The sequence below is a fragment of the Oryx dammah genome, unplaced genomic scaffold (assembly GCF_014754425.2).
Source record: "Oryx dammah isolate SB20612 unplaced genomic scaffold, SCBI_Odam_1.1 HiC_scaffold_21, whole genome shotgun sequence".
NCBI lineage: Eukaryota > Metazoa > Chordata > Mammalia > Artiodactyla > Bovidae > Oryx > Oryx dammah.
The window spans coordinates 36,907,207-37,051,385 of NW_024070205.1; the positions used below are offsets into that span (position 1 = coordinate 36,907,207).

At 42.6% G+C, this 144,179-nt stretch overlaps 4 protein-coding genes and 1 pseudogene across 7 annotated transcripts in view; 4 read left to right on the plus strand and 1 right to left on the minus strand.

Annotated features, from left to right (window-relative positions):
- Positions 1–15,377: 15,377 nt before the first annotated feature.
- On the minus strand, positions 15,378–24,652 carry LZIC (leucine zipper and CTNNBIP1 domain containing). Its single transcript, XM_040263385.1, has 7 exons — positions 24,569–24,652; positions 21,237–21,345; positions 19,624–19,759; positions 18,959–19,057; positions 17,579–17,674; positions 17,200–17,281; positions 15,378–16,708 (listed from the first exon to the last, which is right to left on the minus strand). Exons 2-7 carry the CDS (start codon positions 21,335–21,337, stop codon positions 16,650–16,652), a joined length of 573 nt encoding a protein of 190 aa, XP_040119319.1. The 5' UTR covers positions 21,338–21,345; positions 24,569–24,652; the 3' UTR covers positions 15,378–16,649.
- On the plus strand, positions 24,569–53,764 carry NMNAT1 (nicotinamide nucleotide adenylyltransferase 1). Of its 3 annotated transcripts, none has more exons than XM_040263384.1 (6): positions 24,569–25,082; positions 26,222–26,350; positions 47,063–47,233; positions 48,831–49,014; positions 52,019–52,164; positions 52,938–53,764. In XM_040263384.1, exons 3-6 carry the CDS (start codon positions 47,119–47,121, stop codon positions 53,336–53,338), a joined length of 846 nt encoding a protein of 281 aa, XP_040119318.1. In that variant the 5' UTR covers positions 24,569–25,082; positions 26,222–26,350; positions 47,063–47,118; the 3' UTR covers positions 53,339–53,764. The 3 variants fall into 3 exon arrangements, with proteins under 3 accessions (XP_040119318.1, XP_040119316.1, XP_040119317.1); XM_040263382.1 differs by lacking the exon at positions 24,569–25,082 and adding an exon at positions 25,418–25,529; XM_040263383.1 differs by lacking the exon at positions 24,569–25,082 and adding an exon at positions 25,512–25,740.
- Positions 53,765–59,599: 5,835 nt separating this feature from the next.
- On the plus strand, positions 59,600–61,126 carry LOC120880193 (annotated as a pseudogene).
- Positions 61,127–66,664: 5,538 nt separating this feature from the next.
- RBP7 (retinol binding protein 7) lies at positions 66,665–83,841 on the plus strand. Its single transcript, XM_040262832.1, has 3 exons — positions 66,665–66,789; positions 83,125–83,294; positions 83,740–83,841. The coding sequence occupies exons 1-3, from the start codon at positions 66,717–66,719 to the stop codon at positions 83,839–83,841; spliced, it is 345 nt and encodes a 114-aa protein (XP_040118766.1). The 5' UTR covers positions 66,665–66,716.
- Positions 83,842–127,309: 43,468 nt separating this feature from the next.
- UBE4B (ubiquitination factor E4B) overlaps positions 127,310–144,179 on the plus strand; it is a 122,717-nt gene continuing 105,847 nt past the window's right edge. For both annotated transcript variants that reach the window (XM_040263387.1, XM_040263388.1), the window contains exon 1: positions 127,310–128,054. In XM_040263387.1, coding sequence (XP_040119321.1) covers positions 128,031–128,054 — 24 coding nt within the window. In that variant the 5' untranslated portion in view covers positions 127,310–128,030. The remainder of the gene's footprint in view (positions 128,055–144,179) is intronic.

Here is a 144,179-nt window from a genome sequence, read left to right on the forward strand (position 1 = left end):
TAAACAACATGCTTGGTTATTCAAGACAATGTATAAATTCTATTTCAGAAAAAGGTACATGCTTAAGGATAAATGTGGGAAAGGAATGTATTAAAAAATGTGTCACTGTGAAATAATGGAAGCTTTTTCAAAATTTTCATAAATATATTGTGTTTATTGTTCAAAATTACAGTAAATTCATCAACATAGTCAGGCCTTCATCCCATCAGCTCAGAGTTGGAAAACTCTGCATCTCTAGATAGTAGGATTACTTCAGAATTAACTCAGCCTCTCCCCGTCTGTAGTCTTAGAACGAAACACTGAAGGCTTCGGAGGCAGGAAACATCTGCTAGCTCTGACAGCCCAGCCCTGTCTCTACCCCTTGGGGAACTGCTCCTCGCCACCCTCTACCCACCAGAGGTGCTGATGAGATGACCATTTATAGTATCCTAGCCTTTCCCCTCTGCAAAAAAAAAACAAACAGGGAGACGTGAACTCAAGCTGGACCAGTTCACATGCTGTGTTCTCTGGACCATTGGCTAAGAAGAGGATATGACCTGAGGTGAGCCAATTGGAATCCTTCTCTGAAACTTTGTTTTTTTTTTTTTTTTTTTTGGCCACATAGCATGTGGGATCTTAGTTTCCTGACCAAGGATGGAATCCATGCCCCTGCATTGGAAGTGCAGACTCTTAACCACTGGACCACCAGGGAAGTCCCTAAAACTTTTTATATTAGAAATAAAGGGAAGCTCTTTCTCTCCTATTGGATCAAGAGCTGTAAGGATGTGACCTCAAAAATGTTTACCACCATCGTCTGCTCATCTCGTGGAAAATTCTGAAAGAATGAGGCAGTGTAACTAGACAGACAAAGGGACCAAGATTTGGAGGGAAGGAAAGTGAAAAGGACAGAAACTATCATGGTATGTTCCATGGTTTCAGTAGACCTTGTACCAATTCTGCACACACCCTCCCACACTTAAGAGGTCCCCAAATAGGTCTTTCCTCCATCAATAGCTGGCCCCACCCCACCGGAGTTGCTTATACCGGAAACTTAAGCATATCCTCCACACCACAGTCTCCCTTTTCCCTCATATTCAGTCCATGTTGTTTCCACCCCGATCACATCTTGACTCTCCCCAATTCCCATCTCCATTTCTGTGCTCCAGTGTAACCCATCATCAGCTCTCACCTAACTCCAGCACTAACCTCCAAGAGCTAGTTCAGGCTTCCCCTACCATACTCTATCCATTGCCCACACAGCAACTAGAGGGATCTTCTTAAAATGCACGGATCTTGTCACATCTCCACTATTCAATGAGTTCTTTTTGTTTTCCTGATGAAGTTCAGTATCTTTAGCATGGCTACCAGGCCATGCATGACCTGGCTCCAACCTGACCTTGTTCCACCTATGCCAGCTGGGCTTCTGCTACACACAGGCCTTCTCCCTATTGCTTGATCACAGTGTACTTCCTTCTGCTTTGGTACATCTGAGTGTACAGCTCCCTTTGCATCAGTGGCTTTTCCCCACTTCTCTCCCCTTTACCTGACAAAATATTTGGTTTTCTTTGGTCATTTTCAAGACTTTTTCTATTGACGTATAGCTGATTTACAATGTTGTGTTAGTTTCAAGTGTACAGCACAGTGATAGAGTTATATATATATGTATGTATATATACATATATATATACACACACATAACTTTTTGCTTTTTTACTGCTGAAAAAGAAGGGGAAATATGTATATGGATATACTTTGGCCACCTGATACAAAGAGCTGACTCGCTGGAAAAGACAATGATGCTGGGAAAGAGTGAAGGCAAAAGGAGTAGAGCGCGGCAGAGGATGAAATGGTTAGATAGCATCACTGACTCAATGGACGTGAAAAGAAACTCTGGAAGATAGTGAAGGACAGAGAAGCCTGGCATGCTGCCGTCCATGGGGTTTCAGACAGTCAGGTACAACTTAGCGACTGAACAACAACACATATTTTTCATGTTCTTTTCCATTATGGTTTATTGCAGGATATTGAATATAGTTCCCCATGCTATAGAGTAGGACCTTGTTATCTATTTTATATATAGTAGTTTGTATCTGCTAATCCCAAACTAAAGGAAACTTTTCTTGACCTATACTAGGCCAGACCCAGTCCCAACAGGGCCATAAATTGCAGGAGGATAAGGAAGTCACTGAATCACTCCTACCTAGCACAGCATGTGTAGATGCTCAACAAATATTATTGCATGAGTAAACAAACATGTAAAGACTGCACCCAGGACTTTCCCTCCACTGACAGCCACTCCTATTTCCCCATCTCCATCTGAGACTCCAGTGCTCCCAACCCTCTTCTCACTCTTCACTAAGTTCATGAGTCTATATTTTTATTTTTTCAGCTTTCAGGAAGGTCTCTCTGCATTCCTCAACGTAGATATATCTTTTTTATGGTATATTAATTATCTATTTATTTGTCTTTGGCTGCGCTGGGTCTTCATTGCTGCTCGTGGGCTTTCTCTAGTTGCAGTAGGCAAGGGCTACTCTCTAATTGTGGTGCGCAGGCTCATTTATGTGATTTCTACTGTTGCAGAACATGGGCTTCAGAGCTTGGGCTCAGGAGTTGTGGCCTGTGGGCTTAGTTGTCCCACAGCATGTGGAGTATTTCTGGATCAGGGATCAAATCCGTGTCTCCTGCATTGGCAGATGGATTCTTAACCACTGGACCACCAGGGAAGTCCTATGTATATCTTTAAACAGTTGCTTTCTGGAGGAAAAAATCTCTCTCCTCTATGAAAGTCAAAGTGTCAGTCGCTCAGGCATGTCTGACTCTTTTTGACCCCATGGACCGTAACCTGCCAGGCTCCTCTGTTCATGGAATTATCCAGGGAAGAATACTGGAGCAGATTGCCATTTCCTCCTCTGGGGGATCTTCCCCCAACCCTTGGAGTGAACCCAGGTCTCCTGCATTGCAGGTGGATTCTTTACCGTCTGAGCCACCAGGGAAGCCCAAAAGCTTTGTGTTGCCCCTTCTATACCAAAGGGATACCTCTAACAGTAAAATTTTCAGGCCAATTATGAAACAACAGTGGAGCATCAACAGGATACAGGGAAAGAAAACAGTTTTGAAGTAGTTATGGCAACAGTGGTCCTCAAATTATACTCCATAAGGGGGCCTCCGGCCTACAGGTTGAGAAGGCACAAGGTAAGAATTTGAGAGAAAGGAAGAGACTATTGAATAAAGAAGAGATTTTTTTAGGAAAGGAAAAATACGAACCAACTCTGTGTGTTTTGAAAACCAAATTTTAAACACTAATAATTTCCAGTAATACAGAAGTTTGTTATCCTGTTTACACGTAACCCAACTCTAACTTCTCTGCGGACAGAGAGTGACCAAGGCTAAGCACACAGCTCAGACAAAGCATGCTGCAGCTGTGCATCACTCTCCTTTTCACCTTGGCAAGTAACTTGTCATCTAATTTTACTTTGGAGATAATAAGGAATTATTAAAGGCCATGATGAAAGCATTTTGTAGACCAGTGGGTATACACATTTTGGGTCATGAGTGGGGTATGTGCAGCTGTGAACATCTGGCTCACTGCCAACCTATCCCCAGAATGTTGGTTCCTGCAGCATCTGATACCTACAGTACAGGTTTCCCATGTCACGGGAACTTGCTTGTACTGTGCTTGGGAACAATGTAAAGAAATAATCATTCATTTCTTTGGCTGAATGTTTTGACAGACCAACATGTCTTGTAAAAGTATTTTGTCTGTGTAGCCTCAAAGGTTCTAATCATCTAGTAAAGAGAAAACAACACAAGGCCTCAGTTTGGATCCAAATATTCAGCCTATTAGCCTTGGATCCTGGGATCCAAGAATATCCACTCTTCTCCCAGTTCATTTATCACCTTTTATTCCTCTTGCTGGTTACTGTCCAACTAAGTATAACAAATTACCAACCCTAAAATCAAGAGTCTCTACTCTCTGGGAATAAATGACAAAACAGCTATCTTTCCCCCTAGCACAAATCAATGAATTTCATATCTGTAGATGTTGCAATGTTATCAGTGTATTTAGGTGTGACTTAAAAGATTGTCCCTGACAAGCAATTCTTTCCTTACCCTTTGGACCACCAGCTTATTGTTGCTAACAAGTAGTGGGGCCTGTTATTATCAAATATTTGTAGCTCTGTGCCTGCCCTTCACTGTTCTGAGAGTAGAAATTTTCAAACCTACCTGAGAGTATAAACCTTCCTGTTACACACTCATATGTTTACCTATTTGCTATTTGTCAGACTGAGGTCAGAATTTGCAGTGATGTGACAGACATTTAGATTTTGCATTTGGGTCCAGCAGAGGTTGCTCAATCTAAATGAACTTTGTGGTTTTCTTTTCTCCACACACCGCTTCTCTCACTTTCTTTGTAACTGTTCTTCTGGGAAATTACTTCCCATCAGCAATATTTGTCTCCAGCTGGTGAACTGGATGGGGCTTTTTTTTTTTTTTTTTTAAGTTAATAAACACTAAAAGGCTGAGGGCAGCAAATCTGCACCCCAGTGGTGCCAGCTAATGAAGAGCCTCACATGAAAGCTTACGCAAAGGGGACAGGCAGAGTGCAAATGTCCTGGGATCCAAGATTATCCACTCTTCTCCCACACGCTGCATAACAGACACTAATGATTATTAATTATTTAAGCAAAGAACATGAGAGCCAACACAGGCGGCAAAAGGGAAAAGAAGGAAGCTACCTTCTAGGAGCTTCTGCTGAAATCATTTTAATTAGGACAGGCTATAGAGCCAAGGGAGATAGATCAAGATACTTAATAGCTAAAGAAATCTTTAAAAATCCTCCACCACTTTTTTCCCTTACAAAAAGGAAAAGACAACTTAGGTTATACCTGTATACATTGCTGACAAACTGGAATATGAAGTGGCTGCCACAGCCTATCCTCTCTGATGGCATCACAGGCCAGCAAGTGACAGGAGGCGGCTCAGCCAGGTCTTCACAGATTCTAGTGAATCCTGAAGCTGTGAGTCCCAAGTCTCCCCTCGAAATACGTCTTTCTTGCTCATACACACTAAGGACACTTGACTATCTAAGCTGAAGCTCCATCCATCTTTCTCTGTACTGAAACCTTCATGAGATATTCACTTCAAATTTCAAACATTGTTGGGACTTTCCTGGTGGTCCAATGGATAAGACACTGTGCTTCCACTGCAGGGGGCATGGGTTCAATCCCTGGTCAGGGAAATAAGATCCTGCATGCCACTAAGCGCAACCAAAAACTAAAATAATTTTTCCCTCAAATATTGTGTCATTTCTGGTAGGTTTTACTTTTTCTTTGGATATATCAGGATACCTAGAACAGTTTCTTCCTATTATATAAGCTGTGACACTATTTTAAAAAGTTAAGAGCCCTAAAAGGCACAGTTTGATCTTATTTTTAAATTCTTGGGTGATCTCCATTTGTTTGAAACTCATTGGTAGTTCTGCAGTGCAGCCTTTGCAAATTATCAATTCCCTGGCAGCTAGTAACATTTCCTCTTAAAATCAGGAGTTTTCATTTCTAATTCACTAACATTTAGAGATTTAATGCTCATTACTGTAGCTAAGCTGGCTCTGTGACTAAGGAGAGACTGTGTTTTCCTTGCAGGTGTCTTTTTCTGACCTTGTTCCAATATTCACATTACCTTCCACTAGTTTCCTACAGGACGTTTCATTTGAACTGATTCAGAACTTCATTAACATTTCACATGTGAGCTATTATGTATCCCCTGACTTTTGTTCAAGCCTAGTCTCTTTAGCCAATTACAGGTCACTGTTCTAAGCAGGGGATAATGCAGTAAATCAGACACACGTTGTCCTTGCCCTCATGATGGGTGAGACAGAGAACAATGAATTACACACTTCAATAATTCATTGCAATTATAGTTAAGTGCTAAAAGCTGAAATACAAAGGGCTCTGAGGCCATATAATTGGGAACTGGTGGCTTGGGGGTTAAAAATCCACCTGCCAATTCTGGAGTGAGTGAAGTCACTCAGTTGTGTCCGACTCTTTGTGACCCCATGGACAGTAGCCTACCAGGCTCCTCTGTCCGTAGGATTTTCCAGAGACGTGAGCTCAATTCCTGGGTCAGGAAGATCCCCTGGAGAAGGAAATGGCAACCCACTCCAGTATTCTTGCTGGGAAATCCCATGGACAGAGGAGCCTGGTGGGCTACAGTCCATGGGGTTGCAGAGTCGGATATGACTTAGCCACTAAACCACAACAACCACCTTGTATTAGGGTCAGGGAGAGCTTCCTTTGGAAGTTCTTTGGAAAATAACATTTAAGCTTACACCTGAGGTATAAGTAGGAGTTAACTAAGCAAAGAGTGGAGAAAAAGGATAGCACACAATGGAACCAGCCCATAACAAGGTCATCAGGAAGAATGAGAGGGTGGTGAGATTAAATTACTGAGAGAGAAGGCTGGTGGCTAGAATGCAGAGTGATGGGGAATGAGGTCAGACCCCTCTCATGCAAGAATTTATAGGTCATGCTGAACATTTAGAATTCATTCCCCAAAGGTTTAAACAACGATGTAACATGGTTTGATTTGTACTTAAATAGATGACTATGGTTTCTGCAAGGAGAATGGACTAAAGCAGAATAAGAATGGCATATTAGTGAGTGATTGCTGCATAAAAACCCACCTCGAAACTCAGTGGCTTAGCAAGCATTTGTGGCTTTTGTTCTGGGGTCAGCAAATTGGCTGGTGTGGGTGTGCTTCAGGCTGTGGGTTGACTGTGACTCTGCGGGTTGAGGCTGAAATCAATAGGATTTAGCTGCAGACTGGGATTAAGTCTGCTCTATATCGGCTTATTCTCCTTGAACCAGAGGCAACACAGGGCACTTTCCTCTCATGATGAACAGTAGAAGAGCAAGAGCCCCAAGCCGAACTGTGTGAGCGTGCTGAAGACATCTCCATAAACATCCCATTTGTCAAACTCAGTCTAACGGCCAGGCCCAAAACTGCAAGATAAGGCAGTGTATTCTACCTCAAGGGAAAAAGGTCTGAATAAATACTTGTCGAGTGATACTCCAATATATCAAAGCAGCTATGATCAAGGTATTTTCCATGCTTTAGTTCAGTGGCTCAGTCATGTCCGACTCTTTGCAACCCCATGAATCGCAGCACGCCAGGCCTCCCTGTCCATCACCAACTCCCAGAGTTCACCCAAACTCATGTCCATCGAGTCAGTGATGCCGTCCAGCCATCTCATCCTTTGTCATTCCCTTCTCCTCCTGCCCCTAATCGCTCCCAGGATCAGAGTTTTTTCCAATGAGTCAACTCTTCGCATGAGGTGGCCAAAGTACTGAAGTTTCAGCTTTAGCATTCCTTCCAAACACCACCCAGGACTGATCTCCTTTAGAATGGACTGGTTGGATCTCCTTGCAGTCCAAGGGACTCTCAAGAGTCTTCTCCAATATCACAGTTCAAAAGCATCAATTCTTCAGCACTCAGCCTTCTTCACAGTCCAACTCTCACATCCATACATGACTACAGGAAAAACCATAGCCTTGACTTGACAGACCTTTGTTGGCAAAGTAATGTCTCTGCTTTTGAATATGCTATCTAGGTTGGTCATAACTTTCCTTCCAAGGAGTAAGCATGGAAAATGAATTGTAGAATCTACTGCTTTCCCCATCCTAATCCACCCTGCCTTAGTCCCCAAATAATTGGTTTCATTTTGCCAAAGTCTTTACTGGATAGAATATATTGTTGTTTGGTCACTAAGTCGTGTCCAACTTGGATGCAGCATGCCAGGCTCCTCTGTCCTCTACCATCTCAAATTTCAGTTCAGTTCAGTCGCTCAGTCGTGTCCGACTCTTTGAGACCCCATGAATCGCAGCACGCCAGGCCTCCCTGTCCATCACCATCTCTTAGAGTTTCACTCAAACTCACATACATCGAGTCGGTGATGCCATCTAGCCATCTCATCCTCTGTCGTCCCCTTCTCCTCCTCCCCACCAATCCCTCCCAGCATCAGTCTTTTCCAATGAGTCAACTCTTCGCATGATGTGGTTGAGTTTGCTCAAATTCATGTTCATTGAGTTGGTGATGCCATCCAATCATCTCATCTTCTATCACCCCTTTCTCCTCCTGCCCTCAATCTTTCCCAACATTGGTCCTTCCAATGAATATTCAGGGTTGATTTCCTTTAGGAATGACAGGTTTGATCATGGATCACAACCTTGTGAAGGGGCTTGCATAACTCAATGAAGCTGTAAGCCATGCCTTGCAGGGCCACTCCAGATGGACGGGTCATACTGAAGAGTTCTGACAAAACGTGGTCCACTGGAAAAGGAAATGGCAACCTCTCCAGTATTCTTGCCTGGAGAACCCCATGGGCAGTATGAAAAGGCAAAAAGAATAGAATATAAAACTATATAATATTATCAGTTTAGAAAGGTATAGTAGAAACTCAGTTTACAATGGAAAAGTCTGGCATAGTGCTATGTACTCTCATCAATTTTTAGATCTAATTTATTTTGGGGGGTATGGGTTTTTTTTGTGCATTTTTTCTTAAAAAAAAATTATTTGAGAGGAAAGCAAATCTGTTCCCCCCCCCCACCCCGAGTCCTGATTTATGTCACATTCTTGTGCTCAGATTTAACTAGGATTCATTCTTTTTTCTCTTCTTACAATTAGGCACGCATTCACAGCAACAGTCCTGGATCTCTAATAAGAAGCTAGTCTTGCTGTGTGGACATCAATATTTTTGGTGGGGTGTGAGGCTGAGAAGAGGAGAGTTCATGCAGCTTGGAAGCAGCCCTGGGGAGTGAAAGTGAAGCATTTTTAGCTGAATTCAAGTGGAGGCAATTCACTTAAAGAATCCAAAGGCTTTAGCAGTATCTTGGATTGACTTTAATGAGGAGTTAGACGGAAATAGCTACAGGCTCCAGGGGGCAGCCCAAACCTATTGAGGATCCCTCCTGGGAGATAAAAAGGCGATCACAGAGCTCGAATCACGAAGTGGTGTCAGCCTCTTCTATGCCCCTAGCACAGTGCTCAGCATGGGAGTGTTTCTGCTCATCTTTACTAATTGGTGGCTAACTACAGATAGAACAGAAAAGGACACTTATTTTTTACTAATAAGTGAAAAAGCTTTCTTAGAATAGAGCAGAAGACATGCTCATAGGGAAGAGGTAGGAATCCTCAAGCTAGCATACAGGTGACATGTGTGACTTTTTAAAGTAACTTTGAGCAGGCAATTTCCACTTAATTTCTTTTCAAAGAAGATATATAGAAACAGCATGCTGAAGGGGCTGCAGTGTCTGGAAAAGATAAAGGGGATGGTTGTAATTTGCCTTCCATTTCTGCTGCTAATGACACCCTATGGAGACAGACTATCATATTAACACACAAATTCCCACAAATCCAGTAACAACCTTTCACTAGGATGTCTTGGGTTATTACAAGATCTCTTTAGCACAAATTATATCATTAAAGGAAATTTAACAGAAAAGGTGATTTACCTCACATCCAGGAAAAGGAAAAAGACAGGAGAAACAGAATTGTAGGCTTTTCCCACATTAGATACTCCTAGTTAATTTATGATTTTAATTTCTTCCTACTTCAAATATCTAGATATGAATACAAGCTTCCCTTAGCCAAACCAAACACACATGAACTGTAGCCCACCAGGCTCCTCTGTCTATGGGATTCTCCATGCAAGAAAACTGGAGTGGGTAGCCATTCCCTTCTCCAGGGGATCTTCCCGGCCCAGGGATCAAACCCTGGTCACCTGCATTAGAGGCAGATTCTTTACCATCTGAGCCACCAGGGAAGCCCCAAAGCAAACAAAAACACCTCCATTTTACTTAGTATTCTTAAAATGTATATTTAAAGATTTTATATAATTTTAATGAAAATGGCATTATTTAATTTCATACAGTTCCTTATACTGTAGCTTCAAAGCAATTTAAACATTTAATAACCATCCTTCACAAAATATCTACATGAATATATAGAGGTGACTTAACAAACTGGGGCCAAAGTTAAATATGAAAGAGTGGCACAATTAGGACTAGAAATGCAGTGACAGGGTTCAGAGGACACACCATCCCAATGGTATGGCACCTTGGCATATTGAATATTTTAAGCTGAAGGAACTTGAGAAATGGCATGAATAGTACTTTTGACCTTCCCATGAAGCAGGTCACAAAACCCTCATATGAGATGTACCCTCCCCAACACCTGGAAGGAAGGAGCATCCTTACCTTTGAAGACGAGACACAAAAGAACTGGAACAAACACATATGGCTGTTTCTCTCAGTTTATTACACTTAGCTCACCTTTGTTCTATCACATTTTCCCAAGACTTTTCACTCGTCATCAAATCTAGCATGAAAACACTCAGGTTTAATGGTTTCTCTGGGTCTTCCATTTCCTTATGAAGGTTCCCATGTCACATAACACAGGAAATAAATCTGTATGCTTTTCTCCTGTTAATCTGCCTTTGTTATAGGGGTACCAGTCAAGAACACAAAAAAGTAGAGGAAAGATATTTTTTCCTCCCCTATAGGAGTATTCTTTCTCTCCATTCAATATTCTCCAAAACAACTTAACCTTAGAACAACATGGGTTTGAACTGTGTGGGTCAACTTATACCCAGATTTCTTTTACTAAGTACATAGTACAGTACTACACAATCTGTGGTTGGCTGAATGCATGGATGTGGAACCATGGTTACCAAGGGCTGACTGTCAAGTTATACATGGATTTTCAACTGTGCAGACGGTGGGCACTCCCAACCCCCACATTGTTCAAAGATCAATTGTATTTTAGTGAGATATGCATTTTAATGATTTGATTTTATAATTTTAGTATTTTGCCCCTCTGCGCAGCTTGCAGGATCTTAATTCCTTCACCAGGGACTGAACCCAGGCCCACAGCAGTGAAAGTCACTAGAAAACCACTGAACTCCCTACAAGACAGATTTTAAAATGAGGTAAATATAGATGAAAGAGATCATTTAGTTCAAATTGTACAGATCAGAATTATTTCCAAGCGTAATCCTTCTTACAATATGTGAATACACATCTGAAATAATGATTCTAAGGACCCATCCAACTAAGATAGAGTAACAGATTGGGTGGAGGTTTAGGTCTATTTAAAACACGATTTTATCATTATAAAATAAATCTCTTGGTGATAAAGTCTGACATCTAAACCTCTGTTACCATATAAACACTTAAGAGTCTTCTTTTTTAAAGACTCTACCCAATATACATTTTAGAAAATTTAACAAAAAAGAGCTAGGTAATGCCTGTCATGTATCAGCACTCAATAAATGTCTGATGAAGAATAGACGACAGCACAATCAGACAAGGGAGCAGATAGAAGAATCTATCCTGGCTTCCACATAGGAATTATTGTTAAGATTTCTCTAAAGCACATTCTCTTCACTTTCAAGACCTAATCCTCACCAGGAAAAAGTACATTTTGGGTTTTTCAAACCAAAAGGGCCTAGTATCCACAATCTGTACAGTACTTTGTAACAAAATTAACCTGGCATAATCAACCACCCTCTCTGGCAAGAGCAGCACCATGGGGGGTCATCTGAGCCAGCACTGTGGGAGCAGTCAGGCTCCCTGGAGGCAGGCACACACATGAGTACACACTCACATCCCTCATCTCCACCCCAAGCGCACAGGTTAGAGACAAGAGTCTACGTTTTCCTTCCTGAGAGTGGAAAGCAGATTTAGGTTTTGTCTGCATGTACTCTTTTACTTGCTCATATTTTCTTGCAGAGGAATAAACAGTGCACACTTCTGGAAGGCAGGATGAAAAGAAATGCCACAAGGCTGAGGCTAAGGGACTAAGATTTTGCCTGTCTGCTCCAAAATTACAAATGCTCATCTCCTGGGTAACTATGAAACAAAAATATTTAAATAACTGAGAAAAGCCCAGAAGCTTTTGTTTGTTTTGGTGGTTCAAACACAATAGAAGTTTATTTCTTGCTTCTAAGAGTTTAAAGTGAACTTTCCTGATTGGTGGGTGGCTCTCTTCCAAGCAATGACATAGGATGCCAGACTTACTGCTTCTTACAGTTCTGCTGTCTTTAAAAAATTTATTTATTTTTACTGAAGTATAATTGATTTATAAGCTCAGAGCTTTATAAATCAAATCTAAGGTATAACTTACCAAGACCTAGAATAAACTTGGTGTAAAATTTGAGGTGTTAACAAAGTTCAAAAAAAAAATTTTAAGGGAATTCCTGGGCACTCCAGTGGTTAGGACTCTGCATATCTACTGCAGGGGGCATGGGTTGGATCCCTGTTTGGGGAACTAAGAGCCTGCATGCTGAGTGGGGCAGCCAGAAAAAAAAAATCTTTTTAAAAGATGAAGTAAAAAAAAAAAACCCCACCACATTTTCTAAAAACATGGTCAACCATAGGATTAAGGCAATCATGTATAGTCTAATCCAGGCCAAATATCTGCTTTTACCTAAATTACTTATCTCTTTGATTATCATCAAGGGTCACTGCCTCAGTTTTCAACCTGGCCTGGTTTATGAATACTGTGGGAATAAGGCCAGGCCTAAAGAATCTAGTTACCACACAAGCCAAAAGTGGAAAAAAAAAAAAAAAATCATTGAACTCTTTCTTATAGGAAAGAAAAGTCCCATGTATATATATGACAATTTAGCAGTAACCAAAAAAACAGTACTTGAACTACTAAGACATTTTGGAGTAAACAGACAGTTAAGATTATAAACTTTTAAACCATGTAATGAAATTATGACAGAAACACACAATCAGAGGTTCTTCTGGGAAGGCTTCAGAAGTTCATGGTCACAGTTACCAGCATTTGGGGCAGAGGACCTGTGACTGATGCATAATCTTAATAAGAATTTTTACTAGCATTATCTTCTTCTTTTTTAATTCAAAAGAAAACTGGTGGCTCTCCTTGACCTCCTTTATGGAAAATATTTTTACTTATTTTTAATGGTTGTCCATTGTCTGAGGCTGCAAGCAATCTGATGTTCTCAGAGGAAAACAACCAAGCATTAGGAAGCTACAAACTGACAGCCTCAAACCTCTCCAGTGGTCCCTCTGCCTGGAACAGCATGGACTTTCCACTGCAAACTCTCAAGAATGCCACTGACCCCTTGTTTTCAGGTCCCTTCAGCAGCTCAGTCTCTCCGCTTTGCTGTTAGTGTGAACAGGGAGAGGGGCTTTCAAAAAGAGAGTGAGGGTGTCAAAAGGCCATACCTAGTAGACCCGTATTTCTAACCTACTTTTTCCAACTTAATGAAAGTACTAAATACTAGTTTCCCCAGTTTAATTCCAAGCCTACACAGACTGGAAGCAATTACAGCTTATTCATGGGGGTCTGTGGGAATGCTAACAGTTTTAAATTTACATATTAATGCCTGAAAAACATTTTGAGAAGCAAAGAGTGTTTTTTGGTCTTGGTAATGACTAGAATAAGAAAAAATTGGACAGGAAAGTGGTTGAAAAGCTCCAGGCAAAATGGTCCAGGTTTATTTTTGCTGTAATACTTTCAAACTATCCACCATTCACTGTAATAAGACACTCTTTTAACGGTGGATTTGCTCAGTCTTTCATTTTGCCTAAGATGATCGTTCTTTGGCTGAGCGTCTTCAATAAAAGGCCTAACAACCAAAGTTAAAAATCCATCTGTTCCAACTCCAACTCGTTCCTGGGGATAACTCATTCTAATGCTTGATTCCTTCTTCTACCACCCACCTAGAATACCTAACTTACCACTCACCAGGTTTAAAAAAAAAGCTAAACATTGAAATAGAAATTGTTTCAAATTATATTTCCTTAAACAGCCAGGTTGGACACTTGATCACTAGAATTTACTTCTGTGGCAACCCCAGTTTTTTGACAAATGCAGGTATTCTTTCATTAAAATATTAGCTTGACCCAAAGATGTCAAACAGCCACCCTAGCATTAGTTATTGCAGTCTGAGACCTCCCAAGATGTCTAAAAAACCAGAAATTTAAATATAGCAAAATATGAATATAAACATAGTTTACAAGTCATTTAATAACTACAGTTATAGAGACTTTTCAAAGTATTCACTTTTCAAATTACTCTAAACTGATATCAAATTTGTGAAACAAAATATATCATATGGCTCTTGAAAAAACTTAAATGGTAGATTAGCTCCAATGTAAAACATCTTTCTATATTAACAAAGAGAAGGCAATGCACAGTAATCCTATATAGTGGGTAGCTCCCACTCAACTGAAGAGAAAAATTAGGCTCAAAAAGATTAAGTAACCTACCATAGGTCACACGGCCCTGACTGACAGTGTCTTGCTAGGCACTGCAAACCTGGCCACGATAAAAGGAAGATTAATTTTAAATTGAGTAGTAGTCATTCCTTACAAAATGAATACATTATTGTGATTAATGGCAAAATATTTCACTTAGGTTAGTCTTATAGAAAGTTTAAGGGAAACCAAAGTTTAAGGACTCCAGATTCATTTAGGCCCCTTTCAAATATAAAATACTTCCAATTTTCCTTGTCCTACTACTACTGAAAGGGAAGGGAAAATATTGCTATGAATTAAAAAAAAAAACCCCAAACACCCAAAAGAGCAATTCTGTTCCTAGGTGCATACCCAAAAGAAGTGAAAGTAGGTATTTAAACAAATACTTATGCATTAACATTCATAGTAGTGGTAGTTTAGTTGCTAAGTCGTGTCCAACTCTTGCTACCTCACAGACTGTAACCTGCCAGGCTTCTCTGTCCATGGGATTCTCCAGGCAAGGATATTGGAGTGGGCTGCCATTTCCTTCTCCAGGGGATTTTCCCGACCTAGGAATCGAACCCAGGTCTCCTGCACTGCAGGCAAATTCTTTACCAACTGAGCTAGCAGCAGCACTATTCACAACAGCCAAAAAGTGGAAAAAAAACAAATGTCCATCAAGAGATAAATGGATAAACACAATATGGTACCCACGAAAGTGAGTATTTTCAGCCATTAAAAATGAATGAAGCACTGATACATGCGACAATGTGGATTAACCTCAAAAATAGTATGCTCAGTGAAAGAGGCCAGACACAAAAGGTCCCATACTATATAATACCATTTATACCAAATGTCCAGAATAGATAAATTCACAGAGATAGGAAGTGGATGAGTGATTGCTGGAGGAGTGAGTGACTGCTTAGTAAGGATGGGGGCTCCCTTGGGGGTGATGAAAATGTTCTGGACTAGATAATGGTGATCACCACACAGCACTGTGAGTGTACTGAATTGTACACTTTAAAATGGTGAATTTTATGTCATGTGAATTTCACTTCGGTTAAAAACAACACACAGAATAATGAAATAATGATGATTGACCGCAAAGCCCTAAACAAATAGCAGGTAATCTGCTTTTCCTTAGTTTGTCACAATTTAATGAGTTTTGGATCATCATAAACCAATACATAAAAAATTACCCATTACAAGTTCCATGTAAGGCATTAATATAGCTGAGTTCCCCTAATTTGTCCAGTTGGCAGAGCACCTAGGAGATTTTACAGTATACAAGAAGCTTTAAACATTTTAAGAATGTTTTTCATTTTTAAAAGAAAAAGAATACTGAGAAAAACATGTAAGAATATAAAGTGGCCAGAGCCTGGGAAACAAGCTGACATACATACATATGTGAAAATCTACATATTTGAGTGTGCAGAGAGACTAAACACTCAGGAGAGAAACTGGCTACTCCTTGGAACTTATTTTGTGTTTCTCCAAAAACTGAAGAGTAAATAGTAGTTTACGGTCACCACCCTCTGGGTTTCAGCAAAGAGGTCACACACAGGGAGGGCCTCGAGCTGCCACTTCCAATTGCTTCCCTGGCGAAACAACACAGGAGGTTAAGTCACCTCAGTAGACTCGCAACAGGGCTCCCATTGTTCCAAGCTCAAAACTGAGACACAATGGGCACCATTCATACTGAGAGCTTACAGGCTGGAGAACAGTCCCTCAGTGACAACTTATGGGGACACTGAATTTTCATAAACACAGACTTGTACAAATATGTCTTAATTATTTTTTAAAAGTAGCACAAAATAAACAAATAAAACTCAATGGACATTACACTGACAGGACACCCAAGTCTTATCCCCAGCTCTGTCTCTAATAAGACTACAAACAAGTCATTTGCTCTTTCTGAGCCTCATTTTCCTTGTATGTAACATGAAAATGATTTCTAAGATCACACAGAACTCTAAAATGCTATGAACATATATGAGGTCTATTGATGTTGCTACATTATTTACTCCAACAAATGGGGATAAATTATGAGCAGAAAAGAACTGTCACTTCACATCTTTTCATTTACCATCAGCACTTAAGAACAGGGAGGTTTAATAAAAACAGGCAGAGACACTGTTTTCTCTTAAACAGACAAACTATAATGAACAAGGTTCATGAGCCCATCCATCCCAACAAGGCCAGAATGACTGAAGAGCGTATCCCTACACAAAGCACAATGACGAAGGGCATAAACAAAAGCAGTGAGTACGTTTTTCTGTCACCTTTTCTTAGGTTATGAATACATTTCATGAATCTCTTGACTTCTCTGCCATAACTCAAACTCCCCAGAAGAAAAATACCATTTACAGTAAGAATGTGATCAATCTCCCAAGCTTTCACACCATATCATTTTTTCGTTTTTTCAACCTCAAAACTTGCCAGAGCAAGAACTTTGTCTCCAGAGCCTAAGGAGAAAGACACATAATAAACAAAGATGTCATTTCAAATGCATTTACAGTTTCAGGTAAAGAAAGGAAAACCTATCACACTGATACTAAAATAGGAAATAAAACGAGCTTCTATTATTGGTGCATTATCCCTAAACCTTCCCACTGCCATCCCAATTTCCTTCCCTTGCACAAACAACTCAGCTACACAGGAAATTTATTGGTTACAGACACTTTAATTCAGGTATGAAATAGAACATGTAAAATCTTAACTTACTTTTACATTTACATTTAGCTTACAAATGTTTTTAAAACATTAGGCTATACTAACTTGATTATTTTTAATTAAAAAGTATTGGGAAATAAACCCATTAAAAGAGGTTTATAGAGAAAATAATTCTGATTTCATTGCTAACTCAAGAAAAGACCATCATTTTATCTCACCCACACCATCTGTCAATCTGAAGCAATAATTCACGTCCAGCTTTCAGAAATACAAGAGTACTCACCAAGGTCTGTAGAGACTTTCTCAAATTGGCTGAGAATAGCACCTGCATTTGCTGACAAGAAGTTCTCATCATCTGCAGTCAGCTAAACAAACAAAACAAAGCCCAAAGGACTGAGTTCAGATGTTAACAAGTGGTTCTAGGAACCTCTGTTAAGAATGTCATAGGACCGCAAACTAAATTACAGATCAAGAAGCTATATACTAGGGACTTCCCTGGCGGTCCAGTGGTTAAAGACTTCACGCTTCCACTGCAGGGGGCACAGGTTCTAGCCCCAGGAACTAAGATCCCGCAAGCCAAGAAACCAGCAGGGGCGGGGGTTCTATACCAAACACTTCCCACATTTTCCTTATACCTAATATATTCAATTAAATACAGATACCTTCTCTCCAAGTTTCCTGAGAGCTGTAAGTATCTCCACTTTCTGTTGAGTATACAGGTCTCTTTCCAGCTTTCCTACCATGAGATCTCTATCCATCTATAACAGATGAATGTGAAGCATATGGTATTTAAGTTAAAAACATTCTTTGCATAAAATCAAGCTTTTCAGATCTCCTTCTTTAAGAAAAGATCCTTTACTGATTAATATTATAAAAAAACTATAGAAACAATTCAAGGTAAACATGATAGGAATGTTCTCACACAGTTCTAATATTTCTTGGTACTAATCATCACCATGGTCTTAGTTACAAACTCTACTAAGGAATTAGTAGGTCAACAGCTTCCTTTAAAGAGGAGCTACCTCTAAGAACTCCATTTCATTACACTGAAGCATGGTCTACAGGCCTGAAAGAGACAACCGGTTACAGATCCCCTGGAACTTTGATTAAATATCACCTCTACCACCAGAAACATGGAGAGCATGTACTATGCCTTGGTACTATTCTATGTACATAGACACTGCATTAGTAATAGTGCACATACACATATTACTCCATTTAAACCTCATATCATTACTGCCTTTTTACAAATGGGGAAACAGCAAAAGAGACTGAAGAAAAGAACTCTGCCAACATCACGTATGTCCATAGTAGAGCAGGGGTATAAATTCAGCTGATCTGTCCCAAGTCCATGCTCTTAATCACTAGGCTATTAAATTACCAATGGCTGCATATAACTTATTAACATCTTAATTATATTCATGTCTGTAAACAGACTTCTTCAAGTATCAGGTTTACAAGGATGTTTGAAATTCTTAGATAGGGAAGGCCACACATGGATAAGCACTGGTGCTGCTAATGAATGCTAGATGGGATTTCAATTCAGAGCTCCAGAACTAAATAGTAAAACTTTAAATGTGGCATCTTGGTAGAGGCAGTCAGTAGCAATTTCAACTGCCATATGCTGTTTAAACCTCTGTATTTGTTATCAATAAAGGATTAATTTTGTCAGGAAACTATGGGTTGTAGCTCTAAAATCAACTGACCAATTTTTTAAAATAAGACTACTTTTTAGAGCGGTTTTAGGTTCACAGTTAATTGAGCAAAAGGTACAGAGATTCCTCATACATCCCTTGCCTCCCCCACTCATGCACGGTCGCCCCGTTATAAACATCCCCTACCAGAGTGTATATTTGTTCCAACTGATGAACAAACTGACACATCATAATCACCCACAGTCTACACTTTACATTAGGGTTCACTCTTGCTGTTGTACATTTTCAACTGACCAAGTTTTAAACTTCAGAACATCACACTGAGCAAATTCTTGGGCTGAGAAAAGAAATACACAAAGTGATTAGATCAACTGAAAGAAACTTTACCTCTGCTAACCTTGTCCGAAGCTGACCTGGTTGTTTCTTTGCAAATAATCTGATGACCTCTGGGGTTTTGAAGGCCTGGCTGATAGCTGCCTGGATAGCCTAGAAATACAAGAAGGTTAAAAAAAAAAAGTTCAACAAATCAAATATTACAATATTTGATTGATGGGTCTTCAATTTTTAATAGGTCGTCTTTGTTCATCAAATACTATTACAACTTTAATTTCCATTTGCTATTTCCATGCAAGTCACTGGAGTAAAACAAACAACTAGATGAAGATCTGGAAGCAAATGCTGTTTTATCCATCAGTAGCACTCTTGCCTGGAGAATCCCATGGACGGAGGAGCCTGGTAGGCCGCAGTCCATGGGGTCGCTGGGAGTCGGATACGACTGAGCGACTTCACTTTCACTTTTCACTTTTATGCATTGGAGAAGGAAATGGCAACCCACTCCAGTGTTCTTGCCTGGAGAATCCCAGGGACAGGGGAGCCTGGTGGGCTGCTGTCTCTGGGGTCGCAGAGTCGCACACGACTGAAGTGACTTAGCAGACATTCCTCCAGAAGTTAAGCCCTCAACAGGGTATATTTTCTATTAATATTTTAAATATATTTACTGAGAAAAAAAAACACAACAAATTGTGTCACCAATGTAAGTAAATTATGCTTACCAGTTGCATTCCACTTAGTTCATCGACCAAAGTCATATTTCCAGACATAATTTTCTTCAGTGAATCATTAAATTCACTTAGTTGCTCCAGAGTTTCCTTTTTGGTTTCTTCATATTCATCTGTATCAAGTTCCTCTCTGAAGTATAATGGACATAATACCAAAAAATATAGAGTTTCAAGAAGAGACAAAAAAAAATCAGTATTTATACACCAAGGTTTCAAATACATATATATATAGAAAAAAGGCTAAAAGGAAATATATCAAAAATACATCTAATGGATGTGTTCAGATACTACTGTGGGCATTATCCTGCAACATTGATAACCTTTTTTTTTTTTACCAAAGTGAGGCATGCTTAACAAACTACATAACTTCCTTTTAGACAGTCTCTGAATCAATGGTATAACCTTAGTTAAATATAAGATATTTAACTAGCCAAGACTCAGTTTATTTATAAGCTGCAGATGATAGTACCTTCCTTGCATTAAATGAAATATGAAAAGTTCTTGGTATAAAATAGGTATTTAATAAATAGTCATAATTATCATCATTATCATTGTTCAGTCGCTAACTCATGTCCAACTCTTTGCAACCCCATGGACTGCAGCATGCCAGGCTTCCCTGTCCTTCACCATCTCCCAGAGTTTGCTCAAACTCATATCTACTGAGTTGGTGATACCATCCAATCATCTCACCCTCTGCTTCCCCCTTCTTCTCCCACTCTTAATCTTTCTCAACATCAGGGTCTCTTCCAATGAGTCGGCTCTTCCCATCAGGTGACCAAAGTATTAGAGCTTCAGCTACAGCATCAGTCCTTCCAGTAAATATTCAGGGTTGATTTTCTTTAGGATTGACTGGTTTGATCTCCTGCTGTCGGAGAGCCAGAGAACGTCATTTCCATACAGGTGCTGAGGGAGTTTCGTTACCTACTCTGTGATTCCCTATCAGGGAAAAGGCTAGCTGAAGATTTTTCTGGGTGAGGAAACTCACCCACTATCACCACCACCAGCACAACTGTTCTCTAGCCCACCCACCCCTTCACAGCCATCAAAACATTAATGGTGGATAAAATTTTATGTACTTTGAAATACAACAACAATGCAGTACTTGCCATCTGGGTACTCCAAACAAGCCATTTAATAAACATCTGCTTTGGGCCAAGCATTAAGTCAGTCTCTTCATCTGTAATGTTTACAACAATCTTCAAGGTTGTTAAAAAGGCAATGAGCAATCTTAGACCTTTGAGCAGTTAATGGTGAAAGCACACACCAGAAAGTTCAAGTAATACTTTTTCAGTTTGATACAAGGCAGGGCTACTTTAAATACTGAAGACAAGATGGGTATTATTATTTCCACTTCACATTTGGGGAAATGGAAACTCAAGGTGGTTAAGCATTTTGCCCAAGTTAGCACTCACTTTGTAATTAAGCTAAAGACTTGCTCTTTAACTCTAAAACCTATACTGAGTTTAGTTGTCCAGCAGACAAAGCACTGTGAAGAACATTACAGAGGAAACCAGAATCACACACAGGACTGCACACACAGAGCTTATAATCTAACTGTAGAAAAAAACGCCATTTTACAGCATAGCAGTATACAATTATACTATTACCTGCATTCCTCCAGGTCTTGTAATTGCTGCATTAGTCTATCCAACTGTTCTTCTAAATTCTGCTTTAGTTTGCTTGTCTCTGTCTTTCCTCTGGAAGCCATTTTAATCTTTAAGGAGAACAATAAACCCACATGCAGTACTGGTTATTTTAAATGATTCAATATAGCGGTGCAATTTAAACTAGATTATACTCTTTCTGAGCTACAGGTGTGGGGAAGATAGCTGTGCAAAGAAACAGAAAAGTTTAAATTCATATAAACACCCCCACAAAAATCCTGGCAGTCTTAATTGACTTGACAAATTAATTAGAAGTTTTAACTACTGATCTACCTTACTAAACAAATTTGATAGATGAAAATACAGTTTCATAAGGAAACAGATCAGGTGTGCCTCTGCTCCACAAGATTCATTGTAACATCCTTTTCATTCTTAGTAAGTACACTCCAGGACTCAGAATTCTCCTAGTGTTATCTTGTTGACCTTTGTGTACATTTGCCTAATGACTTGTAGGCATGAACAACTTTTGATATGAATTTCTTCTCTGGAAATGTGCCCATTTTTCTATGGGATTATCTTTCTCTTACTGATTCATATAATATGGATATAAAGTTTTTGTTTTTATGTTGTAAATATTACCTCTTATCTCCTAATTTAAAATTTTACTTATGGTATTTTTTGTTATGATAAATTATTACTTTTAATGGCCAAACCTATCTTCTCTACGTCTTCTTAGTTTTGTGTCCCATGAAAGCAGACTCTAACCATACAAGATTTTCAAATATATACTATTTTGGTTTTGGGGGGGGAGGGGCAAAGGGGTCTGTGCCACAGAATTTGCAAGATCTTAGTTCTCCAACCAGGGATTGAACCTGAGCCCTGGCAGTGAAAGCACTGAGTCCTAAGGACTGGGCCACCAGGAATTCCAAAAAATATACTATTTTGTATTCTAAGACTTTTATAGATATTTTTTTACATTGAGCTCTTTAAGCACCCACAGTTTTTTTTGTTGTTGTTAGTGCTGCGAAATAGGGATCTTTAATTTTCTTTCAAATGGATAACTAACTGCCCCAAAACTGTTTTACTGGTATTTATTTATGCTACCTTTGAGATTCAATAGAAACGGACTCTGTTTCGTTGACAATATTCTGGTCCTAAGCCATTACTTTGCTATTTTATTTATTACAGCTTTAAAGTTTGTGTATACAGATGACTGATAAGGAGTTACTTTTATTATTGTGGGATTTTTCCTCCAAATTCTTGGCTATTCTTGTACAATTTCTCTTATAAATAAATTTAAGAATCAGTTTGACAACTAGTTCCCAAAATTCAACTGAAATTTTGACAAGAGTTACATTAAAATTAATATGGATAAAACCTGAATCCTTGAAATTTGAATCTTTCAATTAAGCAATATATCTCTCCAATTACCTAGGCTTTCTTTCATGGTCTTTAGTTAAAAAAAAAAAAAAGCGTTACTCACAAAGGCTTTGAACACTGGCTGTTCTTAGATATTTTGTATTTTTTGTTAATATTAGAAATAGTGGTTTTGTTATTACAGTTTCTCTCTTTTTTAAAAATATTTATTTATTTAGCTGTGCCAGGTCTTTGTTGCAGCCTGTGAGATCTAGTTCCCTAACCAGGGACTGAATTCAGGGCCTCTGCATTGTGAGTGCAGAGTCTTAGCCACTGGGACCACCAAGGAAGTCCCTGTTATTATTTCTGATTATTGCTCAGGTATAGAGAAGCTCCTGATTTGGTGTATTGATATTGTATGCATTTACCTTAACATTTATAGTGTTTTGAGTTTTTCCATTTACAGAAATTACACTCACATTCCTTTTAGGAAACATTAATATTAGGTATATTCATCAAAACTTAAATCCTAGGGTCAATTTTTGGTTTCCCGGGTGGCTCAGCTGGTAAAGAATCAATCCTTGGGAAGATCCACTGGAGAAGGGAACAGCTACCCACTCCAGTATTCTGGCCAGGAGAATTCCATGGACTGTATAGTCCATGGGGTCGAAAAGAGTTGGACAAGACTGAGCAACTTTCACTTTTTTTCTTTCAGGGTAACTTTTGAAAGCACTTAAAATTTTCCTACACTTAATCATTTCCAAGTGATTCCACATGTGGAACTTTAATGAAGGAGATTCCTTATATGATATTCAAAACAGGATGCAGTCAGTGAAAAGCTAGACTTACTACTGCATCTGTTATATTTTTTTTACTGTATTTTAAAAAATTGGCTGAAATCATCTACAATCATGAATATGTAAACATAAGTGAACTGCATTATAGCCAGAAGTGTAATTTATTATAGCTTAGTTCATGTATAATAGGTTAGCCAGAAAGTAATTTACTGTAACTATGTTTCATGTATAATTTCTCCTGGAAATACACATTGAGATTTTATTTTAAATCTGTTGAATTTTTCAGTGTAAGTCAAGGGAAACCTAATGTAAAATAAAGTATCTTTTCAGGCTTAATTTCCTACAGTCTAACCACACTGGACTACTCGCTGTTTCAAAGCATATCATGCACTTTCATCTTTCTCTTTTGAGCCTGTATTTTTTTTTTCTACTTATCAAGGCCAAATCATTCATTCTTCAAGGTCAAATTTCACCTTCTCCATACTGCCTTCCTTGGTTCCCTCCCAGTCACTAGATTGTGACTTATTTGAGAATCGGGGTTTTACATTTTCTTTACACACCACCAACTAGCACAATGCTGGGCAGACAGAAAGTACTGGATAAACAAACGAATAAAAGTAAACGAATAATGAGAATTGACTGCTTTATCCACTGCATTCTACATCTTAGTCTCTATTAAGCACTATATCTGACGAATTATATGTGATTTCATTATAGCTTGAGGTTTGTCTGTCTTCCTCTCCAGACTGTAAACTGGTCCTTTCTTAGACTCTTCAGCACTTAATACAGACTAGATAGTCAATAACTGAGTGAACTATATAAAGGCACAACGTATTTTAAGGAGGTAAGTGAAAGGAAAGTGAAGTCGCTCAGTCGTGTCCGACTCTTTGAGACCCCATGGATTGTAGCCTGCCAGGCTCCTTTGTCCATGGGATTTTCCAGGCAATAGTACTGGAGTGGATTGCCATTTCCTTCCCCAGGTAAGGGTATTTTAAAACAATTTCAGGGAAGATAGAATCTCTTTAAAAACCCTACCCTGATGCTACATTATTTGAGATTTAGCTCAGAAAGATTAACTCGCGGGCACCACCTAGTATTCAATACAGGTGGTGCATCTTTTACCAAAACTGCAAAATACTCTCAAAAATTAATCTGGAGACGAAGTTACTCATTCACGCTCACCTGTCTCTTAGTACTCTTAACTCTGCTCAGTGCTGACCGGTCTCAATTGGCATAACCTCCAATTCTTGAAGTTCCAAGTGTCTTAAACTTGAGGAAAGCGAAACTTCTCATCAGGACTAAACAGGCTCAAAGTTCAAACCACCTAGGGGTGGAGTTGTCTGGGAAAAAGGAAACGATTAACGAGTGGTTTTATTTATAAACGTGGCCTAAAGCAGTCCCGAAAATTCCACTTAGGCAGCCAGAGAATATAACACAACCTCTCTTTAGAGGAAGACTTCAAATGGGCGGTAGGGGGTTGGAGGAGGGGGGAGAAACCCATTTTCTCTCGACTGTGTCTCTGGCAGTCGTTCTCAGGTTTTTCTGAAGTCAAGAGGGGTGACAAAGGAGAACCCCGCACCCGGACCTGCCTTGAGGGAAGCTGTCAAACCCAGAAGCACGGAAACAGTAAAGGTGGAACGCACAAGTTTTCCCGCCTGGAAATGAGCAGCGTCCGGACCTCAAGCATTCGGACGCGGTAAAGGAGCAGCTCCGGTCACAGCCCCAAATCCCACTTCCCACCGGGGAACTTGAAGCTCCCACATTTGGGTCCCGCGGCAGCGGGCTCGACTAGGCCCGGCTGCCACCAGAGGTCGCCGGGAATCCGCTGTACCCAAAACTCTTCCGCTCTTCTCAGACCAGAAATCAAACTACCTCCTCAAGGCCCTCGAGGTCCCCTCTCCACCTCCGCCTACCCGAAGGTTCCAGAGTTAGGAGCCAGGGGCCCCGCCTACCTGAGGGGCCCAGCTCGGCGGACGCTTGCAGGAGGAGCACTTCAGTCAGACGCACGCACTTCCGGTTTCCCGGAGCCAATGTGGGTGCGGCCGTGGGTGTTACCCTCATTGGCGTTCGGGCTGCGGAGCGTCTCCCGGAGGATTCGGGCCGCTCTGCCCTGAAAACGTGGTGAGGCCGAGGTGAAGCCGTGGTAAGTCCCCACACCGAGCCGTTGAGAATCCGTCTCTGGCCGAGGCAGCCCAGGATTCCTTTTTAAAGCCGCCAGCATAGACGAGTCCAAGATGTTAGGCTCTTTGAGGGTCAAATACAACTGTCCCTGAAGCGAGATCACATTCAACTTTGGGACAAGGAGTCTTGCCCCTTCATTTTTTCAGCTTCTCTCCGTGGAACCAAAACCCTCGGTAAATTTACCTTTGGCCTTTGGAACAGGTGACTTAACTCTGAAAAAAAAAAAAAATTCTTTCATAGAAGCTTCTTGGGCTTGGTGGAAGCGAGGTGGAAGCGAGGTGGAAGCTTGGGCACTTCTCTTTTTTCTGAACTCCTTCTTTCCAAATCTGTGAAAGACTAGATCCACCTTCCTGGTAGCGGTTTGATACTCACTCTTTTTGAGAAGACTATTAGCTGTTGGCACCATTCTTAAAAGTTACTCAGAAATTAAGTGAAAACCGTCTTCAGATGTTCGCAGCCCATATCCTTGAAGTTAGTAGTCCACAAGACAACATCAAGGTTTACGGAGAAATTGTTTCTCCGGTTTTGTCTTTAAAAATAATTCTGTTTCTATCACTCAGGATAAGCTTCCAAGATTACCAAAGAACTCCACCAAAATGAATTATCTGTCCGATCATAGAATGTCTTGCTTATCACAGTAAGTTGTCTTTTCAGGGTAACAGTTTGTATGTGAAACCACTGTTCCAAGTTCAACTTAGGAAAGACTGTTGACACACAAGTTGGAATGGTTCCAATAGCCTACTTTGCAAAATGCTTTGGATTCACAGAACTTACGTTGTAAAAGTAAGTAAGTGTTATATTCATAAAATTAGCTCTAATTTTTGATATGTGAATATGGGTGGAAGTGTCAACGTTTGGGGATAATATGGATCTCCCATTGGCAAATAATTAGGGTCAGTGCCACAGAAAACAAAACTGGGAAATATAAGTCTTTTATCATTTGACAATGTTGCTGAATAAACATCTCCCTGTGTTTGTACCCTAATTTTGATGATGATAATAAGGTGTTCTATTTAGGCATTTGTGTTGGTTTTAGTGTGTGTAATTTTAGAAGCAGTGAAGGAAAGGCCTCTCTATATATGCATTGTATTAATATTTGCCTGCTCTTTCATGGTGACTTAATCTGATTCAGAGGCTCTGTGTTGAGAGTTTTCTTACATACTTTGGGTTCTTGTTTAGAGTTAGTGGGTAATGAAAAAGTATTTCTAGTGCATAGGCAAGATAAATTGGTTTAGGATCCACTTCTCAAACAAAAATAGAATCCAAGCCTGGAGGGAGGTTGGGGAGAGAGGAGAAGAAATTGGAAAAAGGAATGAACGTTAAATAGGTCATCACAGGAGAGAGCATTAGAGGATGTAACCTCAGAACTGGGAGTCATAACTGGAAAACCAGATAAATACTACCTGGCAGCTGGAGGAGTTTAGGACACTTCAACCTGGACTTGGGATGAGAGTCCAGAGAGCTCTCCAGCTAGGTAAGGAAAATGCAGGGTCACATGAAACTTAAGTGGCTAACAAGAAGTACCATGAGCCAAAGGCACTGTGAACACATGGGCCTCTTTTATTTTATTTTATTTTATTTATTTTTAAATTAATTTATTTATTTTTTATTTTACTTTACAATTCTGTATTGGTTTTGCCATACATTGACATGAATCCACCACGGGTATACATGCGTTCCCAAACATGAACCCCCCTCCCACCCCCCTCCCCACAACATCTCTCTGGGTCATCCCCGTGTACCAGCCATGGGCCTCTTTTAAATGTCTGCCAGTAGATAATGTACCATTGTAAGTCTGTGTAGTGGTTAAGAGCATGAACTTTCAGAGTCAAGGTTGTTACACAAACTGAGATCTTGAGCAAGTTGATCAGCCTCTTTCAGCTTCAGTTTCCTCATCTGCTAAAAAAGAGGTGACAGGGGACTTTCCTGGTGGTCCAGTGGTTAAGACTACACTTGTACTGCAGGGGGCATGTGTTTGATCCCTGGTCAGGGAACTAAGATCCCACATGCCTTTCCCCTGAAAAAAAAGGAGGGGATAATAATAGTACCTACTTCATTGGAATGTTATAAGTATCACATTATTGTTGTTGTTATTTAGTTACTAACTCGGTCCAACTCATTGAGATCCCTTGAACTGCAGCTTCTCTGTTCATCCCATTCATAACAGGCTTCTCTGTTCATCCCTATCTCCCTGAGTTTGTTCAGACTCATGTCCATAGAGGCAGTGATGCCATCCAACCATCTCATCCTCTGTTGCCCCCTTCTCCTCTTGCCCTCAATATTTCCCAGCATCAGGGTATTTTCCAATGAATCAGCTCTTCACATCAGGAGGCCAAAGTATTGGAGCTTCAGCTTCAGCATCAGTCCTTCCAGTGAATATTCAGGGTTGATTTCCTTTAGGATTGACTGATTTGATCTCCTTATTGTCCAAGGGATTCTCAAGAATCTTCTCCAACACCAGTTTGAAAGTATCATTTCTACAGTGCTCAGACTTCTTTATGGTCCAACTCTCACATCCATACAGGACTACTGAAAAAATCATAGCTTTGAGTATATGGACCTTTGCCATCAAAGTGATGTCTCTGCTTAGTATCTTGCTTGGTACACAGAAGAATTCAGTGGATGTTACCAGTACATTTATCACCATCATCACATAACCATAATTGGAGATAAATATATAGATATGTTTGTCTGCACCAGGTCTGCACTGCTGCATGTGTAGCTAGTGTGGCTAGCACGGGCTACTCTTCATTGTAATGTGCAGGCTTCTTATTACAGTGACTTCTTTTGCTGCGGAGCATGGGCTTTTGGGCAATTGACTTCAGTAGCTGTGGTACACAGCTGCCCTGAGGAATGTGGAATCTTCCCAGAGCAGAGATCAAACCCGTGTCCCCTGCTTTGGCAGGTGGATTCTTAACCACTGGACAACCAGGAAAGTCCCCAGTAGTTCCATATTAACTTTTAAAAATTATAGGAAAGTAGAAAAAGAGAATTCTTCATGGAATTTTTTGACGTTTTCCCCCATGAAATGTTTTGACTATGACATATGTAATTAGGAATCCCATTTTTACATATCTTTATTTTTATAGTAAGTAGAATATAAATACTAATGGTATATTAAATATAGCCAAGGTTTCAGATTAGTTAAGCATTTAGAAATTCAGTATTCCATTCAATTCAATTAGTATTTAGAAAGTTTTCACTGTCAGGGTTTAACAGCTGTGAAAAAAGTAGTGGAAAGACTAACTTTAAATTTCAATTTCTTTAAATTTTAAATGAAGTGTAGTAGGTATTGAACATCAATTTTTTTTTTCTTATAGTAAATTTAATGAGTGTGATGCTTAATGTTTTATTTTCTGAAACTTCCTCTAACATTCTCCCAGAAAGTTGCTTCTAGGTACACATACCCAACATTTTGCTTCAGAGACATTATACCCCTGGATCCCAGGTCCCACATGTGTGATGTACATGTGTGACTCTGTGACCCCATGGTCTGTGGCCCACCAGGCTCCTCTGTCCATGGCATTCTCCAGACAAGAATACTCCCCATTTCCTCCAATAGGGGATCTTCCTGACCCAGGGATCGAATCAGTGTCTTCTGCGTCCCCCACGTTGGCAGATGGATTCTTTACCAGTGTGCCACCTGAGAAGCCCAGGTCCCAGATGAAGAACTACTAAAATAAAGCGTCCCCCAACAACATTGCTCAGAAGTTTTCCATTCCAAATGAATATGGTTAATATCAGAAAGTGTTGCCAGTCTGTGAGAGAGTACTGCTGCTAGTGGCTGTTCAAAGTATGAGGGGGCTAAAAAAAACGCAGTTTAAAAACTGTGTAATTTTCACCTGTATCAGAAAGAACATAATTTATATTTCATAAGATATGAGTAACATCAAATAAATGTTGTTTAATGAATTTAAGACTGGTAAAACGAGATTTGGTTTTGGAGGAAATGATAAAACCATAAAAGCAAATGAAAATTCAAAAAGGAATGAATTCAGTCATTTGTAGAGCTATGGATGGACTTAGAGTCTGTCATACAGAGTGAAGTAAGTCAAAAAGAGAAAAACAAATATCATATATTAATGCATAGATACGTAATCTAGAGGAATGGTATAGATGAACCTATTTAGAGGGCCGGAATAGAGATGCAGACGCAGAGAGCAGACATTGGATGTGGGGTGAGGAAGGGGCGGGTGGGATGAGTTGTGAGAATCGTGCTGACCTATATACACCGCCGTGTGTAAAATAGAGCCCCACAGAAAGCAGCTGTAGAGCACAGGGAGCTTAGCCGAGATCTCCGTGGCGACCTAGAAGGGTGGGTTGCTGGAGGTGGGAGGGAGGCTCAAGAGGAAGCAGAATATGTATACGTGTAGCTGATTTACTTTGTTGTACAGCAGAAAATAACACAACATTGTAAAGCCATTATACTCCAATTAAAAAATGTATATACATGTAGATTCTTTTACTGTCTGAGCTGTCAGGGAAGCCCTAAAGAATCTGCCTGCGATGCAGGAGACGTAGGTTCGATCCCTGGGTCAGGAAGATCTGTCCCCTGGAGAATGGAAAAGCAACCCACCCCAGTATTCTTGCCTGGAGAATTCCACCAACAGAGAAGCCTGACAGGCTATAGTCCATGGGGTCACAAAGAGTCGGACACAACTGAGCGAGTAACACTTACTGTTCATGTAGATAGATTTTAAAATATAATAATAAAAGGAACTAAAGAGAAAAGCAAGTGAAGATTCAGTTTTGTAGGTTGTGGATTAAAGTGCTGCTTTAATGCTTATCAATTAAGAAATAGAATTTCATTTTGTGGAGTTAGGTTCAGAATGTTGCATAATTTTAAGACACAAAAGTATTAAGCAGCCTTGGTCTTAAGAAGCAGCCTCTTGTATTTAGAAAGAGTCAGTTAAATTTTTTCAGCTAGAGAAAAATGGCTGGATTCTGAATGTACTTTGAAGATGGAGCCATTGAGATTTCCTAATGGAGTATGAGGAGAAGAAAAGCAGTGCATTTAGGATGATTTGAGGTACTTGACTTTAGCAACTGGAAGGGCTGGAGTTGTCATCAGCTCAGATCTTCAAGTAGATCAGATTTGGGGGTCGGAAAAGTGAAAGTGAAAGTCGCTCAGTTGTGTCCAGCTCTTTGCGACCCCATGGACTGGGAGTGGGTTCCCTTCCCCAGGGGATCTTCCTAACCCAGGGATAGAACCCAGGTCTCCCACATTGCAGGTGGATTCTTTACCAACTGAGCTATCAGGGAAGCCCAGGGGCAAGATAATTCAGAAAAAAAAAAAGAAACTTCTAATAAAAATCTTGACGTAAATTGACATTTGACATTTATTTGACATGTTAATAAGATCTAAAGAATGTAAAAAGGCTGTTAAAAGTGAAAGTGTTAGTTGCTCAGTCGTGTCTGACTCTTTGGGATCCCATGGACTGTATCCTGCCAGGCTCCTCTGTCTATGGGATTTCCCAGGCAAGAATACTGGTATAAGTAGCCATTCCCTCCTCCAGGGGATCTTCCTGACCCAGGGACTGAACCTGGGTCTCCTTATTGCAGGCAGATTCTTTATCATCTGAGTCTCCAGGGAAGCCCATGTTATTTTTAAATAGTTTCTGTTAATCATAGTAAGAGAATTACTTAAGGGGATTTCACTGTCAACATATGAGTTACTCGAGTTTCTAATTCCTAAGTTTTAGTGCAATGTTTGGAATGTGGAAGGTGCTCAGTAAGTGTTGGTGTGGAGAATGGATAGTGTGTTGAGGTGGTACCTCCTGCAGCAGGTACCACCTGAACAGAGAAGCAGATGGAAAGCCATTATTCCCGTTTGTGAAGGTCTGTGTCTGTCATCAGTGTGCTTGGAGATGTGTGTATTAAACTTGTTCCTTCTGGGACTTCCTGGGCAGTCCAGTGGCTAAGATTCCACACTCCCAGTGAAGTCCCAGAAGGAACAAGAACTTAGATCTCACACGCCTCAACTAAAGATCTCAAATGCTGCAACTGAAAAAAAAAAAAAAAATCCCACAGCTAAGACCCGGTGCAGCCAAATAAATAAATATATTTTTAAATGAACTGATTTCTTCTGCCAAGAAATACTCTTCTTTTTCCTCAATAAACACCATTTTCTCCCCATCCCAAAGACTTCAGAGCATCTGTGAGTGGCTAGCTCCTTCTTAAAACCCCTTAGAATCTGTGAATACATACAGAACAAGCCAGAAGACAGGGCAGCATGGCAGGTCAGTTGGCTGTTTTCTCTAGAGAGAAGTTTACTGTCATGATGCAAGAAATTGGTGTCACCCAGGTGGAGGAGTTCATGATGATTTTTACTCTAAAAGTTCCCACTACACCTTTAAAGAAGCCATAGATTAACCTTGTTCAAATATACAGTCTGGATCACTGTGTTCTTTTGAAATTAGACCCCTTGTTCATTACTAAGATTTTTATTTTTATTTTTCCTTCTCTGTACTTATTTTTATCACAGTCATCCAGTAGATGCTACTAGCTTTACTGAAACAGAGTAAAGGAGGTTCAGGAAGTCCAAGTGATGATCTTAAGAATATCTAATAGGAGATCCTTATTGAGGCTAATTTGGTTGTGATGTCATCCCAGTGATTTTGGTTGAACTGTTCATCTTTATCCATCATCAGTGCTCATAAAACTGTCACCTGACAGCTTTCTTGCTAATGACTGGTCTTGATGTGCTTCCTGTTGTCATGGCTCTGATGTTCTACTGACCACTTCATCTAGGAGTAGTAGGGTGAAGATGGTCATGTGTGCTTGCTTGCAGCTGTTAGGTGACAAGGCTCCTGGAAAAGATTCAACCTGCTAAAGACACCTATCTAAGGCAGGGGACCAGCAGGACTCAAATGCTAGCTTCAGACTGTTGGTTTAGTGTCTGGCCTTGGACGGATCACACTGGCCAGCCAAGTCAGTCCCAGGCTTGAGAAAAGCACTGTAGGATAAAAAATGGGATCTAATTAAATGGAGCAGAAATAATGTGAGAAGGATGACTTTTTATTTTTTCTAATGTAGACCATTTTTAAGGTCTTTATTGAATTTGTTACAATATTGCTTCCATTTTATGTTTTGGTTTTTGACCCCCAAGGCATATGGAATATTAGCTTCCTGACCAGGGATCAAACCCACAGCCCCTGCTTTGGAAGGCAAAGGGTTAACCGCTGGACTGCCAGAGAAGGATGGCTTTTATATTACATTCTAACCCTCTCCATTTTGGGGGGCCATTCTGCCTTCAGAATCTTAGTCCTTGACCAGGAATTGAACCTGTGCCCACTGCAGTGGGAGCATGGAGTCTTAACCACTGGGACCACCAGGGACATCCCAGGGAAGGATGCCTTTTTATATCCCATTCTAAGCCTCTGCTTTTTTTTTGGCCATGCTGCCTGCAGGTTCTTAGTCCTTGACCAGGAATTGAACCTGTGCTCCCTGCAGTGGGAGCACGGAGTCTTAACCACTGGACCGCCAGGGAAATCGCTCTCCACTTTTCTGTGCTTCTTGGAGCACCTGCTTTGAGAGGAACTAGGGCTTCCCCTTGCAATATAATGGGTTGACCATAAGTTTCCACTTGTGGGAAAACCTGAGCAAATTTTTTGGCCAACCTATAACAATCCTAGCTGAGCATTTACTTCCCTTGAAGGACTGGCACACCTTTGACAGGGATAGGTTACTCTGGAAGTTTGTGATTACCTGTAGAAACCAAGCTGCTCACTGAGAGCAGCGCAGACAAGTAGTACAGTTCAGGAGTGGTTTTTGCCTGTATTGGGGAAGAAAAGAGCACTGTGAGGAATTACTTGTCTTATAATTGCAACACATATTTTAAATGTTTTTGCTGAAAGGATTTTTAAAAAGGCACCAATTTAGCAAGAGATGGAAGGCTTGCTGCTTAATGTGCCAACCCAGTTCCACTGTTGATTAATGTCTTAACTTTTTTTGTATGTATAGTTCTGGTAAAGTGGAATTCACCCTCCAAAAAGAAAAATCTCTCATGGAGTTTTTAAACTTTCCTGGTGAAATGTTTTAACTGTGACATGTGTCTAATTAGGAGGGCTGTCTCTCCATCTTTATTCTTTCAAAAGGTTTATTTTTAAAATTTTTTGGCTCTGGTGGGTCTTAACTGCTGCACTTAGGTTTTCTTTAGTTGTGGCAGGTGGGGGCTACTCTTCATTGTGGTACCCAAGCTTCTCGTTGCAGTGGCTTCTCTTGTTGCAGAACACGGGCTCTAGGCACACAGGCTTCAGTAGTTGCAGAGCATGGGCTCAGTGGTTGCAGCTCATGGAATTAGTTGCTCTGCAGCATGTGGGATCTTCCCAGACCAGGGATCACACAGGTGTCCCCTGCATTGCAAGGCGGATTCTTAACCACTGGACCACCAGGGAAGCCTCCATCTCTATTTTTTTAGTTTGATGTAGAAAATAAATGTTGATGACTAAAGGTGCATTGTATACAGCCAAGCTTTCAGATTAAGATGAGCCTTTAGAAATTCAATGTTTAAAAACGTACACAGTCGGTTGCCAAAAATGTTAACACTATGGTGCAGACTCCCTCAATGAAGGATCCCACACCAAATACAGAAAATATCCTCTTTAGTGCCTGTGGGACCGGTTCCATCCTAATAAGCAGTACGGTAAAACCTAAAAAGATAGCAGAACAGCATCAGTTTACTGGGTTGAATTGCCTCAGAAATATTCTTTTTTTTTAAAGATTTTATTAAAATATTGTTAATTTATAATGTGTTAATTTCTGCTGTGCAGCCAAGTGATTCAGTTGTACACATTCTTTCTTATATGCTTTTCCATTATGGCGTTTCACAGGATATTGAATATAGTTCTCTGGGCTGTACCTTAGGACCTTGTTGTTGATCTGTCCAGTGTGTAATATCTTGTCTCTGCTAATCCCAAACTCCCAGTCCTTCCCTCCCCCACCCCACCCCTGCCTTGGCAACCACAGTCTATTCTCTGTGTCTGTGAGTCTATTTCGGAGATATGTTTCAGAGATACATTCATTTGTGGTGTACTTTAGAGTCGACATACAAGTGATACTATGTGGTATTATCTTTCTCTTTCTGACTTCACTTGTGGCTTCCCTGTGGCACAGCTGGTAAAGAATCCCCCTGCAATGTGGGAGACCTGGGTTTGATTGCTGGGTTGGGAAGATCCCCTAGAAAAGGGAAAGGCTACCTACTCCAGTATTCTGGCCCGGAGAATTTCATGCACTCTGTAGTCCATGGGGTCACAAACAGTCAGACACAACTAAGCGACTTTCACTTCTAACTTCACTTAGTATAGTAATCTCGAAGTCCATCCATGTTGCTGTAAATGGCGTTATTTCATTCAGAAATATATTCTTGAATGCAAAGCTAAATCATGGTGTTTCCTTGTATATCTATTGTGGAACAAAAGTGCTCAAAACTTGGCCAGGCTAAGGTTTTCCTCAATAGAGGTTGTGTTCTTACTATTGGCAATGCTGGTGATAGTAACTGTGACAGTTCTTTTTTAAAATAATAACTCCATTATCTCATTTAAATCTTATAGAAAAACTGTGAAGCAGGTTTTTTAATCTCCTTCTTTTTTTCTTTTGGCTGCACCAAGCATCTTGTGGGATTTTAGTTCCAGGTATGTGTTCTAGGCCTTGACAGTGAGAGCATGGAGTCCTAATTGCTCTACCTCCAGCGAATTCCCGTAGATAAGGCTGGGAAGCTCTGGGAGGTGAAGTATTAACAGATTTTTCTGTTTGGGATGTGGGAGTTTGAACTGGCCTCCCTCAGTCTCCATAGCTGGTGCTCTTGTCCATTGGACACACTGCCTCTTGTGGAGTTGGGGTTTAGTAGAGACTCTTTCTAGAACCCTGCCTTATGGCACCCCAATAACTGTTTTCATTTTATAAAAATTTGGAAAATGTCTTTATTTAAATTGCACGTCACTATTATAAGTTCATACAAAAGAAAATATAAAATATATTAGCTAAAGGATTCCTAAAACTTCTACACATTTCAGAGTCCAACTCTTCTGTATCACTTTTTGACTTCAAGTAGTCACGGTCCCTGTGTTTCTACCCATGTCATCTTCTCAGTATCTAATTATTGAATGAGTGGGTAAATCTGATATTTTTATGTTATAACTATAAAGAATTTTATAATATCCAAATGTTTATATTGAGTTGGCTGAAAAGTTTGTTTAGAAAGCCTGAATAAACTTTTTGGCCAACCCAATATTAAATTGGTTTCATATTCAAATTGTAGGACAACTCAAAGAGACACTAAGGAGCATTTAAAAATTTTCCTTCATCTGAATTTTATTTCATTTTTTAAAAATGAGTTAATTTATTTTAATTGGAAGGTAATTACTTTACAATATTGTGGTGGTTTTTGCCATGCATCAACATGAATCAGCCATGGATGCATGTGCCCCCCACATCCTGAACCCCTTTCCCCCTTCACGTGAATTTTAAATGTGAGTTTTTTCTCAGGTTTCAGTCTGTGAGCTCTTGCAGAGCAAGAAGTCCTGTCTTACCCATTTTTATTCTAGCAGCATCTGGCAAATAGACAATAAGTATATGACTATACTTATTAAGAATGACTCCACACTTACCAACTGTGAAGAAAGTAAAGATGATATTGCTAACCAGGTTGGTAAGGAGAGGTTGACTGCAGTATCGAGAAGATCTGGGCCTACAAATCAATATACCACGTCATACACTAATTGATTACTAGAAGAAATCCACACTGTTAATATAAAACCAGAAGGTGCTGACCCTTGAATTCTAATTGTGGCATGAGGTTCATTTGGCTCCAGGCAACTCCCTTCTCTTAAGAACCTTTGTTCTTTACCATGACTGCAAATTAGTGCTAGTATTAATAACAATATTGAGTTATGAATATTCTTAATGCTAAGAGTTATTAATATTCTTAATTTGTGGACAGTGTTCACCATTTTCTTTTCCTACTTTAATTTAAAAAACTCTTTTTTATTTTTGACTGTGCTGGGTCTTCACTGCCGCTCTCGGGCTTTCTTTAGTTTTGAGCAGGGGCTGCTCTCTAGTTTCAGTGCACGGGCTTCTCCTCGCAGTGGTTTCTCTTGTGGAGCACGGGCTCTAGGCACACAGACTTCAGCAGTTGCAGCGCATAGACTCAGTAGTTGTGGTGCACAGGCCAAGTTGCCCCATGGCATGTGGAATCTTCCCAGACCAGGGATCAAACCTGTGTCCCCTGTATTGGCAGGCAGATTCTTAACTACTGCACCACCAGGGAAATCCTACCATTTAAAAAATTCATGTTAATTTGATACGTAGGTGAAAAAACATTTTGTGGAAATTCTGGCCTCTAGAGTGAAGAAGTATACCCTGCATCTTATAGTAGAAGTACACAAACCTCTCCTAGTAGAAGCTAGCAAATTTGAATTAGGCAAATTACAAGGGGTGTCATAGTTTCCAGTCCTTCCCCATCACTTAAGTGGAATCTCAGTTTTCAGATTTTTTTTAGAATTTTCATGTTTTTAGGACTGCAATTTATTTTAAATGTGTAAAATTGCATTTGTTTCATTTGATCATTGAAAAAGGTATTAACTTGACTTTTTTGGCCAAGATAGATTTCTGACATAGAATCAGAAATAACAGGTCAAGTCATAATCTAGTCGAGTGTGCCTCTGTTGCCCTCAGCCTTGGAGACATCTGCTAATGCTAGGCTGTTGGCCCTGGTCTCTTGGGAATCCATAAAGTGAAATATTCACACCCTCATTGTCTCCCGTTTAAGGACTTCTTATTACTGGAAGTATAACTTTTAATCTGTATAACTGCTGGTTTAAAGTTAAACTCTGTCTGCCCAAATCCCAACTCTCCTTGCTGGACTGAGAGTTTTGACTTTTCAAAGAGGTGGAGCAGGTGACTGCCATTGATAAGAGGGGCAAAACAGTGGGGCAGGCTGCATTTAAGCACATAACAGGAATGGCAGCGGGCACCCGAACCAACCCCACAGGTAAGACGTGCATGCTGAGCTGCCAGGTGCGGAGGTGGCTGGAGAAAGAACTTACCTTAGCAGAACATAGAACTGGAGGGTCAGAATGGTGATGGCAAACAGCAACACTGTCACTTGGCTGCATGGGACACAGTGAATTACATTGTACATTACTGTTTCAGTGATTTGAATGGCTTTAAGAAACCAAATTCAGGTTCTGTTTCATGGTAATGTTACGTCATACCACAGAAATAAAATTTTAAACAGAGCAAAGATGAATTGAAATCTATCCCATTAGAACAAAATTGTCTAATGATACTACACCAAGGACAATAGTTAGCATTTATCGAGTTCCTACTGTGTAGCAGATGGGCTTCCCAGGTGGCACTGTGGTAAAGAGTCCTTCTGCCAATGCAGGAGATAAGGGTTAGATCTGTGGATCAGAAAAATCCCCTGGAGATGGAAATGGCAACAGGCTCCAGTATTCTTGCCTAAGAAATCCCATGGGCAGAGGAACCTGGTGGGCCCCAGTACATGGGGTTGCAAAGAGTTGGACATGACTGATCACGCACATACTATGTAGCAGGCACTGTGACACTGGTCTCTAAGGAATCTTGAGAACCTTGATTGATTTACCATGGCTGTAAATTAATGCCAAAAGACAACCCACAAGCAATAATAAGAGTTATTACTGTTCATAATTAGTAGAGAAATATGTCACATTTTAAATTTACTTTTTTGCTTAATACGCATACAGTTCAGGACTTCCCTGGTAGTCCAGTGGTTAAGAATCTGCCTTCCAATGCAGGGAACACAGGTTCGATCCCTGGTCTGCGAACTAAGATCCCACATGCTGAGGCACCACAACTACTGACTTGAGCCTCAATTAGAGGGTCCAGGCACCTCAACAAAGATCTCATCTGCCCCAACTAAGACCCAACACAGCCAAATAAATAAATATATATTTTTAAAAATCCACACAATCCTATGAGATGAGACTTTGGTTTCCTATCTTATAAATGAAGAAACTGAGGCTCAGAAAAATTAAATGTCTTATCTCAGGACAAACACCTAATATAGTAAGCAGTAAAGTAAAAGTGTAAGTGTTAATTGATCAGTTGTGTCTGACTCTTTGGGACCCTATGGACGGTAGCCCACCAGGCTCCTATGTCCATGGAATTCTCTAGGCAAGAATACTGGAGTAAGCGGTAAAGCTACAGTTTGAACCAGGTCTGAGAGTCACGAGATACCTGGAGTAATAGGCAAGTTTGGCCTTGGAGTACAAAATGAAGCAGGGCAAAGGCTAACAGAGTTTTGCCAAGAGAATGCACTGGTCATAGCAAACACTCTCTTCCAACAACACAAGAGACAATTCTACACATGGGCATCACGATATGGCCAATACCAAAATCAGATTTATTATATTCTTTGCAGCCAAAGATGGAGAAGCTCTATACAGTCAACAAAAACAAGACCAGGAGCTGACTGTGGCTCAGATCACGAATTCCTTTTTGCAAAATTCAGACATAAATTGAAGAAAGTAGGGGAAACCACTGGACTATTCAGGTATAACCTAAATCAAATCCCTTACGATTATACAGTGGAAGGGACAAATAGATTCAAAGGATTAGATCTGATATACAGAGTGCCTGAAGAACTATGGACAGAGGTTCATGACATGGTATAGAAGGCAGTGATCGAGACCATCCCCAAGAAAAACAAATGCAAAAAGGCAAAATGGTTGTCTGAGGAGGCCTTACAAATAGCTGAGAAAAGAAGAGAAGCAAAAGGCAGAGGAGAAAAGGAAAGATACACCCATATGAATTCAGAGTTCCAAAGAATAACAAGGAGAGATAAGAAAGCCTTCCTAACTGAACAATGTAAAGAAATAGAGGAAAACAATAGAATGAGAAAGACTAGAGATCTCTATTAAGAAAATTAGAGATATCAAGGGAACATTTCATGCAAAGATGGGCACAATAAAAAACAGAAAGAGTATGGACCTGAAAGAAGCAGAAGATATTAAGAAGAGGTGGCCAGACTACACAGAAGAACTATAAGATCTCAGTAACCTAGATAACCATGATGGTGTGATCACTCACCTAGAGCCAGACATCCTGGAATGTGAAGTCAAGTAGGGCTTAGGAAGCATCACTACAAACAAAGCTAGTGGAGGTGATGGAATTCCAGCAGAGCTGTTTTAAATCCTAAAAGATGATGCTGTGAAAGTGCTGCACTCAATATGCCAGCAAATTTGAAAACTGAGCAGTGGCCACAGAACTGGAAAAGGTCAGTTTTCATTCCAATCCCAAAGAAAGGCAATGCCAAAGAATTTTCAAACTACCACACAATTGTACTCTTCTTACATGCTAGCAAAGTAATGTTCAAAATTCTCCAAGGGAGGCTTCAACAGTACATGAACAGAGAACATCCAGATGTTTAAGCTGGATTTAGAAAAGGCAGAGGAACAGGAGATCAAATTGCCGAGATCTGTTGGATCATAGAAAAAGCAAGAGAGTTCCAGAAAAACATCTGCTTCTGCTTTATTGATTACATCAAAGCCTTTGACTGTATGGATGACAACAAACAGTGGGAAATTCTTCAGGAGATGGGAATACCAGACCACCTTACCTGCCTCCTGAGAAATCTGTGTGCAGGTCAAAAAGCAACAGTTAGAACCAGACATGGAACAATGAATTGGTTCCAAATTGGGAAAGGAGTACATGAAGGCTATATATTGTCACCCTGCTTATTTAACTTTTATGTAGAGTACATCATGTGAAATGCCAGGCTGGATGAAGCACAAGCTGGAATCAAGATTGCCTGGAGAAATATCAATAACCTCAGATATGTAGATGACACCACCCTTATGGCAGAAAGCGAAGAGAAACTGAAGAGCCTCTTGTTGAAAGTGAAAGAGGAGAGGAAGAGGCTGGCTTACAAATCAACAGTCAAAACACTAAGATTGTGGCATCCAGTCCCATCACTTCATGGCAAATAGATGTGAAAACAATGGAAACAGTGACAGACTTTATTTTTTTTTGGGGGGGGGCCTCCAAAATCACTGCAAATGGTGACTGCAGCCATGAAATTAAAAGACACTTGCTTCTTGGAAGAAAAGCTATGACCAACCTAGACAGCATATTAAAAATCAGAGATATTATTTTGCCAACAAAGGTCCATCTATCTAGTCAAAGCTATGGTTTTTCCAGTAGTCATGTATGGATGTGAGAGTTGGACTTTATTTATAAAGAAAGCTGAGCGCCAAAGAATTGATGCTTTTGAACTGTGGTGTTGGAGAACACTCTTGAGAGTCCCTTGGACAGCAAGGAGATCAAACCAGTCAATCCTAAAGGAAATAAGTCTTGAATATTCATTGGAAGAACTGATGCTGAAGCTGAGACTCCAGTACTTTGGCCACCTGATGCAAAGAACTGACTTATTGGAAAAGACCCTGATGCTGGGAAAGTTTGAAGGCAGGAGGAGAAGGGGGTGACAGAGGATGAGATGGTTGGATGGCATCACCAACTTGATAGACATGAGTTTGAGCAAGCTCCAGGAGTTGGTGATGGACAGGGAAGCCTGGCGTGCTGCTATGGGGTTGCAATGAGCTGGACACAACTGAGTGACTGAACTGAACTGAGATCCCAGCCACGCCCTTATGCTATGTTAGCCCTATCTGCAGTTCACACTGGGTAACTCACATTGAGTGAGTTAACTGCCCACCACAACTTACACAATGAAATGAGGTCTGTGGTTACTGCTCAAACATTTTTTTAATTCTTTTGAAATTACATGTAGATAGCTTCCATGCACGGAGAAGGCAATGGCACTCCACTCCAGTACTCTTGCCTGGAAAATCCCATGGACCGAGGAGCCTGGTGGGCTGCAGTCCATGGGGTCGCACAGAGTTGGACACGACTGAAGCAACTTAGCACCAGCAGCAGCAGCTTCCATGCATATAGGAAAATCTTTCTCCTTAACTAGTAGTCCTCTTTCTTCACTGTAAACTATTATTCACCTTCATTATTTATTTTATTAATTGGATTTAGCACTGAATGACTTTAGGGCACTTGTAGGAATCAGATCTCCCCTCCAAAGACAAAGGTTTATCCCCAGTGAAGATACTCAAAGCAATAAGCAATTTGAAAATATACCCCCAGACTATTTATTATTTTGTTTTATTTTTTGGCATGTGAGATCTGAAGCTTGGAGTCTTAACCCCTGGAGTGCCAGGGAAGCCCCCCTCACCCCCAAACTATTTGAAGCAGTGGCACACGGAACTCAAATAGAGTCTCAGGTTTAAGGTTACTATTATAAAAGCATTAGTGTCCCTTTGGCTTTTTTGGTAGCTCAGTCGGTAAAGAATCTGCTTGCAGTGCAGGAGACCCAGGTTCAATCCCTGGGTCGGAAAGATCTCCTGGAGAAGGAAATGGCAACCCACTCCGGTATTCTTGCCTGGAGAATTCCATGGACAGAGGAGCCTGGCCGGCTCCATCCAGGGGGTGGCATGGTCGGGCTTGACTGAGCTAACTAACATGCTAACTAACTAGTGTGCCTTTATAGCTGTAAATCTGAGGGGTTGCCAAGTCAATCCCATTAGCAGTTGGGCAACATAGATTTAATTGTACTGAGCATCCTGAAGTGTGACAAGAAAACCAGTTTTTTTTTAAGTTTATGTTTTAAAAGCTGACTTAATGTTTGCAAAATGTTTCATTAACGTTTACACATCAGTGTTATTGAAACTTAGTCAGTGATAATTTTAAAACTGAAAGTAATTTCCCTTAAACCTCCAAGTGTGTCAGTCGCTCAGTGGTATCCGACTCTTTACAACCCCATGGGCTGTAGCCCGCCAGGCTCCTCTGTCCATGGTATTCTCCAGGCAAGAATACTGGAGTGGGTTGCCGCACCCTCTTCCAGGGGATCTTCCCAACCCAAGGATCAAACCTGGGTCTCCTGCATTGCAGGCAGATTTTTTACCATCTGAGCCACCAGGGAAGCCCTTAAGCCTCAAGACAGCCCCAGGAAGAAATGACCTTTTTGCCACAGTGGGCTGGGGAGGGACACTTACAGCCTGAGCTGGTGAGATCTTGGCAGCCAACAGTGCAAGCGATAGGCTGAGTGAGCCAGACAGAAGTGAATCATGGTGACCCGGGTCCCTGAGCACCTGGAGCAGGCCACGGAGGATCCGGAACAATCCTGTTAGAGCTTCTAGACCTCTTCTCCACCTGCCAGGGCCTCCATCCCTACACACCAACCCTGCGAACCCTGGGGGATACGGAGGAAGTTCTCTCCAGGGGAGAGGGACAGGTCCTCGTTCTTTTAAAGCCACTCTAGGCTATGATAGGAGCTCCCTGTAACTTGATTCTTCTGTGGCTTTAAGGGTCTGAAGTCTAAAGCTGGCTGTGTTAGCAGTGAATTGGGTAACACTGAGTTGGATATTTGAGACAGGTCACGAATGTGAAAAGAGGGAAAGCTTCCTTTAGGCTGAGAGATCAGCTTTCCTTTCTCAGTCCTTCCCCTGGGGAGGACCTGGAAACCTGAGCCCATCCCCAAGGGCAGGGGGAGCGCTTCAGGGTCTTCCATCCTTCCTTCTCTGAACAGCAAGCAACTCCCTCCCTCTGAGACCTGCTCAGTCTACCTGGAGAGTGGTACCTGAAACTTGAGATGGTTGGGACCAGAACCAAGGCTGGACTCCAGCTGAACCGAGAGCCTCCACCAGGGTCCTTGAGAGCACGCTCAGTAGCTGGACACACACCCTAATTTCCCGGTGGGCCCAAACCACCCCATAATAGCATAGGTGCTTTGTTTGCATGAGTATGGGGTGGGGCAGGTAACAGGTGGGCAGAGGCAATAAGCCCCGAGTGAATCCTGGTGTCATCCTCGGGATGATAATTGAAAGGTACATTTAAATCATTCTAACCCATGAACTCTTTTTTTAATGTTGTGTGAAGCATTATTGATCCTTCTCCCCTTTATTTCCTCCTCACAGTTAGCAGTGTCCCTGTGATTCCTGCCGCTGTTTGGAGTAGACTTCAAGTATTTATTGAATACATGTTTCCTAATTTCCATTCCCACCAACTGTACTTAAACTGAAGTTCTCATTACTTTTAACTGGACTTCCTATCATGCTTTGCCCCTTCCAGTTAATCTGATAGCATCACTGACATCAGTATTGTCACTTCCTCACAAATAACAGCTACCATTTATTTTGACACTGTGCCAGGCAATATGATCAGCGTTTTGCCATATCATGCCATTATCTCTATTTTACAGATGAGGACACAAAGTTAAATGGTCAGGTCAGGGTCACACAGCCATTTGCTGCTATTCAGTCACTAAGTTGTGTCCGACTCTTTGCGACCCCATGGACTGCAGCACTCTAGGCTCCCCTGTCCTTTACTATCTCCCGAAATTTGCACAGATTTATGTGCCTTGAATTGGTGATGCCATCCAACCATCTCATCCTCTGTCACCCCCTTGTCCTCCTGCCTTCAATCTTTCCCAGCATCAGGGTCTTTTCCAATGAGTCAGTTCTTTGCATCAGGTGGCCAAAGTACTGGAGCCTCAGCTTCAGCATCAATTCTTCCAATGAATATTCAGGACTGATATCCTTTAGGATTGACTGGTTTGATCTCCTTGCTGTCCAAGGGTCTCTCTAGAGTCTTCTCCAACACCACAGTTCAAAAACATCAATTTTTCGGTGCTCAGCCTTCTTAATGGTCCAACTCTCACATCCATGCACGGCTGCTGGAAAAACCATAGCTTTGACTCTACAGACCTTCATTGGCAAAGTGATGTTTCTGCTTTTTAATATGCCGTTTAGGTTTATCATAGCTTTCCTTCCAAAGAGCAAGCGTCTTTTAATTTCATGGCTGCAATCACTATCTGCAATGATTTTGGAGCCCAAGAAAATAAAATCTGTCATACAACCATGTAACACCAACATCACCTTGTTTTTCTAGAACTCTGTTGTCACGCCATTGCTCAGAAACCTTCAGAGTTTCTTGTTGTCTATGGAACTGAGGTTGCCATTTCTCAGCTTCTCAGTTAGGAGGGCTCATTTCCAATCTACACAGCCCCAATTTACCTGTCAATTTTCTCTTTGGTGCTGGAGAACCTAGGAGTCACGATACCTAAATTCTAGCCCTGGGTCGCCACTCAGTAACTCTGTCCAATGAGAGCAAAAAATTGGAGCAAAAGTAAGTTGGTCAACCTAGCAATTTGGTCTGAACACTATTGGGCTATAAATAAATGGTCCTTATGCAGGTCTTTGAGTGTTGGCAAGACTTAGGAGCACACAATGAGGGGTTTTATAGCCTTAATTTCCAATTCATTTTCAACTCATTATTTCTTCTTTGAGATGTTTGTAATAGTGGAGAATTAGATAAACCTAAATGACTAATGATAGACAATTAACTGGAAAAACTAAATATGTAGCAATAGGTTATTATTTGGAATAAAGTAAATGTCCTCAGCCATTCTTTTTCTTTTTTGGTGAAAATTAAATGATAATGTGCATGAAATTAGTTTATAAGTTGAGAAGTATCCTATAAATGTTGGTTTGTTTGTGGTCATTCATTGTATTTCTACATTAATCATAAAAATACTTTGAGCTCTACAGGTGATTCCCCAAAAGTTCCCAAAGTGCTTTGAGCATTTTGGCATCATTGGAATTATCTTTGTAAGTGCTCAGAATTATTATTTTGAAACATAATTTGATATGTAAGAATATTTTAAACTTCACAGTAGTGAAGGTATTTTATTTATTGATAGTTAATAGAGTATTTGTTAAAGAAGTGATTAGAGCTGGTACTTCCCTGGTGCTCCCATGATAAAGAATCTGCCTGCCAATACAGGGGACCCAGGTTCAGTCCCTAATCTGAGAAGGTCCCACACACTGCAGAGCAACTCAGTTGGTGCTCTAGAGCCCATGCTCTGCAACAAGAGAAGCCACCACAGTGAGAAGTCCTCATGCTGCAACTAGAGAGTAGCCCCCACTTGCTGCAAGTAGAGAAACACTGTGCATAGCACCAATGTGCAGCCAAAAATAAATGAAAATATTCTTAAAAAAGAAGTAAGTTATTAGAAATGAGTGATATGAGTCGGAAAGGTTCACCAAGTCCCTCTGCTCAATATTCTGTTATAACCTAAAGGGGAAAAGAATTTGTAAAAGAGTAGATACATGTATATGTATAACTGAATCACTTGACTGTACACCTGAAACTAATGCAACATTGTTAACTATGCTCCAGTATAAAATAAAAATCAGAAAAAAAAGCAATAATAGAAAGTATGAGTTTATTTTTAAGACATATTTGGGTAAATTCCTCCTAATTAAAAAAAAAAGTTAAATAATTTAAAATAAGTTGCCTTGCATTACTTCAGTAGGGTTTTGGAAGGATCGAATGGAATAATCAATATCAAGAAGAGTTTGTCAATTGTAAACTGTTATTCAGTTGAAAGTGATAATATGACCTTGTTGACTAAAAGGAAAAGTACAGTTTTGAAGGACGGGTTGTTGGGGAGTTATATTTGGTGGATAATAATGTCATTGTGGGCCTTCCCCAATGGCTCATCAGGTAAAGAATCCACCTCCAGTGCCGGAGACACAGGTTTGATTCTTGGGTTGGGAAAATCCCCTGGAGGAGGAAATGGCAACCCACTCCAGTCTTCTTGCCTGGAGAATTCCATGGACAGAGGAGCCTGGTGGGCTACAGTCCAGAGGGTCTCAAAGAGTCAGATGTGACTGAGCAGCTAGACATAGTGGCACACTGCACAGTGTCGCTGTTCTGTTAACCATGGCCACAATAGTGCAGTCGCAGCACCATTAAGCTTTCATGTTTGCTCATAAGTCTAGGCCCACCTTGTGGGCCAGCTGATCCAGGCTCAGCTGACCTCACCTGACCTGCTTGTGCTTCTGGGCAGATTGAGGCTTGACTGATCTCGGATGGCCTCGGCCAGGCAGCTGGCGATTGGCTGTCTGTCAGCGGGAGCATCGTCTCTGTCCTGCGGGTTCTGTCATCCTCCAGCAGGCTGGCCTGGGCTTGTCTTCATGGAAGGGCAGGAGTCCAAAGGAGAGTGGGTGTGCACAATGCCTCAGAGGCCTAGGATCAGAATGGGCATGTTTTCCCATGTGCCACGTTATTTGGGCCAAAGCAAGTCACAGAGGGTGGGAAGATTCCATTCCTTTATGAAAAGAGCTATAAATTCACATTGGAAAGGAAGGGTGGGGAAATGGAGCCATTTTTGCAATTCACCCAGCGTAGTCACTGAAGCCAAGCATTTTTTCCATCTGTTTGGCTTGTGGGTTTTTTTGTTGGTGATGTTTTTGTTTGTGTCTTACTTTGACTGCAGCATGTGGGATTTTGGCTCCCCAACCAGAGATTGAACCTGAGCACACTGCATTGGAAGTACAGAGCCTTAACCACTGGACCTCCAGGAAAGTCCCTCCATTTGCTTGAAATGAGTATGTGAAAGGACATCAAAAGACCTTGAACTGAACTTACTTTCTTTTTCCTTTGCAGGCAATAAGAGAAGTGTTAGAGTTTTCCATTTAGATCAACAACTTCAAATTCTCAGCATGGAGAACTCAGAGAAGACAGAAGTAGTTCTCCTTGCTTGTGGGTCCTTTAATCCTATCACCAACATGCACCTCCGGCTGTTTGAGCTGGCCAAGGACTACATGAATGGAACAGGTAGGAACAGTAACCAGCAGCAACTATGGGGTTCAGGATACACTGCCGTAAAATGTGGCACCTTGGCCTATCGGACATTTTAAGCTGGAGGATTTTGATGAAACAGCAGAAGCAGGAAGGTCACTCTGCCCTCCAGCCCTCTTCCCTGAAAGTGAAAGTCCATGGAATTTTCCAGCCCAGAATACTGGAGTGGGTAGCCTTTGCCTTCTCCGAGGGATCTTCCCAACCCAGGGATTGAACCGAGGTCTCTCGCATTGCAAGTGGGTTCTTTACCAGGTGAGCCACAAGGGAAGCCTATGAAGCAGATTGTAAAACATTCGCATTACAGATGCCCTCCCTAAACTCAGAGAAATGGAGCATCCTTATCTGTGAAGAGAAAGGAATGCCAAGCAGACAGGCCTTGTTGGATTCCCCCAAGCTCCTACACTTACCTTGTACTCTTTGTTGTTGTTCAGTCGCTCAGTCTTGTCCGACTCTTTGTGTTCCCATGGACTACAGCACACCAGGCTTCCCTGGCCTTCACCGTCTCCTAGAGCTTGCTCAAATTCATGTCCATTGGGTTGGTGATGCCATCCAACCATAGCATCCTCTGTCATCCCCTTCTCTTCTTGCCTTCAGTCTTTTCTAGCATCAGGGTCTTTTACAATGAGTCAGCTCTTTGCATCAGGTGGCCAAAATATTGGAGCTTCAGCTTCATCATCAGTCCTTCCAATGAATATTAAGGATTGATTTCCTTTAGGATGGACTGGTTTGATCTCCTGCACTCTTTGCTCTATCATTTTTCCCCATGACTGTTCACTCTTCATCAAACCTAGCATAAGAATACTTAGGTTAAACTGTGTCTTGGGCTCTTCATTTCCTTATTAAGGTTCCCATGTCACATAAATCTTACATTAAGTTAATTCATATGCTTTTCTCCTGTCAATCTATTCTTTGTCAGTTTATACCAGCCAGGGACCCTAAGAAGGCCCGAGAAAACTTTTTCTCCCCTGCATATACACAGATTCATTTTGTTTTGTTGTGGAAATAATCATGCTATGTGTTGATAGATGGATGAGTGTGCCAACTCACTAATAATCAGGGAGCTAAAATAATAGAGTGATATTTTTCCCATCACCTTGACAAGAATTTTTAAAACTTGATAATGTCAAATATCAGGTGTTGGGAAGGAATGGGCTCTTGGATATTCAATGGATTAAGGCTTTTAACAAGGCAGTTTCAGGCACAACTAATCGACTAACATACACATAAGACAGTTTGGCAATATCAATCAAAATTTATTAATAAACTGCTGACAAATGGGTGGTCTGTTTGATGGGTATGAAATTTCAGTTGGGGATGTTGAAACAGTTCTGGAGATGGATTATAATGATGGTTGTATAACATGTCACAATATTGTACACTTAAAATGGTTTAAATGGTAAATTTTATGTTATGTATATTTTACCACATTTAAAAATAAATAAGTAAACGTGTATCATTGTTTAAAAAAAAGGAGGAGGGGATCTGTGACTATGAAACCATATTGATGATACTATTTCCTGTACATAAAATCCAATCTGTTATACCTTATGTGAAGTCTAATTCTTTACCCCAGGAAAATATAAAGTTATCAAAGGCATAATTTCTCCAGTTGGCGATGCATATAAGAAGAAGGGACTCATCTCTGCCTGTCACCGAGTTATCATGGCAGAACTTGCCACCAAGAACTCAAAATGGATAGAAGTTGATACATGGGAAAGTCTTCAGAAAGAGTGGACCGAGACAGCCAAGGTGCTAAGGTAATCATGGTGAAGTCCTGCAGTTCTGTGTGGGGTCATCACAAGGCTGCGAAGCACATGAACAGGCCTGGGTACTATTCAGCCTTTGTGTCTTTCATCGTGTTTTGAGATGTTTGCATGCTTGTTAACTGTGTACATCCCTGTAAAAGAACAGGAAGTATACTTGGCCTGTCTGTGCCCTGGTGAAAAAGGTAAAGCTGTAAGATGATGGCACTGTGGTCAGTCTTCTCAAGTATAAAAGACAAAGGCAGATAATTGGGCTTCCCTGGTGGCTCAAGGGTAAAGAATCTGCCTGCCAATGCAGGAGACACTGGTTCATTCCCTGGTCCGGGAAGTTCCCCTGTGCCACAGAGCAACTAAGCCTGAGCACCACAGCTACAGTTAGTGAAGCCCATGCTCAGCAACAAGAGAAGCCACTGCAGTGAGAAGCCACTGCTCACTGCAGCTAGAGAGTAGCCTGTGCTTGAGAGTAGCCTCTGCTCGCCACAGCTAGAGGAAAGCCCAAACAGCAGTGAAGACCCAGCACAGCCATAAATAAATAAATAAAATTTTATATATATATATAGAAAGATGAAGATAGGTAATTTAAGGAAGAGAGGCCATGATTCTTGATCACAGAGAGACCTCGTTTGGACGCTACTTCCATGACAGCATATGGGGGTTGTCACAGATCACTGTGCTCAGGACTCTGAAACCGTTCCAGTTTAAGGATTCAGAACCCAGAGTGAGTAACATCTAATTACTACTTAATGTTCTCTTGAGTGGCATGTCCCCGGTGGCTCAGTGAGTAAGAAATCTGCCTGCAATGCAGGAGACACAGGAGGCGTGGGTTCAATCCCTGGGTTGGGAAGAACCCCTGGAGGAGGAAATGGCAACCCACTCCAGTATCCCTGTCTGGGAAATCTTATGGACTGAGGAGCCTGGAGGGCTACAGTCCATGGGGTTGCAAAGAGTTAGACACGACTGAGCTACTAAGCAAGCAAGTTCTCTTGAGTATAAAACACAAGGGCTTTCTGAAAAACCTTTCTGTCTCATGTCTATTCTTAGAGATGTCTATTAGAAATGTCTATTCTTTGAACCTTCTGGTTCTAACCATATTAATTACGATTTGGATAGGAAATAGAACCACTCTGAGCATTTTAAGCAGAAAGGGACTTTAGGTCTAGGTTGAAAGGGCTGGAGGCGTGGAAGTGGTGGTTTGTTTCAGGATCATGTTCCCTTAACTGCAGCTGAAGTTCAGGAAACTGTTCCTGCTTCTGCTGCCACAAATGCTGCTGTTAAACTGTCCCAGTCTCCTAGCGTGAGGGACAGGACAGTGGAATATAGGGTCTGGCCTCCATGCCAACCTGTCAAGGTCCAGAGCCTCCCAAATCTCTCTGCCTCTGAGGACCTCTGGGAAGTGATTTCAGGGTGGGATTGAACCCAGCCAGCAGACAACATCCAGCCCAGTGACTTACCCAGAAGCTTAGCAGGGAGAAGAGGGTGACTTCTGTTCATTGGTCAGAAGTTCTCCCATCAGAGACCAGGCTCCTCCTCACCCAGCCCTCTTTGGCTCCAGAATAACCTTCCTGTTCATTCCTGAGGGAAGGGGGTTATGGGCACCAGGGGCCCACAGTTGTCTCTCACACATGTTGCTCCTGTTACCTGGGTAACTGTACCACTATAAAGCCGTGGGCATCCTGCCAGCCAGAGTGAAGCTGCATATAGATCTTGCCTGTGGGCCCTTCCGCTTAGACTTCAGACACTTGTCACACCCTCAGACCTTATCCTCGGCATTGAATTCTTCATTACTAGGTTAGGCCATAGTCTTTTTAAAAAATATTTATTTTTATTTATTTATTTGGCTGTGTCAGGTCTTAGTTAAGTCGCATGGCATCTTCAGTCTTCGTTGCAGCATGAGGGATCTTTAGTTGTGGCATGTGGGATCTAGTTCCCTGACCAGGAATTGAACCTGGGTCCCCTGCATTGGGAGCGTGGAGTCTTAGCCACTGGACCACCAGGGAAGTCCTAGGCAGGCCATACTCCTCAGTGGTCAAGGGTGTGGGCTCTGGAGCCAGGCTGTTGGGATTCAAATTCTGGCTCTGCCATCTATAAGCTAAATGACCTTGGGCAAATTGGTCACTGTCCTCTCTCAATAGGTATAATAAACAATTCTGATAGAACGCTGGCAGTACTATAGTTGCTTTATAGTAACCAAAACATTTATTCAATCTGGTTGTTCTTGACTACCTCCTGTGTCTAAGAGGCTCTACTAGAAGCTGGGGGTACAAACTCTAAGCCTGCACTTCCTCTCCATTATGGGGATAATAATACTATGACATGGGATGTTGAGAAGATTTCATCAAATCATTCATGCAAGAGATTTGGTGTAGTGGTTAACACATAATAAATAATCAGTGTTTTAACTCTGGTCATTATGACACAGACACATACAGCTTAGAATAGTAATAGCTGCCATTTGCTGTGCTCCCAGGAATTTCCCTACTCTTTATTCTTTTAATTCATTTTTTTAGTTTATTTTTGACTGTGCTGCGTCTTTGTTGCTGCGCAAGGACTTTCTCTAGTTACCATGCACAGGCTTCTCTTTGTAGTGCCTTCTCTTGTTGCACAGCACAGTCTGTAGACCATGCAGGTTTCAGTAGTTGTGGCACATGGGATTTAGTCCCTTAGTTCAATTCCAGGGATTGAACCTATGTCCCCTGCCCTGGCAGGTGGATTCTTAACCACTGGACCACCAGGGAAGTCCCTGTTGCTTTCCATTCTTGACAGCCAGAGCCCAGGGCCACTGTGTCTTGACCAGCATCCATCTTAACCTGACAGTACTGTGTACTTGAAGGTGTCCTTTCTGAATAATCGGGTATTGTGTGTACCTGTGGTTACACATTTTTAACAGCTCCCAACCTTTAACATTGTGTCAGAGGCTCTCAGGCCTCTCCATGGGGATATTTCACTTGAGCATTGTGAGAAAGAGAAATAAATATTCTGTTGCTTTGTTGTTTTATAGACACCATCAAGAGAAGCTGGAGGCCAGTATCTGTGATCCCCAGCAGAACTCACCTGTGCTGGAAAAGCCTGGACGGAAGAGAAAGTGGGCTGAACAAAAACAAGATTTTAGTGAAAAGAAATCGCAAGAGCAAACAAAAACGAAAGGTCTGTTTGGTTTCCCAGGACTTAGCAATGAGGGCTGTTAAGACTCTAAGGCTGGGCAAGCCCCTTTTGTATTTGCTTTCATATTCAATGTGTGTGAGTGCCTGGAAAATGCCCCTTGTTAGTTTTCTTTTTTCTTTCTTTTTTTCTTCTTCCTTTGGCTGTATCACACAACTTGTGGGATCTCAGTTCCCCAACCAGGGATTGAACTCAGGCTGCGGCAGTGAAAGCCCAAAATTGTAACCACTAGGCCACGAGGGAACTCTCCACCCCGTGTTAGTTTTCTGATAGGAGGAAAGGAGAGTCAAAGGCACCCTGAGTTTATTTCTCCTGCAGTAGGTAGACCTGAACATTTGAGGTTCAGGTCTGGATCTCTTTTTGGAAAAGCTGAATCTGATAAAAATTATGAATCCTCAGAAAAACAGACATACACTTTTTTTTTTTCTGCACTGGATCTTTGTTGCTGTACCAAGGCTCTTTCTAGTGGCAGTGAACAGGGGCTACTGTTCGTTGCCGTGCATGGGCTTCTTAATGAGGTAGCTTCTCTTGTTATGGAACACCAGCTCTAGAGCTCAGGCTCAGTAGTTGTGGCCCATGGGCTTAGCTGCCCCACCGCATGTGGGATCTTCCTGGACCAGGGGTTGAACCCATGTCCCCTGCATTGGCAGCTGGATTTCTAACCGCTGGACCACCAGGGAGAGTTGTACACATTCATTTTGATGCCAGGAAGTTATTAAAAAAAAAATCCCTGAGGCTCTATTTCCTCTTCTTCCCAGGTGTGCCAAAGGTGAAGCTGCTGTGTGGAGCAGATTTTTTGGAGTCCTTTGGTGTGCCCAATCTATGGAAGAGTGAGGATATCACCAAAATCCTGGGAGACCATGGGCTCATATGTATTACTCGGGCTGGGAATGATGCCCAGAAGTTCATCTACGAATCCGACGTGCTGTGGGAACACCAGAACAACATTCACCTGGTGAACGAATGGATCACCAATGACATCTCCTCCACGAAGATCCGGCGAGCCCTCAGGAGAGGCCAGAGCATTCGCTACTTGGTCCCCGATCTTGTACAAGAATATATTGAAAAGCATAATCTGTATAGCTCTGAGAGTGAGGAGAGGAATGTTGGAGTGGTCCTGGCTCCTTTGCAGAGAAACACTACAGAAGTTAAGGCATGAAAAATTCTACAGCATGGTATTTTAGATTTCTTTTTTGGGAGTTTGTAACCATATGGGTGTTAGTAACTAGGGGAAGAAATTGTTATCCTCTTTAATAAAGTTTAATAGTTTGGTAAAATCAGCAGTAAATTAAAGTTAGGTTTATCTTTTTACTAGAAGTTGCTAAGATGAATGTTTTCAATATGTTGTTTTTAGTTCGGCTATGCCATGCAGCATGCGGGATCTTAGTTCCCCAAACAGGGATCGAACCAGTGCAGTGGGAGCACAGAGTCTTAACCAATGGACTACCGGGGAAGTCCACAAATTCCTTTATCTTTAAAACAAGAGATTAGCAGGACTAAAACCAGAGGAACATTCCATCAAACTAAATACAAAAACAATTCAAAAAGAGCACCCTGACTTTACCACATAAAGAGAAGTGAAGTGCGAAAAGTGAAGTCTGGGAATTTCCTGGTGGTATAGTGGTTAGGACTGCACTCTCACTGCCGAGGGCCTGGCCTTAATCCCTGATCAGGAACTAACATCCCACATGCTGTGCAGTGAAAAAAAAAGAAAAAAATTAAGAGTCCACTTAAGATCCTGACTTAAGTTATGAAAGGAATGGACATTTTATGCATGCCTATTTCTGCCCCCCCCCCCCGGCCTCTGACCCAAAGTGGCCAAACAATTCTTAAAATAATGATCTTGTAAAAGGCATCAGCTATCTCCAGCTCTGTAGAATACAACCTGTGAATGATCTGGAAGACACTTTATACCAGTAGTTCGTTCTCTCTGACACATCTCAGAAGGCCAGTGAAGCTTTGCTAAGGCATGTTGCCTGCAGCATCACTTTTGGAGGTAGGAAGAAGCATCTAGGCCCTGGAACGTTTAGAAAGGTACACAGGTGTTTCTGATGCCCATGACAGATAGGGAGCCTCTGCTGTCCACATGTTATGCACAGATTCTATTAGCACGTAAGAGACCTCTGAGAATGAGGTCTCTTATTCAAAGAGTCTCATGCAAGAGAATGAAAGAGGCCTCATTCAAGGATTTTATGAAGTGTGAATGCTCTTAGCCTTTACTCATAGCTTAATAATCAAACAATGAAGGGATGTGAGAAATACCACACTGAGTCAGCCCAGCAGTTCCTTTAGCTCAGAGTTTTGAGGCCCTGATGAATGGTTTGTGCAAGAAAGCTCCACAGTCTCATTCTAAAACTTGAGTTTTGAAAGACCCTTGCAGTTTCTGTTCCATTCCCTGTGAACCTGCCATTTGTGAATTTAAGCAGAAAAAGAGCCTGTTTTTTATGCTTTGTCTCTTGTTCTTTTGTATGAACTTTAACCAAAGTAGAACACTCAAATATTGAAGTCATAACATTATGTTAAAAAGACAAACTTGTTATATGATTTGCTACTGATTAAAATTCTGTGGCAGTTTTACCCATACCACACAATTGCACTCATCTCACACACTAGTAAAGTAATGCTCAAAATTCTCCAAGCCAGGCTTCAGCAATACGTAAACTGAGAACTTCCAGATGTTCAAGCTGGTTTTAGAAAAGGCAGAGGAACCAGAGATCAAATTGCCAACATCCACTGGATCATGGAAAAAGCAAGAGAGTTCCAGGAAAACATCTATTTCTGCTTTATTGACTATGCCAAAGCCTTTGACTGTGTGGATCACAATAAACTGTGGAAAATTCTGAAAGAGATGGGAATACCAGACCACCTGACCTGCCTCTTGAGAAACCTATATGCAGGTCAGGAAGCAACAGTTAGAACTGGACATGGAACAACAGACTGGTTCCAAATAGGAAAAGGAGTACGTCAAGGCTGTATATTGTCACCCTGCTTATTTAACTTCTATGCAGAGTACATCATGAGAAACGCTGGGCTAGAAGAAGTGTAAGCTGGAATCAAGATTGCCGGGAGAAATATCAATAACCTCAGATATGCAGATGACACCACCCTTATGGCAGAAAGTGAAGAGAAACTAAAAAGCCTCTTGATGAAAGTGAAAAAGTTGGCTTAAAGCTCAACATTCAGAAAATGAAGATCATGCCATCCGGTCCCATCACTTCATGGGAAATAGATGGGGAAAGAGTGGAAACAGTGTCAGACTTCATTTTTGGGGGCTCCAAAATCACTGCAGATGGTGACCGCAGCCATGAAATTAAAAGACGCTTACTCCTTGGAAGAAAAGTTATGACCAACCTAGACAGCATATTGAAAAGCAGAGACATTACTTTGCCAACAAAGGTCCCTCTAGTCAAGGCTATGGTTTTTCCAGTGGTGATGTATGGATGTGAAGAAGGCTGAGCACTGAAGAATTGATGCTTTTGAACTGTGGTGTTGGAGAAGACTCTTGAGAGTCCCTTGGACTGCAAGGAGATCCAGCCAGTCCATTCTGAAGGAGATCAGCCCTGGGATTTCTTTGGAAGGAATGATGCTGAAGCTGAAACTCCAGTACTCTGGCCACCTCATGCGAAGAGTTGACTCATTGGAAAAGACTCTGATGCTGGAAGGGATTGGGGGCAGGAGGAGAAGGGGACGACAGAGGATGAGATGGCTGGATGGCATCACTGACTCGATGGACGTGAGTCTGAGTGAACCCTGGGAGATGGTGGTGGACAGGGAGGCCTGGCGTGCTGTGATTCATGGGGTCGCAAAGAGTCGGACACGACTGAGCGACTGAACTGAAAGCACAAAGGCCAGAAATAGCTTTTTTTAGAATAGTTTTATGGTTCATGAAAATCATTCTGTGATAGAAACAGGACTAAAGTTAACTTTCTAAAGAAAGTAGAATACTTTACCTTTACATACCTACACTGAATGATTTACATTTCATACTACACTACTCCGGATGAAGGATTTATGCCTCTGCAGAAGAAAAAAAAAAAAAAACACTTCTGTGTAGTTGAATATTATCTGAAGCCACAGTTTTAAAAAGGGAATAAAGTTGGCAAATGAAAATTCTGTGGCTCCTGGCCTCTTTTAATTTTTACTTATTTATTTATTTATGGCTACATCGGGTCTTGGTTGCAGCATGTGGGATCTAAGCTGCAACAGTTACTAGTAAAGCATGTGCAGACTTCTCTCTAGCTGAGGCCCCCAGGGTCAATAGTGGCAGCTCACCAACTGTGGCATGTGGGATCTAAGTTCCCCAACCAGGGATTGAACCTGTGTCCTCTACATTGGAAGGTAGATTCTTAACCACTGGACCACCATGGAAGTCCCCATTCCTGGCTTATTCTTACTGAAGTCAATGGATCTGTTTCTCAAAGTCAGAGAATACAAAGCTTGGCACTCAGTGGTTTCAGTGTCTTAACCTGCTGAATGAATGAAAGGTCATAACCTCAGATCATAGAAATGAGACTCGTTCCCCTGCTCCTCAGTTTTTTGGAGTTTAAAAATTGGAGTAGTACTGAAAAATAGCAATAGAACTATTGCTAGAAGTCGATGAAGTTATCAAAATTTAACTTTGATTTCTTCTCCTGGAAAACTACACAAGTTTATCTGAAGTATGTCTGAACTGCAGGAAGGTTCCAGTGCTAGAAACTTATTTTCTACTATGAAGCCTTTTCACCTAGAAGTGCCCATAGTTTGCTGAGTGTATTGACCTCAGGGCCTGCTGGGTAAGGCTCATAGGGACCCTCCCAGGAGACCTGGTAACAGTGAAATGGTCCTATTGTTGTGGCATTTATGGATCAGCAACTTTGTACACAGAAGGAGCTGCTTGGCTTTTTGTCCCCATACCAGGATGCTGCTAATGCCACAGCATAATAGCATGTTTCGGGGCTTCCTGGCTTCCTTAAGGACACAGCTTCCTCTGGATAATGAAACTAGGACAATGAATTGAACAATAAATACTAGTAACTGTTGCAGCTTTGATTGAGGAAGAGGGGAAAATGCCATTGTTTATTCTCTATCATGTCTCATATTTGGCACTTATAATGTGAATTTAGTTTAGGAATTGTGCAGAGCTGGCGTATTATTTGATGCTGGTAGGGGTGGTGGTTTTTTTGTTTATATGCTGCTGCTGCTAAGTTGCTTCAGTCATGTCCAACTCCTTTCAACCCTATAGACTAGCCCACCAGGCTCCTCTGTCCATCGGGTTCTCCAGGCAGGAATACTGGAGTGGGTTTCCATGACCTTCTCCAGGGTATCTTCCTGACCCGGGGGGTTCAACCTGGGTCTCCTGCATTGCAGGCAGATGCTTTACCACTGAGCCACCCAGAATGCCTAATAAATACTACACGTCATTTATCATGTATCTGAAATTTGAGGAATCCTGTTGCTAGTTTTATTTTTTGCCACTTACAGCAACCTTAGATGGGAAGAACAACCTGAGAAGAGGTATGGAGAAGCCCATTCATGGAGCCAGCCCAACTGAAGTCAAGTGTGTGGGGTGTGATGTGGGGCTCATAGGAGGGAAGCTTGGTGGGGTCCACATAGTTTTTGACCTGTTACAGTAGCACCAGCACATGTTGGGGAATTCCTGTCTGTTGGACTCCTCCTCTGGGACAATACCCCGACTCCGCTCAGGAAATCACCTTGGTTTCAATGCTGAGATTCAGATCCATATCAGTCAATAATGCAGCAGACAGTGTTTCCCAAATCAAGTGCCCAAGTTTTTCCAGACCAGTGGGTAACATGACAACAATGACACGTTTAAAAGTGTTAGGGAAATTTTCAAACAGAATTAGTGATAAAAGTATAATGGGGGCTTCCCTGGTGGCTCAGTGATAAAGAAAGTGAAAGTGAAGTAGCTCAGTCGTGTCTGACTCTTTGCAACCCCAGGGACTGTAGCCTACAAGGCTCCATGGGATTCTCCAGGCAAGAATACTGGAGTGGGTTGCCATTTCCTTCTCCAGGGGATCTTCCTGACCCAGGGATTGAACCCAGGTCTCCTGCATTGCAGGCAGACACTTTAACCTCTGAGCCACCAGGGAAGCCCAGGTGATAAAGAACCCTCCTGCTAATGCAGGAAACATGGGTATGATCCCCAGTCTGGGAAGATCCCACATGCCTTGGAGCAACTAAGCCCATGCGCTGCAACAACTGAGCCCATGTGTACCAACTACTGAGCCCATGCACCTGGAGCCCATGCTGTGCAACAAGAGAAGCCACCGCAGTGAGGAGCCCGTGCTCCACAACTAGAGAGTGGGCCCCACTCATTGCAACTGAGCAAAGCCCGTGCAGCAACGAAGAACCAGCACCGCCAAAAAGAAGTATAATAAATCCCCTGTGTATCTAGGTCTTATCCCCGAAATGGGACCAAGCTCCCTCATGGCGCTGCCTCCTTGTGTTAGGAGGGGAGGTACAGATGAGGTGAGGTTTATTTTATGTCTTTACTGTATGCACCATTCTTTCCTGGACCAGTATCAGATTCCATCAAATGCCAGAAAAATGCCTCCACTACAAATGCCCCTCATCATTCCCACTCATCACTGTCTAGGAGAAAGCACTGCTCGTCCACAAGCATAGGACTGCATCTTGGCTCTTAATTTTATGGTTCACTTTGCCAGTATCAAATGGAAGGAAAGAAAGCACAAATTTGGCCAAGTAACATTTGTCTTTCCTTTCCAGACATAGCTTTGGTCCTAGTCAGGAAGAAAGATCTTGGAATTGTAGAGGAGAAGATTTCTCCTTCTTCCATGGGCAAGTCCAATCTATGTCCAATCTACTTCAACATCCATTCAACCCTACCCATAATAGATGGTCCTTGCCCAAACTGGCCAAGAGCCATACCAACCAGCACAATTGCTGACATTATTATTAGTTATTCCTGTGAATTTCATTTTCAGGCCAACATTTAGAACAATAAGATTTTAAGGGTAAGAAGGAAATATGATTTCCCATGTCCTGTTCCCTAAGTTATCTGGAATTTAAATAGGTTTCATGCTCCAGAAATCTGGTCGGAGTTCATAGTTCTGTGCCCTTAAAGTGGAAAAGTTTATCTAATCCCAGGACTTGATATCATCCCATCATATTCCACCAAAGGAATCAATGTTTTGTACTTATGAGAATCAATAGCCTCATTTTGAGTAAGGCAATGTCACTATGGGCCTTAGGAAGCATCACTAAAAACAAAGCTAGTGGAGGTGATAGAATTCAAGTTGCAAATCCTAAAAGATGATGCTGTGAGATTGCCCGCAATGGCGGCAGTGTCTAGTTTGGGGCCGGGATGCGGAGCTCTTGACTGAGCGGGTAGGCCAAGCGGAGGCTCAGGGACATCGGCCGCGGCGCAGAAGAAAACCAGCCTGGACGCTGAGGACGCTTCATGTACGGCGCGAGCGGAGGCCGCACCAAAACCGAGAGGAAAAGCGGCGCGAAGGAGGAGACCGGGCCCGGCGGTGCCGGCGGTGGGGGGAACCGAGTGGAGCTGCTCGTCTTCGGCTATGCCTGCAAGCTGTTCCGAGACGATGAGAGGGCCCTGGCCCAGGAACAGGGACAACACCTCATCCCCTGGATGGGGGACCACAAGATCCTCATCGACAGGTCGGTTTCTCCCCCAACCCGCCGGTCCTCCCCTTCCCTCGCCCGCTTGATTTCGTCTGATGTTGACTTGATGGCCGGGACTGAAAGGGGTTTTCTGGAGTCATCGGGGATCTGGGGGACACCCCTCCCCTGTCCTCACATCCCCCTGGTTTTGGGGGGGAGGGGATGGTGAAATCTGCCCTAAGGCACTGGCTGGAGCTGCGTGCCGCGTCTGACGCCGGAGGGATCGTCTCTGCTCCCGCAGCCCCTCACGACCCCTCACTCTTGTCGCTGGGTTGCAGTTGCCACTCCGGACAGTGGAAGCTGCCCGGGCCCTGGGCCTCTCCTGACCGGCGCTCTGGGGCCCTCGGCGCTCCCACAGCTCCGTGTGGTGGGAGGGCAGCCCGAAACGCCGAAAGCTGATGTCGCGATTAGAGACCTCTTGGACCCCAAGAGTTGGCTTTGAACCTCTCTTATCCCCAAGGCTCTCTGTGGAGCGCCCGTATTTTGCCGTCATGACATTTGATTCCACCCCCCCGCCATTCCTCTCCCTTCCTGTGTTAATCCGATGAGTTTCACAGATTGAGGCTGAAGTTGCCAATCACTGAAGGCCAGTTGACTTTTTGCAGACACTGGCCTTGCTCTTAGAGGTACTGTTCTTAGGGCCGGTTTCACTGTCTCTTAAAACTGAAGGGTGGAGCTGAGACAGAGGTGTGTTCTTTTCAAATCAAACATGCTTTTAGGTAGTCACTCTGGAGGGTGTTTGGCCACTTTGGACAGAGGGGTCATGGGACTGGAATTTCTGAAGATGTTTGATTTGAAAAGGATGACCTTACATGATGTAGGTTTTTGCTCCCCTCCCCTCCCATGTTTTCAGTCCCTCTTTCTCCTTGGGATTTTTGTTTGTGGGTTTGGTTTTTGCCAATTTGGCAACTCTGCTTCTGGGGCCCAGACTCAAAAGTAACCGTGACCAACCATTAAACTGTGGAATAGTGTCTCCGAGTGAAGGAAGCCCATTGTTTGAGACAATTAAAACTGGATTCTACAAAGCCCTGGAACCTGACTATAGGAATGACCTCTGAGCTGGCCAGAATGGACACATTAGTGACCAAACGCCTTTTCCATCCCCGACGTTTCCACTTGGAGTTAGATCTAGACAAGAAGAACTCATGGAGGGAGGGTCGCCAGCTCAGGTCTGGACCTGAGGGCCCCAGCGCTCTGCTCAAGCATGCTGTACCTTTAAACCATGGTTTCTATTGAATGATGCTGTCTGAGTTGTCAGGCGGCTTCCTTTTGAAAAGTGTTACTTGTGGTATTGTTAAAATTTGATAAGCGAAAAAAAAAAATGATGCTGTGAAAGTGATGCACTCAATGTGCCAGCAATTTTGGAAAATTCAGCAGTGGCCACAGGACTTAAAAAAGTCAGTTTTCATTCGAATCCCAAAGAAAGGCAATGCCAAACAATGTTCATACTATCGCACAATTGCACTTATCTCACATGCTAGCAAAGTAATGCTCAAAACCCCTGCAAGCCAGGCTTCAACAGTACATGAACCAAGAACTTCCAGATGTTCAAGCTGGATTTAGAGAAGGCAGAGGAACCAGAGATCAAATTGCCAAGATCCGCTGGATCATAGAAAAGGCAAAAGAGTTCCAGAAAAACATCTACTTCTGCTTAATTGACTACACCAAAGCCTTGACTTGTGTGAATCACAACAGACTAGAAAATTCTGAAAGAGATGGGAATACCAAACCACCTCACCTGCCTCCTGAGAAATCTGTATGCAGGTCAAGAAGCAACAGTAAGAACTGGACATGGAACAACAGACTGGTTCCAAATTGGGAAAGGAGTACATCAAGGCTGTATATTGTCACCCTGCTTATTTAACTTCTATGCAGAGTACATCATGCAAAATGCTGGGCTGGATGAAGCACAAGCTGGAATCAAGATTGCCAGGAGAAATATCAATCACCTCAGATATGCAGATGAAACCACCCTTATGGCAGAAAGTGAGGAGGAAATAAAGAGCCTCTTGATGAAAGAGGAGAGTGAAAAAGTTGGCTTAAAGCTCAACATTCAGAAAACTAAGATCATGGCATCTGGTCACATCACTTCATGGCAAATAGATGGGGAAACAATGGAAACAGTGACAGACTTTATTTTTATTTTCTTGGAGTCCAAAATCACTGCAGATGGTGACTGCAGCCATGAAATTAAAAGACGCTTGCTCCTTGGAAGGAAAGCTATGACCAACCTAGACAGCATATTAAAAAGCAGAGACATTACTTTGCCAACAAAATTCCATGTAGTCAAAGCTATGGTTTTTCCAGTAGTCATGTATGAATATGAGAATTGGACTATAAAGAAAGCTGAATGCCAAAGAATTGATGCTTTTGAGCATGTTTTCTAAATAAAACAAAGACCATTATTTGTGACACTCTTTCTGCTACTGCTGCTGCTGCTCAGTCGCTTCGGTCGTGTCCAGCTCTGTGCGACCCCATGGACTGCAGCCCACCAGGCTCCGCTGTCCCTGGGATTCTCCATGCAGGAATGCTGGAATGGGTTGCCATTTCCTTCTCCAATGCATGAAAGCGAGGGGTGGGGGTGAAGTCGCTCGGTCGTGTCCGACTCTTGGTGACCCCATGGACTGCAGCCTACTAGGCTCCTCCGTCCATGGGATTTTCCAGGCAGGAGTGCTGGAGTGGGTTGCCATTGCCTTCTCCGCTCTTTCTGCTAGAGCACTAATTAATGTAGCATTTGCCTAACAGTAAAGAAACACTTTACTTAAAAAAAAAACCACTGTGTATATATATTACAATATATATACAAAATATAATATATTTTATATATATATATTATATATATGCTTAGATGCTCAGTTGTGTCTGACTCTTTGCAACATGAACTGTAGCCCTCCAGGCTCCTCCATCCATGGGATTTTTCAGGCAAGAATACTGGAGGGGTAGCCATTTCTTCCTCCAGGGGATCTTCGCCACTCAGGGATTGAACCCGCGTCTCTTACATCTCTTGTATTGGCAGGTGGATTCTTTACCATGAGCGCCACCTGGAAAGCCCAGTGTGTGTGTATGTGTGTATGTGTGTGTGTGTGTGTAATAAAATTATAATTATTTACTATTTGAATTTTATTAGTAAAACTAGTACTGTAAATAGCCTCTTCTTGGTTTGACAAGCAGTAGAGAAGGATCCCCTGACTTTCCTTCCACACAAATGTAAAAATGTATAAATAAACATTTATCTGTGCTTTTTCTTTTAAACCTTAAAAAAAAAAGAATTGATGCTTTTGAACTGTGGTGTTGGAGAACACTCTTAAGAGTCTCTTGGACAGCAAGGAAATCAAACCAGTCAGTCCTAAAGGAAATCAGTCCTGAATATTCATTGGAAGGACTGATGCTGAAGCTGAGGCTCCAGTATTTTGGCCACCTGATGCAAAGAACTGACTTATTGGAAAAGACCCTGATGCTGGGAAAGACTGAAGGCGGGAGGAGAAGGGGACGACAGAGGATGAGATGTTTGGATGACATCACTGACTCAGTCGACATAAGTATGAGTAAGCTCCAGGAGTTGGTGATGGACAGGGAAGCCTGGCATGCTGCAGTCCATGGGGTCACAAAGAGTCGGACATGACTGAGTGACTGAACTGAATGTCACTATGTGAAAGTGTTAGTCACTCAGTCATATCTGACTCTTTGTGACCCCATGGACTGTAGCCCGCCAGGCTCCTCTATCCATGGAGTTCTCCAGGCAAGAATACTAGAGTGAGTAGCCATTCCTTTCTCCAGGGGATCTTCCTGACCCAAGGATCGAACCTGGGTCTCCTGCATTGCAGGCAGATTCTTTACTGTCTGAGCCACCAGGGAAGCATAATGCCGCTATGGTTTCCTCAATAAAAATAGCATCTTTCCTCTGGAAAGTTCATAGCCATTCATTCAACAAACATTCAATAATCACTTGCCAGGCATGCTAGGCACTGGGGATACTGTAGAGGTGAATAAGATGAACACAGTCTCTACTCTTGACATTTTAATGAAAAAGGTAGTCAGTAAACAAAGCAAAAAAAAAGATAATTATGGACTATGGTAATTACAAAGGATATAAGCAGAGTTGTGATGCAGAGTAATTGTATACCGGAAGGTTGCTCTGAAAAGGTGACTCAGATTTTTGAAGAGATTCAAATATTTACACACTAAAGCATTTGAATCTTGGGAGTAATGAAATCTGAATTATATTTCTCAAAAGCTTTCTTGGCTGCAGAATGGAAAATAGTTTGGTTGGATAAGAGTAGAAGCAACAAGCCCAGGGAGGAGGCAAGACATGATGGTGGCTTGGAAGAACCAACAGGATTTGCTGGTGGACTGGATATGGGTGAGTAGAAAAGGGAAAAATCCAGTGTTTACTGGGCTTTGGGTTTAACAGGTGACTAGTGGTACAATTTATAGAGATGAGGAAAGCCGAGGAATAATTTTATTTTATGCTTTCTGCTTTGGATATATTACATTTGAGTGTCTTCGGAGAAGGCAATGGCGACCCACTCCAGTACTCTTCCCTGGAAAATCCCAGGAGTGGAGGAGCCTGGTAGGCTACAGCCCATGGAGTTGCTAAGAGTCAGACTGAGCGACTTCACTTTCACTCTTCACTTTCATGCATTGGAGAAGGACATGGCAACCCACTCCAGTGTTCTTGCCTGGAGAATCCCAGGGACGGAGGAGCCTGGTGGGCTGTCGTCTATGGGGTCGCACAGAGTCAGACACGACTGAAGCGACTTAGCAGCAGCAGCAGCAGGACATCCAAGAGGCAGCTTAAGTGGTGAGAGGTGACACATGAGCTTGGTAGTCGAGCTATCTGAGATTGAAACCAGATTCTTCCACCAACTGTATGACCTTGGGTAAGTCACTTAACCTCTCTTTGTCTCAGGTTTTGTCTTTTTCAAATGGAGATAAATAAAGTAACTATTGGAGAGGTAGGATTTTGTGATAAATGATAATACACATAGTAATCACTCAATAGATGTTGGCTATTAATGTACTTGAGTCTGGCACTTATGTGAGAGATCAGAAATGGACAGATAAGCTGTTTACCTAAAACTAACACAACATTGTAAATCAACTCTACAGCAATAAAAATTTAAAAAAGAAAGAAAGAAATGCCCTGTGTCCACAGAACAAAGCCACGGATTCCATTATCTTCCTCCAGTTTTGTTCCTTCTCCAAACTCCGTTTTCCTAGGTGGTGGGACTGCATGAGGGCTGGGGGAGGGTCCCCGAGTGAGCCAGCACTCAGAATGTGAGGGAGGCCACGGAAACTCTGCCCAACTGCATCTTACCTCACAGGGCTGGTGTTCAGAGGCTCTTCAAGTCAGCAGATGAAACTCTTGCCACAGTTGAGAAACTGACAAAAAGCTTCCGTACTGTGTACATGGTTCTCTTTCTCTCTCTCTTTTACCTTTAAAAAGAAAAACCCAGAAAAACGTATCAGATTTGTGTAAATGAGGGTATGCCAACAGGGTGGCCAGTTTTGCTTCAGATTTTATGAAGGATAATTTATGACCCTATACACACACACACATCTCCCAAACCAGCAACAGGACTTTGTTTATACTGCAAATAAATATTATTTTTTCTTTAAAGAAAAAAAAAAGAGAAATGAACAGGTAATCTTGGAGCCAGCCTATAGAGATGGTATTTGGGGCTAACGTTATAGGTTAGCCCATATCCCCAACACCCTCCTCTTTTGCCTTTCTCTACTGTCAAGATTGAAGACTAGATACTAGATTTCCCAGGTTCCCTTGCAATCAGAAGTAGCCTATGACATGGTTTTGGCCAATGAGTGTAAACAGGACTCTGGTGAAGGGACAATGGCAGGTGGTTCTCTGCCTCTTCTTTCCCACCTTGAATGTGGATGTTCCAGCAGCCAACTCATCACAGTGAGGTAACCAACAGGGATGAAAGGCCAGGAGAATACAGAGATGCCACTTTTTTAATATGTAATATTTTAAATTAATAAGTTTTTTTGGCTGTGCTGGGTCTTCATTGCTGTGCTCAGGCTTTTCTCCAGTTGCAGAACGGGGGACTACTCTCTAGTTGCAGGCTGTGGGCTTCTCCTTGCGGTGGCTTCTCTTGTTGCAGAGCATGGTCTTTAGGGTTGGGGCCCGGTAATTGTGGCACACTTGCTTAATGGCTCATGACATATGGGATCTTCCCAGACCAGGGAGGGAACCCATGTCCCCTTTTATGGCAGGTGGATTTTTAACCACTGGACCACCAAGGAAGTCCAGAGTTGCCACTTATCCCAGGACAGTTTGATAGGTAAAGAAGATAACCGCCTATTTATTGAGACCACTAGCATTGGATTTATTAGTATATTATTTGCAGCTGACCCAGCACTCCATGCCATGTATTTGAAGGAGATCTCTTGGTTATTAATGTGTGTGCGTGGGCTCAGTCGTGTCCAACTTTGCAACCCCACGGACTGGAGACCGCCAAGCTCCTCTGTCCGTGGCTTTCCCAGGCGAGGATATTGGAGTGGGTTGCCATTTCTTTCTCCAGGGGATCTTCCCAACCCAGGGATCTAACTGGGTGTCTCCTGTGTCTCCTGCATTGCTGGCGGAGTCTTTACCACTGAGCCAGCTGGGAAAGGCATATTAACATGTAGGCAGAGAAAAAAGTGTAGCTCTGATCCCGGTGTGGGGTACGTCCACTTTGGAGTTAAAGCAGAGGACAGAGACCCAGGAGCACGTGGACAAGGAGGCTGGAAGTGGACCGGATTTCCAGGAGGCCTGTGCCCAGAGCTCCCCGCAAGGCCCCTCCCCGCTCTGTCCCCTCGCGGTCCCGCCGGTCCTGCCTCCCCTGACATTGGCCTCCCAGTCCCCGCTGCCCCTGGTCAGTGCCGTCCTCAGCCCAGCCATGCCTTCCGACCTCAGCGGCACCTGGAACCTGCTCAACAGCGACAACGTCGAGGGCTACATGCGGGCCCTAGGTAGGCCGGAGGGGCCGTGCGGGGACCTCCAGCTCGGCCACGCGTCCAGTTCCGGGCGGAGGCGGGGGGCTGGCCTGCTGGTCCGTCTCCCTGCGTCCCCTCACCTGCACCCGTGTGTCCCCCGAGTCTTACTACGGGTTCACCGGGTCCCCCACTTCCCCACCCTCGTCTATCCTCCGTCCCCCTGAACGTCCGTCTGACTGTCGTCGGTCTCCCACCTCCGTCCGTCTGCCAGTCCTTCAGTCCAGCTGCCTGTCCCCCCATCCTTCGGTCTCCCGCATCCCCCTGTTCTCCACGTGTCTGGCCGTCTCCTGGTCCTTCCTCTCCTACTCCGCCAGTCTGACTGCCCTCCCCTCTGTCCGCCGGTGCCCGGTCCACGCGGCCAAGGCTCCTGTCCCATCGCGGACTCCCAAGCAGGTGGGGGCGACCGTGGCGTAGGCCACCTCGCAGGGAGAGTTGGGGACACGATGGGGTTCCCCATGGGTGTCGGGTGAGGCGCAGCGAATCGAAACCCCTCCCCGGAGATCCTCGCCCCGCAGCTGGTTTAACGCGGGTCTCTGGGCAACCGGCTGAGAGAATCCCCGAGTCCAGGGGAGGTCCTGGCCAGCAGCATCAGCGCCCCCTGGAGATGCTCCGGGACGCAGATTCCGGGGCCCCAGAGTAGAGTCCCGAGCCTGGCCTCCGGCCCCGCCCTCGGCCCGCCCCCCGCCCCGAGACCTCCGGCGGCTCTAGTGCGGGTTAGAAAGAGTTCTGGAGACACGTTTGAAATCTTTAGTTTTCTGGTTTCCTCTTCTCATCCAGGGGCGAGGGTTAATAAACCCAGACCCTTTAGAGGCCACTACCACCTCACCCCCACCCCGGGGCCCAATTCCAGCCAGGAGGACTGTGGGTCGGTTCTTGGAGGGTTTGCTTCCAGTTTCCCCTGCGGGGCAGGGAGAAAGAAGTACGGGAGGGGCCTCAGGGGGTGTAGGGGGGCGACGGGGTCCGCAGAGTTTCTTTCCTGCCCTGACGGTAGAATGCTTCCCTTTGGTACTGATGCTCAGTTCCTCCTGCGGGTAATTTGTCAGCGTTGGTGGTTCTGAGCACCTGCTCACGCCTAGCGCTTCTGACTAAATAACAGCAATCAGTCAGTCAGTTCAGTCGGTCAGTCGTGTCCGACTCTTTGCGACCCCATGAATCGCAGCACGCCAGGCCTCCCTGTCCATCACCATCTCCCGGAGTTCACTCAGACTCACATCCATCGAGTCCGTGATGCCATCCAGCCATCTCATCCTCTGTCTTCCCCTTCTCCTCCCGCCCCCAATCCCTCCCAGCACCAGTCTTTTCCAATGAGTCAACTCTTCGCATGAGGTGGCCAGAGTACTGGAGTTTCAGCTTCAGCATCATTCCTTCCAAAGAAATCCCAGGGCTGATCTCCTTCAGAATGGACTAGTTGGATCTCCTTGCAGTCCAAGAGACTCTCAAGAGTCTTCAACACCACAGTTCAAAGCATCAATTCTTCGGTGCTCAGCCTTCTTCACAGTCCAACTCGCACATCCATACATGACCACTGGAAAAACCATAGCCTTGACTAGACGGACCTTAGTCTGTAAAGTAATGTCTCTGCTTTTGAATATACGATCTAGGTTGGTCATAACTTTTCTTCCAAGGAGTAAGCGTCTTTTAATTTCATGGCTGCAGTCACCATCTGCAGTGATTTTGGAGCCCAGAAAAATAAAGTCTGACACTGTTTCTACTATTTCCCCATCTATTTCCCATGAAGTGATGGGAGCAGATGCCATGATCTTCGTTTTCTGAATGTTGAGCTTTAAGCCATCAGAGGCACCTTTTTGTGTTGCTGTTGTTAAATAGGAGTTCATTTTAAGCTGGCAGCATACCTCAAGCCAGAAGTAGCCATGTTTCTAATGTTCAACAGACACAAGTGGAAGTTGGCTACCCTACCAGCCAGCAGAACTTGCGAAGGCTATCGGAATAGTGAAAGGAGATAGGGCATCTTCTTTAAACTTTATTTTTTTATTTGGCTGCGCTGGGTCTTAGTTGCAAGATGTGAGATCTTTAGTTGCAGCATTCAAACTCTTAGTTGGGGCAGGTGGGATGTGTTCCCTGACCAGGGATGGATCCCAGACCCCCTGCATTGGGAGCATGGAGTCTTAGACACTGGCTCACCAGGGAAGTCCCTGATCAGGGGCACTTTTGATAGGGCTGGAGCTTCCAGAAGTCTGGGGACTGGGGGCTGCTTTGGCTCTTCTTTCGCATTATCTGACCTGGGCTTGGGTTTCTCCATCTGCAAATTGAGAGCAGGGGGTCCATTTTGTTTTCTTTTAACCACGCCTAAAAAAAATAATAATAACATAAAATCAGGTATTTTAGCCGTTTGGGAATGTACAATTCTGGGCTTCCCAGGTGGCTCAGTGGTAAAGAATCAGCCTGCCAACACAGGAGATGCAGGTTTGATCCCTGGGTTGGAAACATCCCCTGGAGAAGGAAATGGCCACCCACTCCAGTGTTATTGCCTGGAGAACCCCATGGACAGAAGAGCCTGGCAGGCTACAGTCCGTGGGGTTGCAAAGAGTCAGACATGACTGAGTGACTGAACAGCAATTCTAAGGTTCCAGTGTGTCTGTAAGATCTCCCAACCTATGGTAGGATTTTACCCTCCCTTTCTCACACTAAGCAGGGAGGCCTGGAGCTTCTCAAACTAAATCAGATTCACACTGACAGAAACCTTACAGGTAAGGAAAAATATGTTAGTTCTCTACTTTTCTTGGTTTCATTGGTTGGGACCCTGTAAATTATACTAAGAGAGTAACAAGACAACAAACAGAAACTTGTTAACACATGCATGGTGAATACACTCAGGAGCAGTCAGTGATGAGTATCTCAGAGTGGTTAGAAGCTGAGCTTAGGGAACTTCCCTGGTGGGCCAGTGGTTGAGATTCGACTTCCAATGGGTTTGACCCCTGGTTGGGGAACTAAGATCCCACATGCCACCAGGTTTGGCCAAAAATTTTTTAAAAAGAAGAAGAAAGAAAAGAAAAGAAGAAAAAAAGGAAGTTATATGGCACCTGAGCAAAGAGTAATAATTCTGTAGAGAAGTGACAAGACAAAGAAAAGGGCTTTGAGATTCCAGGGGTGACAAATTGTGGGAAGATAAATACATGCAAGAACTAATGGTAAATAGGAACGAGTTAGTAAAGTTTGTTATGTAAATTCTCCTGGTGCCATCTCTAGTCTGATAGGAGTTCAGAGTTGTGTCCCTAATTTCTGTCCAACCTGGTACAGGGAGAGCAGGGGACACGTTAACAAAATTATGTCCTGCTCTGGGGGAGGGCAGGGCTTTTCTGCTTTCCCATGGCCTTCATTTCAAAATAGTCAGTATGAAAAAGCGGCATATCTTGGAGTGGCATATTCTGCTACCCTTAATCCGAATCGCATTTCCTCTCTGTTTCTAATTCATAAGGAGGAATTAATGATTATTTTTCCTAAAGGTAGTAAGCCCTGACAATTTACTTATCACCTCACCCTCAAATTATTGGGGACATATGATCATAAGCGCTTTATTTTTCTGCTTGTTTGTGGTTTTTTGGTGGGGAGGTTGTTTTTGGTAACAACCCATGGCATGTGGGATCTTAGTTCCCCATGCAAGGATCAAACCTGTGCCCCTACATTAGGAGTTTATGGGTTGTTAATCACTGGACTGCCAGGGAAGTCCTCATAAGTGCTTTCTTCCCTAGTTTCTCTGGCTAGCATCTGACGTTTTTGTGGAAGATAAAGTGTTAGAGATCAGGGCATGGCCTTGAATTTTGCCTTGCAGTCTTTCTTTTTAGTCATTCCCATGCCTTTTAGGGAAAATTTCTTAGAGAAGAAAACAGGGAATGGAGTCAGGGTGACTGTTTCAAGTGTGTGGAAACATCTTTTGTTAAGCCTGTTGAGTATTGCAAAGCAGCCTTCTGACTGTTGTAATCAGTGTTTTTCAAATGTGTATTCGTGAAATCCTTCACCTGTCCCCCGTACTGTCTTACTTTTCTGTACGTTATGCTGTGACTCCTTGTTTGAGACTTCTTTTTTCATGATTTCTGTAGAAGTTTATCCATTATATACCATTGTATGAGATCCTAGAGGCTAACAGAGGCTCTATTTATTTATATTGCATGCATTCATGCTAAGTCAGTTCAGTTGTGTTCAACTCTTTGTAACCCCATGGACTGTAGCCCGCCAGGCTCCTCTGTCCATGGGATTCTCCAGGCAAGAATATTGGAGGGTTGCCATTTCCTATTCCAGGGGATCTTCTCGATCAGGGATTGAACCATCAAACCTATGTCTCCTGCCCTGGAAGGCAGATTCTTTACCACTGTACCACCTGGGAAGCCCTTATTTACATTAGTATATTCATTTATCATCCAACCCATTTCACAAAGGATTAAACCAAATAGTATTGAATCAATATCCTGCCTCACAGCTCCTATCTTTAAAAGTTTTAATTTTGTTTATTTATTTTGGCTGTACTGCATGGCCTGTGAGAGACTAGCTCCCCAACCACGGATTGAACCTGTGCTCCTTGCAATGGCAGCATGGAGTCTTAACCACTGGACCACCAGGGAAGTCCCACAACTCCTTTTTTAATGTTTGGTTCTGGTTCCAGAAAGATATTGGATCCAGACAACATATTAACTCTTACTTGCACTCTGTTTCCCAAAAGAAATATAAGTGTGTTAGGGATTTCTGGAATAGAGAGGCTAGTTAGTATAGCAGAGCACCAAACTAGAAACCCAGAAATAGCCATTGATTGTTGGTAATAGAATCAAAGCTATACAGCCTCTGAATTCTGTTAGATTCCCAATTTGTTAGAGGTGGTTGGATGATATTTGATATTCTAAGAGTGTCTAAAATACAACCCAAGAGATCTTGCAGTGTCATCTGAAAATCGAATTCACCTCTTTGTGGGCATGCATCCAAGAGAAACAACCAAGCCAAATATCAGGAGAAGAAAGGATTTATAATTACTTAAAGCAAATAAGGACAACAGTGGAGATCTTTCTCAAAGCAGTGTCTCCTTGAACAGCAAAACTGGGGAATTTTTAAGCTATTCTAGTAGGGACTTGAGCAGAGGAGATTCCAGAGAGAATTGGGGCAGAGTCCAAGCTTTCACTTCAGTTCAGTTCAGCCGCTCAGTGGTGTCCCACTCTTTGCAACCCCATGGACTGCAACATGGCAGGGTTCCCTGTCCATCACCAACTCCCAGAGCTTGCTCAAACTCATGTTCATCGAGTCAGTGATGCCATCCAACTATCTCATCCTCTGTCATCCCCTTCTCCTCCTGCCTTCGATCTTTCCCAGCATCAGGGTCTTTTCCAGTGAGTCAGTTTTTCCCATCAGGTAGCCAAAGTATTGGAGCTTCAGCTTCAGCATCAGTCATTCCAATGAATATTTAGGACTGATTTTCTTTAGGATGGACTGGTTGGATCTCCTTTCAGTCCAAGGGACTCTCAAGAGTCTTCTCCAACACCACAGTTCAAAACCATAAATTCTTTGGCACTCAGATTTCTTTACAGTCCAACTCTTACATCTATATATGACTACTGGAAAACCATAGCTTTGACTAGACAGACCTTAGTTGGCAAAGTAGCTTTTTAATATGCTGCCTAGGTTGGTCTTAGCTTTTCTTCCAAGGAACAAGTGTCTTTTAATTTCATGGCTGCAGTCACCATCTGCAGTGATTTTGTAGCCCAAGAAAATAAAGTCTGTCACTGTGTCCATTGTTTCCCCATCTATTTGCCATGAAGTGATGGGACTGGATGCCATGATCTTAGTTTTTTGACTGTTGAGTTTTAAGCCAGCTTTTCCATTCTTCTCTTTCACTTTCATCAAGAGGCTCTTTAGTTCCTCTTCGCTTTCTGCCATTAGGGTGGTGTCATGTACATATCTGAAGTTATTGATATTTCTCCTGGCAGTCTTGATTCCAGTTTGTACTTCATCCAGCCTGACATTTTGAATGATGTACTTTGTATATAAGTTAAATAAGCAGGGTGACAATATACAGCCTTTACAAATTCCTTTCCCAATTTGGAACCAGTTTGTTGTTCCATGTCTGATGCTTGACGAAGAATCCATGTTGGTTCTTGACCTGCATACAGATATCTCAGGAGGCAGGTAAGGTGGTCTGGTATTCCCATCTCTTTCAGAATTTTCCACATTTTTTTGTGATCCGCACAGTCAAAAGCTTTAATGTAGTCAATGAAGCAAAAGTAGATGTTTTTCTGGAACTCTCTTACTTTATTGATGATCCAATAGATGTTGGCAATTTGATCTCTGGTTCCTCTGCCTTTTCTAAATCCAGCTTGAACATCTGGAAGTTCTCAGTTCACGTATTATTAAAGCCTGGCTTGGAGAATTTTGAGCATTACTTTGCTAGCATATAAGATGAGTGCAGTTGTGCAGTAGTTTGAACATTCTTTGGCATTGCCTTTCCTTGGGATTTAAGTGAAAACTGACCTTTTTCAGTCCTGTGGCCACTGCTGAATTTTCCAAATTTGCTGGCATATTGAGTGCATCCATTTCATAGCATCATCTTTTAGGATTTGAAATAGCTCTGCTGGAACTTCATCACCTCCACTAGCTTTGTTTGTAGTGATGCTTCCTAAGGCCCACTTGACTTCACACTACAGGATATCTGGCTCTAGGTGAGGGATCACACCAGCGTGGTTATCTGGGTTGCTAAGATCTTTTGATGGTCAACACCGAAATCAGATTGATTATATTCTTTGCAGCCAAAGATGGAGAAGCTCTATACAGTCAACAAAAACAAGACCAGGAGCTGACTGTGGCTCAGATCATGAACTCCTTATTATCAAATGCAGACTTAAATTAAAGAAAGTAGGGGAAAACCACTAGACCATTCAGGTATGACCTAAATCAAATCCCTTATGATTATACAGTGGAAGTGAGAAATAGATTTAACGGCCTAGATCTGATAGATAGAGTGCCTGATGAACTATGGAATGAGGTTCGTGACATTTTACAGGAGACAGGGATCAAGATCATCCCCATGGAAAAGAAACGCAAAAAAGCAAAATAGCTGTCTGGGGAGGCCTTACAAATAGCTGTGAAAAGAAGAGAAGCGAAAAGCAAAGGAGAAAAGGAAAGATATAAGCATCTGAATGCAGAGTTCTAAAGAATAGCAAGAAGAGATATGAAAGCCTTCTTCAGCAATCAATGCAAAGAAATAGAGGAAAACAACAGAATGGGAAAAGACTAGAGATCTCTTCAAGAAAATTAGAGATACCAAGGGAACATTTCATGCAAAGATGGGCTAGATAAAGGACAGAAATGGTATGGACCTGACAGAAGCAGAAGATATTAAGAAGAGGTGGCAGGAATACACAGAAGAACTGTACAAAAAAGATCTTCACAACCCAGATAATCACAATGGTGTGATCACTCACCTAGAGCCAGACATCCTGGAATGTGAAGTCAAGTGGGCCTTAGAAAGCATCACTACGAACAAAGCTAGTGGAGGTGATGGAATTCCAGTGGAGCTATTTCAAATCCTGAAAGATGATGCTGTGAAAGTGCTGCACTCAATATGCCAGCAAATTTGGAAAACTCAGCAGTGGCCACAGGACTGGAAAAGGTCAGTTTTCATTCCAATCCCAAAGAAAGGCAATGCCAAAGAATGCTCAAACTACCACACAATTGCACTCATCTCATGCGCTAGTAAAGTAATGCTCAAAATTCTCCAAGCCAGGCTTTAGCAATACGTGAACCGTGAACTTCCTGATGTTCAAGCTGGTTTTAGAAAAGGCAGAGGAACCAGAGATCAAATTGCCAACATCCGCTGGATCATGGAAAAAGCAAGAGAGTTCCAGAAAAACATCTATTTCTGCTTTATTGACTATGCCAAAGCTTTTGACTGTGTGGATCACAATAAACTGTGGAAAATTCTTCAAGAGACAGGAATACCAGACCACCTGACCTGCCTCTTGAGAAATCTGTATGTAGGTCAGGAAGCAATAGTTAGAATTGGACATGGAACAACAGACTGGTTCCAAATAGGAAAAGGAGTATGTCAAGGCTGTATATTGTCACCCTGCTTATTTAACTTATATACAGAGTACATCGTGAGAAACGCTGGACTGGAAGAAACACAAGCTGGAATCAAGATTGCCGGGAGAAATATCAATAACCTCAGATATGCAGATGACACCACCCTTATGGAAGAAAGTGAAGAGGAACTAAAAAGCCTCTTGATGAAAGTGAAAGAGGAGAGTGAAAATGTTGGCTTAAAGCTCAACATTCAGAAAACAAAGATCATGGAATCCGTCCCATCACTTCATGGGAAATAGATGGGGAAACAGTGGAAACAGTGTCAGACTTTATTTTCTTGGGCTCCAAAATCACTGCAGATGGTGACTGCAGCCATGAAATTAAAAGACGCTTACTCCTTGGAAGAAAAGTTGTGACCAACCTAGATCGTATATTCAAAAGCAGAGACATTCATTACTTTGCAGACTAAGGTCTGTCTAGTCAAGGCTATGGTTTTTCCAGGGGTCATGTATGGATGTGAGGGTTGGACTGTGAAGAAGGCTGAGCACCGAAGAATTGATGCTTTTGAACTGTGGTGTTGGAGAAGACTCTTGAGAGTCCCTTGGACTGCAAGGAGATCCAACCAGTCCATTCTGAAGGAGATCAGCCCTGGGATTTCTTTGGAAGGAATGATGCTAAAGCTGAAACTCCAGTACTTTGGCCACCTCATGCGAAGAGTTGACTCATTCGAAAAGAGTCTGATGCTGGGAGGGATTGGGGGCGGGAGGAGAAGGGGACGACAGAGGATGAGATGGCTTGATGGCATCACTGACTCGATGGACGTGAATCTGAGTGAACTCCGGGAGTTGGTGATGGACAGGGAGGCCTGGCGTGCTGCGATTCATGGGGTCGCAAAGAGTCGGACACGACTGAGCGACTGAACTGAACTGAACTGTGTATTCTTGCCACCTCTTCTTAATATCTTCTGCTTCTGTTAGGCCCATATCATTTCTGTCCTTTAATGTGCCCATCTTTGCATAAAATGTTTCCTTGATATCTCTAATTTTCTTGAAGAGATCTCTAGTCTTTCTCATTCTATTTCTTCCTCTATTTCTTTTCATTGTTCACTTAGGAAGGCTTTCCTATCTCTCCTTGCTATTATTTGGAACTCTGCATTCAGATGGATATATCTTTCCTTTTCTCCTTTGCCTTTCGCTTCTCTTCTCTTCTCAGCTATTTGTAAGGCCTCCTCAGACAACCACTTTGCCTTTTTGCATTTCTTTTTCTTGGTGATGGTCTTGATCACTGCCTCCTGTACAATGTCACAAACCTGCATCCATAGTTCTTCAGGCACTCTGTCTATCAAATCTAATCTTTTGAAACTATTTGTCACTTCCATTGTATAATTATAAGGGATTCAGTTTAGGTCATACCTGAATGGTCTAGTGGTTTTCCCTTCTTTCTTCAATTTCAGTCTGAATTTGGCAATAAGGTGTTCATGATCTGAGCCACAGTCAGCTCCTGGTCTTGTTTTTGCTGACTATATAGAGCTTCTCCATCTTTAGCTGCAAAGAATATAATCAATCTGATTTCAGTATTGACTATCTGGTGATGTCCATGTGTAGAGTCAACTATTGTGATGTTGGAAGAGGCTGTTGGCTATGACCAGTGTATTCTCTTGACAAAACTCTATTAGACTTTGCCCTGCTTCATTTTGTACTCTAAGGTCAAACTTGCCTATTCCATGTATCTCTTGACTTCCTACTTTTGCATTCCAGTCCCCTACGATGAAAAGGTGTTAGTTCTAGAAGATCTTGTAGGTCTTCATAGAACTGTTCAACTTCAGCTTCTTTGGCATTAGTGGTTGGGGCATAGACTCGGATTACTGTGATATTGAATGGTTTTGCCTTGGAAATGAACAGAGATCATCCTGTCATTTTTGAGATTGCACCCAAGTACTGCATTTCAGACTCTTTTATTGAATATAAGGGCTACTCCATTTCTTAAGGGATTTTTGCCCACAGAAGTAGATATGATGGCCATCTGAATTAAATTCACCCGTTCCAGTCCATTTTAGTTCACTGATTTCTAAAATGTCAATGTTCACTCTTGCCATCTCCTGTTTGACCACTTCCAATTGACCTTGATTCATGGACCTACCATTTCAGGTTCCTATGCAATATTGTTCTTTATAGCATCGGACTTTACTTCCATCACCAGTGACATCCACAACTGGGCATTGTTTTCCCTTTGGCTCCGTCTCTCCATTCTGTTTGGAGTTATTTCTCCACTCTTCTCCAGTAGCATATGGAGTACTTACCGCCCTGGGGAGTTCCTCTTTCAGTGTCGTATCTTTTTGCCTTTTCATACTGTTCATGGGGTTCTCCAGGCAAGAACACTGAAGTGGTTTGCCATGCCCTTCTCCAGTGGACCACGTTTTGTCAGAACGCTTCATTATGACCCATCCATCTTGGGTGGCCCTACACAGCATGGCTCATAGTTTCATTGAATCAGAAGTGACTTAGTATGCACACATATACACAGTGTGGTGGGGAGGGAGGTAGAGGGGAAGGCCAAAAGGCAAAGAATTTTTATGTTTAAATTTCCCCTGTCTTGTCATAAACTATGAATTTTATTTTATGATGGTGAGACCAAATAAATTGAAACATCAGAGTCTGGAGCAGAGAAAGCTTTATTGGAGAGCCAAGCAAGGAGAATGGGTTGCTCATACTCAAAACCCCTGAACTTACTGATGATTTCCAGTCGCTCAGTCATGTCTGACTCTTTACAACCCCATGGACTGTAGCCCACCAGGCTCCTGTATCCACGGGATTCTCCAGGCAAGAATACTGGAGTGAGTTGCCAGGCCCTCCTCCAGGGAATCTTCCCAACCAGGGACTGAACCTAGGTCTCCCACACTGCAGGTGAATTCTTTACTGTCTGAGCCACCAGGGAAGCTGAATGAAGTCTACTTTCTACAAAAAAAGAAAGAAAAGACACAGAAGAGATTTGCAATGAGGTGGGCCCCACAGAGTTTGTTTCAATGTGTCCCAGCCAGCATCTCTTCTGAGGAGGGAAATAACTCCTTTTTGAGTAGAGCTGATCCTGCAGATCCAACAATATTGCTCTTTGCTAGCTTCTGCCAAATCGAAGGGAAAAGAAAGGCAACTTGTCCTTTGGACACTGAAGAAAGTTTGCTTGGGTTCTATAGTCTGGAGAAGTTGGCTGCAGATTTGGGAGATCTTGGTGGGACCCACAATAGCCAAGGATGACCCAGGGTATGACACTCTAGGCAGGAAGGAAGCTAATGCCTACAGAGCTTGACCATCTTGTCCAGGACTTCCCTTTAATCTCATCATGAACATGAGAACATAAGGATTTTACCAACTTGTTGAAAGTTACTGCATAAACTGGGATTTAAAGCCCAATTTCTGTTGGCTCCAAGACCCACATTGCCTCAAAATTAGAAGTAGCTTTGGGGGACTTCCCTGGTGGTGCAGTGGCTAAGAATGAGCTCCCAAGGCAGGGGGCCCAGGTTTAATCCCTAATCAGGGAACTAGATCTCACATGCTGCATGTTTCACATCCCACAGCTAAAGATCTTGCTGTAAGACAAATTAATAAAATCTGACACAATATTCACATGTATTGGGATAAAAATTTGACAATATTAAATGGCTGTTTTTTATTTTTTTACATGAGATTTAAACTCTGTGTATGAATGCACTTTTAAAACATAATTTTGGTCACATCACATTACACACTGTTCATTTTGTCACTCACAAACTATAAAATTTTTTAAATGAAATGTTTCAGTTACATATGTATAAAAGATCCTATATGCTTCAAGCAAAGATCCCACATGCCACAACTAAGACCCAGCACAGCCAAATAATATAAATAAATAAAAATAAAAAAATTTTCAAAAAGAAGTGGCTGTGAAATGAAGGGTTAATGTGAACAGATGAAGTTTAAAAAAGTATATGTTTGTGTTGGCCTCTTTGAGATCCTGCCCTAAAATGTATCTGCTCACATGCTTATAATGGTATGTGTGCCATGTAGATTGTTACCTGGCTTCCATCCCTGGGTTGGGAAGATTCCCTGGAGAAGGGAAAGGCTACCCACGCCAGTATTCTGTCCTGGAGAATTCCATAGACTACATAGTTCACAGGGCCGCAGAGTTGGACACGACTGAGCGACTTCCACTTCACTTCCTTCTGCTGGAATGTCATACTTCCTACTTAAAAAATAAATGGTGTGGAAAAGTATGGTTTGACCTGGACAAAAGCCTTGTGAGCAATTTCGTCACTGAGGTCCTGTGTAGACCTGGCAGAAAATGACCAGAACCTAAGCTAGTTTGAATTTTGATCTTTAAAAAGCCAGCCGGCAACCACCAATCTGTTAAGTGACAGTCTTATAATGTGGTAGTACCAATTATAAATTTACTAGCAACAATCGTCTCACTGATTGTAAAAGCATAATTGATATATAGTAATCATCTAAAGTTTGGTTTCTTATTTGTTTTTGTTATATATAAAGAAAAGGCTTTAAGGAAAGTCAGTGATAACTATTTTAAATTTGGCTTGATCATATTAATAATCAGATAAATATTTTAAGGGTTTAGCCTCCATGTTTAAAGATTGCTGAAAATAAGTAAAAACTGGATCATTTGCATTTCATGCTAAAAGCTAGAGTTCTAGGTTAAAAGTTTTTTTCATCTTATTGAAAAAAGTTGATCTACAATATTCTGTTAATTTCCACTGTATAACAGTGACTCAGTTAAATATATGTATATATTCTTTTTTATATTCTTTTCCATTATGGTTTATCACAAGATATTGAATATAGTTCCCTATACTATACAGTAGGACTTTGCTGTTTATCCATCCTATATATAACAGCTTCTTCTACTAATTTCAAACGGGAAATATTTTCCTTCTCCACTCCCTGACTCTCCACAACCACAAGTGTATTCTCTATGTCTGTTAGTCTGTTTCTGTTTCATAGATAAGCTCATTTGTATCATATTTTAGATTCCACATATATTAGTAACTGATATCATACAGTATTTGTCTCTTTCTGACTTATTTCATTTAGTATGATCATCTGTAGGTCCATCCAATATGTTGCAAATGATGTTGTTGTTCAGTTGCTAAGTTGTGTCTGACTCTGTGACCCCATGGACTGCAGCATGCCAGGCTTTCCTACCTTCACTGTCTCCCGAGGTCTGCTCAAACTCATGTCCATTGAGTCAATAATGCCATCCAACCATCTCATCCTCTGTCGCCCCCTTCTCCTTCTGCCCTCAGTCTTTCCAAGCATCAGGATCTTTTCCGATAAGTCAGCTCTTCCCATCAGGTGGCCAAAGTATTGGAACATCAGCTTCAGCATCAGTCCTTCCAATTAATATTCAGGGTTGATTTCCTTTAGGATTGACTGATTTGGTCTCCTTGCAATCCAAGGGACTCTCAAGAGTCTTCTCCAGCACCACAGTTCAAAAACATCAATTCTTCAGCACTCAACGTTCTTTATGGTCCAGCTGTCATATCTATGGGCTTCCCTGGTAGCTCAGCTGGTAAAGACTCCACCTGCAATGCGGTTCGATCCCTGGGTCAGGACGATCACCTGGAGAAGGGATAGACTACACACTGCAGTATTCTTGGCCTTCCCTGATGGCTCAGACGGTAAAGAATCAGCCTGCAATGCAGGAGACCTGGGTTCGATACCTGGATTGGAAAGATCCCCTGGAGAAGGGCATGGCAATCCACTCCAGTATTCTTCCCTGAAGAATACTCATGGTCAGAGGAGCCTGGTGAGCTACAGTCTATGGGGCCACAAAGAGTCAGACACAAAGGGTAATTAAGCATAGCACATTCATACATGACTACTGGAAAAAGCATAGCTTTGACTATATGGACCTTTGTCAGCAAAGTGAGGTCTCTGCTTTTCAAGATGCTGTCTAGGTTTGTCTTTCAAGGAACAAGCATTTTTAATTTCATGACTGCAGTCACTATCCTCAGTGATTTTGGAGCCCAAGAAAATAAAATCTGCCGCTGTTTCCATTTTTTCCCCATCTATTTACCATGAAGTGATGGGACCGGATGCCATGGTCTTAGTTTTTTGAATGTTGAGTTTCAAGCCAGCTTTTTTACTCTGCTCTTTCACCTTCATCAAGATGTTCTTTTAGTTCCTCCTCACTTTCTGCCATTAGGTTAATATCATCTGCATATCTGAGGTTGTTGATATTTTCCTGGCAATCTTGATTCCAGCTTGTGATTCATCCACCCTGGCAGTTCACATGATGTACTCTACATATAAGTTAAATAAGCAGGGTGACAATATACCAAAAATGACATTATTTCATTCTAAGAAAGCCTTTCTTTTTTTTTTTTCCAGGCAGCTAGCTTTTTAAAAATTATTTATATATTTATTGCTGCACTGGGTCTTTGTTATCGTACATGGACTTTCTCTAGTTGCAGAGAGCGTGGGGGGGTTACTCTCTAGCAGCAGAGTGCCGGCTTCTCATTGCAGTGGCTTCTCTGTTGGGGAACATGGGCTCTAAGGCACACAAACTTCAGTAACTGCTGAACATGGGCTAGTAGTAGTGGCACAGGGGCTTAGTTGTCCTGTGGCATGTGGGATCTTCCTGGACCAGGAATCAGACTGGTGTCCCTGCATTACAAAGCAGATTCATGACTGCTGGACCACCAGGGAAGCCAAAAAAAAAAAAAAAACCAGCTTTCTTAAGACAAGGACATTCACACCATCATCGAGCTTAGAAATGCATAGAACTCGAAGCTCCCTGGTGGTCCACTGGTTAAGACTCAGCACTTTCACTGCTGAGGGCCTGGGGTTCAATCCTAATTTGGGGGAACAAATAACCTGCAAGCTGTGTGGTGCAGCCAAAAAATACATTAAAAAAATAAAAAGAAAAAAAGAAATGGGTAGCAGCTAATGTGATGCTCATGGAGCCCTATGAAGGCCTTGGCCACATTTTCTAGGCTGGAAATGGAGATGTGAGGCACCCAGCCCTGAAAAGCACAGCTAGCTCTGAGGGCCAGTCATGTCAGAAAAAAAAGAATCTGTTAGGCAAACAAGTTAAAACAGGGACAATTCTGGGACCAAGCTATCTGCAACAAAGTACATAAATCTCTGAAATGATTCCTGAAACTTCATTCTACATGAACAGGACATTCCCTAAATAGGAGAACCATGTCCCATGACTCATAGGAATGTTCAGGATGACAAGCCAGCAGTTGTGGCTGCCTGCCAATGAGATCATGTCACCTGCTCTAAATATTCCAGTGGCTCCCATCCAACTCCATCATGCTCTGAATTAAAGCCCGATGGTCCCTTATGCTACCCTGAATCTCATCTCTAGGTCCTCCCCTCCTTCTCATTCTCCTTCATTCTTCTTCAGCCACCCCAGTCTCCTGAAGGTTCCTGAGACCATCTGACATGCACTTCCTGAGAGTTCTAGTGAGCTCTGTTGTACACTTGCTGTTGCTGGTCAGTTGCTAAGTAGTGTCCGACCCTGTGACCCCTCTGTAGCACACCAGACTCCAAGGGGGTCTCCAGGCAAGAATAGTGGAGTGGGTTGCCATTTCCTTCTCCAGTCCTATACTTCTTTCCCCCCAAGATCTGCACAGCTCACCACTCACTTTGTCACCTCCCTCAGCTCTGGCTAAAATTGCACTTTGCTTCCTGGTGGCTCAGCTGATAAAGAATCCGCCTGCAATGTGGGAGACCTGGGTTCAATCCTGGGGTTGGGAAGATCCCCTGGAGAAGGGAACCCACTGCAGTATTCTGGCCTGGAGAATTCCATGGACTGTATAGTCCATGCAGTCACCAAGAGTCAGACATGACTCAATGACTTTCACTTTCACTTTTTCTCTATTTAAAATAGCAACCTTGGGACTTCCCTGCTGGTCTAGTGGCTAAGACTGCGCTGTTAATGCAGGGAGCCCTGGTTTAAGCCCTGGTCAGGGACTAGAGTCCACATGCTGCAACTAAGAGTTGCATGCCACAGTTAAACATTCCACGTGCCACAACGAAGACTGAAGATCCCACCCGTTGCTAACTAAGACTCAAGGCAGCCAAATAAATAAATATTAAAGCAAATAAACCAAATAAGCAGCCTTTATCTCTAGTTCATAATGAGTTCAAAGCCATTGAATGGGAACTGTCTATACCAAAACTCTGAGAAACACTAGCCATCAGACGCAATGATTTTGAGGACAGCTGCCAAATCCTTAGCTTTTGCGTCTCAAGTAAATGTTTAAATATCTTTTCTTTCTAAAAAATTATTTTTAAGATATTGACTTTGCCACTCATAAGACAGCCAAGATGCTGAAGCCACAGAAAGTGATTGAGCAGAATGGGGATTCTTTTACCATCAGCACCTTCAGGAACTATGTTGTGAAATTTAAAATCAGAGAAGAATTTGATGGGGATAACAAAGGCGTGGATAACAGAAAATGCAAAGTAAAAATCATTTATTTAGTTTTGGCTGTGCTGGGTCTTTGCTGCCATGTGGGCTGTTTTCTCTAGTTGTGGCGATCGTGGCTACTCTCTAGTTGTGGTGCAAAGCCTTCTCATTGCAGTGGCTTCTCTTGTTGCAGAGCACAGGTTCTAAGGCAATTGGGCTCAGTAGTTGTGGCTCTCAGTCTCTAGAGCACAGGCTCAACAGTTGTGGTGCATGGGCTTAGTTGCTCCGAGGCATGTGGGATCTTCCCTGATCAGAGATCGAACCTGTGTCTCCTGCATTGACAGGTGGATTCTTTACCACTGAGCCACCAGGGAAGTCCGCAGGGCAAAAATTAAAGTCGTGACTTAGACTTTTAGTTTTGCAAGGTCCTTGACACCTTCTCTAGTCATATCTGAGGATGCTGCCGGAGCAAATCAGTATTTTCTCCCATCCCTCATGCAGAGCTTGGTCACTTGGGACAATGACAAGTTCACCTGCGTGCAGAAGGGGGAAAAGAAGAACAGAGGCTGGACCTATTGGATTGAAGAGGACCAACTCCAATAGGTACTGGCCCTATTTTGTTCCTGTATTTTTTAAATTGACATAGGTGACTTACAATGTGTGAATTTCTGCTGTACAATAATGTGGCTCAGTTATACATACATTCATGCGTGCATGTGTGCCAAGTTGCTTTAGTCGTGTCTGACTCTGTGTGACCCTAGAAACTGTAGCTCACCAGGCTCCTCTGTCCATGGGATTCTCCAGGCAAGAACACTGGAATGGCTTGCCATGCCCTCCTCCAGACATACATACATACATACATACATATAAATATATATGTGTGTGTGTGTGTGTGTATGCACACATTCTTTTTATGTTTTTTTCCATTGTGGTTTATCCCAGGACATTGACCGTAGTTCCCTGTACTATACAGTAGGACGTTGCTGTCCATACATTCTATACATAATAGTTTGCATCTATTAACACCAAACTACCAGTCCATTCCTCCCGCATCCCCACCCGCACCCTGTTGGCAATCACAAGTCTGTTTCCTATGTCTGCGAGTCGTTTGCTCTTCGTTGAGAAGTTCATTTGTGGCTTATTTTAGACTCCATATATAAATGACATCATATGGCACCTGTCTTTCTCTTTCTGACTTACTTCATTCAGTGGGATAATCTCTAGTTGCATCCGTGTTGCTGCAAATGGCATTATTTTGTTCTTTATTATGGCTGAGTAGTATTCCATTGTATACATGTACTCCATCTCCTTTATCTGTACATCTCTCAATGGACATATAGATTGTTTCCACGTCTTGGCTATTGTGAATAGTGCTGCTATGAACATAGGGGTGCATGTATCTCTTTGAATTATAGTATTGTCTGGATATATTCCCAACAGTGGTATTGCTGGATCCTATGGTAATTCTATTTTTAGTTTTCTAAGGAACCTCCATACTGTTTTCCATAGTGGCTGCACCAATTTACATTCCCACCAACAGTGTAGTAGGGTTCCTTTTTCTCCACACCCTGTCCAGCGTTTGTTATTTGTAGACCTTATTGACTTTTGTGAGGTGGTACTTCATATAGTTTCGATTTGCATTTCTCTAATAATTAGCGATGTTGAGCATGTTTTCATGTTGCCTATTGGCCATCTGCATGTCTTCATTGAAGAAATGTCTATTTAGGTGTTCTGCCCATTTTCAGGTTGGGTTGTTTGTTTTGTTGTTGTTAAATGTTCTTATTTTTAAAATGAGGTTAGGAAACCGTGACCAGCATCCTACCATCCCAACGCAACTGTTTTCAATTTGATGTCTTGCCTTCCAGTCTGAGAGAGTATTCTGCCTTTTCATTTAATAGAAAAACATATTCTAACTTTCTAACAATTGTCCTGTTGTATTCATTTTGTGTTAGTTGAATCCATATAATGAGGTAGCCAACCACTGTGTACTATTCCATCAGATTCATGAACTTTCATTTTAGTAAAATGTTTTCTTAATTACAATGTCCAGAAATATTGTTTCAGAGTGTTTTCTGCTGTCTCTTAAATTCACATAAATAGAGCTTTTTGCATCCATGGACTTATTTCCTTAGGAAAAATTTACAGAGGGGATCAGTGCTGTCCCAGACATCATTGCTTCTTGCTACTTTGTTGCCTTATTCACTTTCAAAAGGGATATATCAATTTCTTAAGCCACCAGCACTTCAAGACCATACAAGTTATAGGTCAACCTAATCAATAATTTCTAAATATAATCTATAAAGTATAAAATTGTGCATAAAGGCTTAATTATGGCTTTTAAAATGAGAATTCCTTCTTGCCATATATGTGTATTACAATGGCTTACATTTTCAAATGATGACTTTGTGTGCAATTACTTAGTTAAATCCTTTGAGTGCGTTTTCTGACTTAGTCTTCAAGCCAATCCTGTGAAAGAGACAGTATTTTTTTCCCATTTACCAATGATGAGATTGAGGTTTAGAAATTCCCCAAGGTGCAGAGTGAAGATTCAAATCTAGGTCTGACAAGAATGTGTGCTTTCAACTCTATGCCTTTTTGGTCCCAATGTACATATGAAGTCTAGGTCAGATCCATGAAGACAAAATTAGAGCACTTAAAGTGGGATATGGGTGGTCTTTGAGGTGGTGGTCTTTCATTATGAAGGCATTGAAGATACTTCGATTCTTAGATGGACAAACCTCATACTTTTCTGGCAATAAAAACAAAGTTAAGAAACTTGCCATCACAAAAATGTAGTACAGAACTACGAAGGAAATACAAATATGTTTAAGAATTCAGATTATGTGGCTATAAGGAGTAATGTTCAAATTGCTGCATCTTCTTCGGCATGTCCAAGAACTCTGCCCAAGCAGAGGGTAGAAGGACCCTTGGTCTAAGGACATTCTTGGGATGATTCTTATTATTGCTCTTGTTCAGCTGCTCAGTCATGTCTGACTCTTTGCAACCTCATGGACTGCAGCACACCAGGCTGCTCTGTCCTTTACTATCTCCCGGAGTTTGCTCAAACTCATGTCCATTGAGACGGTGATCCCATCCAACCATCCTATCCTTGTTGTCCCCTTCTCCTCCTGCCTTCAATCTTTCCCAGCATCAGGGGCTTTTTTAGTGAGTTGGCTCTTCCCAATGGGTGGCCAAAGTATTGGAGCTTTAGCTTCAGCATCAGTCCTTCCAATGAATATTCACAATGGATTTCCCTTAGGATTGACTGGTTTGATCTTCTTGCTGTTCAAGGGATTCTCAAGAGTCTTCTCCAACACCACAGTTTAAAAGCATCAATTCTTTGGTGCTTGGCCTTCTTTATGGTCCAACTCTGACATCTGTACATGACTACTAGAAAAACCATAGCTTTGACTATATGGACATATATCAACAAAGTAACATTTCTGCTTCTTAATACGCTGTCTAGGTTGGTCATAGCTTTTCTTCCAAGGAGCAAGCGTCTTTTAATTTCATGGCTGCAGTCACCATCTTCAGTGATTTTGAAGCCCAAGAAAATAAAGTCTGTCACTGTTTCCATTGTTTTCCCATCTATTTGCCATGAAGTGATGGGACCAGATGCCATGAGCTTAGTTTTGTGACTGTTGAGTTTTAAGCTAGATTTTTCACTCTCATCTTTCTCCTTCAAGAGGCTTATGATTTTTATAAGCTGTGATATAATGAAAACCAATGAATATTTGGCCTTTGTACCTGGTTCTTAAAACCCCTGGAATCTCCAGAGTAATGAGAGTGTCTTCTGTATGGTAATGAGATAAATGGTGGCTGGGGACCCTAGAGAGCTTCAGGATGGGAGCTAGTCCCAAGAAAGATCAAGGTAGGATTAGAAGGTTGGAACATTCAGCCCAGCCCCTGAACTCAGGTGAGGGGAGAGGGATTAGAGATTGACCATTACCAATGGCCAATGATTTAAGCAATCATGCCTATGTAATGAAACCTCCATAAAAACCTTTACATAAATAAGTTCATGGATCATGGAGAAAGCAAGGGATGTTCCAGGAAAATATCTACTTCTTCATTAACTACACAAAAGACTTTGACTGTGTGGATCACAATAAACTGTGGAAAATTCTTAAAGAGACTGGAGTACCAGACCACCTTACCTGTCTCCTGAGAAACCTGTAGGTGGGTTGAGAAGCAACAGTTAGAACCTTACATGGACTAACTGACCTAGTTCAAAATTGGGAAAGGAGTACAACAAGGCTGTATATTGTCACCCTGTTTATTTAATGTCTATGCAGAGTACATCATGTATGTGAAATCCTGGGCTGGATGAATCACAAGCTGGAATCAAGATTACTGGCAGAAATTATCAACAACCTCAGATATGCAGATGACACCACCCTTATGGCAGAAAGTGAAGAGGAAGTAAAGAGCCTCTTGATGAGGGTGAAAGAGGAGAGTGAAAAGCTTGCTTGAAACTCAATATTCAGAAAACTAAGATCATGGCATCTGGTCCCATCATTTCATGGCAAACAGAAGGAAAAAAAACTGGAAGCAATGACAGATTTTATTTTCTTGGGCTCCAAAATCACTGTGGATGCTGACTGCAGGCATGAGATTAAAAGGTGTTTGCTCCTTGGAAGGAAAGCTATGACAAACTTGTGTGTGTGTGTGCGTGCTCAGTCACTCAGTTATGTCTGACTCCAAGGACTGGACCCCAGGCTCCTCTGCCCATGGGGTTTTCCAGATAAGAATACTGGAGTGGGTTGCCATTTCCTACTCCAGGGGATCTTCCCGACCCAGTGTTCCAACCCACATCTGCTGCATCTCCTGCCCTGGCAGGTGGATTCTTTACCACTGTGCCACCTGGGAAGCCCCATGACAAACCTGGACAGTGTACTAAAAAGCAGAGACATCTCTTTGCCAACAAAGGTGTGCATAGTCAAAGCTATGATTTTTCCAATAGTCGTGTGTGGATGAGAGAGTTGGACCCATAAAGAAGACTGAACACTGAAAACCTGATGCTTTCGAATTGCTGTGCTAGAGAAGACTCTTGAGAGTCTGTTGGACTGCAAGAACGTAAAACCAGTCAATCCTAAAGGAAATCAACTCTGAATATTCATTGAAAGGACTGCTGCTGAAGCTGAAGCTCCAATACTTTGGCCACCTGATGTGAAGAGCTGACTCATTGGAAAAGCCCCTGATGCTGGGAAAGATTGAATGCAAAAGGAGAAGGGGACGACAGAGGATGAGATGGTTGGATGGCATCACTGACTCAATGAACATAAATTTGAGCAAAATTAGGGAGATAGTGGAGGACAGAGGAGCCAGGTGTGCTACAGCTACAGTCCATGGAGTCACAAAGAGCTGGACGTGACTTAGCAACTGAACAACAACAACAAAGGGGTTCCGTGCCGGGGTCCAGCCCCGGTGGATCCAGGGAATTCGAAGGGTGGACGGAGTCGGCGAGGAAAGACTTATTTATTTATTAATATAAGATTAGATTAGGAGGAAATAGTGTAGTAGGAAGATTAAGTGGAGGAAGAGGGCTGAATAGCTTGGATTACGCGGAAGACCAATAAAATTCCAGACAAGGAATTTGCACCATCTGCGTTGGGCCACTGGCGCTTGCTTGAATATCTAAGGGTGCCTCGCCTTAGGCTCCCTTTCTCGCGGGTCTTAACAGCCAGGGGAAGTAAGTAGACTTGGCGAGCCTCCACGCCCCAGATGGAATTCAGCCTGAAATTAAGGCAAAGAGGGAGAGGGAGGGAAAAAGAGAGACACGGGGGAAACCAGTCCAGCGACTGGCTCCGGCTCCTATTGTTTAGAAGGCCTTATATACCTTTTAGATTGTACATAGAGATCAATGGGTAACACAAAATTATGCAGTGTTAGCAGCCCAGACTCTTATCAAAACCAGGCTTTTCTCTCTGCATACCTAATTGTATACACAAGTCTTAGGTGATTTACATCATCTTCTGGCCAAAAAGGGCCAATTAACATTTTACAGCCTTTTTTCTGATAAGGGTTTGTCAACCAGAAGACTTATTTGTGTTGATCTTCCCAAAGTCTGGTGCCACTCTCAGAAAGCACTAAATAAAGTTACATTCTTACATAGCAAGGATACAGCAGTTTATATCAAGTGAAAGGAGTACAGTGATTTATAATAAAGAAAAAGCAATTAACTCAAAAGTCTAGTGTTGCTAACATCACAACTACTCTAAATCTTTTTCCATATCCCGTTTACATTGATTAACATCTTCCCAGGTGCCTAAAAGATAAAGAATATGGAGGCCTGGCAGCAATCATTGAGTCAACAGTGAAATCCCGTCACCAATATAATTTTTAACTCTTTAGAAAAGGCTCTGTATCTCTAAGATGCTTTTAAGCTTTGTGCCTCTCGCAGTTGGGGGCTGCAAGCAATTCACAAGCTGTAAGAGGTCCAGGGAACCTGTTAGGCAAGCTAGAGAGCAATCAGAGGGGGTTAACTGAAACATCCCTTTCAAATGCAGAAGACTAAAGCCCTGAGTTGACTTTTTTCCAGAGAATATCAGAAAAGTGGAAAAGCAGAGTACAAAAGCCAGCAGATTTTTATTTTGCGGGGTGGATGCTCAGGAAATGCCGGGGGAACTCCTGAAGTCTGATCACGGCCTTGCGTATGTCAGCTTCCTCCCTCATGACCTTGTCACGGGTGGGATTCCTCACACTAGCTCCTGGCAGTTCAGAGAACTTTCTAGTTGGTGAAGACATAGAAGTGCTGGAAGGGAGCTCTGCTAGACTGGTCATGGAAGCTCTGTATGCCCCACTCCCACCCCTATCACAATACCTTCTCCTATACCTCTCTTCCATTTGGCTGTTCCTGAGTTGCATTCTTTATAATAAACCTGTAAGTATAAGCAAAAAGTGTTTCTGTGAGCCATTCTAGCAAAGTATTGAACCTGAGAAGGGAGTTGTGGGAATCCCCAATATGGGATGATCAGTCAGATGTAGCAATTGATGTCTGAAGTAGGGGCAATCTTATGAGACTAAGCCCTTGACCTGTGGGGTCTGCACTAGCTCTGATGCTCAGTGTCCAAACTAAATCAAACTGTTGGCTGTCCAGTTTGTTGTAAGAGGGGTGGGATTGGAAAAGACATCATGTACCTGGTGTCAGAAGTATGACTAATAATAATAATAGCTGCTGCTGCTGTCCAGTTGCTCAGTCATGTCTGACTCTTTGCTACTCTCCGGACTGAAGCCCACCAGGCTCCTCTGCCCATGGGATTCTCCAGGCAAGAATACTGGAGTGGGTTGCCATTTCCTTCTCCAGGGGATCTTCCTGACCCAGGGATCGAACCTGAGTGTCCTGTGTCTCCTGCATTACAGGTGGATTCTTTACCTGCTGAGCCATTGGGAATAATAATAGACTATATGCCAACTCAACTCTGTTCTCCCTTCCTCCCTGTCCCTAGGAACTATTCTGTGAAGGCCAAGTGTGCAAGCAGATGCTCCAGACAGCCTGATCTGTATCCAACAGCAGAGTCCACATGTGGGGGCAGCTTGATGTATTATATTCCAGAATGAACAGGACAGGAATGATCTGTTGGGGTTTGGTGGATGGGGCCTTGTGATCAAAGAGACATCACACAGCCTATACCAGAAGCCATTTGGATTGTGAGATAAATTCTCAGCTTCAGTAAACCTGTCCAATGATTCTGACTTTTTCCTTCTAATTTTGATGTATCTGCTTATTTTCAGAAATATTTGGAAGCCTTCTAGGCACACCATTGACACACCAATGATGAACAAGTTGTAATACCCACCTTCCAGGGGGTGGGCAAGTGGTGGTAGGGGACTGGGGTATTTCTGGAAGTGATCTTTAAGCTGGGACCTGAAGCAAATGTAGGCAGGAAGTATCAGGAAGCTCTCTAGTCAAAAGTTGGAGGAATGTTTGAAGAACTGAAAAGATTACTTTAACTATAGCTTAGGGTGTGTTGGGTGGGATAGGGTGGGGAGAGATGGCAGGGGTAACTGACATGTCAGTGGCTCTACCATGAAGTATCTTGAATGCTAGGGTAAAGAGGTAAGATTTTTGTCCCTAAAGTAATAGGAAGATGGCGACCTGTATCAAGCAGATATGTACAACCAGGTTGGCTCACAGAAAGTAACTCTGGGGACTTCTATGGTGGTCCCATGGTTAAAAACCCACTTTCCAATGCAGAGGATGCAGGTTCAATCCCTGATCAGGGAACTAAAATCCCATGTGTCCCAACTAAAGAGAAGCCCATGCCATGCAACTAAAACCGGATGCAGCCAAAAATAAATAAATATATGCCTTAAAAATAATAATAAAGTAATTCTGACTGCTGAGGGAAGAAAGGATTGTAGGTGGGGGAATGCAATTCAAGAGGCAGTTTAGAAAACCCAATAGAAATCAGAGTGTAAGGTGACATTGTTCAGGATCACCCAGAGCCCAGGTCTGAAAAATAGAGAAATAGACTATTGGGCCTTGGAGAGAAGTAACAAGGTATTTAGGAGGCAGAATCTATAATCCAAAGAGATGGATGTGATGGAGGGATGCTGGCTGGGGGAAGAATCAAGGAGGTGTTCTGTTTTGAACCAGGCAGTTATAGCAAGGTTGAGGCCCATCAGAAGAAAATAACAGGACTTCTCTGGTGGCTCAGTGGTAAAGAATCCAGCTGCCAATTGTCGACTAAAAAAAGATGTACAACTTGAGAGTTGTAAGTTAAGTTTTATTTGGGGCAAAATGAGGACTGCAGCCTGGGAGGCAGCATCTCAGATAGCTCTGAGAGACTGCTCCAAAGCAGCAGTGGGGGAAAGTCAATATATAAGGTTTTGGTGAAGGGGGAGTTCAGTGCCATGAAACACTCATTTTACAAAAGGTTTTTTGTTAGTCATGAGGGTCTGATGTCACCAGGAAGGGATTTAGTGCTTCTCTAGATATGAGGAGATGCAAGGATTGAGATCATAAGTTCTGTTGCTAAAAACATCCACCTATCTAAAGACCTGTCCCACCGGATTCCCTGGAGCACAGAATGCCTCACTCCACCCTGAACTCCCTCAGGGACTTGAAGGGCAGCAGCTCTGGCAGCATGGGGTTCAGTCTCCGTAGAGGCAGATGGCAAAAGCCTTTGTTGTTCAGTCATTGGCAATGCTCTTGGTAAGTGCCAATTTGTAGTTGACACAATGCAGAAGGTTCGCTCTCTGATCTGGGAAGATCCCACATGCCACGAGCAACTAAGCTCGTGCACCAGAACTATTGAACCCATGCTCTAGAGCCCATGAGCTGCAACTGAAACCTGTGCACTCTAGAGCCCGTGCTCCACAATGAGAAGCCACTGTACTGACAAGCCCGCACACAGCAACTAGAGAGCAGCTTCCCACTCTCCGCAACTAGAGAAAAGCTCAAGCAGCAGCGAAGACCCAGCATGGCCAAAAAGTAAACAAATAAATAACACTTTGGAGAAAGAAGAAGCGAAGCCAGAACTTCAGCTTCTGAGGTGCCTGTGCCCAGTGAGAGCCAGGCTGCCAGGAGACAATGAATAGATGACTCCAGAGACACAAACAAGTTGTTGATGGCTTCTGGTGAACTGTGCTGGATTCGTGATCTCCAAAGAGGATTTAACTTTGGGACCGGGGACCAGGACTGATCACTCAAGAGCTTTTGTATAGCAGAGTTTTATTAAAGTTAAAATGGACAGAGAAATCTTCTGACATAGACATCAGAAGGGGGATGGAGAATGTCCCCCTCACTAGTGTTAGCAAGGGAGTTATATACCTTTTAACTAATTATTACAATAATTCAAAAAGATGTCTCAAGTTTGTGAAAATTTTACCAGACCCACTCCCACAATTTACATTTTAGGATAACAGGATTAGAATTTAACAATAGAGAGATCCTACCAGACCCACTCCCATAATATACAGTCTAAGATATCAGGATTAGTCAGAAGGTTTTCAGGAAGGAAAAACTGTCCTCAAGCATATACACTGTTGTTATATAATCTCTGAAAGTGAAGTTGCTCAGTCGTGTCCGACGCTTTGTGACTCCGAGGACACCAGGCTCCTCCATCCATGGGATTCTCCAAGCAAGAGTACTGAAGTGGGTTGCCATTTCCTTCTCCAGGGGATCTTCCTTCTCCAGGGATCAAACCCAGGTCTCCTGTATTGCAGGGAGACCCTTTAACCTCTGAGCCACCAGGGTACTCCCTAGTACAGAGTTTAAACTGAGTTGTTTGTTGTGTAATCATCAGTTCTGGACTTAAAGAAAAAAACGTTTTATGTGACTAAGACTAAGAATTGTAGAGGGAAAAAAAAAAGTTTGTCCTTTCCTCCTCCTTGAGAACCCCAGACCCCTCTCTCCTCGAGGACCCCTGGACTTCTTATCAACCTGCCTAGGAATTGACTCTCTCATTGTAAAGCATATAAACTATGCATATGGATGATACATGTAAACTATGCAATGTCTGGGACATTGTATTTAAAGAGAGAAGAGAGAAGCCTGAGGTATAAATCCCACAGTCCTGGGAACAGAGGGGCTGGAGAAATAAGATGGCATCAGGGAAGCAAAGGAAGGAAATATTTCAGGGTTGAGGAGTGTCGAGCATTTGCTGAGATGACCAAGCTATCCATAAGGTGAGACAGAGGATTTTGCCATGTGGGTGACGATAGTTTAACAGTGCAACTTGTCCTGAAGATGCACACGAATGGTTATGGAACCAGAAGAGGTGAAGGGGTACAGACAGTGAGAAGCCAAAGGAATGTGGCGGTAGGACTTTCCTGGTGGTCCAGTGGTTAAGAATCTACCTGCTAATGCAGAGGACATGAGTTCGGTCCCTGGGCCAGCAAGATCCCACATCCCCTAGGGCAACTAAGCCACAACAACTCTACAGCCTGTGCTCTGCAACAAGAGAAGCCACTGCAATGAGAAGCTTGCATATTGCAACTAGATAGTAGCCTCTACATGCTGCATCGAGAGAACGCCTGCTTGCAGCAATGAAGACCCAGCACAGGCATCAATAAATAAGTAATAAAAATGGTTAAAAAATAAAAAAGAAGGAAGGTGGTGGTAGTGTCAGGGAATCTTAGCAGGGAGCAACTTGGTAAGATGGGTGGAACTGATGGACCATAGAGCCCCTGCCAGATAAGGCAAGTAAGGAAAGGGTTATAGTTAGCACTTGGCAGTCACTGCGTGCTAGGCTCTAAGCTGGGCTTTAGGGATTCCATGGACAACAGCAGAGGAAAGGTCTGTGCCCCTAAGGAGCTTAAAGTCTGCTGGTGATGACAGAAATTTATAGGAAGTTAAAGTCTGAGTATCAGATACAACTCTTGTTTTAAGTGTGGATGAAAAATATGGCCTGCCATTTCAGTAAGCCAAAGATATTCCAGCCATCAAGCCATCAGCCACTGCAGCCACCCCCAACTGTGCACCCTGAGGGGACTCAGGATGGAGAAAAATAGGATACTGGCCCAGGAGAGTTAAACTACATATCAAGGGAATGATTTCAATGAGCCCACACTCTGGCATCTTCCCATACATAGAAAAGTGCTAAATTCATTAACTTGAGATGTCTGCTTAGAGATGAGATGTCTTAAACAATAGTCTTTTGATGTCCTGACTACCTGGTCTGCAAAAACTACTATACATCCTGGCTCCCACCTTACTTCTTCAGAGATGTCTCTCAGAGCTGAGAGGTGGTATCCCGGGCTAAGTCCTTGGTAAGTTGGCCAAATAAAACATAATTCTCAACTTTTAGGTTGTGCATTTCAGTTTACATGAATAACAGACACCAAGTTGTTAGTCTGACTTTAGAAGCAGTGAGCTTGCAGCCAAATGAAGTCAGAAGACAATTGTAGATTCAATTAGATATTGTGATCCCACCATATAGAAAGAACATGAGATTTTTCCCCAGGATGTTATTGTTCACTGTTCACATGCTAAGTTGTGTTGGACTCTTTGCCACCCCATGGATTACACACCAGGCTTTCCTATCCTTCACTATCTCCTGCATTTTGTTCAACCTCGTGTCCATTGAGTCAGTGAGGCAATCCAACCATTTCATCCACTCTTGTCCCCTTCTCTTCCTGCCCTCAATCTTTCTGAGCATCAGGGTCTTTTCCAGTGAGTCAGTTCTTCCCATCAGGTGGCCAAAGTATTGGAGCTTCAGTTTCAACATCAGTTCTTCCAATGAATATTCAGGGTTGATTTCGTTTAGGATTGACTGGTTTAATCTCCTTGCTGTCCAAGGGACTCTCAAGAGTTTTCGCCAGCACCACAATTAAAAAACATCAATTCTTTGGCACTCAGCCTACTTTATGGTCCAACTCTCAAATCTGTACATGACTACTGGGAAAATCATAGTTTTGACTGTATGGACCTTTGTTTCTAAAGTAATGTCTCTGCTTTTTAATACATTGTCTAGCTTTGTCATAGCTTTTCTTCCAAGGAGCAAACGTCTTTTAATTTCGTGATTGCAGTCACTGTCCGCAGTGATTTTGGAGCCCAAGAAAATAAAATCTGCCACTGTTTCCACTTTTTTCCCATCTATTTGCCATGAAGTGATGGGACCAGATGCCATGATCTTAATTTTTTGAATGTTGGGTTTTAACCCAGCTTTTTCACTCTCTTCTTTCACCTTTATCAACAGGTTTTTTAATTCCTTTGTTTTCTGCCATTAGGGTGGTGTCATCTGCATATCTGAGGTTGTTGATACTTCTCTCAGCAATTTTGATTCCAGCTTGTGATTCATTCAGGCTGGCATTTCCCATGATGTACTCTGCATATAAGTTAAGTAAGTAGGGTGACAATATACAGCCTTGAAGTACCCCTTTCCCAATTTGGAAGTAGTCCATTGTTCCATGTCCGGTTCTAACTGTTGCTTCTTGACATGCATATAAGTTTCTCAGGAGGCAGGTAGAGTGATCTGGAATTCCCATCTCTTTAGAGAATTGTCCACAGTTTGTTGTAATCCACACAGCCAAAGTCTTTAGAATAATCAATAAAGCAGAAGTAGATGTTTTTCTGGAATTCTCTTGCTTTTTCTATGATCCAACAGATGTCAGCAATTTGATCTCTGGTTCCTCTGCCTTTTCTAAATCCAATTTGTACATCTGGAAATTCTCAGGTCACATACTGTTGAAGCCTAGCTTGAAGGATTTTGAGCATTACCTTGATAGCATGAGAAATGAGTGCAACTGTACAGCAGTTCAAACATTCTTTGGCATTGCCCTTCTTTGGGGCCAGAATGAAACTGACCTTTTCCAGTCGTTAGCCACTGCTGAGTTTTCCAAATTTGCTGGCATATTGAGTGTAGCACTTTCACAGCATCATCTTTTAGGATTTGAAATAGTTAGGATGGAATTCCATCACCTCCACTGACTTTGTTCATAGTAATGCTTCCTAAGGCCCACTTGATTTTGGACTCCAGGATGTCTGGCTCTAGGTGAATGATCACACCATTGTGGTTATCTGGGTCATTAAGATCTTTTTTGTATAGTTCTTCTGTATATTCTTGCCACCTCTTCTTAATATTTTCTGCTCTGTTAGGTCCTTGCCATTTCTTTCCTTTATTGTACCCATCTTTGCATGAAATGTTCCCTTGTTATCTCTAATTTTCTTGAAGAGATCGCTAGTCTTTCCCATTCTATTGTTTTCCTTTATTTCTTTGCACTGATCACTGAGGAAGGCTTTCCTGTCTCTCCTTGCTATTCTTTGGAACTCTGAATTCAGTTGGGTATATCTTTCCCTTTCTCCTTTGCTTTTCGCTTCTCTTCTTTTCTCAGCTATTTGTAAGGCCTCCTCAGACAACCATTTTGCCTTCTAGCATTTCTTTTTCTTTGGGATGGTTTTAGTAAGTGTATTAAGTAAGGCTGCAGACCTAATAGTGAAGTGAAGTGAAAGTCGCTCAGTCGTGTCCAACTCTTTGCAACCGCATGGACTGTACAGTCCATGGAATTCTTCAGGCCAGAATACTGGAGTGGGTAGCATTTCCCTTCTCCAGGGGCTCTTCCCAACCCAGGGATCGAACCCAAGTCTAATAAGATTTGAGAAATTACATAGTGAGTAACCCAAATCAGAGACTGTGGGCCATGAAACCATCATTTTTTATTTATAGAAAATTCCTAACATAACAGCATTGTTTTGAGGCAGTTTGAAACAATAAGCTTTGGTGGGAAGGCAAAGTTTTATCAGCATTTATTAATTTATCCAAATATGGAAATCCCCTGGTTGTCCAGTGGTTAGTACTCCTCACTTCCACTGTCGTGGCCCCTGGTTCAATTCCTGTTCTGGGAACTAAGATCCTGCAAGCCATACAGTAGAGCCAAAAAGACCCCCCCCCCCCAAAAAAAAAATTCTGAAGGACCTGCTATCCCCAGGACTGTGCTAGTTCTTGGAATTTTTTTTAGCACTGAACCATTCTTCCCCTCATGGACCAAAGGGAGGAGATAGATAAAAAACATGTTTTAAAAAATGCAGTGATATGTGCTATAAAAAAAGTAAGAAATCAGGATAGATAAAACAGAATGTTGATGGTGCCCCTTTAAGCAAGACGTTAAGAAAATCTCATAATAGTGACATTTAGGCAGAGGCATAAGGCAAGGAAGTGCTTCCCTGGTGGCTCAGATGGTAAAGAAACTGCCTGCAATGCAGGAGACCCAGGTTAGATCCTTGGGTAGGGAAGATCGCCTGGAGAAGGACATGGCAACCCACTCCAGTATTCTTGCCTGGAGAATCCCATGGACAGAGGAGCCTGGCGGGTTACAGTCCATAGGGTCGCAAAGAGTCGGATATGACAGAACGACTAACACATTCACAGTTTCACTTTCACATTAGACAAGGAAACAAGTTTTGTGGAGAGATGGAGGACAAGAGAACAAGTTCAAAGGGCCTGAAGTGAAAGGATATCTGCTCGTGGGATGCAGCAAAAGGCAGAGGAAGCAAAAGGCCAAGAGTAGGAGGAGATGAGGTGGCCTTTGGCAGAGCAAGGTGACTTTGGGCAATCTTATCTGCTAGACCACTGCTTGGGAGCACCTGGAACTTCAGCTTATGAGAGAGAGCAGTTTTTGTTGTTTGCTTTTTGTTTTTTTCAGCCCTTCAAGACACCAAGTTATGGGACTCAAAGGTCACAGGAAAAGAAAATCACTTTTAGCAAAGGCATGCTCTCTTCCAGCTTCCCAGGTGACTCAGTGGTAAAGAATCTGCTTGCCAAGCAAGAGATGCCGGTTTGATCCCTGGGTCAGGAAGATCCCCTGGAGAAGGAAATGGTATCCCACTCCAATATTCTTGCCTGGGAAATCCCATGAACAGAGGATCCTGGAGGGCTACTGTCCATGGGGTCGAAAAGAGTGGGAAGAGACTTATTGACTAAACAACGTGTTCCCTTCCATCTCCATCTGCAGGTTCACCTGCTCTAGAGTGGCTGGCTCTGCTCCATTCCTCTATCATAGGACTTGAATTAAAGCTGCAACAAGTAATCAGCAATAGCTTGTCCTTGTTTTCTCTTTCTCTTTCCTCTCACCTTATGACTTGTAAACATTTCTTAAAAAAAAAAAAAAAAAAAAATCCCCGCTTATCCCACTTACCAAATCAAGGTAGGAGCTGTTGTACTTTGAACCCTCATTCCTTTACCCTTGCAGATGTGTGTTTCTTCAGGCATTTTATTAAAAGTTTTAAGCGTTAGAAACTAAACTCTTCTGTTCCAAGGTCAAATCTGGTATACAGCTTCCAATGGGTCTTATTTTGGCTCCAGTGATGAAGGGCTCAGAAACTAGCCACCAGGAAGGCGTTTTTGTTTCAATCAGGAGAGATCCACCGAGGGAGGGCTGCTGGGATTTTTCTGGGCGGCTCTGAGAGCAGCTGTTACGCTTCCCGCCACGTGGGAGGGTGAGGTACTGAGGCTGTTTATTCCCCAAAGTTACCGCTGGCCCCTATGCCGGCCCCTGCAAAGAGCTGACAGTCTGGGAGAGCAGCAGTGAAATAGATGAACGAACGCGAGCTCTGCCAACCTGGGAAGCAAAGGAAGGCTTCCGGGAGGGCAGGAGTTTTCGGGCAACCGTGCGCGCTGCAGAGCAGACAGCGTCTTGCGCCACCCAAACAGGGGGAGGGGCCGGAGAGTCCAGAAGAGGACCCCCTCCAGGGAATTTGCATTTACTGCAGCCTGGGGTGGAATGACTCGTCTTAGGTAGCGTGCGGATGCCGCAGAGGAGCAGGGGGACCTCAAGGCGCCCCCTTCTGGACGAGCTTCGCATCCTCTTCTCCCTGGCACTGGAGGAGGGAGGGCCCTTAATGTTCCTATGTTCTTTTCTTTTTTCTTTTGCTTTTTTTCTGTGATTTTTAAAAATTATGGTGAACTATACATAACCCCAAATTTAGCCATTTGTAAGAGTACAGTTAAGTAGCATTAACCCATTCACATTCTTGTTAAACTACCACCACTAGCCAGCTCCAGAACTTTTTCATTTTCCCAAATTGAAACTCTGTCCGCATGAAACAACTTCCCAGTCCTCCTCCTCCTAGCCTGTGGCAACCTCCACTCTACTTTCTGTATGTGGAATCGTATATTTATTCTTTTGCGTCTGGCAACTTTTACACAGCATGTCTGCAAGGTTCATCCATGCTCTAGACGGTGTTAGAATTCCCTTCCCTTTAAAGGCTCCACTGTGTTGTATGAGTGTGCCACATTTTGTGTACCCATTCATCTCTCAATGGATATTAGGGTTGTTTCAACCTTTTGGCTGTTGTGAATAATGCTGCTGTGAACATAGGTGTACAAATACCCATTCGAGTCCCCGCTTTCAATTATTTTGAGTATATTTGTTGTTGTTGTTTAGTTCCTAAGCTGTGTCTGACTCTTTTGTGACCCCATGGACTGTAGACCACCAGGCTCCTCTGCCCATGAGATTTTCCAGGCAAGAACACTGGAATAGGTTGCTATTTTTGCTCCAGGGGATCTTCCCAATCCAGGCATTGAACCCTCCTCTCCTGCATTGCAGGTGGATTCTTAATTCTGCGTTTAACTTTTTGAGGAACTGCCAGCTGTGTGTACCATAGCAGTTTACATTCTCACCAACAGTGCACAAGGGTTCCAGTTTCTTCACATTCTTACTGACAAGTGTTTTCTGCTTTTTTGGTACAATAGCCATCCTAGTCGGTGCATTTTTAAAAACTGTGGTAATTTATTAATACACATAACAAAGTTTACCATTTTAACTTTTTTGTGTGCAGTGCACAGCATCTGGGATCTTAACCCAATTCTTCAGCAGCAGAAGCTCAGACTCTTAATCACTGGACCACCAAGGAAGTCCCCATTTTGACTATTTTAAAATGTACAATCTGATGGCAGTAAGTACACTCACAATGTTGTGCAGTCATCACCACTGTCTAATTCTAGAACTTTCTTATTACCTCACATGGAAACCCCTTACCCATTAGCATTCAGCTCCTTCCCCACAGCCCCTGGAATTCATGAACCTGCCTTCTATGGAATGGCCTTTTCTGGAGTTTTCATATAAATGGAATTCTATGAGATGCAGTGTTTTGTGTTCCCACAACAGTCCCCTCAGGTGCCAGTGGAATGACTGACAGAACTCGAGAGGACTTTACTTACTGGTGTTGAAAACATGGCCTCTGTGCTGAACTGAATCTTCAGTTCAGTTCAGTTGCTCAGTCGTGTCCAACTCTTTGCGACCCCATGGACTGCAGCATGCCAGGCTTCCCTGTCCATCACCAACTCCCAGAGCTTGCTCAAACTCATGTCCATCAAGTCGGTGATGCCATCCAACCATCTCATCCTCTGAATCTCCAAGAACTGAATCTTGGAGACTGAGTTTTGGGCCAAGTAGAAAAGATCGGCTTTATTGCTTTGCCAAGCAAACGGGGATACAGCTGGCCCCTTCTCTCAAACACTGTGTGTCCTAACGCAGGAGGATTTGGCGAGGGGGTTATAGCACCAATTCTAAGGTGGGGTCGCTGATAAGATTAGGGTATATGAACCCTGCACACACTCTGATCTTGTCAGCAACCCCTTTCCATTACTCTGGCCTCAGGTGGGCTCCTAATAATCTGGGAAGATGCTTCTTTCCTTCCTTCAATGGTCCCTTTAAGATGAAATAAAGAGTTAGGAACGCCTTTCACTTATTGAGGGTTTTTTAGTTCTGTGACAAGTTCAAAGGGATTATCACCTATATCCCTTGAAGCAGAACCAAGACCCTGCCTCAAGGCTGCTCCTTCTTTGTCTCCATATCCCCTCCCTTCTCTGATTAGCAGCTGTTCCATTCTGTCCTTTGGGACTCAGGGAAGGTCATGGAGGCTGGAATCTATTCCCTACAAGTAACAATGGGGGACACAGAAAGGCTTTGCTCCTGCTCGGTTTCATTACTGGTTTATAACAAAAGACATAAACAAGGGACAGCCAAAGGGAAGACATGCATAGGGGAAGGGTAGGGAGACATGGAGTTTCCATGTCCTCTTCGAGTCCATCCCCCTCCTGGAATATCCATGTTTTCACCAATTTCGAAATTGTCCTGAACCTCAGACTTTTAAAAAATAGATCTCAGTCTCCAGTCCTTCTCCCAGAGGCTGGCTCCTAAACTCTGATAAAGTATTTGGTGGTTCTGATGACCAGCTCTCATCCTGAGGTACCTGGGGTGGGCGGGGGAATGGCACTAGTGGTAAAGAACCTGCCTGCCAGTGCAGGAGATGTAAGAGACACAGGTTCAATCCCTGAGTCAGGAAAAGCCCCTGGAGAAGGGCATGGCAACCCACTGCAGTATTCTTGCTTGGTGAATCCCATGGACAGAGGAGCCTGGTGGGCTACAGTCCATAGGGTTGCAAAGAGTTGGACATGACTAAACTGATTTAGCACAGCAAACAGTGCCCTTAGCTATCCTGTTAGCACAAACTCAAGTGTGATCCACAGTTGTGCCTTATTAATAACAAAGACATGTCTGCTGAAACTGTTTACCACAGATTGGGACTTGAACCCATGTGCTGGGACTCAAACCCAGTGAAAACTCACTTTGGGACTTGAACCCACATGACCAGGACTTGTGCTGTGTTTAGTCGTTCAGTCGTGTCTGACTCTACAACCTCATGGATGTAGCCTGCCAGGCTCCTCTGTCCATGGGGATTTTCCAGGCAAGAATACTGGAGTGGGTTGCCATGGCCTCATCTAGGGGATCTTCCCAACCAGGGATTGAATCCAGGTCTCCAGCATTGCAGGCAGATTCTTTACCATCTGAGCCACAAGGGAAGCCCCAAACTGATGTGAGCATGAAGCACTGGCCGGGAATTGAACTCGGATTTCCCCTGTGGGAGGCAAGAATTCTACTGCTGAACCTCCAGTGCAAACAAAACTTAAACCCAGCCAAAACCCTGCTTGGGACTTGAACCCACCCGGCTGGGACTCAAACCCAGCCAAAACCCATGGTACCTGGTTTCAGGACCTAATGAAGCTCAGGTTCTTGATGTCTCGTCACAGAAAGAATTCAGTGAGAGACAAAATGGTAGGTAAGAAGTGGATTTATTCAGATTCAGAGAGAAGCACACTCCACAGACAGAGTGTGGGCCATCCCAGAGGGCAAGTAGGGCTGAGAAATGTGACATGGTTAGTTTTAATGGGCTGGGTACAATTGATATGACCATTACATCTACTAATGGGGGCAAGAACCCCTTAGAAGAAATGGAGTAGCCCTCATAGTAAACAAAAGAGTCCAAAATGCAGTACTTGGGTCCAATCTCAAATTTGAAAGAATGATCTCTGTTCATTTTCAAGGCAAACCACTCAATATCACACTAATCCAAGTCTATGCCCCAACCAGTAATGCAAAAGAAGCTGAAGTTGAACGGTTTGATGAAGACCTACAAGACCTTCTAGAACTAACACCCAAAAAAGATGTCCTTCTCATCATAGGGGACTGGAATGCAAAAGTAGGAAGTTAAGAGATACCTGGAAAACAGGCAACTTTGGCCTTGGAGGACAAATTGAAGCAGGGCAAAGGCTAACAGAGTTTTGCCAAGAGAACACATTGGTCGTAGCAAACACCCTCTTCCAGCAACATAAGAGAAGACTCTACACATGGATGTTACCAAATACTCATTACCAAAATCAGATTGATTATATACTTTGCAGCCTAAGATGGAGACGCTCCAGTCAGCAGAAACAAGACCAGGAGCTGACTGTGGCTCAGATCATGAACTCCTTATTGCCAAATTCAGACTTAAATTGAAGAAAGTAGGGAAAACCACTAGACCATTCAGGTATGATCTAAATCAAATCCCTTATAACTATACAGTGGAAGTGACAAACAGATTCAAGGGATTAGATCTGATAGACAGAGTGCCTGAAGAACTATGGACAGAGGTTCATAACACTGTACAGGAGACAGTGATCAAGACCATCCTCAAGATAAAGAAATGCAAAAAGGAAAAATGGCTGTCTAAGGAGGCCTTACAAATGGCTGAGAAAAGAAGAGAAGCTAAAAGCAAAGGGGAAAAGGAAAGATATATCCATCTGAATGCAGAGTTCCAAAGAATAGTGAGGAGAGATAAGAAAGCCTGCCTCAGTAATCAATACAAAGAAATAGAGGAAAACAGTAGAATGGGAAAGACTAGAGATCTCTTAGAAAATTGGAAACACCAAGGGAACACTTCATGCAAAGATGGGCACAATAGAAAAAAGAGAAATGGTATGGACCTGAAAGAAGCAGAAGATATTAAGAAGACCTGGCAAGAATACATAGAAAAACTATATAAAAAAGATCTTCATGACCCAGATAACCACAATGGTGTGATCACTCACCTAGAGCCAGACATCCTGGAGTCCAAAGTCAAGTGGGCCTTAGGAAGCATCACTATGAACAAAGCTAGTGGAGGTGATGGAATTCCAGTTGAACTATTTCAAATCCTAAAAGATAATGCTGGTAAAGTGCTGCACTCAATATACCAGCAAATTTGGAAAACTCAGCAGTGGCCAAAGCATTGGAAAAGGTCAGTTTTCATTCCAATCCCAAATAAAGGCAATGCCAAAGAATGTTCAAACTACCACACAATTGTACTCATCTCACATGCTAACAAAGTAATGCTCAAAATTCTCTAAGCCAGTCTTCAGCAGTACATGAACCATGAACTTCCAGATGTTCTAGCTGGATTTAGAAAAGGCAGAGGAACCAGAGATCAAATTGAAAACGTTTACCACAGATTGGGACTTGAACCATGTGGTTGGGACTCAAACTCAGTCAAAACCTTGCTTAGGACTTAAACCCACATGGCGGGGACTTGAACCCAGCCAAAACTGACGGTATCTGGTTTCAGGGCCTAATGAAGCTCAGGTTCTTGAAGTCTCATTGCAGAAAGAATTCAGTGAGTTGCAAAGTGTAAGAAGTGGACTTACTCAGATTCAGAGAGAAGCACACTCCACAGACAGAGTATGGGCCATCCCAGAGGGTGAGTAGGGCTGAGAAATGTGACATCAGTCAGTCATTGAGTACAGTCGCTCAGTTGTGTCCAACTCTTTGCGACCCCATGGACTGCAGCATGCCAGGCCTCCCTGTGCATCACCAACTCCCAGAGTCTACTCAAACTTATGTCCATTGAGTCAGTGATACCATCTAACAATCTCATCCTCTATTGTCCCCTTCTCCTCCCACCATCAATGTTTCCCAGCATCAGGGTCTTTTCAAATGAGTCAGTTCTTCGCATCAGACGGCCAGAGTATTGGAGTTTAAGCTTCAGCATCAGTCTTTCCAATGAATATTCAGGAGAAATGTGACATGGTTAGTTTCAATGGGCTTGGTACATTTCATACAACCATTATATCTACTAATATGGACAAGAATCCCTTAGAAGAAATGGAGTAGCCCTCATAGTCAACAAGAGTCTGAAATGCAGTGCTTGGGTGCAATCTCAAAAACTCATAGGGCGAGTGCAGCTCCGAAGTTTGACTTGGTTAGTTTTTATAGGCTAGGTAATTTTATAGCTTATTGAGTTGGAGGATTATTCCAACTATTTTTGGAAAGGGGTGGAGATTTCCAGGATTTGGGCCATGGCTCACTCCTTGGTCTTTTAACATTGCCTTGGAACTGTCATGGCATCTCGGGGTGTGTCATTTACTTGCTCTTTGAGGATCAAGGTCTAGTCTTGTCTTCAATCTTGGTCCCATTTGATTCTAATTGGTTTATTTTGTTTCCTTGGGCTATGTCATTCTTTCAGAAGTTTTGCCCTGTCCCTTTCCCTCCTGTTACAAAATTGCCAACATCCATTGGCTCATGGAAAAAGCAAGAGAGTTACAGAAAAACACCTACTTCTGCTTTATTGACTATGCCAAAGCCTTTGACTGTGTGGATCATAACAAATTGTGGAAAATTCTGAAAGAGATGGGAATACCAGACCACCTGACCTGCCTCCTGAGAAATTTGTATACAGGCCAAGAAGCAACAGTTAGAACCCGATATGAAATAAGAGAGTGGTTCCAAATTGGGAAAGGAGTATGTCAAGGCTGTATATTGTCACCCTGATTATTTAACTTCTATGCAGAATACATCATGCAAAATGCTGGACTGAATGAAGCACAAGCTAGAATCTAGATTGCTGGGAGAAATATCAATAATCTCAGATATGCAGATGACACCACCCTTATGGCAGAAAGTGAAGAGGAACTAATGAGCCTCTTGATAAAAGTGAAAGAGGAGAGTGGAAAAGTTGGCTTAAAACTCAACATTCAAAACACTAAGATCATGGCATCTGATCCCATCACTTCATGGCAAATAGAAACAATGAAAACAGTGAAAGACTATTTTGGGGGGGTTCCAGAATCATTGCATATGGTAATTTCAGCCATGAAATTAAAAGATACTTGCTCTTTGGAAGAAAAGTTACGACCAACCTAGACAGCATATTAAAAAACAGAGACATTACTTTGCCATCGAAGGTCTGCTCTAGTCAAAGCTATGGTTTTTCCAGTAGTCAAGTATGGATGTGAGAGTTGTGTAACAGGAGGGAAAGCGGCAAGGCACAACTTTAGAAAGAATGACAAAGCCCAAGAACACAACATAAACTGATTAGAATCAAATGGGACCAAGATGGCAAACAAGACTAGACCTTGATCCTGAATCCGCAAGTGAAATATACACCCGGAGGTGCCATAACAGTTCCAGTTCAGTTCAGTAACTCAGTTGTGTCCAACTCTTTGTGACCTCATTGAATGCAGCATGCCAGGCCTCCCTGTCCATCACCAACTCCTGGGGTTTACTCAAACTCAAGTCCATTGAGTCAGTGATGCCGTCTAACCATCTCATCCTCTTTCATCCCCTTCTCCTCCTGCCTTCAATCTTTCCCAGCATCAGGGGCTTTTCAATTGAGTCATTTCTTCACATCAGGTGGCCAAAGGATTGGAGTTTCAGCTTCAGCATCAGTCCTTCCAGTGAATATTCAGGACTGATCTCCTTTAGAATGGACTGGTTGGATCTCCTTGCAGTCCAAGGGACTCTCAAGAGTCTTCTCCAACACCACAGTTCAAAAGCATCAATTCTTTGGTCTTCAGCCTTCTTTATGGTCCAACTCTCACATCCATACTTGACTACTGGAAAAACCATAGCTTTGACTAGAGCAGACCTTCGATGGCAAAGTAATGTCTCTGTTTTTTAATATGCTGTCTAGGTTGGTCGTAACTTTTCTTCCAAAGAGCAAGTATCTTTTAATTTCATGGCTGAAATTACCATATGCAATGATTCTGGAACCCTCCCAAAATAGTCTTTCACTGTTTTCATTGTTTCCCCATCTATTTGCCATGAAGTGGTGGGATCAGATGCCATGATCTTAGTGTTTTGAATGTTGAGTTTTAAGCCAACATTTCCACTCTCCTCTTTCACTTTTATCAAGAGGCTCGTTAGTTCCTCTTCACTTTCTGCCATAAGGGTGGTGTCATCTGCATATCTGAGATTATTGATATTTCTCCCAGCAATCTTGATTCCAGCTTGTGCTTTGTCTAGCCTGGCATTTCGTATGATGTACTCTGCATAGAATTAAATAATCAGGGTGACAATATACAGCCTTGATGTACTCCTTTCCTGATTTGGAATCAGTCTGTTGTTCCATGTCCAGTTCTAACTGTTGCTTCTTGACCTGTACACAGGTTTCTCAGGAGGTAGGTAAGGTGGTCTGGTATTCCCATCTCTTTAAGAATTTTCCACAGTTTATTGTGATCCACATAATCAAAGGGTTTGGCATAGTCAATAAAGCAGAAGCAGATGTATTTCTGGAAATCTTTTGCTTTTTCTATGATCCAACTGATGTTGGCAATTTGGTCTCTGCTTCCTCTGCCTTTTAGAAATCCAATTTTTACATCTGGAAATTCTCAGGTCATGTACTGTTGAAGCCTAGCTTGAAGGATTTTTAGCATTACCTCGATGGACATGAGTTAGAGTGAACTCCAGGAGTTAGTGATAGACAGGGAGGCCTGGTGTGCTGCAGTTCATGGGGTCACAAAGAGTCAGACACGACTGAGCAACTGAACTGAACTGAACTGAACTGAGTCTCTTTCTGACCTGGGTTTGATTTCTGGGTCAGCAAGATCCTCTGGAGAAGGAAATGGCAACCCACTCCAGTATTCTCGCCTGGAGAATACCATTGACAGAGGAGCCTGGCTGGCTACAATCCATGGGATTGCAAGAGTAGGACACAACTTAGTGACTAAACTACCACCACAGTCTCTTTCTTATTTTAGAGAACTTAACAGCCATTACTATCCAAAGGGGGAAATAGCTCATTTATCTAGTCAAGGCTATGGTTTTTCCAGTGGTCATGTATGGATGTGAGAGTTGGACTGTGAAGAAGGCTGAGCACTGAAGAATTGATGCTTTTGAACTGTGGTGTTAGAGAAGACTCTTGAGAGTCCCTTGGACTGCAAGGAGATCCAACCAGTCCATCCTGAAGGAGATCAGTCCTGGGTGCTCACTGGAAGGACTAATGCTAAAGCTGAAACTCCAGTACTTTGGCCATCTCATGTGAAGAGTTGACTCATTGGAAAAGACTCTGATGCTGGGAGGGATTCGGGGCAGGAGGAGAAGGGGACGACACAGGATGAGATGGCTGGATGGCATCACCGACTCGATGGACGTGAGTTTGAGTGAACGCCAGGAGATGGTGATGGACAGGGAGGCCTGCCATGCTGCGATTCATGGGGTCACAAAGAGTCGGACATGACTGAGAGACTGAACTGAACTGAACTTGATAGCACCTGAGATAAGCGCAACTGTGCGGCAGTTCAAGCATTCTTTGGCATTGCCTTTCTTTGCGACTGGAATGAAAACTGACCTTTTCCAGTCCTGTGGCCACTGCTGAGTTTTCCAAAGGCACTGTTATAAGACCAAGGAGGGGGCGGTGACCCAAATCCAGGAAATCTCTGCCCCTTCTCCAAAATAATTGGAATAGTCCTCCCACTCATTAGCACATGGAATTACCCAGCCTTTAAAAACTTACCATGCCACATTTCACAGCCGCCACATTCACCCTTTGTGATGGCCCACACTCTGTCTGTGGAGTGTGCTTCCCTTTGTATCTGAATAGATCCACTTCTTACCTATCATTTTGTCTCTCACTGAATTCTTTCTGTGATGAGACATCAAGAACCTGAGCTTCATTAGGTCCTGAAATCAGGTACCGTGGGTTTTGGCTGGGTTTGAGACCCAGCCAGGTGGGTTCGAGTCACAATCTGTGGTAAATGGTTTCAGTTGGACTGTAAAGAGAGCTGAGCACTGAAGAATTGAGGCTTTTGAACTGTGGTGTTGGAGAAGACTCTTGAGAGTCCCTTGGACTGCAAGGAGATCCAACCAGTCAATCCTAAAGGAAATTAATCCTGAATATTCATTGTGTCGGGGGAGTGTGTAATTTCCTTGGTTCTGTCTTGCCGCAGCAAAAATTTGAAACAGTGGACCAGTGTTACAGCTCGTTTACAGCTCAGTTTTATTTGGCAAGCAAAGGAAAATACAACCTCAAGGCATGTGGGCAGGCTGACCCAAAGAGGAAGAGAAGAAAGAAGCTCAATTTTGGCTCCTCTTTTTATATGTTTTTTCCTCCTCCCCCTGAGCCTGCCCTATGTAAATTGGGCTAGCCCAAAGGGCTGTTTGTTTCACTTGAGGTTCTCACTCTGGTCCTGGTCCTCGGACCTTCCTTTGTTCTATGTTCATAGGCTTTTTCCTTTGTCTTTTAGCCACTGCTATTTTGGACCCCTTTTTCCTATTCTAACTACCTGACAATTGGAAGGACTGATGCTGAAGCTGAAGCTCCAATATTTTGGCCACCTGATGTGAAGAGTTGATTCATTGGAAAAGACCCTGGGAAAGATTGAAGGCAGGAGGAGAAGGGGATGACAGAGGACGAGATGGTTGGATGGCGTCCTCGACTCAAAGGACATGAGTTTGAGCAAGCTCTGGGAGTTGGTGATGGACAGGGAAGCCTGGTGTGCTGCAGTCCATGAGGTCGCAAAGAGTCTGATGGGACTGAGTGACTGAACAACAACAATCTTGCAAATATTTCCTGAAATGGCCAACCTTTGGGAGGGGCAGGGTTCCCGGAGGCAGGTCCTTATGTATGATTATAATAACAAAAGCAACTAAAAGCAAAGGTTAAAGTCAAAGAACCAGGTCTATCATGGAGTCAGAATTGGCTCTTCCCTGCAACACTATCACTCAGTAAACTCCAAAGGTTTTTGGACCTCTGTGCTAGGAATCAAAGACAAACACAAAAATATATTTTAAATTAGGCCTCACTGCTTTAATATCAATTTGGAAAGACATTTTGGAATGCTTCCATAAAACAAGCAAGAAAATATATTACGCCAAGGATCCCTCTGTCATTTTAAAATGCAAGACGCCATCTTCATGAAGATTTACTATAGTTAACTGTTAGATGCCTTTTTATCACAATTGCTTAGATTTAATTCAATTCAGTGGGCATTAGGAGATGTTCATCAAGTATTACTAACTAGGTATTGAGAATATGAAGCAAAAGTCATAAAAAGTGAAGTCATAAAAAGAGCCACATAAATGACTCTAACCTTAAGAGGGCTTCCCTGGTAGCTCAACTGGTAAAGAATCTGCCTGCAATGCAGGAGACCTGGGTTCCTTAGATCCCTTAGTCAGGAAGATCCCCTGGGGAAGGGCGTGGCAACCCACTCCAGTATTCTTGGGCTTCCCTAGTGGCTCAGCTGTAAAGAGTCCACTGCAATGTGGAAGACCTCGGTTCGATCCCTGAGTCAGGAAGATCCCCTGGGGAAGGCCATGGCAACCCACTCCACTATTCTTGACTGGAGACACCCATGGACAGAGGAGGCTGGAGGGCTATGGTCCATAGGGTCACCCAGAATCTGACATGACTGAAGTGACTTAGTGCACAGCACACCCCTGTGCACCAGTGGTTAAGAATCCGCTTGCCAATTCAGAGGATACAGGCTCAACCCCTAGTCCAGGAAGATTCCACATGCCAGGAGACAACTAAGCCTGTGCAGCAACTACTGAGCCCACGTGCTCTAGAATCTGTGCTTGGAAACAAGCCACCTCAATGAGAAGCCCGAACACCACAACTAGAGAGTAACCCACTCACTATAACTAGAGAAAGCCTGAGCACAACCAAAAATAAATAAATAAATAAAATCTAAAAAAAGGAGTGAATTGTAACCCCCCAAAATTGTTTTTAAGTTATACCCAAAGAAGCAGCTTATTATACGGATAATTTTTGAATAAGTGTGAATAGTTCCTGCAATTATGTGATAACCCACTTAAGAAAAAGGAGGGAGTCCAGACATAGAGAACAGACTTGTGATTGCCATGGGGAAAGGATGGATTGGGAGTTTGGAATTAGAGGATGCAAACTACTATATATAGAATGGATAAAGAGCAAGGTCCTACGGTATAGCAGGGGAACTTTATTCAATATCCTATGATAAACCATAATGAAAAAAATATGAAAAAGAATGTATAACTGAATTGCTTTGCTGTACAGCAGACATTAACACCACATTGTAAATTAGCTATACTTGAATAAAATAATTTTTTTTAAAAAAGGAGTGAGTCAAAAGATTTAAATTTCTGGCTAAATTTCAATATTTTGGCCACCTGATGTGAAGAGCTGACTCATTTGAAAAGACCTTGATGCTGGGAAAGACTGAAGGCAAGAGGAGAAGGGGATGACAGAGGATGAGATAGTTGGATGACATCACTGATTCAATGGACATGAGTTTGAGTAAACTCTGGGAGTTGGTGATAGACAGGTAGGCCTGGCATGCTGCAGTCCGTGGGGTTGCAAGGAGTTGGACGTGACTGAGCGACTGAACTGAACTGAACTGATGAAGAGGTGATGAGTATGTTGCAAAAAACAGTTATCTAGAGGCAGTTAATAAACTTGTTATTTTTCTGATTTTTAAAATTGACATTTGAGGCTAATTTTATATTCTGTTTTCTTAAAGAAAACTTCCAAAATTGTTTGTTTTAGGTACTACAAAACCTAGCTATATCCTTGATATCATCAAAATTAACAACTTAACACAATTTACTTAGTCACTTATTTCTCAGGAGGAGCTGTCATTTCGCTTTCTAACTAATGAAGTGGATGATGGGATTTTCATTTTGCTTGGAGGATTTCATTTGGCTCCGCTGAAGTTAACATGGCAATGTTGTCTTATTCCCATTTTACAGATGAGGAGACTGAGTTTCAGAAAGGGTAAGTGCAGGTCACAAAGTTGGTTAGTGACAGAGGACACGATATCAAGCTGAGGAGAGATATCTTTAGTAATGAAGAATGAGTCTCAGTATGGAAGGGTATGGTATATAGGGAAGAATGGAAAAAGGCTAAAAGGGAAGTTGAAAAACTTGGTGATAATAATAAAACACTTATATATGTTTACAATGGGTCAAGCAAAGTTCTAGTACTTTACAGAGCTCAACTCATTGATTTTCATAACATATGTAAGAGCTACCATTCTTATTTCCATAATTATTATTATGGCAATTTGGCATGTGAGATCTTAGTTCTCTAACCAGGGATCAAACCTATGCCCCCTGCAGTAGAAGCAAGGAGTCCTAACCCTGGACTGCCAGAGAAGTTCCTTATTCCAATTTTACACATGAGACAGTTTAGACATAAATTGTCTTATTTACCTACATTAAGTAACTTGCCCGAGATCACAGAGTTAGTATTGACAGAATGTTCGTATATGCTCGCTAAGTTGTATCCAACTCTTTTCCGACCACAGGCCCTGTAGCCCGCCAGGCTCCTCTGTCCATAGGATTTTCCAGGCAAGAATACTGGAATGGGTTGCCATTTTCTTCTCCAGGGGATCTTCCTGACTCGGGGTTCCGACCCTCATCTCTTGTGTCTTGTGCATTGGCATTCAGATTCTTTATCACTGTGCCGCATCTGGAAATTTTAGGACAGTTCTTAAACTTCTTCAAATTTTTTTCTTTCTTTCCTTTTTTAGACACACTGAGGCATGTTTTTGCATCCAAGTACTGCATTTCGAACTCTTTTGTCGACCATGATGGCTACTCCATTTCTTCTAAGGGATGCCCGCCCGAAGTAGTAGAGATAATGGTCATCTGAGTTAAATTCACCCATTCCAGTCCATTTTAGTTCTCTGATTCCTAGAATGTCGACGTTCACTCTTGCCATCTCTTGTTTGACCACTTACAATTTGCCTTGATTCATGGACCTAACATTCCAGGTTCCTATGCAATATTGCTCTTTACAGCATTGGACCTTGCTTCTATCACCAGTCACATCCATGACTGGGTATTGTTTTTGCTTTGGCTCCATCCCTTCATTCTTTCTGGAGTTATTTCTCCACGGATCTTCAGTAGCATATTGGGCACCTACCAACCTGAGGAGTTCCTCTTTCAGTATCCTATCATTTTGCCATTTCATACTGTTCATGGGGTTCTCGAGGCAAGAATACTGAAGTGGTTTGCCATTCACTTCTCCAATGGACCACATTCTGTCAGACCTCTCCACCATGACCTGTCCATCTTGGGTGGCCCCACATGGCATGGCTTAGTTTCATTGAGTTAGATAAGGCTGTGGTCCGTGTGATCAGATTGGCTAGTTTTCTGTGATTATGGTTTCAGTGGGTCTGCCCTCTGATGCCCTCTTGCAACACCTACCATCTTACTTGGGTTTCTCTTACCTTGGACGTGGGTTAGCCTTACTCAGCAATCAATGCAAAGAAATAGAGGAAAACAACAGAATGGGAAAGACTAGAGATCTCTTCAAGAAAATTACAGATACCAACGGAACATTTCATGCAAAGATGAGCTGGATAAAGGACAGAAATGGTATGGACCTAACAGAAGCAAAAGATATTAAGAAGAGGTGGCAAGAACACACAGAAGAACTGTACGAAAAAGATCTTCATGACCCAGATAATCACAATGGTGTGATCAATCACCTAGAGCCAGACATCCTGGAATGTGAAGTCAAGTGGACCTTAGAAAGCATCACTATGAACAAAGCTAGTGGAGGTGATGGAATTCCAGTGGAGCTATTTCAAATCCTGAAAGATGATGCTGTGAAAGTGCTGCACTCAATATGCCAGCAAATTTGGAAAACTCAGCAGTGGCCACAGGACTGGAAAAGGTCCGTTTTCATTCCAATCCCAAAGAAAGGCAATGCCAAAGAATGCTCAAACTACCACACAATTGCACTCATCTCACGCCCTAGTAAAGTAATGCTCAAATTCTCCAAGCCAGGCTTTAGCAATACGTGAACTGTGAACTTCCTGATGTTCAAGCTGGTTTTAGAAAAGGCAGAGGAACCAGAGATCAAATTGCCAACATCCGCTGGATCATGGAAAAAGCAAGAGAGTTCCAGGAAAACATCTATTTCTGCTTTATTGACTATGCCAAAGCCTTTGACTGTGTGGATCACAATAAACTGTGGAAAATTCTTCAAGAGATAGGAATACCAGACCACTGGACTTGTCTCTTGAGAAACCTATATGCAGGTTAGGAAGCAACAGTTAGAATTGGACATGGAACAACAGACTGGTTCCAAATAGGAAAAGGAGTACATCAAGGCTGTATGTATATTGTCACCCTGCTTATTTAACTTCTATGCAGAGCACATCATGAGAAATGCTGGGCTGGCAGAAGCACAAGCTGGAATCAAGATTGCCGGGAGAAATATCAATAACCGGGAGAAATATCAATAACCTCAGATATGCAGATGACACCACCCTTACGGCAGGAAGTGAAGAGGAACTATAAAGCCTTTTGATGAAAGTGAGAGGGGAGAGTGAAAAAGTTGGCTTAAAGCTCAACATTCAGAAAATGAAGATCAGGTTATCTGGTCCCATCACTTCATGGGAAATAGATGAGGAAACAGTGGAAACAGTGTCAGACTTTATCTTTTGGGGCTCCAAAATCACTGCAGATGGTGACTGCAGCCATGAAATTAAAAGACGCTTACTCCTTGGAAGAAAAGTTATGACCAACCTAGATAGCATATTAAAAAGCAGAGACATTACTTTGCCAACAAAGGTCCGTCTAGTCAAGGCTGTGGTTTTTCCAGTGGTCGTGTATGGATGTGAGAGTTGGACTGCGAAGAAAGCTGAGCACCGAAGAATTGATGCTTTTGAACTGTGGTGTTGGAGAAGACTCTTGAGAGTCCCTTGGACTGCAAGGAGATCCAATCAGTCCATCCTAAAGGAGATCAGTCCTGGGTGTTCATTGGAAGGACTGATGCTGATGCTGAAACTCCAATACTTTGGCCACCTCACACGAGAGCTGACTCATTGGAAAAGACCCTGATGCTGGGAGAGACTGGGGGCAGGAGGAGAAGGGGACGACAGAGCATGAGATGGCTGGATGGCATCACCGACTCGATGAACATGAGTTTGAGTAAATTCTGGGAGTTGGTGTTGGACAGGGAGGCCTGCCATGCTGCAATTCACGGGGTTGCAAGAGTCAGACACAACTGAGCAACTGAACTGAACTGAACTGAACTGCACTGAAACATGTTGAATCTTCATTTCCTGACCAGGGATTGAACCAATGTCCCCTGCATTGCCAGGTGAATTCTTAATCACTGGACCACCAAGGAAGTCAGACTTCAAAGTCTGGGTTCCAGAGGCTATACTTGTAATTGTAAACTTTTGCTGGAGAATGTTTAATATTTCCCACATAATGCATCATTTCATCCTGGGTCAAATTGCTGCTTCATAAAATGTTGCACCTTGTTCCTCATGCACACTTCTCCCCTTACATCTGCTATCTTGGCCACTAGAACACCAGGAGACTATGTCTATGAGAAAACTCTCAATTACTCATTTCTTCATTCCTTCCATAAACACTTTGTGCTTGTACGTGCGGGTTGTTTGGAACCCAGGGACACTTAAGATGCTATGAACTTTGTATATTCCAAGGCTCCATACAAACAGCAGTTTTATCCCTAGGTCCAGGTCACTGGTCCTGAATTCAGACTTGTTGGTTTCTAAATATAGTAGTGAGGTGAGGAAAGAACTTGACAAAAAGGGAGTTGAAAACACCACTCTCCATCTTCGGATTCTGTGAGTTACATGTTTTTTTCTCAAGGCTCCACATCATCTCCCAGGATAAGGCATGGCCTCCAGGACAAGATGTGCCAGATTCTGGTTTTGACTTGCCAACCAGCTGGGTCAAATAGAAAACTTAAGACCACTATTATATGTCAATTATACCTCACTAAAACTGAAATGAAAACATAAGCTCAACATTTCTATTGTTCGTAAAGAAGCTTCATGGATTTTGACTCTGCATCTCTCAAGTTTTTATTTAAAAGGAGCACTGATCAAAGATCTTTCCATGAAATCACTAGCAGATGTTGGCAGTTCAGACAACCAGCAAGAAAGGCTCATCCTTAGCAAAAGAATACCTCTGTTATCTACATACTCTGGATGCACTCAAAGGAAAAAGAAGAAGCAATAGGATGGGGAGGAGGACAATCAATTCAATTTGGCTTGTAATAAAAATGCAATTACTTAGAATAAGATTCTTGTTTGTGTTTTTTTTTCTTAATTTTAATAGCTTTATTGAATTGCAATTTACATACCATAAAATTCACCTATTATAAAGTGTACAGTGTGATCATTTTTAGTCCATTTATAGTTGTGCAACCGTCCTCACCATCTAGTTTCAGAGCAAGTCCATCACTTCAAAAAGTCCCCTCGATCCCGCTTGCTGACTATTACTACTGTACTTTATATAAAAACATTATTTATTTATTTAGCTGCCTCGGATCTTAGTTGCAGAATCGTTTACTTATGACATGTGAACAAAGCTGCAGCATGTGGAATCTAGTTCCCTGACCAAGGATTGAACCCAGCCCCCTTGCATTGGGAGCGCTGAGCCTTAGCCACTGGGTCACCACGGAAGTCCCACTATTGTTACTTTATAACCTCTTCTTCTGAAGTTTCAGAACTTGACTTCAGTAGATACACTTAAAATGAATGCTATTTACGTTGCACTGCAGTTTGCAGGATCTTCTTTCCAGACCAGGAATTGAACTGGGGCAGGCAGTAAAAGCGTTGAGTCCTAATCACTGGACCGCCAGGGATTCCCAATGAATGCTTTCTATATTCACTCTTCTTTCTTCCCAGGGCAAGAAGCTCTACTTTATTTTCTGAGATCTTTTATAGGATATTATTTTCCCTAATTTTCCTGGCCTCCCTTCTTTTGAAAATTCTTCAGTTTGCCACAGATGACAGGTTGTTTCTGAGACTTACCTGATGTACTCATTAGTATTCAATTATATCTTCTGGGTGCAATATTTTGGGCCCTTTGCAAAACAGTCTTCTAACCAGTAACAATAAACAAGCTGTGGTTTAGGTTGTTTAACAGGTACAGTTCCAATCCTATCTCCCTCCATGAAAATGTTTTCTGTGAATATAAAAATCAGTAGCCACAAAATTAGGTGAATCTTTTTTTTTTATGAGTAGTTATAGATTTACCTCATCACTTTGAAGAGTGTTTATCTATGAATAAAAGCAAGGAAATGATCACCATGGAAATCAGGACAGTGACCTCACTAGACATAAAGGACAGGGTTGTGACTGAGAGGTGACGAAGGTCTACTAACGCAGGATTCCTTGGAAGGTGGTGAATATACAGGTTTACCTTATAATATCTTTATGCCTATTTCTGTATATGTGTTATATTTCACAAGAAAACATTTTTTTTTAATAGAGAAAAAAAGATACCCCTAGAGAAATGGATAAGAGTTAAAGATCTTTCACTGTTTGCTCTGCTATTTTTATTGTTGGCACAATTTTCCAGAAACAAAGGCACTATCTCCGTGATTAAGTCCAGTTGCAGAGAAATGTTCTAGAACATCACTTAGAAACCTGTTTCTCAGAATTGTGCAAACTAAAACTGTATCCTGGAACCTCATACACATTTTCTGATCTCTTAAAACATAGATATAATGTTGATGAAAACGTGATTCTTATGTGATTACAAAAAATTGAAATGCATGTATGTTTTACAGTTTACATCATTGATTTGCCTTCTTTGTAATGGTTCTATTTCCTCTCCAATTGCTCTTTTTAAAAAAAATTATTTATTTATTTGGCTGTGTCAGGTCTCAGGTGCAGCACGTGGGATCTTTGTTGTGACACGTGGTCAGTAGTTGCCTCGAAGGCTTAGTTGTCCCAAGGCATGTGGGATCTTAGTTCCTTAACCAGGGATCAAACCTATGTCCCTGCATTGCAAGGGGATTCTTAACCATTGGACCACCTCAATTGTTCTTAAACACACACTGCTGGAAGTTGCCAGAGGCAGGAATATGCTGTCTTTATCCTTCCCTCATATTGAACTTATAGCCTTATAAAACAAAACAAATTATACTTTTTTGAATGCTTTCCCAAATTCAGTGCATAAATTTTTCTTTTGTCTCTGTTGGGTCTGTTGTGATGTCAGCCAGGTCACATTTGAAACTACTGGAAATATTAAGAGTGGAGAAGTAGGGGAATGGGACACAATTAGTATTTTTTTAGTTTGTGATGTACTTCACTCTTCTCCCCAACCCCCTTTTTTTTAATTAAAAAAATATTGTTTCCAAACCCCTTGAATCTGGTGTGAGTGACTTATTCCTCTGTGAGGTGGTTTCTTCTATCATGTTCCATTCTTATGCTCGCTGACACATTTATCAGTTCTTTTCTAAGAGCAGAGAGAGAGGAAAGTAGGTGACATGATGAAAATATAGACAACAGGAGTTTTATGCAGATAATACCCTTCACTTAATGAGGAAATGTAGATATTGAGTTTGAGAGTAGTTCATCTGATTGCAAACATGTTAAATCTTATTTTTGTTCAAATGCAACTGTTCATTAGGTTTTAAAAATTAAGTGAAACTTTTAATATTAAATTTTAAGTACATATAACAGGAATAGAAATTTTTTTATTGAAAAGAGATGGGGTCAGCTCATTTGGCTGTAAAATGAAATGTGGGGTCAAGATGTTCTGGCTTTTCAGGAGATCATGTTTTAAAATGTGGGGAAATACTGACATTAGTTGAGATCATTGAGAGGAAGGCTGTTGAGTAGATTATCTTCAGAATACCTGCCTGCTTCAGTGAGTCAGAGCAATGCCCTCCAAACCAGAAGTAATAGTCTCTTTATCCTGTTGGTTTCTCTAGTGCTTTCCTGGAACGTGTGTGTGTGTGTGTGTGTGCGTGTGATCTTAGCTCTCTGGGGATTGAACCCAGGCTTTTATCAGTGAAGGTGCAGAGTCCTAACCACCAGACTGCCAGGGAATTCCTCCTTATAATTTCTTTTATGGCACTTAAACACTTTGTGGGTTCCCTGATAGATCAGTTGGTAAAGAATTCACCTGCAAGACGAATTTGCCTGGAGACCCCAGTTTGATTCGTGGGTTGGGAAGATCCTCTGGAGAAGGAATAGGTTACCCACTCCAGTATTCTTGGGCTTCCCTTGTGGCTCAGCTGGTAAAGAATCTGCTTGCAATGCAGGAGATCTGGGTTGCATCCCTGGGTTGGGAAGATCCCCTGGAGAAGGGAAAGGCTACCCACTGTATAGTCCATGGGGTCATAAAGAGTTGGACATGACTGAGCAACTTTCACTAACACTTTGTACCATTTCTTATAGTTGTGTATGTGTTCTGGAGTCTGTTTTTAACTTCTTCATTTTTAAACTTTGTTGAAGTATACTTGATTTACAATGCCATGTTAATTTCAGGGATACAGCACAGTGATTCAGCTATATAAATATATATGTGTATATACATATTATTTTTCCTTATAGGTTATTACAAAATATTGAGTATAATATTGTGCTACACGTAGATCTTATTTTATATATAGTAGTGTATATCTGGGGCTTCCCTGGTGGCTCAGACGGTAAAGAATCCACCTGCAATGCAGGAGACCTGGGTTCAATCCCTGGGTTGGAAAGATCCCATGGAGGAGGGCATGGTAACCCACTCCAGTATTCTTGCCTGGAGAATCCCACGGACAGAGGAGCCTGGCGGGCTACAGTCCATGAGGTCACAAAGAGTCGGACACAACTGAGTGACCAAGCACAGCACAGCACAGTGTGTGTCTGATAACCCCAAACTCCTAGTTTTTCCCTTCCTCCCCTTTCCTTTCCGGTAACCATAAGTTTGTTTTCTATGCCTCTGGGTCTATTTCTGTTTTGTAAATAAATTCATTTGTATCTTTTTTTTTTCCAATTCCACATATAAGTGATATCATATGATAATTTATCTTTCTCTGTCTTGCTTACTTCACTTAGTATGATAATCTCTAGTTGCATCCATGTTGCTATAAATGGCATTTTTTTTAATATGGCTAAGTAGTATTCCATTTATATATGTATCACATCTTCTTTTCCTATTCATCTGTTAATGGACATTAGGTTGTTTCCATGTCTTGGCTATTGTAAATAGTGCTGCAGTCAACATTGGGATGCATGTATCTTTTTGAATTATAGTTTTCTCTGGATATATATATATGCCCAGGAGAATTGTGTATGTGTTTGATTTCTCTCCTTGACTGTATCTTATGGGTAGGAGAACACTTAGCATGTCTTATTCATCAGTTCATCTTTGTATCTTGCATAGCGCTTTGCTCATCATGCTGGTAAGTCGCTTCAGTCGTGTTCGACTGTGTGTGACCCCATAGATGGCAGACTACCAGGCTCCCCCGTCCCTGGGATTCTCCAGGCAAGAACACTGGAGTGGGTTGCCATTTCCTTCTCCAATGCATGAAAGTGAAAAGTGCAAGGGAAGTCGCTCAGTCATGTCCAACTCTTAGCAACCCCATGGACTGCAGCCTACCAAGCTCCTCCATCCATGGGATTTTCCAGGCAAGAGTACTGGAGTGGGGTGCCATTGCCTTCTCTGTTGCTCATCATAGGCTTTCAATAAGTGGTTACTAAGTTCGTGGATAGATGACAGACTGAGTCAGTAGCACTGGTTTTCTTTCTTGGCTTTGGTTAACCACATCTGCTGAGTATATCAAACAACCCCAGACATGAGGCAAAATCAAGGAATCTTATGAAAATAAAATCATACTCCAAACAAGAGAAATTCTGAATCTTAAGCCCAAGTAAGAGTCAGAATAGACAATTGACGTCCCAGGGCTCAGTCCAGAGACCTCTTTTCTTACTGGGCTTCCCTCGTGGCTCAGACAGTAAAGAATCTGCCTGTAATGCAAGAGACCCAGGTTTGATCCCTGGGTTAGGAAGCTCCCCAGGAGAAAAGAATGGCTACCCACTCCAGTATTCTTGCCTAGAGAATTCCATGGGCTAGGGAGCTATGGGGTTGAAACGAGTCAGACATCACTTAGCGCCTAACAGTTTCAATTTCTTACTATAGTCACTCAACTCACCTCATGACTTTGGATTTCATCTATGCATCAGAGATGCTCAACTGATGTCTCTAGTCTGGATTTGTCTCCAGATCTGTATGGCCAGCCATCTACTTGACGTCTTTACTTAGAAGTCTAGTAGATATCCTAGACTTAATATGCCCCAAACTGAACTCCTAATCTTCCCTTAAAGTCTACTCCACCCATAGTCTTCCCCATCTAATGAATGGCAACTTCTCTTTCTAATAGTAGTTGGAATCATCCTTGACTTCTCTCATTTTTCTCATTCTCCTGCCCCACTCCCAAATTCTGTTGGCTGTTTCTTCAAGACATATCCGGAGTGGCTGATTCACTTTGCTGTGCAGCAGAGGTTGACATGGCATTGTAAAGCAAGTATACTCCAATCAAATTAAAAAAAAAAATCCACTTCTCCCTGCCTTCATTGCTGCCACCTTGGTCTGAGCCCTCAGCACCTCTTACCTGTACCATTGCATCTCCCACCTGACTGGTCTCTGTGCCTCTCTCTCTTGTTCCCTACAGTCTGTTTTCAATATAGCATCGAGAGAGTGATCCTTTTAAAACCCCAGGGAGATCAGATCACTCCTCTGTTCAAAATACTCCAATAGGTCCCATCTTAGAGTAAAAAAGCCACAGACATCCCCTTCTACTTTCCCTAACGCTCATTCTGCTTTGGGCACACTGGCCACTTGCCAGGCCTATTCCTAACTCAGGGCTTTCTATTCCCTCTACTACCTGTGCTTTCCCACTGATGTCTACCTGGTTCACTTCTTCCATCCCTTCAGGTCTTTATTCAAATGCTACTTGCTGAGTTAGATCTTCTCTGACCACCTTTTTTTTAAAATTAATTTTTTAATTGGAGTATGGTTGATTTATATTGTTGTGTTAGTTTCTGCTGTACAGCAAAGTGAATCAGCCATACATTTACATATGTGCGTGTGTGCTAAGTTGCTTCAATCATGTCTGACTCTGTGTGACCCTTATGAACTGCAGCCTTGTAGGCTCCTCTGTTCATGGGATTCTCTAGACAAGAATACTGGAGTGGTTTGCTGTGCCCTCCTCCAGGGTATCTTCCCAACCTAGGGATCGAACCTGTATCTCTTACATCTAACTTGCATTGGCAGGTGGGTTCTTTACCACTAGCATTGCCTGGGAAGCCACATCCACTCTCTTCTAGATTCTATTCCTATATACGTCATTACAGAGCCCTGAGTAGGGTTCCCTGGGCTATACAATAGGTTCTTATTATTAGTTACTTTTTATATAAGTAGCGTGTACATGTCAATCCCAATCTCCCAGTTTATTCCCCACCCCATTATCCCCTTTGGTCACCATAAGTGAGTTCTCCACATCTGTGACTCAATTTCTGTTTTGTAAAAGGGTTCATTTCTATGACTATCCTCTTTAAAATAAAAACACTGATCTCCCTTTTTGGACTTATTTTTAATCTCCTCCACTTATGTTGGCAGACAGAAGAGGGCTTGGCACTGAGCCTGTGACTCTACAATATTTAAAGCTTGGGGGAAGAAAGCAGCAAATGAACCTAAAGAAGAACTTTAGTGAGGCAAGAGGAAACCCAGGAAAATGTGACCTTATGAAAGGCAATAACGGGGAAAGTGTTTCAGAAGTGCTCATCTGAATCGAATGCGACTAAGATGCTGATAAATATTGGACACAGAAGTGAAACTGGTCTTAGGAGATCTCAACAAGAGAATTTTCTCAGAATGGCACAGACAGAGGATAGACTGGACTGAAGGGTAAGGGAGGAATGGAAATAATACATATATATGTGTGCTCAGTCATTTTCCACTCTTTTGCAACCCTATGGTCTGTAGCTGCCAGGCTCCTCTGTCCATGGGATTCTCCAGGCAAGAACACTGGAGTAGGTTGCCATTACCTTCTCCAGGGGATCTTCCAGACCCAGTGATCAAACCTGCATCTCTTACATCTCCTACATTGGCAGGTGGATTCCTTACCACTATGTCACTTGGGAAGCCTGGAAATAACATGCAAAATACCTTTTGAGATGTTTTCCTGTCAAGGGAATCAAAGAAAAGAGACATAGCCCAAAGTAGATGTAGGGTCAAGGTAGGGTTTTTAAAGTTAGTGTTCCTAGAGCAGAAATGTGTCCAGTGGGGAGACAGAAAATGATGGTGCAGAAGAAAGAGGATAAATCTTGGACCAAAGTCCTTAAGAAGGTGGGAGGGGGAGGAATCCAGAGTTCAGTGCAGGGGTTGACCCTTGATGAAAGTGAAAGTGTTAGTTGCTCAGTTGTGTCCCACTCTTTGTGACCCCATGGACTTTAGCCCACCAGGTTTCTCTGTCCATGGTATTCTCCGGGCAAGAATACTGGAGTGGTTACCATTTCCTTCTCTAGGGAATCTTCCCGATGCAGGGATTGAACCCCGGTTTCCCATGCTGCTGGCAGATTCTTCACCATCTGAGCTACCAGCTAGTTGTGTTCCCCAATGGTTCAGTGAGGAAAGAACATGCCTGCAATGCAGGAGACACAGGAGATGCAGGTTCAATCCCTGGTTGGGAAGATCCCCTGGAGAAGGAAATGGCAATCCACTCCAGTATTTTTGCCTGGGAAATAAACAAATTAAAAAATAAAAAGTTAAAAAAAAATGGTGAGATAGCTTTAAAGGTGAACTCTGTCAGAAATTCAAAATGTCATAAATCAGACTTCCCTGGTGGATCAGTGGTAAAGAATCTGCCTGCCAATGCAGGAGACATGGGTTCAACCTCTGGTCTGGGAAGATCCCACATGCCATGGAGCAACTAAGCCTGTGTGCCACAACTACTGAGCCAGTACTCTAGGGCCCAGGAACCACAACTACCAAGCCCATGTGCTGCAACTACTGAAGTGCATGGTAGGGCCTGGGGTCCACAACATTACGTGCCACAACAGGGAGAAGCCTGAGCACCACAGCCAGAGAGTAGCCCCCACCCATGGCAACGGGAGAGAAAAGGCCATGCAGAACAAAGACCCAGCACAGCTGAAAGCAAATAAATAAAATTATTTTAAGAAGTCATAAATCATAAAATGTTAAAGCAGGATAGGACATGGAGTTCCTGGTAAACAAAATACTGTGGCATAATCTTCACAGTATCACTACTTAGTAAATAGTAATTTATCTTGTGTTTTTTGAATACTCATTTTGTGCTAGAGATCATGTCCTTGTACATACATAGTCAGAGACATTTGGGTGATAGGGAAAGAATTCAGAAGGAAGATTCCTAATCATTTCCCCATTTCATTTGGGGCAGCCCATTTAGTATTAACAGTTTCACTTTCTCAAACAACAAAATGAAAAGGATCTTTCCTATGACATTTGAATATTATTATGGTGGAATGTTTGTGTCCGCTTTCAAGTTCATATGTTGAAACCCCACCAACGTAATGGTATTAGTTCGGGAGGTTATTAGGATTAGGGCTTCCCTGGTCGATCAGACGGTAAACAGTCTGCCCATAGACCAGGGTTCAATCCCTGGGTCAGGAAGATCGCCTGGTGAAGGGAGTGGCTACCCATTTCAGAGTTCTGACAAAACATGGTCCACAGGAGAATAGAATGGAAAACCACTTCAGTATTCTTGGCTTGAGAACCCCATGAACAGTATGAAAAGGCAAAAAGATATGACACTGAAAGTTGAACTCCCCAGGTCGGTAAGTGCCTAATATGCTACTGGAGAAGAGTGGAGAAATAACTCCAGAAAGAATGAAGAAACAGAGCCAAAGCAAAAACAATGCCCACTTGTGGATGTGACTGGTGATGAAAGTAAAGTCTGATGCTATAAAGAACAATGTTGCAGAGGAACCTGGAATCTTAGGTCCATGAATCAAGGTCAATTGGAAGTGGTCAAACAGGAGATGGCAAGACTGAACATAAACATTTTAGGAATCAGGCTCCTCTGTCCATGGGATTTCCCAGACAAGAATACTGGAGTGGGTTGCCACTTCCTTCTCCAAGGGATCTTCCTGACCCAGGGATCGAATCTGCATCTCTCACTCCTTATGCATTGATAGGCAGGCAGGTTCTTTACCACTAGTGCCATCCATGAAATTACCCAAAACAGATTAGTGGTTGCCCCAAGAGAGGGGAGGGAAAAATGGGAAGTGACTGTTAACAGGCATAGGGTTTCTTTCTGGGGTGATGAAATGTTCTGGAATTAGTGATGATGGTTGAATAACTGTGAATTTTCTAAGACCATCATATACTTTAAATGGGTGAATTGTACGAAATATAAATTATATTGCAATGACTATGTTAAATGTACTAAAATACCAATGTCACCAGAAGTCTAACTTCTGACTTACACAGACAGAATTTCTTTCTTGGAGAGCAGATAATATGCAAAGACATGCGGTCTAATTTTACTTACAAATTCCTTACATACCTAGGTGTCAGGTTACTATTTTAAGTAGCAGAAAAAAAAATTGTGGCTCTTTTAATTCTGGAATGCAGTTTTTTCTTGCCTGGAGAATCCCAGGGACGGGGGAGCCTGGCGGGCTGCTGTCTTTGGGGTCACATAGAGTCGGACACGACTGAAGTGACTTAGCAGCAGCAAACCATCCCAAACAGTATATTCTTCATACAAGGCAAAATCTGTAATTTCATGATACTGTTAAACATTGACTGCTGTTTAGATTTGTATATTATAAAATATTTGCATTCTTCAGAGACCAGATTGATGGTCGCCACAGACGGACAGTACGTGGGCAAAACGGAGGTCAAAGGGTACAAACTCAGTTATAATAGTCCCCGGGGATGTTATGTACAGCATGGAGACTATAATTAGCAATACTGTAGCATACATTTTGGAGAAGGTAATGGCAGCCCACTCCAGTACTCTTGCCTGGAAAATCCCATGGATGGAGAAGCCTGGTGGTCTGCCGTCTATGGGGTCGCACAGAGTCGGACACGACTGAAGCGACTTAGCAGCAGCAGCAGCAGCAGCAGCAGCAGCATATATTTGTGAAGGCAATGGCACCCCACTCCAGTACTCTTGCCTGGAAAATCCCGTGGATGGAGGAGCCTGGTAGGCTGCAGTCCATGGGGTCGCTAACAGTCGGATACGACCGAGCGACTTCACTTTCGTTTTCATGCATTGGAGAAGGAAATGGCAACCCACTCCAGTGTTCTTGCCTGGAGAATCCCAGGGACGGGGGAGCCTGGTGGGCTGTCGTCTACGGGGTCGCACAGAGTCGGACACGACTGAAGTGACTTAGCAGCAGTAGCAGTAGCATACATTTGAAAGTTGTTGAGAATAAGTCTTTAAACTGCTCATTCCAAGAAAAAAAACACACACACACACACAAAACTATTTGTGGTGATGGATGTTAAACTTATGTGTTTATATTTCCCAATATATACATAAGTCAAATCATTGTTGTACACCTAAAAACATAGTATGTTGCTATGTTAATTACATTTATTTCAATTAAAAAATTTTGCATTCTTGTTCAGGTAAGGACAATGGTTTCCTTTTCTTGGCTCCACAAGTCTGCCTCGTATATGCACTTCAAATTTTCTTGGTCTCAAACTGATTTAAACTTTCAAATTTGCCATCACTTTGGAACACATCTTTTTATTAAAAAATCTGAAACTCTCTAAAAGGACAAAGCAAAATGAACTATTTGTGTTACAGTTTTCTTCTAAATGGGCTTTCTCTGGGAAGGTGTAAGAGTCTACGTTGAAGTTTTTCAAAATGTGAGCGGTTAGGGTGATAGTGAACGCTCGCCCCAGAAAGCAGACATTTTTCGTTTTCTTTTATTTCGTTTGGGCAGCATCGTGTATAGTCCAGGCGTTTGTGAGTCGCTAAAGGGAAGAACCTGGAAACTGAGGAGCCGCTGCGGGCCGGGGCCGCCGGAAGGCGTCCCCTTCTGGCCAATCTTCCCGTCGTTGGTGCAGCCACCCAGCCCCGCAGCCTCCGCCATCGCCCGCCCGCGTGGCGGTCCCGGCAATCTACCTGGGCCCGGCCTGCCGCGCCCCCGCCCGCGCCGTCGCCATGGCACCACGCCGCCCCGCCCCCTCGGCGCTCCGCCGGCCCGCCCGCGGCCCCACTCGCCCCTCCCTCTGCCCCGCGCTGCTGCGGGGGAGAAGGTGGGGTGGAGGCGGGAGGAGACGCAGGCGAGAGGAAATAGGCGGTGCGACGCCCGCGGCCCATTGGCTGCCACATGCTAGGGCCAGAAGCCCCGCCTCTCTGGAGAGGTCACGTGATCCCTTTCAAAGATGGCCGCCCTGTTGTTTTGATGAATAATACTTGGTGGGGCGAGGGGTAAGAGTAGGGGTGGAGGGGTAGGCGGATTTACTCTACCAGCGAAAGCTTTGAGAGTCCGGTCCTCCCCCTCCCCCCTGCCCAAGCTCCGCCGTGGAGGAGGGGCGTGGCCGGCCTGCTTTGGGAGGGGAGGAGCTTCCCTCCTCAGTGCTGGGCTCTGCCTGGGCGGCTGTGGGGTCGCCTTACCTTGGGGCACCCACTCTGCAGTCGAACACTTCCCGCCAGGGTCAAAGGGTAGGAAGGAGAGCAGGATCTGCTGAGGAAGCGCAGCTGCCGCGCCACCACCACGAAGACCCAGCAGGCTCCGGGCACGAGGCGAACTGGAGACCGAGCTCCTTAGTCTGGGTAACCTGGGAAGCAGAGGGTAAATAAGTGGCGCCTTAAGATAAACCCTGTAGCAGCAGCAGTGGCGGTCAAAGGAGGCTGCTGGAGGCGGCAGCAGCTGTAGGAATCTCTGGGGCGATTGGAGTGACCGACGCCAAGGCATTTCAGTGCCTCTCGTGTTCTTATTTTTTAACCTCTGACTATGCAATTCTGAAACCTCCCCCATTCGGGGGACCAGACAGCCCGATAGACACCTACCACTCTCCTCCCGCCCTGGTCTCAAAGAACGGAAGATCTCTCCCTAACGCCTTTCACCATTAAGAGGAAAGCGATGGAGGAGCTGAGCGCTGATGAGGTGAGGAGGTTGGGGGACACCTTGGGAGATTAGTTGGCAACTCTTTGGCGCTTTGGGTAGGCATGATACTGCGCCAGTGGTGCCTGGCCTTTGGTCAGCAATGGAGATGACATCTAAGAATAAAATGAGTCCTTAAGAGGGTCTCCGATTGTATTCTCTTACATTTCTTTGCCTTCTTTTTGCATCCTGTATTCCATTTGCCTCTTTTCGAGTCTAAAGAAGAGGAGAATATACTGAGGTTTTTATTCTTTTTTTCAGGGTATTTAAGCTAGAAGGGTTAGATTTACATCAAGTTGTGTGTGTGTGTGTGTGTGTACGCGCCCGCGCGCGCATGTACGTGTGCGCGCGCGCGCCTTACTGCAGAGATTGAAAGAATAATTTTGGGTGGAATCAGAATGTATGGGTGTATGTTTTTAAATGGATTTGAAATCCCGAGTATGTGTGGACACTTCATTGTATAAATTGATTAAACATTACGTGTGTGTTTGGGGGTGGCCTACAAACAGATTCTTTGTTATTTAATAAAATGTGTATCTTCTTAATAGCTTAGTGAATTACAGTTAAAATTTAGCAGTTTAACAGACCAGTAATGGCTTCTGGCCTACTTCTCTTACAGCGTGATTTTTTCTAGTTTTTGTCCCTTTGAAACTAGTGTTTTGCTGTAGCAGACACTGAGCAGGAAGCAAGTGGAAGCAAATAACTTTGAAAATTTCTCCTATTATCATTTCTGAAAGGATTCTTACAGATCCCTTTCTGGATGTTTTCTAGATTATTTAATAATAATCTTAAAAACTGGCATTTAGGGTACAGGGAATTTCCTGTGATTCTGTTGACTCCCCCCCACCTCTTTAAAAAAAAAAACAAATTGAGTTTCTCTTTCAGGACCCCTTCCACCTACCATTTCTTCCACTGGTTCTTGTAAAACTTCTGTCCGTACAGTATTAGGAAAGCAGTTGTCAGGTTGGTTGTACTGTAAAACGTCCATGCTTCAGTTTTTGCTACAGAGTAGTCAATATGTTTACCTGGCGACTAAAATTCTCCAGAGTGAGGCAGGCGAGTGGTGGGCTAAGGGTCAGGTAGGAAAGGAAGCAAATAATTTTGTTGCTTTGATACCTGGCTGTTTAGAAAGTCAGGATTACCCATTCTGTGTTACTGACTTTGTTTTCTAAATGCATCAGTAATCTAATCTTAAATTAGAAAAAATTGAACAGCTTCTTTCGTGTAGGAACTATCAAGAGATCCTCTTACAGGCACTCCGTTTTGTGTAGTTTTTTTAAAAGTGCACCCCCCCTCCTTAAAAAAATATTAATCCTCATGGATCATTTCTCTTAAGGCCAAGAGTTTTTAAGTAGTAGAAATTACATTTTTCTTGACATTCTCTAAATAGTTCCTGGTTTAGAAGTTTTTACATTCTTGAGTTTTCACCAAGAAATTGTTTTCAAACCATTAAAGCATACAAACCAGTTAAAGAGCTGTATAATCTGAACTGCAGCTTTTCACTTTACCCAGTCCTTGAGGGAAGGTATTAAGTTTTTTGACCATATAAGGAACAAATATAATCATTGTGGAGGAGATAGACGTTTTTCAAGGTCAACAGAATATTAAATATGAAAATTTTAATTCACTAATACAAGATCAGTATAAAATTATGTTCAACAAATTAGTTGGCCTGACCACAAAGGGACAGTTCAGTAATTTTACTCTCAACAGAATCTAGAACAAATCTTTTTTGGGAAAAAAGTTTAATTTTTAAAAAAAAATCCATTTCCTTTAATTCTGGGATTAGGTGAACAGTTCTTAACAGAGATATTTCTGAAGCTTTTGCCTTATTGTTACTCTGTTGGTGGAAACTTGTGTCATAGGTGTGGTAGGCGACATTGATTTGGTTAGATAATACATTTATGTTGTTGAAAATTCAAACATGCATCTCAGGGTGTAAAACAGTCAACACAGTAACCTTTCAATCTAAATTAGGGAATCAGGTAAGACAGGATTTTATATTTTAGCAAAATGGAAATAGATGAGAATGTAATTCATGAAAAATAGAGGCTGCTATAACCAGGCTAGGGTTTCCCTTGTAGCTCAGTCGGATAAGAATCTGCCTGCAGTGCAGGAGACCTAGGTTTGATTCCTGGGTCGGGAAGATCCCCTGGAGAAGGAAATGGCAACCCATTCCAGTATTGTTGCCTGGAGAATTCCATGGACAGAGGAGCCCGGTGGGCTCTAGTCCTTGGAGTCGCAAGAGTCAGACAGGACTTGGCTACTAAATCATCATCATCATCATCATCATCATCATCATCATCATCATCATCATCGCCAGGCTAGTAGCTTTAGAAGATTGGACATTATGGCTACTTTTTAGTCCCTCTCATTGATCACCTTGAATTCTTGTACTTTTCCTTTCTTGTGCTCTCTGAGTATTTCTTTAACTTCATTACTGTTTCTATAGCACATTACAATGAGTCCTTTGCTCTATAGAGCAGATCCATGACTAAGTTTATTCTCTCCAGGAACCGCATTTCAAGGCGTTATTATTTACAGTGCATTCATTCTGTACCCTGCTCATGTTTGTTTATTTGTTTTAATATCAAAATAATGCTGTGATTAGAGCAGGTATTTTAAACTGTTTGCAACTGTGGTGATGATGTGTTTTCATGGAAATGATGTGCTTTGCTTTGTTTTTGGTTTTTTTTGGCAAAATCTTTATGACCTAGTTCATCTTCAAGAGGGCTGGCTGGGATTCAGGGTGTGGTAAAGGTTTTAGAAGTTGTCTTCCTTCCCAAATGCAGAATGTGTGACCTTGGATATTTTAGCAGTTTTTTTCGGTGGAAGGGGACCGATATTTATTAACAGTCTTAGAAGCCTGCTCTGTGCCAGTCACTTTACAACCATTGTTTCATTTGATAAAACAGAGCAGTTCAGCAGGTCCTTCAAATTTCCTTGTTTTATAGGTGAAGCAACTGAGATTTAGGTTAAGTTCATAGTGCCCTGGCTTAGAAGTGGCAGAATTGGAGTTCATACCCAGGGTTCCTGATCTAAAAGCTCTTTTTACTGTATTTTACTGCCTAACAACTGGCAATAAATTCACCACAGCTTCTCTATAAATATCCTACTAACATGCTTGATCTGCATAACTTTTCTGTAAAAGTGTTGTTCTTCATGAATTCATTCATGATGTTATCAAGTTTATAGTCTTTTTGCTGCTGACTCTCATCACACTCCTCCAATAATCATTCACTCAACAACTTGTTTCTTAAAAAGATGCTGTACATCCCCAACAATGTATTAGGTAGGTTAAGAGAAACAGTCTTTTTCTTAAAGAAATTATTATGGGATTGGGGAATGGGTAGGGCTAGCTAGGAGTCTAGCAATTACAATACAGGGTGCTAAGAGTTATTTTGGACATGTGCACAGTAAGACTCGTAAGAAAATCAAGAAGGGAACCCTGGTGGGATAGCATCTTAGTGAAGACTTTCAAGAAAAAGTGATGCTTGGGGACTTCCCTGGTGTTCCAGTGGTTAAGACTCTGCCCTCCCACCACAGAGGGCACAGATTTGATCCCTGGTTGGGGAACTAGGAACCCGGATGACTCATGAGGGGGGGGGCCCCCCCCCAAAAAAAAAAGGAAAACTGGTCTTTATACTGAGCAGTAGTTGTCAGGCAAAGGGCTCTTGGAATGGACTGTGAAACTGGGGAGCTCAGGAAACTGCAAGTAGTGGGCCTGGAGATAGGATTTGTGGGGGAGTCGCTACAGGCAGACAGGCACCAGATCTCAGACAGTATTCAGAAATGCTCAGGCGTTTAAACTTTCTCAGTAAGACTGTAACAAGCCTTTGAGGGGTTTTAAGGGATTAGATGACTGGCAAGGTGTCGAAGGTAGGTGGAAAGAAGGTGGCTGCAGGCTGGGAGATGCATTCAGAAATTGCTATTGCTATTGAGGAGCCAAGCAATGGAGTCCAAAGGCCTTGGCAGTGGGAATGGGGGAGAGCAGACAGGAGAGATATTGAGGATCTAAGTTAAGCCACTTCTGATGCTCAGGTTGATGTGAAGGAGGTGGAGGCAGGGGAGGAAAGAAAATGATAACCCCTTGATTTCTAGTTTGAGAGAAGGATGGATTGGAGGAGAGAGAAGAAATTCTAGACAAGGAGCAGATTGTGGAGAAAGAAGATACTTGTTTGGGTCACTGAAAGATGACCCAACATAGAGGCCCCTATCCTTGGCCTTTCTACTCTAGCATCACCATTTCTGACCATTTCTTTGTAACAGGCCTCATGACCTAAGCTCACTTTTTTCCCCAGTAGATAATTGCTGGCCCTCACTTTATAACCAAGATTCTTTTGAAGCCTGGTAGGAGCGTGGAATGTTACCTCTCCAGACTCTTTCTCAACTCTTTTTGGTTCATTTTAGCTAAGAGACAGAGAATGGTAATGATATTAGCAGATATTTATGAATTCTTAATATGTGCTAAGCACTTAAATTGCTCAATAAAGTTGGTATTCTTATCCCCTTTTTACAGATAAGAAAATTGAGGCTGATAGCGATTAAGCAGTTTACCAAAAAGTGCACAACTAGGAAGTGGTAGAACCTGGGTTCTAATCCAGAGTCAGATTCCAGAGTTCTTAATCCCATTACTAAACTTCCTCCAAAAGAATAATCTGAGCAAGTTGTAATGGTTACGGCATTTTTATTTTCCCTTTTGAGATGGAAACTGGAAGCAGTAACCCTTTGTTATCGTTAAGAGTGGAGCTCTTCAAGTAGCCTTCTCCTGTTTTAGGGGGAAACGACGACAAGATTTCTGATGAGGGGGTCCTTGGATCTTCAGGCCTTTGCTTTGTGCACAGAGCATTTTCTGAGATGGTACTTGGGGTGTGTCTAGGTGGAGACAGCTTCTTGTAGCAGATCCTTCAATGATATTTGCTGTTTACTTGCTACATGTCAGACACCACGTGAGACTTGCTGGTATGGGGTTTCTTTCTGGTGGGAGGAGACGTGATAAATATCCACATAAGGTGTCATTTGGTGGGCTTCCCTGCTGGTCCAGTGGTTAAGAATCCTCCTTGCTGTGCAAGGGACACCAGTTCGATCCTTGGTCCAGCCAGATCCCACATGCCTTGGAGCAGCTAAGCCTGTGAGCCCCAACTGCTGAAGCCTGTGTACCCTAGAGCTTGTGCTCCACAAGAGAACTGCTCACATTGCAACTAGAGAAAAGCCTGCTTGCATCAGCAAAGACCCAGTGCAGCCAAAAATAAAGAAATAAATATTTTAAAAAGATGTCATATGGTGATGGTACCATGGAGAAAGATAAAATAGGCTATAAAGGGATGGAGAGCAGTAAGGATAAGAGAAATGTGTGCAATTTTGGGAGGTGACTTCTGGAAAAAAATTTAAAAGATGACGGAGCCATCTGGGGGGAAGAGTGTTCGAAAGAATAGGGGACAGCAGAAACCAGGGGCACGTCCCCTGCTGCTTCAGGAACACCATGGGAGTCAAGTGTGGTAGGAGATGAGCAAGGACACAGTGGCAGGAGGTGAAGTCATTCATTTACTAGAGAAACCTTTACTGAGTTCTAACTGGGTTTCAGTCAGTCCTAAGACGCTCCCCGTGCCGTGCTGCTGTGCTAAGTCGCTTCAGTTGTGTCCGACTCTTTGTGACCCTGTGGCTCCTCTGTCCATGAGATTCTCCAGGCAAGATTACTGAAGTGAGTTGCCATTTCCCTCTCCAGGGGATCTTCCTGACCCAGGGATTGAACTCACATCTCTTAAGTCTTCTGCATTGAAGGAGGGTCCTTTACCACTAGCGCCACCAGTTTTAGTCAGTTCTGAGATGCTCCCCACCCCCCTTTTTTTCCTTTACCTTTTCGAATCGTTGAGCTTGGGATGCTTCTTGGTGTAATCGCGGCTGACCAGGTGGCAGTTGTGACACAGTTGTCATTTCCTATTTATGTGCAAACCTGGTTATACCTGTTCATGTTGTTGGCCTTCACTTGAGCATTATGCATGATCAATTTAGTTGCCATGTTAAATGCACGTGTGTTCAGTCACTCAGTTGTGTCTGATTCTATTGTGATCTCATGGACTGTAACCCATCCGGCTCCTCTGTCCCTGGGATTTCTCTGGCAAGAATACTGGAGTGAGGTGCCATTTCCTCCTCCAGGGGATCTTCCTGAGGTGTCCTGCATTGCTGGTGGATACCTGGGAAGCCCGCCATGTTAAATACGTTCCCCTAAATTATACTTTGGTCAGCAGTGAAAGCAAATGTTACTTTGTATGAAAAAGAGAAATGAAAATGGCAGTGGGAGGGGTGGTCTCAACTCCATATTAGTAAAGAAAATGGTTGAAAGAATGACCACGATTTCATATTTTGTTTTTAATTTTGGCTTCTATGGGTTCTTTGTTGGGGCCCTGGGGCTTGTCTAGTTGTGATATGTGGGTTCCAGAGTTTGAGGGTTCAGTAGCCATGTACGTGCAGTCTTAATTGCTCCATGACGTGTGGGATCTTAGTTCCTTCACCAGGGATGGAACCTGAGGCCCCTGTGTTGGCAGGCAGGGACCACTGGACCACCAGGGAAATGCCAAGTTCATATTTTATTGCCAAGCAACAACCAAGTGCATTAGGGAGCCATAGAAAGGCAGAAATCCACAAGTCTCTGAAACTGTGTCACATTTTGAAATTGAACATACAGGTAGAGGGCTTCCCCAGTGGCTCAGTGGTAAAGAATCCACCTGCAGTGCAGAAGCTGTGGGAGACAAGGGTTTGATCCTTGTGTTGGGAAGATCCCCTGAAGGAGGAAATGGCAACGCACTCTGATATTCTTGCCTGGAGAATCCCACAGACAGAGGACCCTGGTTGGTTGTACAGTCCATGGGGTCGCAAAGAGTCGGATATGACTGAAGTGACTTAGCACAAAGCACATACAGTTAGCAGGATTGCCTTTCACATCCAAGCAATGCATTTGAAGATCAGAGATACATCACCTTTTCAGAAACTTCAAAGTAATGAAAGGCTGATACAACTGATTACTACTTTGGTCTGGTCTGTTAAGATATTTTGTTGTGATTTAATAGGTAGCGGGTTTTTTTTTTTAACCCCCTTGGTAATGCAAAAAATAATGTTGAGTTTACAGTCAGTGACATTTTGTATATGATGATACATCATATATGCCCAGCTTTCTTCTAGATCATGAGGCTATAGGAATGAGCAATATATCCAGAAATCCCTGCCTTCATGGGGCTTACATTTTGATTTCTGTTTTAAGAGAATCATTTTAGAGGCTTCTGTGAGGAGAAAAGATGAAGGGGGAAAGAGTGAAGGTGGAGAAGAAAGGTCAGGAGGCCCGCACAGGAGTCCCAGGACCAGGGTCAGTGGTGGAGAAGGTGAGAAAAGGTCAGAACAAGAATGGTCAGATATTTTGTGGGTAGAGCCAGTAGGATTGGGTAATGGGATGGATGTGACGTGTGAAAGAGTGGAGTCAAGTATGGCCATTTGAGTTGAGATGTCATCAAGTGGATTGATATAACAGAGCGACATGAAATAGCAGCTGCTTACACCAGCTAGATGGTTATTTCTCTCTAAATAGAAGTCTGGGTGGGAGACTGGGGCCACTGTGGTAGGCGCCTTCTGTCCAGTTGTTCCAAGTCTCCTAACATATGGCTTCCATCTTTGGTCCACGTCTGTCTGTACTGTAGCCAGAGGGAAGAGAGGAGAGGGGAAGGAGAAATCATGTTCCTCTTTTTTTTTTTCTTGACTGTACAGCATGTGGGATCTTAGTTCCCCAACCAGGGATTAAGCATTAGGAGCAGCATGCAGTCTCAGCCCCTGGACCACCAGGGAAGTCCCATCATGCTCCTCTTTAATGGCACAGCTTGGAAGTTGCACCAGTCACTTCTGCTCGCTTCCCATTGGCCAGAACCTAAGTCACATGGCCACGGCTCCTAGCAGGGAGGCTGAGAACTGCAGTTCTTGCTGGGTTAGCCATGTGCTTATCTAGAAGTTCTGTCACGTGGGAAGGGGTACTGTCAAGGCATTACTGTGTAAACCCTTCTTCCGAGATATAAAACACACTCCATGCCTTCCCTCTATCAGCCTCCAGAATCTCCGGGTGTTACACAGTCCAAAAACCTTTAGATTAAAATGCAAGTTATCAGCTGCTCTCCGCTCTCTGCTCCCCACCCCCATGTGCTGTGGTGGAGTTGGATAGAAGCATGGAAATAAGTCCCCTTTGGCAAAGGGAAGAATGGGGAGTACACATCTCCCGCTGGTCCATGGGTATCGTCAGCTCCTGCCAGGCCGAGGTGTGGAGGCTCCCTGCCTTGGCAGCTGTGGGTGTTCCTGTTGCAGTCCACTTGGCAGCCCTGGCTACAGTCCACAGGGTTGCAAAGAGAACTGAAGCATGCACGCACTGTGCTTTCTTGGAGGAACTGCCCTGTCCCGGCCCTCCGTGGTAGCTTTTCAGTGTCTGTTTTCCTCTGGGGCCAGGTCATGGAGAATATCCCCTTCCTGGGGCTGAATAGTGTCTCCAGCTTGTTTCCTTTAGGAGTTGACTTCTTCAGTCCTACTTGGTCTCCAAATTACCATACTGAGCAAACTTAGACTAGACTGTGGCCGTGACTTAGGCAGACCTGTCTTCCCTTTTATCTCTGTGTGCAAATCGGCAAGCTGCAGCTTGAGTATGACTTGTTCTTGCGGGACTTCTTGCTTAAATTGGCAGGAGGCCAGTAGGCACCAAACTCTGAATTGTTCAACCAGTTCCCCTAGAATTACTGTCCAGGTAGACATGCAGGGTATTTTCTGAGGTGTCACAGGTTTTACCAAACATTTTATTGTGGCCTAACAAGGGTTACAAACTTTCCATTCTGCAATATCTGTGCCCATGTTGAGCTCTAAGTCATTGCCACATATTTATATCCTATCTAGGTTGATTGCTTCCAGGTTCCAAATTCTGTGCGTTACTTAGGATACTGGTTTGGCTGCTGCAGCAGAGAGATCCAAAATAATCATGGTGTAAATACGATAGAAGCTAATTTTTTTTTCCAAGTAGAAATCTGGGAAGGTGGTTGAGAACTGGTTTAGTAATTCCTTGACTTCTAGGGAGCCAGACACATTCTGTTTAGTGCTGTCATCCTCTGTAAGAGGCCATCTAGTTTGTAATCAAGACGGCTGCTCCAGCGCCTGCATGCATATCTGCATTCCAGTCTTCAGGAAGGAACTAAAGGGGAGGGCATGTTTTTGTCCATCAAGGGCATGATCAGAGGTGTCACCTGTCATTGTTTACATCTCCTTGATCAGAACTTAGTCACTTGGCCACAGCCAGATACAAAGGTGGCCGAATGTATAGGAGGAGGTAGCTAGCTGTCTCTATGACAGTCATCCCCAGAGTTATAGTCTCTGCAGCTTGGAAGAAGGAATTGTCTTATCCTGAGGTGGGAAACATTGAAATAGGAGATTAGGGACTTCCCTGGCAGTCCAGTGGTTAAGACTGTGAACTTTTACTGTAGGGGACACTGGTTTGATCCCTGGTTGGGGAGCTAAGATCCCACATGCTACTAGATGTGGCCAAAAATTAAAAAGAAAGAGGAGATTAGAGGGAGAAATTAAGCTATCCATTTTAATTGTATTCTGGTTATATTGCTTATTATTGATCCATCTGGAGATGTTAAGTAGGTTGTTGGATATATATTGGGCTTGCAGTTCAGGAAGAAGGTTGGGGTTGGGTACTGCAATCAGGAAGCTGTTAGTGTATTTTAAATTGCAAGAATGGAAAGATGACCTAGGGAGTGAGCATAGAGAGAGAGGAGAGGAGGTCAGAGAACTGAACCTTGAGCCATTCCGGCATTTAAGAACTGACAGGGGACAGCCACTGAGGTAGAAGCCAAGACAAGAGAGCCTAGAGTTCTGGCATCCAGGAGAAGAAAGTGTTTCATGATGGAGGGGAGGGTTCCACTCTGTCAAATGGCAGTAAAGTAAATGAAAGGAAGACAAAGCCTGAGGATGGGGTTTGGCAACATGGAGTCCATTAGTGACCTTGGCTAGACCCATTTCATTGCCAAGTAGGTTCAAGACACAATGAAACAGAATGAGAGCAGAGAATACATTGTTCAGGAGTGAGGCATCAGCTCCAGGGATACACTGTGGAGCCGTCCGTAGACTGTGGAAGCCGTGGGTTTAAAAAGTGGGAAGAAGATATTTAGGGAACATGTCCTTTTAAATTTTATGTTTTACCTCTCCCTGATACGGACTTCCCAGGTGGCTCAGTGGTAGAGAAGCTGCCTGCCAGTGCAGGAGATGCAGGAAAGGTGGGTTCAGTCCCGGGGTCAGGAAGATCCCCTTGAGCAGGAAATGGCAACCCACTCCAGTATTCTTGCCTGGACAGTTCCATGGACAGAGTAGGCTGGTGGGCCACAGTCCATGGGGTCACAGAGAGTCAGACATGACTAGTGACTAAACAACAGCAGTTCCCTATTATGGTCACTGATTCCTTTGTTCGTTCAGTAAATATTTTTCCTTCGTTACTCTGTTCCTTTCTTTCCCCGAGGTAGGAAGTCAAGGTGTAGAGGTAGATTTGTTTGTATATTTTTTCCTAGCTAGGTGTTCAGGACCTGAAGAGTTCCAAGTATAAATTTTAAACCATAGTTTGAGCACACTGAATCATATTACAGCTAATTATTTTAAAATGATTTTATTTTAGTTTTGGTTGTGCTGCTGTGGTGCGTAGGCTTCTGTTGTGGAGCTCAGGCTTTCTCTAAGGCCTCCAGGGCTCAATCGTTGTGACTCCCAGGCTCTAGAGCCCAGTCTCGGTAGTTGCGGCATATGGCCTTAGTTCTTCTGTGGCATGTGGGGTCTTCCTGGGTCAGGGACTGGACCTGCATCTCCTGCACTGGCAGGCAGGTCCTTTGCCACTGAGTCACCAGGGAAGCCCTAGCCCCGATTATTCTTGTTCGCTGGGGGTTTGGGTTCTTTTTTTTTCCCCTGCCTTATTGCAGGTGAGATCTTAGTTCCCCCACAGGGATGGAACCCACTTCCCCTGCAGTGGAATCATGGTATCTTAACCGCTGGACCACTTTTTCACTGTTCTTTATCCATCTCTTGTCACAAGGCTTGGCACAGAGTACCCCCAAATATTTGCTGGGTCCGTGAATTGACTGCAAGGTGTCTTTCCTTGAATCCCATTTCTTGTGTTGCGATAGTTTTTTGTTTTGTTTTTGCCATATTAGTTAGGTTAAGGTATGTACTGGAAAGCAACCTTATTGTCAGAGTTGTAGTTCAGAGTCACCTGCACCTGGGTTTTAGGTGAACCAGCCACCTGGATGACCCAGGGTGAGGTGCTTTCAGAGTCTTAGTTTCCTCACTTGTAAAGTGGTGGTCTGCATCCTTGTCCATGGTGGTGTTCTTACTGTTAATTGCAGGGATACATAAAGTGCTTTATGTAGTGCCCTGGCAGAGTATGTAGGTTCCTGCAACATATTATCTCTCTTTTCCAGAGTAAGACTGAGTTGTACATGATTAGAATTTCGGTTGGTGCTCCTATGACACCAAACAAGACCTTTGCATGTAATGATGCCAAAAGCATGGAAGGATGTCTGTTATTGGTTAAGGCAAGAGGCTGAGGTTTGTTTGAAAGGTTGTACAGTCCTCTCCCCCAACCCCTTAAAATTCCTAAAGTCTCTTCTCACTCAGGCACCATCTTTTATGTGAAGCCACACTGTTACTTGTCTCACCTCCTCCTCCTTTTTCTTAAAATCTGGAGTGATCAGGTGGCCTGTATGTACGAAGTGAGTGAAGGAGGATCAAGGAAGTTAGAAAGGAAGGGAACTGTGCAGACAGGAGACCTGAGAGGAGTCCCAGGAGAAACACGCTGCATATGGGGGCAAAAACCCAAATGTGAGGTGACTCAGTCTGGTCAAATCAGATGACTCATTTTACCTTCTGCAGGGACCGTCCCCTCCTGCAGGGCTGGGGAAGGGGAATCTCTGAATGAGATGCCACTGTGTGATCTGCTTACCAGCTGCCATATCTTCAGCATTATTTGAAAAGTATAGTCAAGCTGGGCAAAGAGGTATGTTCTGGGTTTCAGTATTGAGAATATCTGGCCTTGACTTAATTAGCTTTCTAGTTAACACTGTGAAATACATTCAGTTCATATTGTTTCTCTGTTCCCCGTCAGGGTTTGGAATAGGTTCTAGATGTGTAAGAGCATCATGATAATTGTGGGTAGCCATTCCCTCCTCCAGGAGATCTTCCCGACTCAGGGATGGACCCCGGGTCTCCTGCACTGCAGGCAGATTCTTCACCATCTGAGCTACCGGGAATCCCAATTTAATTAGTTTAGTTTTCTGCCTAGATGAGGTGGACCTTTGCTTTTATGGGTTGTTTCTTGTTTTTTGAAGCTGAACTAGGATTTCCAGACAAATCATAGTGCACACCTGTCATGCGCCGGGTTCTTTTCTAGGATCATATCAGGCTGGACCTTTGGTCAGACCTCTGTCTATACTTGTCACCAGCACTGGCTTCATGGGAATGTGATCTGCAGACAGAACTGCCCACCAGTGGTTGAATGCTCCGTTGTTGTCATCTTAAAATTCTTGATACTTTTGAGCAGGAGGCCCTGCATTTTCTTCAGGTACCAGGCCCCGCAAATTCTGCAGCTGGTCCTGCTTTGTCACCGACTTTCTTTGTACAGGTGGATATGTATCTGGGGAGAGTTTGGTTAGGTTCCACAGTTATAGAAAACCACAGGAAAGCTCATTAAAGAGATGTTCAGATTTTAATGGGAAAAGTCTTGGTATATGTTAATAAGCTTCTACTTGTAGTAGAAACTTAAATTTCTACAGTGTTGAATTGAATACGGTATTGAATCTTTGGATACCTCATTTAACTTCATCAAATTTTTTTAAATCAAGATTTTTATATAGAGGCATTTACTTCTGTATTTTTCATGTATATCTTATTGCTCCAATCTTAATGAAGCCTCTTTTGTATTTTGTCAAAAACATTGATCATATTTTTATAGTATAAGCACTTGCTTTTGTGAATTATGACTTGGATGTAAAACTATAGCTCATGTTTTAAAATTAAAAATTTTTTAATTAAAAAATGTTATCCGACAGCTAATTTTCTCTAGTGTGACTATTTTTTCTGTAAATAGTTATTTGTGCTGTCAATATACAGATTTCTCATTTTTAAAAATAATGAAGTACATTTAATGTTAGAGGTGGAAAAATTCTATGTATATGAAAATCTTCGTGGGAAAAACTTATTTCTAAGACGGAAATGAAAATTGGTGGAAAATGAAAAACTGTCTAGCAGCTTTTACAATCAGTAGAATTTTTTATGTGTGATTTGATTTATTCATAAAATTGTCATGTCTAGGGTATTGAGGAATATGAACATTTAGAAAAAAGCAGGCAATAAATTGTTGTTTTCTGACTGTGCCTCATGTAAGCAGAACCTTCGTTCCCCAACCAGGGATGAACCTGTGCCCCCTTTCAATGGACGCTCAGAGTTTTAACCACTGAATCAGCAAGAAAGTCCCCGTTTTTAAAAATAATAATTTAAAATTTTTTGAGGCAAGATGAAGGAAATTTTTAAGTATTGAAAAAAAAACCCAAATCCTTTTTCCTTACTGTATATAGACCTGCCAGAGGAATTTAAACTTTGATTTCGGCAATAAATACTTTGTGGGCCAGTTAAAAAATACTAACATACACAGAAAAAAATTGTATAGCTCGTGGATGGAAGAGCCTGGCAGGCTATACTCCACAGGGTCACAGAGTTGGACGCGACTGAGTGACTTCACTTTTGAGCTTTGAACATTAGTTTTGTAGAGTAGATGTTTAGAGTGTCGTTTATGATGTTTTCTGTCTTAGGATGCTGCCGTATGACAGCATGTATACACTTGTGTTTGGTGAATGCTAGTTAATTAGCTTTCTACTTTTATGTTAACCTTTTAGTTATGATAAATATAGACCAGGCATCATTTCTGTGGAGTTGCGTGAAAGAAGGGCCTGGTTTTTTGTTTTCCTTCAAGACCAGCTTGGGGTAGATGGGTTGGTCATCTCCTAGGGCTTTTGTTTGTTCTTTTTCACTTTGTATAAATGTCCTCATACTCAAATAGTTTGGTGATTTCTGCTCTAGGGAAATAAGGCTAAGCAGTCTTTTGCCTTGAAATGTTATAATTAGAATGGCTTGTGATTGGGAGAATTTTAGTGAAGGCCAGGTAGAAACTATGCTTGTGAAAGCATCCCATAGGACACCTCTTCATCTTTTTTGATGTTCATGTGGACAGGTAACAAAGCACATTCACTCACACTGATTATGTGAAATTGTCACTATTTCTGGTTTTAAAAGGGACTGATGGCATTTGAGATGATGCTTAACCTGTAGGAGGAACTTAAATATGAAAGATTCATGTTAGGAAGGGAACCTTTATTCATACCAAGAATAAGATGCATGTGGCATGAAGTGGCCCAAAGTCAGTATTTTCTCACTCTGCAAGAGCCCACTCTCTCTAACCCTGTGGAATAGATCTGCTAGAATATGGGCTTTGGAGTGTTCAGAGTTGGTGTGAATGTACAATTTAGAGATTAGAGAAAATGAGCTAACCCTGTTCTGGAAGAATTTACAGTTTTGTTTCAGCAATAATTATTTTGCAAATCAATTTAAAAAACTCTTTCTACATGGCTGGGCTGCAGAAAATTCTTTAAAATGTTTAATACTGCCAGTTTCACTTGGCCTTTTTTCAGTGACTAGAAACCATTCTGTGGAAGGGTGTCAGGAGTAGCTGCAATTTGGTTGCCAGGTTCTTCTATTTAACCAAGTGGGATTAAAGATTAGAGTGGGGAGCATAGCATCTCTATTATTTGGGGTGTTTTTGGAACCATTTTATGAAAACATAAAATTGCAGCTATAGGAATCATTAAAAAAAATTAGATCCAGGACTTCTGTGGTGGTCCAGTGGTTAAGAATCTGCTTGCCAGTGCAGAGGACATGAGTTCAATACCTGGTCAAGGAAGATCCCACATTCCTCGGAGCAACAAAGCCCGTGCCCCTCAACTACTAAAGCACATGTGCCTCAAGCCTGTGCTCCACAAGAGAAGCCGTGCACTAGAGTGAAGAGTAGCCCCTGCTCACGGCAACTAGAGAAAGCCCGAGTGCAGCAATGAAGACCCAGCGCAGCAAGATAAATAAATAAAAATTCAAAAATAAATATAAAGGCAGTACAAAAAAATAATTAACAAAAGTCGCTCTGTCGGATCTGACTCTTGTGAGCCCATGGACTGTAGCCTACCAGGTTCCTCTGTCCATGGGATTTTCCAGGCAAGAGTACTGGAGTGGGTTGCCATTTCCTTCTCCGAGTCAGATCCAATGAAAACAATCTCACTCTCAGGAAGTTTCTCTACTATATAATGTTAGGCTCTTGTTTCTGGTGGTGTCTCCTAATTTCATAATCAGTTAACAGACCTGGTCCTTTTCACAGATCTGATGTAGCTGTGATATTTATTCATACTGTTTGGGTGAAACAGAGCCCTATGCCAAAGGAAAAGTGTTTGAGCCTAAAAAGAAGATGGACAGAGCAAAAGGATGGCAAAAACTTGGAGACTGACGTCAGGGAAAAAAAACGACTATTTAGTGTGTGTCAGGAGGTACTTCATTTGTTCAGCAAGTATTTGCTGAGTGCTCTCTGCTGTCAGCGTTGTTACAGTTGCAGATGCAGTGAGTACAGCAGACCAAGTCCCCGTTCTCTTGTATTGTGCTTGGGGGAGACAGACCATACACGAAAGATAGAGACCAATTCAAGTAATATGTTTCCTTGCCTTTATCTCTGATGACTGTCCTGCAAGATAAGTGATTTTTTTTTTTAAGATTTTTGTTAATGTGGACCATTTTTAAAGTCATTATTGAATTTGTTACAATATTGCTTGTTGTTTATGTTTTGATTTTTTTTTTGGCCATAAGCCATGTGGGATCTTCGCTTCCTGACCAGGGATGGAACCTGCACCCCCTGCCTTGGCAGGCAAAGTCCCAACCATTGGACCACGAGGGTGGTCCTAGATATGTGAGACTTATATCATCACCACCTTCTGAGTGGGGAAACCAAGACCCAGAGAGGTAATACAGCTAGAGATGGGT

What these genes read in the sequence shown, in the direction of transcription:
- NMNAT1 (XM_040263384.1), top strand. Translation starts at nt 47,119, where the DNA reads ATGGAGAACTCAGAGAAGACAGAAGTAGTTCTCCTTGCTTGTGGGTCC. An exon ending in GAGACAGCCAAGGTGCTAAG is followed by an intron (nt 49,015 to 52,018) that starts GTAATCATGGTG and finishes GTTGTTTTATAG; the next exon opens with ACACCATCAAGAGAAGCTGG. An exon ending in AGAGCAAACAAAAACGAAAG is followed by an intron (nt 52,165 to 52,937) that starts GTCTGTTTGGTT and finishes TCTTCTTCCCAG; the next exon opens with GTGTGCCAAAGGTGAAGCTG.
- LZIC (XM_040263385.1), bottom strand. Translation starts at nt 21,337, where the DNA reads ATGGCTTCCAGAGGAAAGACAGAGACAAGCAAACTAAAGCAGAATTTA. An exon ending in CAAGACCTGGAGGAATGCAG is followed by an intron (nt 19,760 to 21,236) that starts GTAATAGTATAA and finishes ATTATACTTCAG; the next exon opens with AGAGGAACTTGATACAGATG. An exon ending in GAAAGTCTCTACAGACCTTG is followed by an intron (nt 16,709 to 17,199) that starts GTGAGTACTCTT and finishes CTTTCTCCTTAG; the next exon opens with GCTCTGGAGACAAAGTTCTT.
- RBP7 (XM_040262832.1), top strand. Translation starts at nt 66,717, where the DNA reads ATGCCTTCCGACCTCAGCGGCACCTGGAACCTGCTCAACAGCGACAAC. An exon ending in GGGCTACATGCGGGCCCTAG is followed by an intron (nt 66,790 to 83,124) that starts GTAGGCCGGAGG and finishes ATTATTTTTAAG; the next exon opens with ATATTGACTTTGCCACTCAT. An exon ending in TGGATAACAGAAAATGCAAA is followed by an intron (nt 83,295 to 83,739) that starts GTAAAAATCATT and finishes TCCCTCATGCAG; the next exon opens with AGCTTGGTCACTTGGGACAA.